General features: G+C 40.2%; 9 protein-coding genes across 15 annotated transcripts; 6 read left to right on the forward strand and 3 right to left on the reverse strand.

Moving 5' to 3' along the window:
• The first annotated feature begins 9,242 nt into the window (after positions 1-9,242).
• On the forward strand, positions 9,243-11,858 carry LOC306828302 (claudin-19-like). Its single transcript, XM_079350688.1, has 4 exons — positions 9,243-9,592; positions 10,034-10,198; positions 10,848-10,926; positions 11,037-11,858. The coding sequence occupies exons 1-4, from the start codon at positions 9,391-9,393 to the stop codon at positions 11,203-11,205; spliced, it is 615 nt and encodes a 204-aa protein (XP_079206814.1). The 5' UTR covers positions 9,243-9,390; the 3' UTR covers positions 11,206-11,858.
• Positions 11,859-14,523: 2,665 nt separating this feature from the next.
• Positions 14,524-61,934, forward strand: p3h2 (prolyl 3-hydroxylase 2). The gene is made up of 15 exons (XM_079350352.1): positions 14,524-15,208; positions 48,295-48,447; positions 49,083-49,272; positions 52,367-52,498; positions 54,779-54,906; positions 56,853-56,942; positions 57,303-57,343; positions 58,002-58,093; positions 58,281-58,408; positions 58,622-58,717; positions 58,908-59,058; positions 59,362-59,479; positions 59,595-59,670; positions 60,002-60,142; positions 60,637-61,934. The coding sequence occupies exons 1-15, from the start codon at positions 14,792-14,794 to the stop codon at positions 60,727-60,729; spliced, it is 2,046 nt and encodes a 681-aa protein (XP_079206478.1). The 5' UTR covers positions 14,524-14,791; the 3' UTR covers positions 60,730-61,934.
• A 461-nt stretch (positions 61,935-62,395) lies between these two features.
• On the reverse strand, positions 62,396-66,474 carry ccdc181 (coiled-coil domain containing 181). 3 transcript variants are annotated; one of them, XM_079350355.1, is made up of 6 exons: positions 66,252-66,474; positions 65,403-65,512; positions 64,067-65,014; positions 63,824-63,970; positions 62,846-63,003; positions 62,396-62,611 (listed from the first exon to the last, which is right to left on the reverse strand). In XM_079350355.1, the coding sequence occupies exons 2-6, from the start codon at positions 65,502-65,504 to the stop codon at positions 62,440-62,442; spliced, it is 1,527 nt and encodes a 508-aa protein (XP_079206481.1). In that variant the 5' UTR covers positions 65,505-65,512; positions 66,252-66,474; the 3' UTR covers positions 62,396-62,439. The 3 variants fall into 3 exon arrangements, with proteins under 3 accessions (XP_079206481.1, XP_079206479.1, XP_079206480.1); XM_079350353.1 differs by having other exon boundaries at positions 62,846-63,045; XM_079350354.1 differs by lacking the exon at positions 66,252-66,474 and adding an exon at positions 65,835-65,856 and having other exon boundaries at positions 62,846-63,045.
• A 474-nt stretch (positions 66,475-66,948) lies between these two features.
• Positions 66,949-71,043, forward strand: cpox (coproporphyrinogen oxidase). Its single transcript, XM_079349680.1, has 7 exons — positions 66,949-67,664; positions 67,743-67,886; positions 67,963-68,073; positions 68,171-68,312; positions 69,243-69,461; positions 70,210-70,314; positions 70,423-71,043. Exons 1-7 carry the CDS (start codon positions 67,106-67,108, stop codon positions 70,505-70,507), a joined length of 1,365 nt encoding a protein of 454 aa, XP_079205806.1. The 5' UTR covers positions 66,949-67,105; the 3' UTR covers positions 70,508-71,043.
• Positions 71,044-71,546: 503 nt separating this feature from the next.
• prrg1 (proline rich Gla (G-carboxyglutamic acid) 1) lies at positions 71,547-77,313 on the reverse strand. Its single transcript, XM_079349681.1, has 4 exons — positions 77,255-77,313; positions 76,373-76,416; positions 75,366-75,526; positions 71,547-74,555 (listed from the first exon to the last, which is right to left on the reverse strand). The coding sequence occupies exons 2-4, from the start codon at positions 76,380-76,382 to the stop codon at positions 74,091-74,093; spliced, it is 636 nt and encodes a 211-aa protein (XP_079205807.1). The 5' UTR covers positions 76,383-76,416; positions 77,255-77,313; the 3' UTR covers positions 71,547-74,090.
• A 1,562-nt stretch (positions 77,314-78,875) lies between these two features.
• tmem47 (transmembrane protein 47) lies at positions 78,876-86,114 on the forward strand. Its single transcript, XM_079350270.1, has 3 exons — positions 78,876-79,346; positions 83,941-84,081; positions 84,528-86,114. The coding sequence occupies exons 1-3, from the start codon at positions 79,121-79,123 to the stop codon at positions 84,704-84,706; spliced, it is 546 nt and encodes a 181-aa protein (XP_079206396.1). The 5' UTR covers positions 78,876-79,120; the 3' UTR covers positions 84,707-86,114.
• Positions 86,115-86,151: 37 nt separating this feature from the next.
• Positions 86,152-94,550, reverse strand: tab3 (TGF-beta activated kinase 1 (MAP3K7) binding protein 3). 3 transcript variants are annotated; one of them, XM_079350265.1, is made up of 7 exons: positions 94,390-94,550; positions 93,561-93,733; positions 92,080-93,316; positions 90,767-90,927; positions 89,405-89,498; positions 87,540-87,623; positions 86,152-87,032 (listed from the first exon to the last, which is right to left on the reverse strand). In XM_079350265.1, exons 2-7 carry the CDS (start codon positions 93,660-93,662, stop codon positions 86,887-86,889), a joined length of 1,824 nt encoding a protein of 607 aa, XP_079206391.1. In that variant the 5' UTR covers positions 93,663-93,733; positions 94,390-94,550; the 3' UTR covers positions 86,152-86,886. The 3 variants fall into 3 exon arrangements, with proteins under 3 accessions (XP_079206391.1, XP_079206393.1, XP_079206392.1); XM_079350267.1 differs by lacking the exon at positions 94,390-94,550 and adding an exon at positions 94,221-94,368; XM_079350266.1 differs by lacking the exon at positions 94,390-94,550 and adding an exon at positions 93,827-94,214.
• A 4,066-nt stretch (positions 94,551-98,616) lies between these two features.
• On the forward strand, positions 98,617-109,693 carry nexn (nexilin (F actin binding protein)). Of its 3 annotated transcripts, XM_079350349.1 has the most exons (15): positions 98,619-98,765; positions 100,490-100,919; positions 101,039-101,236; positions 102,413-102,497; positions 102,604-102,752; positions 105,003-105,203; positions 105,318-105,491; positions 105,705-105,893; positions 106,339-106,530; positions 106,974-107,018; positions 107,310-107,504; positions 107,607-107,828; positions 107,965-108,153; positions 108,245-108,608; positions 108,751-109,693. In XM_079350349.1, the coding sequence occupies exons 2-15, from the start codon at positions 100,539-100,541 to the stop codon at positions 108,762-108,764; spliced, it is 2,598 nt and encodes an 865-aa protein (XP_079206475.1). In that variant the 5' UTR covers positions 98,619-98,765; positions 100,490-100,538; the 3' UTR covers positions 108,765-109,693. The 3 variants fall into 3 exon arrangements, with proteins under 3 accessions (XP_079206474.1, XP_079206475.1, XP_079206476.1); XM_079350348.1 differs by having other exon boundaries at positions 98,617-98,765; positions 108,245-109,693; XM_079350350.1 differs by lacking the exon at positions 106,974-107,018 and having other exon boundaries at positions 98,621-98,765; positions 108,245-109,693.
• A 2,981-nt stretch (positions 109,694-112,674) lies between these two features.
• On the forward strand, positions 112,675-120,923 carry mindy4 (MINDY lysine 48 deubiquitinase 4). Its single transcript, XM_079350351.1, has 18 exons — positions 112,675-113,005; positions 113,244-113,363; positions 113,460-113,632; positions 113,741-113,996; positions 114,089-114,342; positions 114,446-114,504; positions 114,641-114,753; positions 114,845-114,961; positions 115,064-115,155; positions 115,329-115,430; positions 115,572-115,635; positions 115,835-115,900; positions 116,003-116,070; positions 116,176-116,239; positions 116,616-116,777; positions 119,821-120,001; positions 120,273-120,351; positions 120,516-120,923. Exons 1-18 carry the CDS (start codon positions 112,946-112,948, stop codon positions 120,562-120,564), a joined length of 2,079 nt encoding a protein of 692 aa, XP_079206477.1. The 5' UTR covers positions 112,675-112,945; the 3' UTR covers positions 120,565-120,923.
• Positions 120,924-123,201: the final 2,278 nt, after the last annotated feature.

Below are 123,201 nucleotides of genomic sequence, written 5' to 3' on the forward strand. Positions count from 1 at the left end.
TTAATAAATCATGCCACAAAGTACAGAGTTACACCCATCCTCTAACAACACCAAGTGGAGCTGGTTCATCAACATACCTGACATATTAATGCTTCGTCTGCATGTGGTAACACCACTGCCATGCCCTCAGTGGGATATGTCATACCTTAACTGCTAAGAGATACACCTCCACTAAAACCCGAAACGAGGCTGCTGCTGCTGCTGCTGGGAGATTAAACAGTTTTGAAATCAGACTGTCTGTCTCTGTAAGAAGGGTTTTAATTATCTCCTGAATCATCTGCTGTTAAGAGAACACTTAGCATGGATATCTGGTTTATCTGAAAGAAAGACGATAAAGCAGCAACATTTACCTGGTAGCTTTTCGTTTTTAATGTGAATACTTCTGTGATTTTGGTGCAGTATTATTTTAAGCTGTTGTGAATTTGTCCTTCAGTTTTCTTCAAACATACAAGATTTTAAAGGTATAAAAATTACTTAGTTTCTTAAGAGTCTTCTTAAAAAATCAATATCCATTTGGCCTTGCATGCACATTACACACACGACCAGAAACAATGACTGAAATTTTTGAGCAAACAAATTCCCAGGCAAAGTTTCCAGCTGAGCGAGTAACAGAAAAGCTGTAAAATGACCCTGTGAAGACAAACAAGACTTACTCTTTGTAGAAAATATCAAGTTTTGAGTTGATGTCAAAGTGCTCCATTCATTAGCACATTCACTAATGACACTTTGATCCTGCTCATCCTTCTTTGGTTGCTGTACAAAATATACAATAATGCAGTAACATAACACTACATGCAAATATTGATTCATGTTCAGGCTGAAACTTATTTGATCAGTGAATGCAGTCACAGGCCGGCCAGAACAGGTGCCTGCACTGAAAACTGAAAAAAAAAAAAAAAAAAAAGGACAAGAAGGTACACATCACAACTCGAGAGGGTTCTCGGTAATAGTATTACATAACAGCACAGACCAAACAGAACTGTACGTATTTACAGGTAAGTGAGCTCACCTGTCCGTGACGGTTTCATCCAATCATTCCAGAGGCTTGAGAGTGATCAGCCAGCTGCTGCATTCAATGACTGAGTGAAATTAATTCTCAAGGACTCAATGTTTTTTCATGTCTTACCTGGCAGGTAAAGAAGGTGAGTGTGGCTGTCTATCAACTGGAGCATGCCGTGTTGGGACACGAAGACACACCCACTTAAAAGAGACAGACATTCACACAGACAGGAAAATAGAAAGAGAGAGAGAGAGAGAGAGATTACCAGTTACCTTCTACTTGTTGTTTTGGTCTATTGAAGTCTTTATTAATTTGTATCCTTTTAAAGAGAAAATAGATACACTCTCGAATGCTTTTGTAAATGAAAAAACAGCAGTTAACTTTTATCTTATCCAATGCATTACATGTTTCTTTCTCTCTCAGCCTAATAGAGCCTGAGGCACATCTTCAGGAAAAACCGGTAGAGGTGGTCAGAGAGCTATTTAAACTGATCCAACCCTCCACAGAGAAACTCAAAGCTCTCTCTAAAGAAATTAATAATAAAGTTACAAATTACATATATAAATTGAAATAGTATTAATAAAAGAATAGGCCATCTTTCTAAATGTCAATATGTCAAATGGTAATCCCTCATAGACGGGCAACAGCAATAGATGTTTATGGTGCTATACTTTCAGGCTGTTCCATCAGTAAAAGCTGGTTATTACAAAGGACTTTTCATAAAACATCAATATACCTCACATTTGCAATAATGTATATTACACCTATTGCATTTTGACCTACAATCACTTGCTAGCCCTAAAGTTTCAAAATAATTTCAAGAATTTGACTCAAAGTGTTTTTGAATGAGTGGGGGTTATCTATTCCCCCATGGGTTAAAACATCCTACATTACCAATTTAAGAATAACAAATCCACAGCCCTGCAGAAGACTTTATAGACTTCAAGAAGTCATATTTCACAGGATGAATGTTGGCAAGTGGACAAAAGCAAACAGTCTCATCATGAGGTGTAAAAATTAGGCAGGCCGTTTGGCCCCGGGCGCTCGGTGCTGTGCCTGATGCAGGAATGACATCGGACTGGTTTGCAGCACCACCTAGGCCCATCTTTGCAGGGAGTCACCCTTGTATGCATGCCAAGGCAATCCTCAGGTGCTTTGTTTAAGCTTGCACAAAGGAACCGGAGTTGTACTGAAATTATTTTAGGCTATTGATCAACTTGCTATGCTGCAGGTAGTTGGATTGAAAATAAAGATCCAAACAGATAGGACAACAATATTACTTAATAGACTAAACACTGATGCAGAGATGTTATCAGTACTTTGACTTTTAATAGGAGTTTAATTGTAATAACATGCAAGGTGTGGGTATTCATTTGTATTTGCTTTAGTGCTACTGAAGGACACCAACTAAATAAATGGTAACTGCTTCAGATCAGAGGCTCTGGTCCTCCTGCTATATTATACTCCTGCTAGACAGTTCTGGGATCAGTGATATATAGCTAGACCTTTCTGGGATCAATAATATATAGGTAGACTGTTCTGGGATCAGTAACACAAAGATTCACTGTTCTGTATGGAATTATAAAGCTGATTCAATGGAAGAAGCAGGTGCAGTACTGACTGCAATTCATTCACCTCCCCCCCCCCCCCCTTTCATCCTCAAAAGATAACCAAGCAAAGCAAGTCACACACAAAAACAACACAATCACTAGAACATAACCAATCATAAATCATAAAAACAAGGACATTTCAAAAACTTATTTGAAAACAAAAGTTACAACAGATAATGGCCAGAGCAAAGACCAAGGTGACAAAATCTGGAAAACAAAACAAACAAACAAATGTTAGAAAACAGTAATGAAACATTGAAGAAAGGGTAAGATAAAAACAATTCATTGACTATAAAAGATAAATAAAACATTAATGCCATAAAAATGTAAATTATAATATAGGAAGTAAATAAAGCAATTAAATTAAACAAGAGCAATAAAAAGAAAACAACTAGATATGAAGTAAGAATAAAAGATAATAAAGAAGGTAATAAGAAGACAAAGTCACACAACATAGAGATTGTAAAAGTGAGTTTTAAAAAGCACTTTAACAAACATCATTGATTCTGCATGCCTTATCTCCTCAGGCAGATCATTCCAAAGCCGATGGGCCCTTATTGGAAACGTTTCTTTAGATCAAAACATTACCTGAAATCTTTGATTTAGCTAAAAACCAGATCCAAATGTGCTTGATAAATGAATAAAGTAACTGTAAGTCAGTGTAGTGAAGGCAGTTTCGTGATGTGATTCCACATGTTAAGAATCCTGGCTTCTAATTTATAGTTGGATGTGAGAGACTATAAGGAGGGAGTGACAGAAAGGTAATCTGGAGAAAGTACTGGTTATGTGTCTGCATAGCAATGGAAGGATATGTTGTAGGTCTAGATTATTTTGTCAATGGCAGCATGTAAATAGAGAATAAATTCGGACCTAAAACTAAAACTGTTAACCTTGTGATACGCCACAGATATTGTTAGTAGTAAAGGGTCATTATGTGTGTTGACCTCACAGGTAATGACTCTACAGGGAGAACACTCTAGCTCCAGACAGGAAGGCCATGGCCTGGGTTGCAGCCTGACACCAGCGGGCTGTGACAGAGGTGTTGACAATTCATTATCATGCCACCCTGGGGTGTATACTTTTTTACATACTTTCCAGTTCAGCAGGGTAGTTCAAAGTCATGTCCATGCTCAAGTAAGATAATGCTGGAACTCTCTAGCATCTCTACCATATTGGACGGCCCTGCGATGATGTGATCATAGTAGCAGCTTCCTGTGAGGTGTCAGTTCTGACCATCACAATAACATTTAAACATTGTTAGGTTTTATCCACTTTCAGAAACACTGTGGCAGCTAAGAAGTGGTCCACACCGCTGTGGAAGAAAGCCAGCTTCAAAGTAGAGGGCCTCATCAAGATCTAGGTGTGAAACCCTAGACCAGTGGTTCTCAGCTGTTCTAGCCCCATACCACACCAATTACCAGTTACTAGAAATTGGGACCCATATTTTTTTGATTAACAACCAGATGTTTTTACCTTTTTTTCTTTATATGTTTTCCACGTAATGGTGCACTGTACTCTGTGTACAGTGCGCCTTACATATTGGGGCCAATAACAGCTTACATATTGGGGCCAATAACGCCTTACATATTGGGGCCAATAACGCCTTACATATTGGGGCCAATAACAAAAAAATACAAAAAGATAAGCCTTTTCAGTGTGGCATCAATTTCAACATTCTAGGGATATAAAAATCTGGTATTGTCAGTAAGTTATTCCCAGATCATTTAAGCAGCCATGAACACATGACATCACTTTATATCATGTGACCGTCACCATCAAGTTTAAGAACGCAAGCATCCAGAAGCTCCAGGTTTCCTATAATGATTATATGTGTATATTGCTTAAAAAAAAAAAAATGGGGCAGTGCGAGAAAAAAACTGTTGTAATGTCGGAGTCAGCATGTTCCAACCTCTGTTGAGAAAACTGACATTAAAATGTATCTGCCGCCTGAACAAAACTCAAAATTATATCATTATGCTGCTGTCAAATCCTGGTCTCAGTACAGTTTGATTGATTCGCCTATGTGGAAACATATGTATAATTGTCTTCTGCCAATTTTTTAACTTGTATGTTGTTATGTGTTTTAAACAGACCTTGAGTCTTTCCAATAATGCAATAATTAACTGAGTATATTTTGTACACCCTCATTTAGTAGGAGTGAAATAACTGGAAACAAGGCAGTAGGTCTACTGTAAACAACTACTGCAAGGGCTGTGAGACAGCATTAGGAATTTAAAGGGAAGAGTCGTTCTTGGTTGTAGTACTCTTTGACTCCACTTGATGGCATCTTTCTCACGTGTTTTCTTTTGAAGGATGAATATTCAACTGTATTTACCTTATTTTGAAACTTTCTTTGGGTTTGGATTTTGTAGGTCAGTTTTCAATGAGTTGCTCGACTTCATTCTACGTGCCAATTGTGTTTATATTTGTTCGATGTCCACTTTGGGCTTTGGACAAAGTGATGCTAAACTTGAAAATAGAGCAGGACTTTAACCTACTTTTGCTTCCGTCCTCTTTACTCATCAGTTCAACTAGATAAATATTTGGGTGTAATTAAATCCAATTGCTTGTTGCTATTCCCAGGAGTGAGATCACAATGTTACTCCCCCCAGATGTTTGCTTCCTACTTCTCTGGGATGATGGAGAGAATAATGAAGCCTTGCTTGACAGCTGCCTGCAGAGATCTTGATATGGAGACAGATGGGACTTCCATATCTCAGAAAAAGTCTTTTTAACATATATCATGTGAGATTACGTGCAAAGAAACTTGTCCAAAGTATTTCAGCTAGTCTGCTGTTTGGGTAACGTGCATGTGTTATTTGCTGTAGTGTTGGGTGTGTATGTGTTTGTTTTCTCTCCCTCTCTCTCTCTCAGCCCGCTCCCAGGCCTTGCTCCACAGCCTCAAATGCACACTCTGAAGTTAAAGATTTTTTGGCTGCTCTTTATTTGTGGTTTTAAAAAGAAGTTTGTCCTTGGTTGGTTAGTTTTGTGATTTTCTCAAGAAATGATTATTAAATTTGCTTCTACTTAGTACCTTCTTCTTTTCCCCTGGGTTTTATTTTCTTGTTGCTCCCCGCATACCCGAGCCATCTCAGAAACGCAAGTGCATGTATACATGGTTATGCTTTACTGTGTACCCATATACCCTTAAGAAAAGACCCAGCTGGTGCTACATACACTAAAATATTGCAAGTTATCATATCTTTTCTTGTTATTATGTGCTGATTAGCAGGGATCATTTGGGGATTTTGCCTTTTTCCCTATTTTCAGAAGTTTCAAATCTGGATGAAAAGGATTACGGTATGTCTTTGTGAGCTGCAATTGCTTTTTAAATAACAAACACAACTTAACTGGCTTATGCTGATATTTATTACGCTGAAAATGCAGCAAACTGATAGGCAAACTGATGGGCTGATTGACTCATATACATACTGTACCGATATATGAAGGTTGAGGTCAGTCCATATGGCATTTGACTTGTTTCTGTTTTGTTTTTAAATGTATATCATTCTGCAATCTGTTCCCTGCTAATTAGTTTCAATCAGAGACTCCAAAGCAATGTCAAACATGTTGCTGTTGTGTCTTTTTTTCTGTTATTGTGTTATTTCATTTAACAAGGACAAATGCAATGAACATTGCTTTATATGTAAAATACAAAGTAGATGCTATGCATACAGGTTTCTAGCCGTGGCTAAATTGCAACCCCTGTCCCAATAAACACATTCCACTCTACATGACTGTCTATCGGGGATGAGTGTATCTGATGATTAGGCATCAGAATCATCGTCATGTTGAGAACACACAGCTCCCAGCCCTCGCCCCCCTCCGCCACACACACACACACACACACACACACACACACACACACACACACACACACACAGTTTTTAATTCTCACAATAAAATCATTAATGTCCCACATCCCAGATCAATTTGTACACTCACACAATTTGTTATGACCATTTCTCCTTTTCCATGATTTTTGTGCTGAGGGTGAAATTTTTTTTCTTTTTTTGGCAGCTAAAAGGGAAGTTCGAGTGCCTCGTTTATTTTTGGTATTGAATTTCAACATAATGCCCACGACATAATACATCAAGATGACGATGCAAAGTGCCATTGACTAAGGCAAAACACTTTACTTTAAATGTGGCACAAAACAGGTTTCAAATAGTCCAACTTTATGACTTTGTGAAGACTTATAATGGATATCCCCTAAATGTGTTACTAAAGAGTTTTCACATAGTTTAGAGTTCAGCTGATTGAAAGAGTAAGGATTATTTGAATTTGTAAATTTCATTCATCAACTAAACAATACAATTAAATACAAACGTACCTTTGGGACATTTGGGATAAATAACTGACTGCAGAAATTGCATGTGATATTCAAATAACAGCAGAGACAAGATCATTTTCAATACAATGTAAGAACATGAAAGTACTGGTCCTGGTTGTTATTAGAGTGTTTGAAAATGATATATAGCGAGACAATGTTGACCTGAGTTTTAAGTCTCATCTTTTGGCTCTGTCGTGGCCTAGCATGCTGACTCAACGTTCATGTATAATTTCCTTAAACTTTTCATAACTGTCTCCTCTTTCTCTGAAATGGCTATGAATAACTTTTGTTTTAGGACCACCTGTTCCTCTCAGAACACATACCAGCACCTTTGATATGTATTGTTCAGCACATATACAGTACACATATAGATATCTTAATCATGATGTTCTAACAAAATCCTCCCAGTATATGTGACTCTATTATTTCCCATGTAAGGGAGGGAACCTTTGTCACCTATGACTTAAAGGCCACTTACAGACAGCACGTGGGAGGAGAGGATCAGCGATGACCGATGAGTTACTCTGGCCATGAGCAAAAGCTTATTTTACATATCATGGTTTGACCCTTTTTACTGTGTTTTTAGCCAATTTATTTGAGAGATGGTATATTTTTCCTCACAAAAACCAAAATTCACAGGAAATTTGTAAACTTTTCCTGATGTTGTAAGTAACTACCTGGTTCAGCTGCGGTGTGCAAACCTAGACAGGAATTCCTTGAAAATACAGTCTAACCTGAGCAAAATCTGAAGTAACACTAAACAATGAGTGTGAAGAAAAAGATTTTTTCAAAACACTGGTTATGTGGGAAATACCTAACATCAACAGCTTTACACATATTCAGAAGGGAGCTCAGATTTGAATTGGGTCAAATATTTTGATGGTTTATTTCAGGAAAGGGTGGTCGCTGATCCAATCTAAGAGACGAATGCTGAGTGTTTACAAACTGGCACCCGCTACACCAAATATGGTCACATCAGTTGGTAATTGTCTGGGTAAAAATGAACACTGTTCACATTCAAACAAGCTTGTTGTCATTAATTGCTGCAGAAAAAATGACAATTGAGCATGTGATGCCTCTCTTCTTTGAGTTAATGGACGACTATTTTACTGGTATATTAGCTATTTTCTTTCGTTATATTTGACCTATAAATGAACAGATGTGGTTGGATTTTTTTTTTTTAGAGAGTTGTCCTGGATTAAGTTACTGATGCTACTGTATGTTTCAATTTTCCCTTATTACCTTCACATCCTATTAATATTATTGCAGAAGTATAATTCAGTTGTGATTTATTATAATGTATGAAGTGATTTGTATATGTCACACACACACATCATTGCATTGCAGATTAAGTTGCAACTTTATTAAGCTTCTTCATAATTGTTCATGTACATACAATGTGCACAATTTAATAATCAAAAATAAAAAAAGATATGTAAGTAAGAATACAACCACAAATTTATTTTGTATTTTTTACTGGGTTTTTTTAGGTTATATGAGGTCATAATATGTGTTGTTCGAGACAGCTGGGTCCCCTTACAGGCTGCCTCTTTGGGCAGTAATAAACAAGAGAAAAACAAGTTGCAAGTTGGCCTAACTGATCTTTTAAGCCTGACGTTCATTTTCTTTCTTTGAACTTCTCTGGAAATTTAAAGCCAGATGTGATACAAAATAGATTATTGCAATCGATGCTTAGACCTGTAACACAGCCACTGATAGCCCAGAAATGTTTTGATGCCCGACGTGGTAAAAATGGAGCAAATGGACACGATAAGAGACTCTTCATTACAAACTTGGGAGTAACTCGTTGGTAGCCTATACTGTACTAATTGGCGTGTTGAAAATGTTCAAATGTACGTTTTTAAAGAAGATCAAGATCAGAAATTACACCTGGAGATTTTTCAAGTTTATGAATTAAAGTCAAATCCGGTGTCACATTAATTTCTAAAACTGTGTAAGGTTGGATTAAAACCATTAAAGCTAAACAAAAAGTGGACACCACGATGTGTTTGTACAATAGACTCTTGAGGGAGGATGCATGAAGCCTCTGGTCAATCAGCCTATATATGACAGAACAGATTATTATATAGTAACTATTATGGTGTCATGTCGGCATTTTCCTCTTCAGAATCATCCCCTTGTTTACTAGAATCGGTATATTACGAATATAACTTACAAGAAACGCATCTCTCCTGTATCAGCTGCAGGTGGAGTAGCTACCTCCCCAATGCGTCACGCGTCCTAGACTTTAAATAGAGGCTGCAGCAGAGCATATATAAATAACGGTCCAAGACATCAGACATCACAGACATCACTCGGATCGATAAATCATTTGTTCAGCAACGTCTGCTCACCTTTAGATTTTCATCCCGGTCAGTTTTAAACTAAATTCTCTGACTTTTATTTTCAATTTTTTTGAACTTTCCCGCTCTGCATATTTGGACACGATGGCCAGCTCGGGACTGCAGCTGCTCGGTTTCCTCCTATCCCTAGTCGGTCTCGCTGCCACGGTCGCCGCTACTTTAATGGTTGAATGGAAAAAGCAGTATCAGGGAAAGACACACCGCATCTACGAAGGCTTGTGGATGAGCTGCAGCGGCAACGAGAGAACAACCTGTGAATTCCACCAGTCCCTCCTCAAGCTTCCAAGTATGTTGTTTTTTTGTTTTTGTTTTTTATCACATATGCATCAGCTCAGAAAGCCAGACACTGCCTGTTGAGATACCTTCCACTGATGATAAGTTGCTAATATTAGCCAGAAGTGCCTCTTTGTTGTGTTAACCCTGTGGATTGGCCTCACCTGACGTCATTGCATGTGTCTGAGGTATTGTCACAAGGTCATGTTATATTCTTGGTGAGTATTCTTTCAGTATTTTATCTTATGCATTATTTTAATTTTCTTTTCTTAGGTTTTCTTTTCTGTTCAAACCCATATGATACATAAAGACTGCAATTCCCTTTTTCTTTGCAGTTTTTAAAAACATTTTTTTTACAGTACTCTGTTTACTATGATTCCTTACAGTACTGTAAAGATTACTGCAATTTTAAACAGTGCTATGCTGTTTGCTGTGATTCCTTATTATCCTCTAGCCGAGGTCCAGGCTACCAGGGCTGTGATGCTGCTCAGCATATTGCTCTCTGTTGTGGCTGTGCTGGTCTCCACTGTGGGGATGAAGTGCACACACTTCATGGATGGAAGGCCTGAAAGCAAGTCCACCACAACCATGGTTGGAGGAATTCTGTTCATTCTTGCAGGTGTGTTAAGTGGCAGTCACACGTTTTAATATATGATAAGATAATTTGTCCAATGACATTTCTTCATTGTCTATCTTTTCTAAAATCGGAATCTTAAATAAATCAGGATAGTATGATAAATATTTAAATTGCCCTTTTGAGCTCATTGGGCCTAGCTAATGAGGGCAAAAACTAATTGCATTCCAAAAGACAAACAATGTTAAAAAGATAAACCAGAAGGCAACCACAGAACTACAAGAAAGCAGAAATTACATCTTAAAATAATAAGTAAAAGTTCTAATAATACCATCAATAGGTCTGTGGAATCACTTAAAATAATGCAGTACCTGTGTTAAAGTATGACAATCAACCAGGACCAATTGAAAACAGTAGTTTACTGTGATGGACTAACACATCAAGGTTGAAAGACTACAAAACATCTGGTAGGAAAAAGAGCCAAATGTTTGTGATGAGCCAGAACAAGATATGCAGTAAAATTAATGTTCTTCATCATTCATTTAATTTTCTTTGTCCTCCATCTTCCTCATTTCAATTAAAGTAATCACAGCTTGAACCAATAATCAAACTGCAGAATGAAAAAAAAAAACATAACATAGTTGAATAAATGAGCATGTTTGTGTTGAACCTTTTGATTCATTTCATTATTCAGGTTTATTGTCCCTGGCCATAACTTCCTGGTATGTCAGCATGATTGTTCAGACCTCCCAAGTATCCCACCACCTGGAAAGGTATAAACCACACAAACAAACAAAAACAAAATGATACATTAGCAGTTATTCTGTGAATCATAGTGTCTGTAAATGTGCGTCCATGTAAATACGTACGTGTATCTCCACAGCTTCGAGTTTGGTAAGGCGGTCTTTGTCAGCTGGGCTGGAAGCCTCCTTACGATGGCTGGTGGTGCTTTCTTGAGCTGTCGGAGGTGCTCTGGGTCCACGTCGACTGAGTCGAATAGTGTAAACCACCTCCTCCCAACAGGCAGTAACTCCAAATGCAACTATGTCTAGAGGATAGCCCAACATAAGGCAAGGAGAGGCCTTAGAGTAGCAGTGATTTTACAAACTTGAGCAGTATGCAAGGCTGTATATATGATGATGAACTAACCCAGTGCAGTATTACTGAATACTACATTCTGTACCCCGAGGCAGGAGCCAGCATCAGGTCTGTACACAAAACCAGACTGTATGTAGACACTCTGAATCCCATTTTTATTTGCTTTTTTAAATTTCTTTTTGTTTATAAGTCCATTTACATAAATACATTCATACAAAAATGGTAAAGGATTATAATTTTAATTTACTTCGCAGTCAGTGTTCATTTTAGTTCCTTGTTTAAGGTTCAATGACTTCTTACAAATGACTTTCTAACATAACGTTTTTAAATAATCAGTTCAGCTTGTTTCATTGAAGTGGAGACAGAGAGTTTTGAAGCTCGACTTCAACATTTTTGTATTGTGTTTTCCTTTAAATACATCCCATTTACCTCTTTTAGTTCACACTACTGTTGATTGATCTTTTCATATCAATATATGAGTACATCTCCATGTTTTCTCAAAATATTTTCATGTAATTTGTTTTTTATGTTGTGTGTCAATTCTGTCAGAGTACAACGAAATCCCATGTATATTTAAAAAAAATAAACAAACTTGTTTTATTTTCAATTTTTTTTAAACTTAATTTTGGTAGCTCAGTTTTCTGTTTATTATATTTGACATCAGGCTTTATTAAAGGCAAAGTATTTAGAACTTTATAGTACAGAAAAACAGTAAAACGCAGTCTTAAATCCCAATTTTACAAAAGTAAAACAATTTAATGTCAAATATTCTACTGAAATACAACTTATGAATAATATAATGTTATAAGTCTGTAAAATAAACACAAAATGAATATATGCTCTAAAAGACTAGAGGGATGAAGTGGAATAACTCAAGTAAAAGTAGCACTTAGTTGTACAACAGTAACAGTATTTATTAACATGTCCTATTACTCTGCACAGCTGGTGAGATCTTTGTGAGACACTAAAAGACCTCTCTGTTTGATGAATGCCATCAAAGGAGAGCGAGAAAACAAACCACCAATTTGAATGAGTCTGTGTGATGTAATGAAGCATGTCAGAAAATCAACTATTTGCCATTATTTTTCCTCAACCTCCCTTAAGTGTCAAGTTAAATTAATTGATTTAATGTAAAGTTCAGAAGAGATTTAGAAAATTGCCAAGATTGACGGAACCCTTGTCAGAGCTGTTGTATTTGATTTAAAACTACAGACTGAATAAGACTGCTGTTTGTTGTCAAAGTGGATCCCGTTGTCCTAAAAAGCAATTTGCTCCAGTAATTAGAGGCTTTCCTGACATTGAAACAGCTTCCTTCCTCTCATATCTACTGTTATTTTACCCTCTAAACACTGCATTTACTGGCATCTGTTATCACTGTTTCTACCACGGTTAACTCTGATAAGAGAATCAATTAGAAAAAGTTTTAGAAATTCAGTAAAACCCCAGATGTGAGTCACTGTAGTTGGGAGATAAAGGATGGAAAAAAGTATTGAAAAATAACAGTAATCTGTTGATGAGCAACAAAGTTCCTGGAAGTGACTAATAATCATTTCTTGACATCGGTCACATTATTTTTAAGAAGGACACAAAGGACGTGACATCTACAAAATGAGAACTGAACATGTTGAAACATAAAAATACACTTTAACATTATGACATAGTATTTCTCACACAAACCCAAAAATAGGACTTGACTAATGTTGCCAAGCAATGCTCCAGTTTCACCACACAGAACTGAAAGTGTGTTGTGGAAATTAAGTCCTGTTTTGTTAACATTAATTGATCTTGATAATAGATATAAATAGAAGAGGATATACAGTTAAATGTTCCGGCAGGGCCAGCTGTTATCAGGGTTTTCCTAAAACATCAAGCTAGACAAAAACAGCTTCAAACTACTGGACTAAATGACCCCATTCTCCAGTTTAAACCAAACAAAAATCAGTAGGCTGTGTTGTCCTCAGAAGGATGTAAACTAATGAGGAGGACTGACTCACTGCAGCCTGGAGCTTTAAACACTTCCTGAACATCTAAAGGAGAATCAAAAGTAAAATAACAAGATGCAAGATGGATGTTTGGTGTAGGCAACAATGTAAAATACCATGTGGAAAAAAATGTATTCTGTCAAATGCTCAATAATTTTTTTCTACAAATGTGACCTTTTTTGATAGTGAATGCAATGGGACCTGTGTCCTCCTTAGTTTATTATTTGTTTGCATCTGAATGAAGTGGACCTTAAAACATTTGCTTCTTAAAGTCATCTGTTGCTCGACCTTGTTTTTACCTTTCAAGTTGGGTTTATATGCCCTTTACAAGTATCTCTTACAGACTATCAATTCAAAAAGTATCGAAGAAAAAAAGTTTGGTGTCTAAGAAGGCAAGGCAAGTTTCAACCAGTTTTTATGATGTATTGCCATTGTATTCACCAACACATTCTTCCTACTTTGTCAAGTTCTTACACAGGCCTATGTTTAGGACTTTGTGAAGGAAAACCAAACATCTTTCGGAGTCTATTATCTATAATATAAGAAAGTGTTTAATGCTTTTCTTCCATGTTGAATATTGCGGGAGGAATATGTCCTCAAGATAAAAAAAAGGGGGCGTCTGCCCTCTAGTGGCTCTCTGTCAGTTTAGTGAGTACATTTGAAAAGGCTTTTCCTTAACATGACAATATTTTTACACGTATAGCTCAATTAAACGAGAGGCTTGTGTAAGCCAACGTTTTCTTAAGGATGTGTAAGTAAATTGTTTATTAATTCAAGATTAAATATCTGTTTCTGGCAGGGTAAGGATTGAACCCTGAGAAGGGAAAATGCCTCCAGAGGGAGACAACCCCCTTTAAATAGATTGTTAAAGCGTTTCACAAACACTCATTCAACTCAAAATACAAGCAGCCTTCCTAACAGTCAGTGTTTCCTTTTGTAACATGTCTGAGGCAACTCAAATATCTACCTGCCCTTCACGAGAACTGTGCACTTTTTTTTGTTTAACTTTAGCCTTTAATGTTCAACATGTTTTATTTTTTGTCGCTTTTGCTAAACAGAGACATGCCATTTCACTTCACTCATCCGGGAAAGGAAACAACTCTTCCTCTGTGCAAAGTAGACGCAGACGCATTTTCAAACTGATCTCAAGAATCTACATTGCTTTTAAAAAAAAATCACGTCGTTCCACTTATTTTTTCCGTGTGGTGAAATAGGCTATAGGAAAGTAAAATTATTATTACACTGTTAGTGCCACCCACGAGTTAAGACATCTTAAAGGACCCCTGCGGCGCCCCTCGCGCCTGCTCCAGCAGCCTGTAGCAGCGCACGATGTGATGTGTTCTGCCCATTCATCTCCTGGAGGAGGGGAGGAGTTAGTGGAGCAAGAGAGGGGTCACAACAACAAAATGTGTGTCCCCGACTGAAGCAACATTATTTCCGTTCTGGTCCTTCTACGTCCTGAGAATCACGGAGGAGTTTCAATGGACTCCAACACAAGCCTGTTGTCGTGACTGACAGCTGTTGTGTCTGTTCACCGTCTGAACCTAACGAGCAGAGGATGGATGGAAACTTTTCCCCGGCTGCTATTTTCTCAGTCGTCTTGCTGACTCTGGCGTTTTCATCCTCTCGGGCTTTTTTGGAGCCGTATGACCTTTTATACAACAACGCAGTGCAGGCGTTCTCCGACAGTGAGTATGAGAACGTGGTGCTTTACATGGAGGGAGCGCTCAGCAGCTACACTGAAGTCCGCCGCACCAGAGTCCGATGTCGGCTGAGGTGCCAGGACCAGCATCCGTTTGATGGGACCTTCGCCGACCTGCGCTTCTTCGACGTTGTCCTCCGGAGAGCAGCGTGTATGAACTCTTGCATCGAGGAGAAACTCGGCTCGCAGTCTTTGCATAAAGTCAGCGAAGATGTAGTGCAGGACTTCCAAAGGAGGATCCCATACAACTATCTCCAACTGGCTTATCAGAAGGTAGGGGAGAGGGTCTTCAGGTCAACCTCATAACAGTCTCTTCTGTAATGAAGAAGGATTTGGGCCAAAAAGTGCAGTTCTGACTTCTTATTTCTAAATTCTGACTTTAGACTCTGAATTCTAAGAAAAAGTCTCAATTTTAAGACGTTTCTGCATTGGCCCTAATCCTCTTCCGTCCTGCTGAGCTTCATATTACCTGCTGCATTCTTCAACATGCTGCTGCTGCTCAGTAACATGATGCAGAGTGATGAGGTCGACTTCAGAGGATTTCAAAGATGCTCCACAGCACTCGTGTAAGCTGGATAAGCCAATAGAAAACTAATGTGTTCTTTTATATTTTCATAGAACTCAACACTTGTTATAGAGCAGCTGTGGCTCAGAGTTTATCCTAATTAAGATTATTGCTAAGTAAAGTCTTTAGCCCTGGAAGCAGCAGCACAAATTGAGATATACGTCTGTGGACAAGTATCACACACACATCAAAAACTGTGTTGTTGATATTAGATGTATGTACAGGTTGATCAAGGCTATGCAGCCCAATTACAGCACTTCAGCTCTGAATACGTCTGTGCACTTGCCTCAGTCCTTTGTTTACAACCCCACGTTGTACTTTATGAATCCCCTGAGTGCAGTTTTATTTTAGAACAAATGTTTGTGGGTTTTTCCATTAAGGCGGAACTGACTCTTAACTTTCTCTTTCTTCCGTCATCCCACATCCAGAGACTGCATTACTCAACATCAACTTAACAACGACAGATAAAATTCAGTATGCTTGTGCAGTGTTGTGCACAAGCCTAGTTGTGTTTTCACATAAGAAATATTCTTTATTCATTTCACATTCATAGTATAGTTTCCAGGACAGCATTTCCCATGGAGTCCATCTTTTGGCTGGCACGATGTTGAGAACTAGGCGTGGGAACAATAGAAGAGACAGAAAAAAGCAAAGGGATGGAAACAAAGTGCTTATTCAGACTCTTTGCTCTAATTGTTCCCCATGGATTGCACAGTTTTATGTTGTGTGTCCGCCTTATTGCAGGAATATTGCCAGCAGTTTTGTTTCTGAACTATCTAAAGCCTTTGAGAAACAACCATTTGATGGTGGGGCTTTACTCTTCCACATTTAGCTATAATGCCCTCCAGCTTTTTGTTATAAAGGACTTCCGATAGATGAAAAGAGTGGAGACTTTGGCTTTACAAACACTTCAACATGCAGACACACAATAAGATTTGTGACTGCTCACAATGATACAATGACCTCTGCAGGGTCAACTACGGGACACTTGAGGGGACGGATACTGGCAGTTGCAGTAGCTTGACTTGTAGCTTTTATACAGCAGAGAGCAAGTGTTAGTATTATGAGAGTTAAATCATGCTCAGGCTGAATCTGATTAACCTTTGGCTTTAACGAATGAGAGAGCGACAGTTGAACCTGTTTGGAGCTCAGTAAGAAAGCTGGCACCTTCTGCTCACATAAACCTGAAACCCAGTCAACTTCCACCGCGACTGACTGCAGATCAGCTCCAAATACCTCGGTGGTGACACACAGCCTCGGCTGCTCAGAAGTGGACTGAAGGTAATCTGCCCCATCACTGTCTGGTTTCTCCGTTTTTCTCTGAATCAGCAGAAAAAAAAAACTAAAAGCCGATGTGATCCTTTCACATAAGTGCATGCTCCTGTCTAGACGTGGGTAAAGAAACAGCATGACACACAGAACCTTGCATAGCTGTAAAAAAAAAAAATAATGCCAATGTTTCTCAAACATCTGTTTAGGAGGAAAAAAGTGGAACTTTGTATTTTATTCTCTCAGTATGAAGCACAAACTCGTGTATTTCAGCCTCCTGTGGGTTCATGTTTGTCTCCAAGTGTGTTGACGTCTTCATGAAGTGAGTACATGGCAGCACATCAAAGCTAAAAAGCTCTGATATTCATCTTACCACAGTTAAAGAGAGGCAGAGCTGGAGCGCTCCTATTAGCCTGGCAGATCAGAGCCGTCAGTGTGTACTTGTGCAGATTAGCACCTGAATCGTGTGTGTTTGGGTGTGTGGACACCCTCACGTGTGTCAGTATGGGGGTACTTGGTGTTTGTAAAAATAAATAACATTCCTGCAGTATTTAACATTCCGGCGTCACACACCCTCCTGACAGCCTCTGGCATAATTCAGTCTTTAGGCTTCACAGTCACAAACTGTTCTCCGCCTCCAGGCTGCTGCGTACGTCCCCATCTCACCCATCGCAAAGCCAGGCAAATATTTTATTTTCCTGTTGTGGTCTGTTTGCTTTTCTAAAAAAAAGAGAGACACATCAGCTTTTTTCAGGTATTAAAGAGACAGGCCTGTTGAGCTGTTATTGGACTGGATCCTGTGGCCTCTGGTGAGCTCTGCCCATAGGCCATCACTACTCTCAATACAGTCCCAACCAAAGGTTCTGAACCTCCCTCAGGGGCCCGAAAGAGATCACATCTCAAATCACTGTCTTCACAGCTCTTCCAAGAAGTGACAGAGAGAGGGCTAATTTCTCTTAGGTTTCTTTTTGAATCTTATTGAATTGAATATGAAACGAATCTGTAATTTTATGAGCCATAACAAGAACATTTAAGTCTTAAAAAGATGGTTCTATAAGAAGTGGAGCCACTGTTGTTTTATTGTAATTTAATTAGAGGCACTTTTGCACATAGTTGTACGTTTCCCAATTCTCTTTAGCAAGTGAAGTTTTAGGGAGCAAACAAACATTCAGTACTATACATCCTTCAGAATCTGAAGACTTTCAATAGAAATTGAGTTTTTTCAGAATTTTCAGAATGTAACTTGATTAAACCTTTTTTCCCCTTTTTTTTGTCAGTGCTATAGATACATTCGACGAGGAGGCTCTCTGATGAGTTAATCAAATACACCTGTCTGGTGAATTGAAACACATAACTCAATAACCATCCCTTCGGCATTTTATTATGAGAACGTCCCTGTGTCTCTCAGCACGATATTAAAAGTTGACATTAGGTCAAAGACAATCTCTGAGGCCTGCTGATGTTGTGACCCTCGCTGGAATGTTCTCTCTTTATTCATGATTCCTCTGTGGACACGATGGTTTGATTAAAACACCAGCAGCTGAAAGTGTCTACAGTAAATTCTCTACTTTACCACAGAGGACCACGTGGTCTGATGAAGTCCTCTGCCTTTGTGCAGGTGTACATTTGTGTGACGGGTCAAATGATCACAATGTTTTGTTGCATTAGAAAAGTGACAAAGATATTCTTCAGTGTTGGGGAATATGTCTGTTTCAGCTCTGACAACCCAACTTGCACAGCTTGAACTTGAGTGAGGATTTTTTTTGTTTTTTATTTTACAGGGACAATGCATATTAAAAAAAAAACAAAAACAAAAACATTTCAGTAAGTATGCCAGAGTTAGCCAAAAGGCTAATTTTCATCTGCTGTGCCTGACCAGATCTTACAAAAGGCTCCCTGGAAGATCAAAACAAATTCGAAGATCGTTAAAAAGCTACAAATAGAAATAAAGTGGCAGTATTTAAGCAGACAGATCAGAAGTGAAAACAAGAAGAAGCATTTGGTTAAGAATAAAAAGTATAACATGTAGGACAGACGTGGAGCAGCATTGAGAATGTTGGATGTTGTTAAAATGTGAGTAGAGACAAAGATCTTTCCCCACAGAGATGATGGCATTGAGTGTTTGTGAACTGAATAGGAATCACTGACGATGCTTTGGTCATGCAGCTGATAAAAGGAATTAAAGACTGCGAGGTTTCTCTTTGTGATTGGTTAAAGAAAGCAGTAACTGTTTTTTTATGAATCCACAGGGCCATTTAACAGAATCTTTAAAGTGACTGGAGGTTTAGAGGGTGACCAGATGTATAGCAAAAGTTAATGGCAGTCATAACTGTTTCTCCACTGTTTTTTCTATAATGTTGCCCAAAACCAGAAACGTGTGTTTTAGTGAAATGGTCCAGGACATAACTACAACAGAACGTTTTAACCCCTTTAATTTTTGTACTGTTTAAACATAGTGAGAGTCAGCAATTTCATTTAACACCTTGACCTCTGAATTTGTTTCCAAGTATTAAAACATTTTTTTTTTTTTTAATTTTCTGCTTTCAAGTAGATGCTAAATGAAGTTGAGAACGTTTATTTGAAAATAGCACATAAATAGCACATCAAACGGATGTTGTTCTGTCTCCGACGGGTCCTATGACAAACTAATGCTTGCAAAAGGTTCCTAGGTATTTATTGAAAGTGCATCAAGTCAGTGGAGGAATACGGACGCTATTTTGGCTGCATTTGGAGCGGAAATGGTTTGATGCAAATTTGCGACAACGGGCGTCATGGGGTCAAAAGTGCTTGTTGTTAGATGTTTCTTATTTTGGACAGTTTTGGGCAGTCTTTGTGCTACGCTAAGCTAACCAGCTTCCTAACAGACATAAAAGCGGGATCATCTGGATGTGTAACACTCAAGGTGAATTGATGTGTTTAAAAAAAGTTCAAACTATTCCTTTTATGTACGCTTATTTATTATTTTTACTTTGTCTCTTTTCATAACCAGCCATTTACCGTTTATCTGAGAGCAGTAGCAGTGAACTGTGTAGTATTTCATTTACTCTTTAGTAACAAATCATTTTCAACCCTTTTTTCTCTTCTTGTTTCTTTCCTTTACTTGCTGCTTAGCGAAAGTAACGAGACTAAACTGGTTTAGACTCAATAATTTGTCTTCTCTTATTTAGATTATCTTGAACATCTTTACCTTGTTTTACACAGACCAACATTTTTAAATTAGATTTAAGATTGTTATTAAGAGAGACTATCTTTACTGTCTTTTAATATCTGTCAGTGCTTTGCTTTGCCCAGGCAGCAACGCAGTGCAGCACTCAGGCTTGTGCCCAAAAACTTCTGCATGAATGGATTTGAGTGGATAACAGACCACAGGAATGTGGGGGCACGCCATGTCGCAACACACCAATATTGTTCTCAGCCTGATTAATGATTAAGCATCTGCAGGAGAGGAGGAGGCAGGAGGCTGGCAATGGATCCCTTCTGTAGTAGTTTTAAAGCTGAGATGTCAACAGCAGCAGGTTGTGGGAGGGAGTCGGACTTGGTCTCGTGGTCTTTTTGTAAAGTCCTGGCAAAACAGAACGGCAGACCGGAAAGAAGCTGGATCTGTTCAGATGAAGCTTCATCTCTTGATTAACTGAGATCCATCCCAGTGACTGCATTTTGACCAGAATGCTTTCCCGATTTAAGGAAGTTCGCAATATCTCTTGTGACAATCGGGAGGATTTGGACCAAAATTCACTGTTTCGACCCAACCAGCTGGAGAGCAGCATGAAGATATGTGTGTATACGTGGATGTCTGTGTTTCAGTAACTGAAGGGTTGACAGCAAGGACAGTTGCTGCTTTCACAGATTCATTGTGTGTGTACTAGCCATACATTCTAGTTGTGTGTGTATTAGTCTTTGTTTTTGGTTTTTATCAGTCCAGCCAACGACTCCTGGGTGACTGCATTGTGAAATCAGGGCATGCATGGAAAAACTCGAGTTTGCCAGGCATCTGTTCAGCTTCACTAGTACTGACTTGACTATTTGTTGGTTCCTGCGGCGCTACAAGCACACAAAACACTTCAGTCACATTATCTTCACTACAGACAGACACACCAGGTCAGTTTTTGCCTTTCATAGAACAATTATAGATAGAACAAATTAGATTCATAGAACAATTAGAAAGCAGGAACAGATTATTTCTGAGTCAAGTCAAGTGTAGTGCTCATTTAATATAGAGTACACAGACAAAGTAGAAATGTGTTTGCATTAATTTGTCCCTTGCCGACTTTCCGAGAAGTCTACTTGAGACAGTTTTAAGGATTTACAGACAGAACCTCTATTTAAAAAAAGCTTGTTTTAGACTATGCATGTGTTTTTTACTTATTTATACAGCCAGGGTGTGTCATTTACTGTAGTCCCCCTGTTAAAACAGCAGAGGTGTAAAGGGCCAGTGTACTGTTAATTTTGTCTTTACCAGAATGTTTGTTCACAGGGAGCCAGCAGCTAGTCCAGGATCTATTCTGAATGTTTTAGTGTCCCGGCTCGGACAGAAACTGTTGGAACCAGATTAGGTCGATCTTTTAGTCAGCACAAAGAGAAAACCTTCTTCAGGTTCTCTCAGGTATCCCGTATCCCTCCCACAGCTTGATGGGCAAAAACCTGAGCTATAAATTGTGCTAATGTCTCGGGTTACTTCTCTCCTCAGCCAATCATTTCTCACAGTGGAGAGCTGTGGGTTACATGTTGGGAACCACATAGAGGGCAGGAGGAGGCAAATGTGTCATGGAAAACAGAAAGTGACTTTCTTTCAGTGAGTCTTCTCCTCTAAAGTTTAAATATGAAGACGTTTTTTATCCTTCTGTCCTCAAACATTGACTGTTTACAACACACTGTATGGATTCATAAATATTTCCTCTCTGACGGCAAGAAGTTAAGATGTTTTATTGGTGAAATACTGAAGTCTTCTGTGGCATAATGTTGAAAGAGTTTGGAATGTGAATGCTATACTGGAGTCCTAGCAAAGATACTTTTCAGAGCCACAACAGGCTCACATGTCCCCTTCACCCTTTTCCTCTGGTAACTGAGCTGATCTTTTGATACATGGGCGAACAGTACTTTTGTCTCCCAGCCCTGATCTGAGATGTAATGTTAGACATGGCTCTGATCCATTGTGTAAAGCTGTCTGGTTACAAAGAATATACAATTATATTAGCTGTTGTTTTGGCTAAAGTTTGGTCCTCAAGTTGATGTTGTTTATTTTGACAATGGCTTTATTATTTATTTATTTTTTTCATATTTTCTTCTGTTTTCTGTTTTTCAGCAATAATGTAATAATGACCTGTCACACACCACCACAACAAACGTATACAGACATCTGTGGTAGATAACCCTTGATAAGCACTACTATATGTTGGGATCATGGTTGACTGGAAGAGTTCAGCTACGAGGCATTGCCCATGATTATTGGTACTTATATACAATGAATGGGACAGAGCTGAGCCTTCAGTTTAGCTGAAAACATCTTTTGATTTATTAATAAGTTGATCATATGAACCCTTTCAAATACCACATTTTCAATGTGAATTGATTGATTTAACGGAACGAGCATTTCTGGTCCTGGGAAACTTTAACATGCATTGTTTTTTAAGCAATCATTTGATTAATTGAGAAAAACATCTCTTAAAAGCCCAAAACAGATAATCCTAAGAAATGAATCACTCACTTAAACGCATATCCCTCCTTTACGGAGCATCGGGCATTGACCACAATCCACCAGAGTAATCTTATGAAATTGGTAAATGCTGTTACATTTGGTGGATGTATTGCCCACATTAGTATAGTCTCTTAAATACAGCGTCAGCACACGAGCTGCAGATGAAAACGAGCTGTTCTGGTTAAATCTGATGAATTTTATGTTGCATCATATGGTGTCATAAACTTGTATTTTCCCCACATAATGACTGATGAAGTCAATGGTTTGTGCAGTATCCTCCAGTATTCCGCAGAAAAGAGAGTCATTCATATTTTGGGGCAGTTTGTTTGACTTTCTGACCCCACAGCTGCTTCCTGTAAAATTCCATTAGAAGTGTTGATTGTTTATCCAGGCCTGCTCTGCTGTCGTCAGCCTGCAGGAAGATGGTCCCCTGTGAAATGAAAGCTTATGTGGCAATGCTTATGTGTGCATGCTAATCACAAGATATCTTAGATCCAAAGGTTTCCATAAACTTTGCAGTACAGATGTCTATATTTCACACCTCGAGACGCTGCACATCACCTAGTGATGTTTGACAGCTGGCATCAAGAAGAGAATCTAATTTGCACACTCCCTCTGTCTGCCAAAGAATAATTAATCTTAGCAGTGCACGTAACTCCAGGATTTCCAACCGTTATCCCCTGCCGCTCTCTGACCTTCTTATCTTTATCGTCAGATCTCGGCATCATCTCTCCCACAGAGGTTATCCCCTGCAGGGAAAACGGGTAGTATTACACCTTTTTAGATGACAAGAGAAAGGAGTTGTCATGGTGGTTTCACGTTGACCTGATCCTTGGCCAAGACTGAACCTGCAGCTTCCTCAAATCTGAGTGACTTGCAGCTAATAGCGGTGCTAAACAGCGTTGGGCACAAGGAGCCACAGACAGGCCAGACTGCTGTATCGAAGTCATGTGACAACAATGGGAGAAAATAAGGAATTGGCAATAAAAGTAAAGTTTATTTCCTGCTGCGCTTCAGCCATCTTTTATCAATTAGAGGTCTTTCTTTGTGTATCTGGTAAGGAGAGCATGAGGTCATTATTATTATACTTCTGGTCTGAAATGATTGGATTAGCAGTTTATCAGCTTATGTCCACAGCATTTGTTATTTCTTTTGTTGTTATTTCTAGAGCAGCTTTATAGCCTCCTTAAGCCTCCTTTACACCATCGTCCACACTGCATAAATGTAACCCAGCTCAATGTCCTTAAAGAGCTTTTGCGTTTAATGGGATTTTCTCTGAGCAGCAGCAGAAGTGTATCATCTGTGACATGTTAAAGTGAGGTCACTTTGTGTTATCTTCATTGTCTTGGACTGACTGCTTTTTAAGATACGCCGAAGTGATTAACCGTTCAGACATTTGGACTGAAGAAGTGACTCAGGATTAAAAGTCCTCAACAGCGCAAGCGTCCAACTATTTGCTTTTGACTGACAAAGACTCTTTTCTAATGAGGTCTTTGATCTTTACTAAATCTCATAGTTTATATCTGACTGAGCTGCAATATGCATTGAATACAGCCAACAGCTAGTTCATTATTAGTAACTATCAATTGTGAATATAAAATTGATAATAGTCATGTAAGAGAGATGTCCTAGCTTTGCTAACCCAATGCTATTATCCTGTCAGGTGATTAAAATGCTTTAACAAGACTTTTAAGAACTATTTATCCAAAATATAGAAAGTACCTTTCTCAAAGTTTCATTTGTGCACACAGTGGCGTCAGACTGTATGTTGTGATTTAAAGTGGTTCATTCAGAATTGAACACATCACATCACATTTCGGCGATAACAATTGGTGTATTCACTTAGGCTTTTCTTAAATTAAGAAATACAACTTGAGACATTCAGCATGATGTAAAATGATGAACTTATCAAACAGTTTCTGAACTCCCAAAAGTCAGGTCCAAGTTGTGGTTTATTGTTTTACTCGCTTGAAACAGCTGGCTCTTGCTTAAGGCGAGCATATTTGTTCAGCTCAGCGAGCCAATTTAGTAATAAGTCATGAAAATGAAGATTTGGAAGCTCAATACAATTTTGGACGACCATGATGTCAGCCAGTGGGGGAGCCCCCGCATAGAATGTAAACCTTTTGACTCCCGCGGTGAGTTAGGAAGAAAACAACCTCGGCACGATGTATTACCCTGTGACCACATGCCATCAATAAAGGGGGAAGGCATCAGTCTTCTTGGATGCCTACACGCAGGAGTAATTGTTTAACAGAGCAATACAGGATTATAAACACTTCCTGCTGCTACAATCATAAACAATATGACATCGCCAAGGCCAGAGACCCTTTGCTGTTCACAAACTGTTTGGTGTTCTCGCAGAGGGTATCCGATGTTCTCCTGAATACGTCTGCTTTGTGTAATGGTATGTCATGTCCTTGAAGCTCTCCTAGCTCTGTCTCTGATTTTTTTTAAGTTGTTACAGTTATGGAGTCACAAACAGTGGGATGGTAAATGTATTGAAGAGTTCAGATCATGCAAAAAATGAAAAAAAAAAAAAAAATGGAGGTAGTTCTTTGTTGTCCACAATCTTTATTTTCATTTTTGTCTCAAGTGTTGTGTGATGAGACTTGACTGCCAAAATCCAGACATAGAATATAATCCAGAATATAAATCATGCTGGCCTCACAACAAATATTTTGCAATCGTTGAGAGGAAAAACAATTTGGATTCGAATAGAAATGCCATTTGAATAAGATCGGCCGTGTCTTAGAAACTGAGTAGTCAGCGTCCTGCTGTGATGGCTCTGGTTTATAAGAATTTGATTGAAACAGGATCACCTTCTTTTAATGTTGTCTGCTATGAACATCTTTACATAGACAGTCAAATAGAGATGAGAGGCTTCTTCATTTAGAAAGCTGAATAGTTGGGGAGCTTCACAGAGGTATTTACAGAATGTGTGAGCCCCCTGTAAGGCTGTCCTGCACTGTCCTGACAAAGACTTTGAACTCCTGCCATCAGACCACTGCTGGCAGCTGCTATCTATACGGCTATAAATACTTCTCAACTTGGGCAATTTTTATTAGTATGTGCTTCTCTTTACACGCTCATTTTGTTTTTATTTGTTGATTCTACATTCAAGTAAAGTGTATTGTATTCTCTCTTGTCCAATCACATCGTTTTATGGGTTATCATATATGTTAAACTTCAAAGATGGCCTGCATTTTCAATTCCATTAACATTTCAATCATTTATCAGTCAGACGGCAGTGTCACTTGAAATGATTTCAAGACCTCTTAGAGCTTTTGAGTTATCCATCCTGATAAATATGCCAATGGAAAACGGTTGTGTGAATATCTGTGTGTTCAACTTAACCTTAAAGTGGTGCAGCAGATTTCTAGATTAAGAGGACATGTACTGAGACGGGGTGTACATCTTTTGTGAACACTTTTTGTCCTTTGCTGTGGCTGTGATGGAGGAGTAGAGGATGGACTCCATGATGGCAGTGTGGAAGTGCACCCGTCATGCTCTTCGGCTGGTTAAACTTCTTCAGCTGCCTCAGGAAGTACACCCTCTGCTGTCCTTTCTTGATGAGGGAGGTGACGTTCAGCTCCCACTTGAGGTGGTTCCCAGGAAGGTGGAAAGTGGGTGGGTCTGCGTTTTTCCTGAAGGGCAGAACCATCTCCACCGTCTTCAGAGCGTTAAGCTCTGGGTTGTTGTCGCTGCACCAAGGTGACGAGATGGTCAGAGATGAGTCCAATGAGGGTGATGTCGTCTGGGAACATGAGGAGCTTGACAGAAGGTGCAGCTGTTCGTGTACAGGAGGAAGAGCAGAGGAGAACGAACGCAGCCTTAAGGGGAGCCAGTGCTGATGGGCCTGCTATCTGAGACATTATTCCACAGCTTCACTTGCTGTCTCCTGTCAGACAGGAAGTCTGCGATCCACCTGCAGGTGGAGTCAGGCACGTTCAGCTGAGGGAGCTTGTCCTGGATAAATCTAACGCTTAACTGATGTAATAACCATAAGTAGTTAAACGGCCTCCTCTCTTCATCACTGATACTGAGTTGCAACATGTATAGCTCCTTTTGCTTCCTCTGGAGTGTACAGTTGTCCATAAAAAGGCTAAAGTGCTGACTTCAAATCCAAAGGACTGACGTATTTCCATTTGTGCTGCTTTACAGACAAACCTCAAACTTATAAAGTAAGGACCAAATATCTGAATAGGTCTGTGCATGGAAGTTAAAGTGGTCTCAGTTAATTATAGGTGCTAGTTCTAAGTATATCCCACATGTTTAGGGCACATGTTTGCCACAGTGGGATGTGTTGAGTTCCTTTGCCTCATAAACTTTGTATTGTAATTAACTAAATTCCTTTCTGTAACGGTGGCTCACACAAACACAACCTCATCTCATTTTAGATGTCGGCTGAGGAAAAGTGTCAAGGAATGCCTGCTGCCCCTTTTCAGACTTACTCCCGCACTGAAAGAGCTACTTATTAATGGAGCCCATCACAGGAGCTCACCTTGTGGGCTGGTTTCTAAGCAGCAGCGGGGATACAAACAGATTCAATGACAGGCCGGCTGCTCTGTGGGTTGGTGGCCAGAAGCATCTCTTCATCTGAGAGGAATTTCAACATGGTTTGGACAGAAAGATGAATATTGAGGATAGTGTCATCAGGCAGAAATGAGTTATTCCCAAAGAGAGTCTGTAATACAGTAGAGACCTAGATGTGAAGTAGGGTAAGGAGACTTTCTGTACAGTAGGACCATTGTAGCACTGTACAGAAAATGAGCCATGACATCATGTAGATGTTGGACAGCTCTCCTTTGTTAATACAGTTTTGAGATGGAAAATAGTACGACGGGTTATTAAGCGTAATGTTTGGAATTTGCTTTGCAGTGAAGTAGTTTCTTTACTTCTCGCAATAATAAAATAAAAAGCAAAGTATAAAAAATGTTAATAAAATCCAATTAACCTTTTTACCTCCTGTTCTCAGGGATGTTCCCAGGCGACTTGACCGCAGACAGTTTCAAGTACATTTAAATTCAGTGTGATTAGGGCTTGGAATCTGTTGATGTCCTTTAAATTTAAATGTTGAATCTTGAGGTCACGATTCAATTCAGAATCAGTTTTTGATTTGAAACGATTCTGGATTCTTCCGGATGTGCTCCAGTCATCTGTGAGACTGGAAGATTTGTGTTGCTTCTCTATTTGGCATTCTACTGAGTGAAAGAGTTAGCCTTAGCACTTAGCAGGAAGTGACTAATTGGCTAAAAAAATGTTTTTTTAAAAAGTTAATAATCTATTTAAATTCTCAGAGGAGAAGAATCTCTTTTACATATATCTATTTTTTCCCACCTCTACATTTAAACCAACTAGTCCTGACCTTCAGTCAGAAAACAGTCATAATCGAGTCCTGGTCCAGGTAAACAAAGTCATTTGAGTGTGGTTAGCAGTGTAGTCAGCCTTCAGTCCTTTCTGCAGCCTAACATCCTGATGCCTGTGCTATATGTGATTAAGCATATAGCACAGCATATATATAACCTGACACAGCCTAGGTAATGGCAGATGCATAGCAGTTTAAGCGTCACATTTCACTGGCATCAAAGGCCAAAATATGAATCATCAATTAAACCAAATATTTATTCCGGGGCTGACTAATGAGGGTGATTGCTGGTCACTGTTTTGTCTGTATTAAGCCACCTCTCCATCCCCAATGCCACTGCTCTTTCAGTCTCGTATGAGCCCACAGTGGCTTCATCACGTCCAACAATAACACAGCCCTCTATGTCCTCTTACTCGCCTCGTGTCCTGTGGTTTTACAGTAACGTGCAGGAATGTCATTCACCCAGTCAAACACCAGCTTTCATGTTTTCCATGAACTGCTTGCCTCTCCTGTACAGACGAGTTGTGGTTTATGGCCGAGGCGGTTTTAGGGCATCGTCAGCGTGGAGGAGGCTGCGACTCAGACTACATGTGCAGTGTGAGAGTTGTAACCTCAGACATCTCATCACTGCCAGGACACAATGAGCTCATGTGAAACAGTGGTGCTATGAGACTTCAGCTTTAAGTGTTGGGGTGAATGATGTGTATCGTGCTGTGATAGTTATTCCATCGTGAACATTGTCTGTTAATCGTGCCTTTATCGAGGCTGCTCACACCGAACGTGTCTGAGTGGAATTGTTCAAAGCAAACACTGAAACGAACAAGACAGGAAACTCTCTGAAGACGTTTTGGAATGACGTAAAGGCCGGTTCTTGTGTCTTTAGCTGAAGTGGTCTAATAGAAGATCAGCAGTGTCAAAATAAAGTCTTTGAACCCCTGTGTCTAAATCACCCTCACCTCTGCCTAAAACCTTCACTTTTAATAGAAACAAAGCTTGTGTCAAGGTCCTGTTAAGAAAAAAAAGGCATTGTCAGTGGTGATGTCTCTTCAGAATTGTCTTAACTTACACTTAAATTAGGTCAAGTTTGCTTTCCGTTGTCTCTATAATCTATGTTATATATTGTCTCTACAGAATGTCCTCAGCCTGCTTTGTTTTGTCCAGCACCCCTTCTAACAGCTGTCAGAGCTTAGTGTATTCTCAAAACAATCCTTTATCCTCGGTTACCCTGCCGTCCTAAGAAAGACTTCAGTGTGTGTGTGTGTGTGTGTGTGTGTGTGTGTGTGTGTGTGTGTGTGTGTGTGTGTGTGTGTGTGTGTGTGTGTGTGTGTGTGTGTGTGTGTGTGTGTGTGTGTGTGTGTGTGTGTGTGTGTGTGTGTGTGTGTGTGTGTGTGTGTGTGTGTGTGTGTGTGTGTGTGTGTGTGTGTGTGTGTTATTATTTTCCTTAAAGGTGGCTCTCTTCCGCATGTAGATTGTTCAGTGAAAGTTTGGCACATACCTGTCCACCGTCTGCTTTGTAATTAAGGAGACGTGTTTTGGGAATTACCCCTATTTTGTAGGCATGTTATTATGACGTTTTTCAGTTGCTTCGTCGCACACTTAGGAGCGTCTGGACCTCCTCCGGCTATCAGAACCATCACGTGAGTCTCTTTTTCCAATGGTGTGCTTGTGAAGAATGTGGAGTTCAGGTTTTAATGACTGTGTTTTATTTCATTTTTTGGGGCTGATGAGACACAGAAAAGAGCTCACAGTAATCCCTGGCATGGTCTTGCAGTAAAACCCAGACAAAAGAGCTGTCACTGGAATATTGCGTCTGCTGCTGAAGAAGTTAATGGAAACAGCAGGAGGACGAGTGGAGTAAAGAGATTGCTGGATTCATTCTCAGGGGCTCAGGGTGAGCCAGCTGTGAAGAAGAAGGAAATGAGATCACTCTCCATTTAAGGAGGAAGTGACACTATTGGAACAGCCCTCACACTCTGAATACAGCAATACTGATTATGCATTTTCTGAAGCTCTTGCTGTCATTTCCCAATGTTTAAATACATTTTACAAGGGAACCCTCCAGAGAGATAGCCACCTGGTTGAGATCTTAACATTATTATTATTGTTTGTTTTGTTTCCCTTCTCCAGACTGCTGGGGATTTCCTCTCCTTCCCTGTGGACTTCCTGTTATCTGAGCTGTGACTGGGGAAAAAAAACAAAAACTCTCTTCAGTGACTTGCTGTCTTCTTTCCTCCACATTTCGACGTGTGAGGAATGACAGAAGTTTTCTTTTTTTAATCCAACGCTCCACATTGCACGCCTTGGTTCCCTTGCCATGTCTGGTTGTTGTAATATTTCAGTGGGTAGAGGAATGGGAGTGAGCTTGGTAAAGCGTTCCTTCACCTATAATCTCTTTCTTCATGTCTTCTTTCTCAGCTGCTGCCACACTACACCTCGTATCATCATCGCTAAAATGTATCGCTCTTTATTAATGTCAAGTGTTCTCCTCCTTGAGCTAGACTGAAATATTTTAAACTTTTAGACGATCGACGATCAAATTCATTCTTTATCATCACAGGATGACCTTCAATGACATCGGTCTTTAGTCCAACTGACAAATTTTCACCTGTTCCAATTTCAGCATCTGTCGAAAAGTCTTGAAAAGAACAGGTAACTACTTTTTTCTTGACTGTACTTTGGGATAATGGCTGCCTGCTAGGTACTTAGTACTGTAAGCCTATACTGTGTAAAGGCTCAGATATGGCTTTTTGAGACTGCCTCCTTAATTCTCTGATAGCTGTTGTACTGATGTGAATATGTTTTATTGTTAAAATTGCTGCAGTTTTTCTGTGATGACAAAACCAGCTTTGAGAGGAGTACAGACCAGAGAAAAAGGGCCAGACACTTGTCTAGATTTGGATTAATTAGATTGTGTCACACAAGATTTCTCCAAAGAGTCATTAGTTTTCATACATCCTGTAATGTAGGAGGAAGGCCACTGATAGAAATATAGGTCAATTGTGCCCAAGGGCCTGTTGTTAAACAACTGGCTGAGGTGAACTTTGGCCTCCATGGGCTTAAAATGTCAATCAAAAAGACTCTTATTAAATCCATGCAGGCAGAGTCCCACCCTAAAATGTGATTTCATGCTGCATGAGTTCAGTGATGATGCAAGATATTGTGAAATATAAAGATATAAATCGTGGCATTTCGCTGACGTCACTGGGATTTGGGGATAATCTACAACATCAACCTTTAAGGCTATTGGAACAAAGTTTGCCTTCCTCTTGTCCAAAAACTTGAGTTAGTGAGTAAGTGTGGATCCCCAGTCCTGCTGACTCATAGGTTGAATCATCTCCAAGTATAGTATCAGACATTTTCCTATCTTCATAGTTTCCTCCCCCACTTCTCTGTTTAGCTCAGTGATTCAACGTTGTGTCTGTTGTAAAGGATGTTAAACAGGGGCTGTGGCTTCACAGGCCTGAATAGACTTGAATTAACTAATATTCGAGCTAAAAGGACACATTTATTCATCAAAATGTGAATATGTTGAAGTCATAAATAAGATAACTTAATTTCATCGTAATCCGGTGAACATGTTTTATGGTTTTATTTTTCTGTTCACAGTGGTTATGCAGAGGTTGAATAACTCTTTTTAGATATATTTCCCTGAGGATCACCTTTCTTGCCTACCTACCAACAACGCTGCAACAAAGCTTTGTCGTCATTATGCTTTTAGACTTTCCTATCGATTACCAAACGGGATATTATTCGTGTCCCAGTGTGTTAATGTGGCTTTAAGTCTTGTTTTAGGGCCAGGACTGAACAAGCGACAGGAGCTTGACAGCCACACACACTCGGATTTCTTTTATCTCACTTTAGTTGATGTGCTTTTTTTGTGTCACTTACATAACCTCCAGTTAAGTATGAGTAATTAACTCTGGGGCAACCCACATCATGAATTGTATTTCTCAGTATCTGTGGGCCAGATATTCAGGAACGAGGTGTTGGTAAAAACAAAATCAGATGTTGGGGGGGGGGGGGGGGGTTCTGTTGACCAAAGTCTACCAGCTAAAGCCAGGATTTTCTGCAGAAGAGAAGCAGACTTCATATAATGAACAGATGTCTAATTCCAGACCTCCTGTGTGTCACTCTTTGCCAAACCACTTCCTCACAGTAGTTTAACAGGGCAGAGTCCAGACCTGAAACTTAGACTTTGAGCCTCTCACCTCTTCAATTAAAAGGTCACATCCATCCAACAAATGTCTCAAAATACTGACCAGGTCAAATAGTTGCTGTGGTCCAGAAGTCTCTCTGTTTACCATTCAAAGAGTTCTGTCAGTTTCGCAACCCTGCAATAACTTTTAAAAAAAATGGAACAGCTTCCAGACCTGAGCAGCCAGACTTGGTGTTTGAGATTCTTGGAGGAGGTTATCCTCTAATCTGGTGTTGTGTTGTTTGGCTGAGAAAAAACAGAACTGTTTGTCTCTGTCTGCTTTTGTTTATTTCTAGGAAGATATTTTAGAGACTTTTCGAGGAGAAGCTCATGATAAAGAGAATGTGTCTTATTGGAGGGCTCATTATTACTTCTCTGCTCAATTCGATCTGGGGAGTCTGTTGGCTCTTAAACCCACGAGGAAGTTGAGGGACACATGGGTGGATGTGTGGATACGCACACTCATGCCTTCACACCCAGATGCTGGGACAGACTTTTGCCCGAGGTATACACATGCGAGGCTGCACACAGAGGCAGGGAAAGCCAATGCAGGTGGAACACATCAGAAGAAGTCAACACTTTAGTCCTTGTTCCCACACACACATCCTCCTCGTCCCTCCTTGCCAAACTGATATCATCGTGACTGTTATTTAAACTTCACAAGTATCCGTGCATATGTTTTTATTTCCCAAGGCGATGTTTGGAGGAAAGGGGCCGTTGTTGGATCTTACAGTTGACGGCGTGTTTTTATTTTATTGCCTGTGACCCAGCATGACAGCAGCAGGAACCATTGCCATGCGGGCTGCTCTGCCATGCAGACATGGGATTCAGATGGTTGTCTCTGTCTTAAGTGTTTCAGGGCGCTAGGTATGGAGGCATGAGCTGCTGTCAGTCATTTCCTGTCAGAGGCCTATGATGATTTTAACGTTCCTCTGGATTTCACATCCAATCCAGCCGAGTGAACAGCAATCACGAAAAGAAAACATCTATTTAAACTCAGCTAGCAGCTTGGGCTTTTGTCAGACCACACCTCTGCTCAAGACTAAACAAAAAACAAAACAAAAATAATTCAAAGGTTATTACTCTGATTATGTTTGCATGTTTGGCATTCATAGTTAACAGAGATTAAAGCCCAGATCCTTTTGTGATCCTTGGGATTATTTCTAGCACCGCCAGTATAGTTCAGAGTTTTCAGTGAATATCTCAATATTAACGGTGCTGACTTGGCCTCGGACAAGGTTGAATTATCTCAAATTAATGTGCAACTACTAGGATTATCTCAAAAATCGAAATTATGTTTTATCCCCAAATACTACCATCCATCATCAAAAACAGGACTCAAAGTGTAGGTAATTTAGGCTGGATTAAAGCCTTGAATTTTGACTGTAGACCAGATTATAAATTATAAATGTGCCAGAGAGTCATTGTTAACCACCTCCTTACATACACTGTTGGTCTACTGCTTACCCTCCCTCAGCCAAGCTGCCATGGTATCTTTAGAAAAATGCAGTCTTTACATTCCTGACAAACTCTAGTAACATGCAAGTTGCATGGAGGGCTAAAACAACTGGAACAATTTCCTGCTCTTCAAGCTGTAGAGAAAGTATCATCTGCATTCATATCAGAAGACAGCCAGTAAAGCACACACCTCATTTAGGCCAAGTTTTCTCAAATGATGTTCAGAGCTTGATCACAACAGGATTTGAAATCTCTCTCAGCACTGTGGGAGGAAAAAAAAAATACACCCTCCCTCCCTTTATCTTTGGATTGTGGCTTCAGGTGCTGGTTTTATTGCTGGGCTGTTTTGAAGTGTATTTTAAATTAAGAAACACTCAACAACATCGTTTAAGGATGTCTTGTGTTGTCTCTGTAATTTATTGTCATTAAACAAACAACTTTGTTCTCGTTATTTTTCATTTTATCCAGCTATTTTTATCTTTTTTTGGTTCACATTAACACACATTATCTGATCCACACACAGATGCACAGAGGCTCTCAGTGTGTGGTCATAAAGGTTTGCTAAAACAGGAAATAGAATCTAAACTCTGTTATCCGGTGACAAGCAAATAGTGTAAGATTGTAAACAGACTGGCAACATCTGGTCCAGCTCTCTGTCCCTTGTTCTCCTTTTTCTACCTGTCATAGCGTGAAGAATAAGGGTCTGGATTTAGTTTCTGCGGCTTATGAGGGCTCATTTTCCCTTAAAAAGCACAATCATGGGTACACTGTCTTTTACTTTTTCTTAAATTTAGCGTGGAACAAAAACCAAATGGATGAACTTGGACTCCACTGGGGTCAATTGGTTTCCATTAATCTTCACCAACATTGCTCGTTGGCTCTACATTTAAGAGTAGAGGCATGTTAGGGTTCCCCCTGTAACAAAGAACAATGAGGTGAAGAAGTTAAGTGGAAGCAGCTTTTCATAATAAAGGATGGCAATCCTAGCTTGAACCATATTTAAGGCCACAAGGGACAAACATAAGCAGCAAATTATTACCAGTTCCATTCATGATTCTAAAAGATTACCATGGCTTAGTTTTGTATGTCATGGCCTTATACCAGCAATGTATACCTGAAATACTGTTTGTCAATATCTTTGATATTGCAGTTTTCATAGAGTTCTATTGGCATCTTGAAAGGGATTTTCTTAAAATCATCCAAACATATACTTTCCTTTACACCAGTATTAGATACTGCTGAGCCTGTTTCTGTGGATATTTATTTTTCACATCATGTTCCATTTCAACACATCTCAGTTCAAAAGTCACCCTGATAAAGTCTATCCAGTTTTAGCTGACCGCTAACCGTGATCATCATAAGACACGAGTCAACGTCGAGCACACCAAGTGGTATTTCGGTTATTCAGTTGAGTCTGTTAGCAGGGAAATATTTACTAATTAACTAAAAACACAAAGTATAGCCAAGAAAGATATAAGTGGCAGATATTTGGTCCCAAACCAAAATGTTGGACTGAAATTGGACAGTCCTGATGGCCTTAAAGGGAAAGTACTAGTATCATCCACATCTTCAGAATTCTGCCTCAGGGATCATGACGTTTCAATCCATCCAGTTGTTGTTGGGGTAGTTATGTGGAAACCAGGGGATCCATATATAACAATGCGGTCCATAAATCACAGATACATCACAGATCAAACTGTTGCTGTCTGTAGAACATGTATCTTGTTTGAACATCTTGGCTCCTCTGTCAGTCCTTGAGAATGTGAGGCATGCTGGTTCCTGGAAAGTCTCACCACTAAGTCATCACGCTGGCACCCACAAGACCTCTGACCTCGACCCTGTACAGCCACTCACAACCCATCACATCAAAGGAATAGACAGAGAGAGGAGTCGCGGCTTGGGTGCTTTACACACGCACAGACACGCTTGCTTACATACTCTTATTTTCCTTCCTTTCACACAACACTTGTTTAGTTCCAAGTCTGTAAAACCCAGAGTTTAAACATTTTTGCTGAGACTTAACACTGGAGGAACTGATCATTTGGAATTTACTGTGTGAGATATATATATACACAAACACTCAAACATTTAAGCTCTAAAATCCCCAGATCTCAGTGATTCAAAAGGAAACAAAATGTGGTAATTAATATCCTGTGATCTGAACCCTGTCTGTTTCTGGTGAAAGTGTGCGTTTATTTTGACCGAATTCCAGTCAGCATGCTGTGTGTCAAAAAAGTTAGATTTGTGTAATGTGACAGCAGCAGCAGGACCATGTCGTGTTTATGAAGGGAAAACAAATCATCTTTCAAGGCCTTTGAAGAGATTTGTCTTTGTCACCCTGTGGGTGGTTCATAATTACAACCTCCAGTTCAACTTAATGGAAGGTCATCCTATTATAGATGTTCATATAACCTTTTGTTCCGTCTTGATACTGAATCCAATACCTACTTAATATTGGCTAATGATGAGTACCACTCGGAAACAATAACACATCCGTAGATTGCTGACATTTTGATGACACTCTTCTTTGTTGTTTGTTATTGTCACATGATAATAGCTGGAACCATTTTTTTTAATGCAGTTGGTTGGATTTTGGATGGCTGCATTGACAAGCATACCTTCTTATACACAATAGCGCATTAACTTGTGTTGTCTTTAGGGTAAACCATGGGGCTGCAGACACCATCATGGGAATAATTGTTTTAGACTTAAGTGACTAAATTCAAAGCTTTGGGCCCCCTCAGACTGAATACATAGTTCAAATGTTTTGTGAAATGTTTGTGAACTACGTTAAATCTCTAGGTGAATTCCTTTGCACTTCTTTTATTACTCACTCCTCTCCAAAAAAAACCCCAAAAAAACCAAACGGTATCATTAAGCGAAAGTGCAGTAAAAAGTCACCCTGTGCCCTAGTTTGTTCTTGCTCTTAAATAAAGAATTATTACTGCTCTCTTGCACTCCAGCCGACATGGCCTCTCACACATGCAAACAAATTCACACATTTAGCTTTTCCCACACGTGTCCACACACTCCATGTCACACCGAGTGCGTGTGTAGAAAGCCAGATGAAATGCAGCGGTGTTTTGACCCCCTGACACTGCAGAGCGTGGCCAGGATTTTATAACAGCACACCAGAGAGAAGTGTTGACGGGCTGAGAAAAAGTCTAAAATGAGGTCCTGTCAGCTTTTTTTTTTCTCCAAACAACTTCCCTGTAGATTTATTTGCTTTCTCCAGCATCTTGTGTGCTGAGCGATTTTGACTGTTAAAGTGCATGTACAATAAATCTGACTTATCGTTGCTGTCACAGGCACAAAGTCTGCCAGTGGGTGAATTTGAAACTGTGTCTGGGAGTGTCAGTGTTTGAGTATTTCTTTAAACTTGTTAGTTGTTTTTTTTTTCTTTTTTCTTTTTTCCAACTATGTTAAGAATTTCTTCTTCATGCAATAACGGTTCCAGTTTGTCAGCTGAATTTACTCCCACCACTTTGTTCTTATTTTATATCTTTTATTAGCCTTACTAAATTGACTGCTCTGTGATTTATTCTCTGTCATACCACAGAGCATATTTTTCTTCATTTACTTGGCACAGGGCTTAATGGTTTTGTTCTTTTTTTAACTGCTTTAATTTTATTTATTGCATAAACACAATACTATAAGCCCCCCTCTATTGTCTCAGATTCATGAGAAGCAAGTGGGGACCTAGCTAAGATAAAATGTTGCTTCCAAGCTGCGCTCCTCAAATAACCACCAGGTGTCTTTTATGTAAGGAAGACCGAATGTTACGACCCAGCTCGTGGAGGGAAAGGGAAGTAACGTAAAAAAAAAAACACGAGACAACACGTGATGAACTCAGCAAACTGACCCTATCTTTCTTTTTTTAGAATATGTTTTTGGCCTTCTCCTTTTTATTGGACAGGACAGTTATAGACTGGAAATGTTGGAAGGAGACGAGGTCAGATTCGAACACACAGCCAATGTGACGAGGACTATAACCTTTGTTCATGGGCCACGCAACCTAACCGCTAGGCTTTAGACGTTCCCAGAATCAAATCTTCCTTTCGCCTCCTGCTGAGTGTTTACCTAAGCAACCTGTGTCTGCATTGTCTTGCCTCCCCTTTTATACATCTAGACATTTTTTGCAGATGAACACTAAGCCCCTCTCCTTCTTCTCCCCTCTGTTCAACCCCAGAAGGAGCAAATCCTGGATCGCGTCGCTTCCTCTCTGGTGGTGGTCTCTGCAGGGGAGCGACACACTGAAACTCCAGGAGAATTCCACACCCTCTTATCTGTTTGGTGTGTGTCAATACAAGGTTTATTGTATGTCCATTGAACCATTTATTATTGAAAACACTTGAGCTGGCTCTGTATGCGGTTCTGAGAAAGGCTTCATATATTAGAAGAGGAGTGGTCGTTACTTAAGCCCCTATGCCCTGCTTTGGATCTGGCTAGCTTAGCCTCAGCTTGCATACCACCAGTGGCTTTTAGGCTGAAGGACGTGCATTCTTTTACTCTTTGGGTAATCCTTAAATCATACAAGCTTGACTTACTTTTCTTACTCACTTTGACATTTCTTGACCTTCTTCATACAACTGTCTGAAGGATGCCTGGGGAGTTTTCCTTTTTCCAGGGCTCAGAGGGGTGGTGGTGTGATTGATGGTGTTATTCTGTGATGCAACTTTGCTCAGGACTGCTCTGTCATTGTTTGAGTTAGCCTTTAGGAAAAACTGTATCTATTACCTCAGCGTAGAGAGGGGCTAACATTTGAAGTTTGAGAATTGAACCTTTAACACACTAACCTAGGGGGGACAATCTTCTGACACCCAAGAGTCTTTAGATGATGTTTCTGTTAAGCAGCTGACCCTTATAATCATCTCTTCTGATTAACATTTTTCACTGACAGGGAGGCTTTCTCACAAGTTTAGTGAAAAACCAACTGTGTATTTGGATATTTGTCCATTCAGAAGGACTCATGTTTTATTGCTCCCAATCGTTTCCCAACATGTAACTCTCCTGTTGATGTTTAATGCATTAGTGATTTTTTTTTCTACATTTACTTCTCAGATGTATTTCAGCCCCCTCAGTTGAGTGTTGTGGGCATTGAGCAACATCCTTTGTATTTTAAAAAGTGCTCATTGTTCCATCACAAATTGATTTCAACATGAACAAATATATTTGATATTTCTCTGGGGTACGAGGAGGCCGGACAGGGTGAGAACAGAGTGGTCGGATGAATGCTGCTATTGTCTGCTTGGGCACACAAACTCTCCCTAACACACACATTCTGCACACACACACACACACACATTACCTACTGTCCTCCTTTGTGCTTTCTTGAAGTCCCTTGTTTTGTGTGAATTAAAAAAAACGTCTGCTTTAGGATTTGACACCTAAACATCAGATCATGCTCTGTTTTTCTTATTTTTTTTCCAGCCCATCTTTACAGACACAGTGGAAAGACTGAACGCTCATGTGAGAGGGTGACCTCTGACCCCTGTCCCTGAGTGGCAAGCCCGTAAATGTTTCCTTCAAATATGCTGATTCTTGTCACAGTCGTTTGAAATGGGGAAATCCCCACATCTCTGGAGCTTTTTGGTGAAACACAGTGAAAGACCAAAGTGGTTTGGTCTCAGGTTTTCTCCTTTGAGATAGTGGTGACTTCTGGAATAGTTAGACGTTTAAGAAAAATACGCTTTGTATTTAAAAAATATGCAAGGATTCTCAGTTGGATAATGCTGCAGGCTGCACTTAAAGAAACGCAACTGGTTTGTCATTTGAACACCAGTGTCACCTTTCGTAAAGCATGTTGCTGGAGTAATTGCATTTGAAGGTACTGTAACACCATTTTGGTGACCATGTGGACAGAGCCTTTGCCTCTTGTCTTTTTTTGACTGATCTTGTCCTGTACCTGTGAAAGATGTATTCTGTATTGTCATCTTCCACCTGCTCTCTTTTAACAATCCGCCGTACCACTCACTGCACATTTTTGCTGCGTATAGGCTGTTTTATCAATAGACTGGAAACTGCAGGAAACCTCGGAGGTTAAAAACTTTCACCTGTCAGCAGCTTGTTAAAAAGTGTTTTTTCAAACATGTCGAATCAGTAACTGTTGCAACACAGCAGAGGTTTCAGATATAAAAAAAAGAATCAGCTTGTATCTCAGGTGTCTCATTTGTGGAGTCGGGTTCCTGACAGTAAACACCTTTCACACAACATCCTCAACCATGTGAAGAAAAATGGTACAAAACCCAACTCTTTGCCAAATTCCAGATGTCTTTGGTTATAAAATGTGTCTTTTTTCTACCTTAAAAAAAGATATTTTATGTGAATGCAAAGAGTGTGGAATAAGAAGAATGTATAGCGACAAAAATAAGACTGTTGGCTAACCAGCTCTATTTTTGGACCTCTGAGAGAGAGTGTGTACTTCATGTGTGTGTGTTAATGTATTTTGGGCAGGAAAGGACGTCAGAGAGTGGTTGGGAGGAGGGGAGGAAGACATTATAGGTGATTTTCCACCCAGTGTGCGCTACTGAAAACATACACACCTTCTGTTTCTCAAGGTTTCCAGACAAAGCTGGCCTTGTGTGTGCCTGAAAGTGCCCAGGAAGCCAGATTAGACATGGGAAAGAGTGTGATGGTTGACTAAGGATACAGTAGCTGCTTTGGTGTCGGGTGGAATCACACGTTAGCTTAAAGAAAAATATTGTGTATTTTCTCAGACTTAACTCCCACAAAGCTTAACTGGGCTGTCAGAGGAGATGGAGAGGATGATGGAAGCAGCTGTTTCTCTCTGAAGTCAAATTAAGTCATCTACAGGGGCAGACAACACAGATGTACCAAAACCACTTTAATCTGACTGATCCAGATTAGCTCAAAATGCAGATGGGATGTGTTTTTTTTTTAGCTAATAGATTGTGAATTAGTTCCACATTCAGGGTTCCTTGTGAGTTTAGGTCACTGTGGTCATTTCTCCCCTAATGAAAACCAGAAGCTGCAGAAAACAAACTCTACTCTGTATTTATCTGCGTTTCTACTCCCATTTGTCTCAATCAAACACCGGGGAGTTATCTTGTGTCACTGTCTTTGCACAAAAAGGTACTTTGAAGACCCATGCTGTTAAAAACATTTACTTTACCGACCCCCATTTAGACATGGGTACAGCATGCCTTGCTTCTTTTCAGTTTTTTGGATTCAAAATTTTGCACTTTTTAGAGTGTGGAGAATTTTGAACACTGAAATTTTGGTTTTTCAGTTTCCATAGAGCACATTTCTCTTGTGTGTGTTTTTTTTTTTTTTGTGAAACAAATTCCCTAAATTCAACTCTGCCTGCCCGGAAGCATGACAGATTAAAGCCAATGGAGGAAGAAGGGAACGTTATCATGTCTGCTGTATCTTCAGGTTGTAATGAAGAGTGGATGTAGCAGCGACAGTGTCGAGGTTTTTTCGTGCATTCCTTTGACATGACCTTATACGAGAAACACGCTCCGGCCCAGGGTGGAGCCAGGACAAGCAGAAAGAGGCCACTGTGCTGATCTGTCAGCAGAAATGGACAGATGAGAAAAAGAGAGGGCGATGTGATGGAGAGAGAGAGAGAGAGAGGAACAGAGGGAAGAATGACATGAAGGTGGAAAGAGTTTAACCATGACATCACTAAGAGGAAAAGCGCTATTTTATCTCCACAGCATGTGCTTAACGTGTTAGCCCTGTAGCATGTAATGTACACCATGGCTGGCTGGCTGGTTTCCTGGCTAACACGTCAGAAAACTGACTCACAGTCCAGATCTTGTGTTTAAGTGTTTGACTAGGCAGGAGAGCGAAAACAAACCACGTCAGATTCATTTAGCTGAGATTATCAAGCGACTGGTTCACACCTTCAATGTACAGTACAGACTTTATGTTGCCTGTGTGTGTACAGTAAGCAGCTTGTTGTCCATCAAAGCTGCAGAGTTAATGGATAGAATGATCGAGAGGTTAATTGGTAGAGGCTGTAATGTTTTCCTATCTAATTAGCAGCAGAGTGCTCATAATGTATGTGAGTGTGTGTTTTGACGTGTGTGCAAGTATGTGTGTCCAATTATATCTTTCCTCCTCATCGTGTCAAATCCATACTGAATCCATACTCCCACGATAATCCAACTATAGTTCATTCAATCAATCCACCTTTGTTTGCATAGGTGTTATCTCGAGACACTTTACTCTTTGTCTGTTAACATTACAGAAGAGCAGGTAAACAGACCATGCTCATTGTTCATCTTTTTGTAGACATTCTCAAAAACCAGCATAAATGTGTTTCCCAGACTTCATTTAATTCCAGTAGTTCCTTGAATATTCAATGAAGAATCCAAAGTGGAAGGAAGTAAGCTCTTGCCTCATATAAGGGTAATGGTAAATGGGCTTGAGCTCAAACAGGACTTTTCTAGTCTTCTGACTTCTCAAAGCGCTTCCTACATCCAAGGTCACACCTATGTTCACAACACGTTCACACTCTGATGACAGAGGTTGTGATGTAAAGTGTCCATCATTATTTACTAATCTCCTTTGTATGCATTCACACGCTGCTGACGCAGCTGCGGGAACAATTTGGGATCAAGTGTCTTGCCCAAGGGCACTTTGACACTCGACTCCAAGAGCTGGGAATCAGAATCAAACTCCGACCTTCTAGTTTAAAGAGACGACCGACTCTACCGCTGAGCTACAGTAATCAGCAGTTTAGGCAAACTTTCCCTTTCACTTTCTCATGCCAGGCCTTGGTACTACTACTACTAACCAATAATGCCCCTCTGCTTAGCTGCTGCAGCTACACCTGACAAGGATATGCATTTATTTCTATAGCACATTTCAGCAACAAGGCATTTAGAAGTGCTTCAACACAAGACAGCATTAAAGATCTAATTTAAAAATCACTAGAACAGCTTTAACATCAGGTGTGTTTTTCCGACTGATTGTTGCAAATCTAATGATTCCATGACCGGGCATATAGATCCACAAGGCAACACTTACCTTACTCTGAGGAACCCACGCAAATGTAGTTTTCAACTGTCTTTTATTAGAAGAAGTTACCATTTTGACCAGAAAGACACCAGCGTTGGTAACTTACACTTGTAAACAGTGTGTAAACAGTGTGCAGGCGCCACAGCAAAGGAAGAAGAAACAACCTTTTACTCAAAGTATTTCTTACCACAATGTGCTTTAAAAAAAAAAAAAAACCTCATTTCAGATTTTATAAAGCTCACCTCATGTTGTGTCTAAGCTGGGGAAATGTTTGGCGCTGTAATGTCGTCCTTAAACACATCTGTGTGTGTGTATTTTAGCTGTAGATTCAGGGACGGAACACTTTGTGGTTTACTTGATTGTTTTTGTGGTTGAACGCTTTGGGTAAATATGACTCAAACCCTCAACATCATCATACCATAATTGGTTTAGTGACAGAAAACTTACTGTTGGTCTGGTCAGAAAAAAAGACAACTGTGTACAAACCAGAGTAAACGTTCCTTCTGTTTGAACTCTCCAAAGATGATGCATACAAACACAATCCATGCTCCACAGACAGATAGCTGGGATGTGTAGAAGAGCTCCTGGGAGTGAAATATTTGCTGTCTACTTAATGTCAACAGGTGGACGTGGCCTTTTTGGGACCCGAAATTCATCCAGTTGTTTATTTGTCAAAGAATGTAAACACGACATCACCCTAAACATCTCATGCAGGAATGAGAGACAGTCTTATGCTTTTTGCCTTGCTAAACATCTGTATCTAATCCACGTCTCTGAAGCAGAGAGGCCAGTTTCACTCCTTCACTTGCCTTAAAACTGTTATTGTTCCAAGGACACTGATGTCAAGCTCGCAAATGTTTCAGCTGGATTGAGTTCAATGCAAAGCGGTGTGAGGTCAAAGTGTAGCCAGGAATAATCAATTGCACCTGTACAAGAATGGTCAGTCACATTAAAGAGAGCTCTATGGGTATTTAACTGCAGCGCTTCATTCTTTCTAATCATTGGGACTTATCTAGAATTGAGGCAGAACATGGTTTTAATGGTGTGGTCCTTTGAGGCTTATCCATTTTAAGGCTTATTAGGGGAAACACTGTAAACAGTCTATCTACATTATTTTAATGTGTGATGATATATATTTGTATACAGGTTATTTGATTTGATTTGTAAATGCATCATCATTTCCTCACAGCAAAAAGATGACCCATGTGTTTCATTCTCTCCTGAAGCATGTAGCGATGCACGGCTTGCTTCAATTCAGTTTGAAAGTTGGCTTGTCACTTCTAGAAAGTTAGAAAATTATGGATCTAGCCATTACTCAGTTTTTTTTTGTTTGTTTTTTTGGAGAAGGAAAGTTTATGCCTACAACAAGAAGTTTTGTTTCGACCTTCACCAGGAGGTCTGAATGACACCCTGTGTAATGTTGAAATCCTCCCTACATGTGGACTCCTCCTGATTTATTGCAGCTGTTCTTGTGTCCAGTGTTAACCTGAACACTGACCTCTGTCTTCTTCCCTGGAGGTTCTTCACCTCATGGGAACCGTAAAAACTCTTTCAAACAGATCCTCTCTGAAGTATTCAGGACTGCGGTTGCCAAGGTTTGACCACTTGTCAGTTCCTCTATCCTTTTATGGGTGGTACCCCTGCCTCCGACTAGCCATCTGTGTATCTGCTTCAAGTGTTATTTGTACCTTTGCCATCCAGCCTTTTTCACTACAACATTTCTGCGTCCGTGGCGCCAGCCCAAGCCTGTTTACATACCTGGGAATCAAGCAGGAGGCCCAGCAGCATGCAAATGTACGTTTGCCTTGGCACTGATCAGTGCCCACATCAAGAGCTGGTCTCTGAGAGCAGCAGGGCGGTCCAACAGCTTGAACACTGGTCGCTCTTTAAAGAGAAGGGCAGACTGAGGGCTCACACTGAGTGATGATTATTCACCTCCACAGGTGCTGCTTTAAATTCAATGTCAAAGGGAAAGTACACTCGTATGCTACAACATGCAGTCTTCTGAATTGATTCAAAGATTTGATTTTGATGGTGGGCTTTTAAAGTGTTGTGTTGTGTGAGTTTTGATGTAGATTTATCTGGAATAAATTAAATATTTCTGATGTCTAGTGCCATCTCTGTAACTGTTTCCTCCTTCCATCTGTGAAGCAAAGCAATTAGATACTTAGAACAGCCAAAGTGTGGTTTAATGTATTACATGCTATGAACATAATATTAGACTTGATTTGAGTTTTCAATCAAGCCCTTTTTGTAAGCAAACACATTTCAGCAGGCACAAACTTTAGCAAGAAAGATGAATTAAATTGGTGGAAATGTGGGAAGTGACAGCAAATCCATCTGATCATATAACACTGACAACCAAAATAATTTTACCAGCACAGTCATTGAGCGTTGTTTTATAAGACCATGGGAAGATCTTGCATTAACTGGATTTGGTGCAAGAATTTCTCCCGAATCGAAGCAAAGTGAAGCAAACAAGCGTCTTGCAGGCCTAACAAAATGCAAAGTGTGAGGACAGTTTTGAAACTTTATTCTAACTCCCAAAAAACCTCAGTGTTTTGCTATCTGTCTCCTTAAAGCAGTGGGGAATGTTTTGTACATATGAGCCAGACAATGAAACGTACAAAAGTAGTTGATTTTTTTTTTTTTTCCATCTGACCTACTGTTCCATATAACTCCTGCAGAGGTTTATTATTGCTTACCTTAGACTAAGAGGTCCTTCATAAGCAACATTTTTAAATCTTGGCTTTACTCTATGTTGAAGAAAAGTCAGCCTGGACTGTATAACCCCAATGATTAAAAAAAGAGGGAGAAAAAAAACAGTGAAGCTCCCATGTTCAAGGCTTCTTCTGGTTTGACATGTCTAGTGTTGGACAGTAGATCTGGCTGTGTCAGACCACAGCTGTGTTTGTGCTGGGATGGTGTCCTGGAGAAATTCTCTTATTCCTCCAGCTGAACCTGTAGCGTGAGCCCAGTTATCTCCTGAGGGCCAGAGGGGGGTGGAGGTGAGTTCAGTCCTGTGGATGCAGACTTACCCACACCCTCCAACCATAGACCCCCTCCCCCCATCTCTGCTGTGATCTTTGCTGTTTTGTCTCCCTAACTCTTAATAAAACATACCACCAGATGGTTATCAAAGCCAGCGAGAATATTCTTCTTGAATTATCTCGGGGCGACTTCTTCGGGCATGCAGCGGCAGCCGACACATGACAGAGCTGGATTGTGTGCTTGAGATTGCGCCATAAGATGGAAAAAAACATTCAAACCACAGAAACACTTGCACTGATTTCATCACTATAGCTTTCTGCTCAAGTGTTGCAATACATTTTTGGGTGTCGTCATCTACTGTTGTTTATGCATTGGTGTAGGTACAGTTATGAGTTCTTCAAATTTTAATGTCATTTCACAATTTGTTTTTGATGATGTCAGAGGCGTGTCCAGACTTTTTGTAAAACTGAAAACAGCTAGAGTTGTTGATTCATACAAAATGTCTCAGATTAGGCAAGTAGCAAATGGCCCGATCTGCTCTCTCGTAATTGGTCAGTCGTTTGTCGGCTTTGTTCTTGGATATGCCCCGCCCCTTTTACCATTTTCAGGAACGCTACAGTCAGTCTGAGGGGAGCTTGTACTTGCTACAACGAGCCAATGGGCTTGGATCAGTGATGTCTTTTTCTTGTGATGTCACTCCACACATTTTCAACGAGGGGGGGCTATGAACTCATTGAGAAACACACTAAAGAGCATATAAAACAATAAAAAGCATAATATGGGACCTTTAATATTACATATATTTCTTTATTTGATACATACGTCTCAGAAGTCATCATCTATTTGAAAGATTTGTTTTTTGTGAAAGTTGTCCTTCTTCTTCTTCTTCTTCTTCATCCTTTTATGTGCCACTAACAAACCCTGTCTCTGTGTGGCTGTATGGTTGATCAGTCAAGCTGTGAGACTCTTATGTTCCAGCCAGCTTATCAGAGTGGGAATGCACTCGATGCCATCACTCTCTGCTTGGCCTTTTCAGGGGAATCCAAGCACATCCTACTGGGCTTTTCTCTCCTGCCTGTTCGGCTGCAACATAAAAGAGACACAATTTAGTCAGACACGGGAGTCATTCATCAGAAAGACGTGGGTTTATTTAGAGGAAAATATTTTCTGCTTCTTCTATTAGAGCAGTTCAGTTTGTGTTTTATGATGCTTTGTGCAGACTTTGTGGAAAACTGTTTCACCTCCCCCGTAGAAAAACAGAGCGCTTTGTTTTTGTATCTACGTGGGTTCATGCAGACAAGGTCATTTCAATCTTAAATCAGGGTACTAAATCTTTGGAGAAAAGAGGGAATTTTCCAAGTTTGATCTTGCTTGGAATGTTTTTTTGTGTTTAAAAAAAAAACTCCAGAAGTTTTTGTTACAACAAAATATCTTCCTGGAAACAAATGAACCAATAAATACAGGATAAAAGAGAAAGCAGTGAGATAAGATAAGATACACTTTATTAATCCCTCGAGGGGAAATTCCATTTTTACACTCCTGTTACTCTGCTGCACACCTTACAGTGTATGCTACACACACAGGCTGAAATACACACACATGCACAAACAGGTTCCTATGGACATGCACTGATAGAGAAATGTCAGAGCTTCAGAGATCCAGTGCCTTGCTCAAGGGCACCTCGGCGGTGCTCAGGAATCAGGGAATTGTCACCTCTCCAGCTACCAGATTGATTTTTCAGACTTTCCAGATTTCCGACCCTCGGGATCCAAACCTTCAGTCCCGATACAGACTGAGCTACTGCTGCCCCTGATAGGTTCTTCTTACCTTTTCTAGGAGCCTTTTATATTCTTCAGTTAATCAAACATCTTGATCTTTAAACCTGCATATCAATAGCACTACTGCGTTCTCTGCAGTGCTTCCTAATTTGCTTATGTGTGTTTGTTATTAACTCCAAATAGTAAACAGATTGTTGACATGAATGTCCTGCAGACTTACATCAACTTTCAACACACTCCCAAGTTTACACCATGTCAAATATACTTTCTTTATTCTGTTTGGCTCACTTTATCAGTGAACAGCTGCCAGCACTGATACATTACAGCTGCTGTTTTTCAGCCTCTCTATCTTTCAGCCACTCACACCGGACACAGTCTGCGCTGTTTCAGAATCACTCACAAACACATGATGAACTTGACTCTGTGTTTCGCTGCTTCTTCTCTGTTTATGTTTTATGAATTTCTCAAGAGGAGGATGACATACCATTGCTTGTTATTCTACTCAATTACTCCGAACATCCATTATGTTGATGTGCTTTGAGTGCAGAGACCTTATCCATCATGTTAGCTGGTTCATGGCAGCTCTCTTTAATGACAGGATGTGGATGGGAACTGTAAATCAGCTCAGTTTCTTCTCTGGAATATTGAGACAAAACTAAACTATTACTTATTTCAAGTCGAGGCTGAACTTCAGCGGATCAGGATTATGGGCGTTTAGTTCATGTGGAAGTGGCTTCAGAAGAAGGTCTGTTTTTCCTCACTGTCTAAAAGCTGTTAAACTTTAACGGTTCATAATAATGAGATGAACTTCTATTTTTGGGGGGTTTTGTTCAACTTTCAAAAAATCGAGATTCACATAATTCAATATTTTAACCAAAACACACAAAACCTTCTCAATGCTTTTATATTTGTACTCATTTCAAATGTTACGATGGATTTAAGAAACAACATCAAATTCACTGTTTTCAAACGGTGATCCAGAATTCTCGGCCTCAGTGTGTCCTGTTATCATTGTAGTAATGTGTCCTCTCTCTGTCTCTTCCTCTCACTAGTTAAAGCAGCCTGACAAAGCAGCAGCGGCAGCCCACACTTATTTCCAGGCCAACCCTGAACATGTGGAGATGGGTCAGAACCTGGAGCAGTATAAAGACCTGCAGGGCGTTCAGGAGGAACACTTTGTGGACAGAGAGGCCCGGCCGCACCAGGTACACAAGGAGAATCAACATGTCCTTTTTGATGAAGGGACATGTTTGTACTCCCATCCTTTCCTGAGGGGAAAAGCAAAGCTTGTCTTGCTGTGTAACAGCTCTTTGTGTTAATGGCCCCTGCAGCAGTCCAATGACAGGAAACTCATTAAGGCCTCTTTCGAGCTGGTTGCTGTGAAACCCTGAATGCCGAAGTGATTTGAATTCTTCGTGTGAAGATTAATTTACAGTTTGTCCGCCTTTGTCCCTCCCTCTCATCCATTTATCTCTTTGCCCATCCATCCTTTCTTTATCTGCAAGTCAAGCTCATACAAGTTCCCGCAGGAATCTTTAAAACAGTCTGTAACCAACTATAGCTTTAAAGTTTGAATGGTATATCAACTTATTTATGTTTGTCTGACTTTACTGCACCCTGTTGTTATAGATGTATTTATTTGCATTTAAAATGTAACAAACTTTTTCGGCTACTAAATTATGTCGTTTTTTGTTTTTTTTTTATGTAAAAAGTGAACAACAAATATTTTATGTCTGAAAATGTCAGAGAGAAATCACCGATGTAGAAACATTTTGAAGAGCTTTGCAGACACCAAAGGTCATACATGTTGATCCTATCGCTCCTCTCTCCCCTCGGTCAGCGCTCCTTCAAAGCAGCAGTGAAGCTGTATGATAGAGGCGACTATGACGGAGCCATTGCCCTCTTTGAGGAGGCTTTGAAGGAGTATTATAAAGCCGACATGGAGTGTCGGGCCCTGTGTCAGTGGCCGCAGAAGTTTGAAGGCCACGACCACCTCCGCTACAGATACAGCCTTCACGAACTCATATCAGGTAAGTACTGACGTTTGAAAGGGTTCGACTGAATAAAGAGGTTGACGGGCTGTATTGTTGTATTTATGCTTCACAACGTTTATTCATCAAGTTTTTATTAAAAACAGGTCTTCTTTGGTTGGACTTTGACATGTTATATGTGGAATATACATTGATGTAGCATCATAGCATAGCATGGTTATGTATCATAATCACAACATCTCAGCTTTAATTCTTGCGTGCTATTCCTATTCTCTGCTCTTCTTGTCTTGTCCCGTCTACCTATCTATGGAAGAAAATAACGCATGAAACAGAAATGCTTTTTTAACTCTCACACTTTGAATTTTGTGACCAATATTTCTTTATATGAGTTTATGAGTTTACTGTGTGTCAAATGATTTGGCTTGAAATTGTTATCGATGAAATGCTGTATTTAAACGTCTCACTGTGAACACTTCAGAGAGGATTGATTGGTAGAGGATGAAGCTGGGAACACACTGTGCAATTCTTTAGTAAAGACAATCTTTAAGAAAAAAATAACACACCAGCGACAGAGACTCAAGGTCTCTGCACAGATTTAGCAAGATTGTTTTCACCAACAAACCTGCATTAGTTTTTTATTTGTACGTGGTTTACCACAGCATAGACCTCCTTTATTGTTAAACTAGCTGAAAATTGCAAACAGAAAACAAATAAGCAGCTCTTTTCATTTATTACATATTCAAAACACAGGAAACAGTCTGATCCACATGTTCTGCTTTGAAACAACACAGCTGTCCAGATCAGTCAAACTTGATTAAAGAAATTCATTTTAAGCCACAGTTAGGAACAAGTTGGACGAATAAGGAATACAGCTATATTTCTGTTTCCAAATGAGTCATCATTATAACACATCACAGACCTTTTATGGTCATGTGAGGGACCCTGTAATACAGGGGTGTCCAAAGTGTGGCCCGGGGGCCATTTGTGGCCCTTGAGTGGATTGTTTGTGGCCCTTGACTTCGTTCAAAGAATCAGAAGATTTTGGCCCGAGGCCTCATCAGATGGCATATTTCGTTCTTTTTCTTTTTCATGTTTGCGAGGGAGACCTATAAAAGCCTGACTATTCTTTCCAAAAAATGAGAACACAACAGTTTCCCACTGCAATTAGTTCTTGTGTATTTATATTATTTTTGAAGTGGTCAAAATACAAAAAGTTCCTTCCAATATTTAAAAAAAACAAACAAACAAAAAAACCCTGTGGCCCATGAGCGATTCTAACGCGACAATTTTGGCCCGCAAGAAAAAAAGTTTGGACACCACTGCTGTAATACCTTTCAGAAAGCAGTGTACAGACTCACACACCCTGATGGCCAGCCACCACTACTCCTAACTGCACCAGTATTTTTCCTCTATCCTCCCCAGTTATTGTACATTTATGCAAATAGGAGTCTGAGTACCCCATATTGTGCCTCTTACAAGAATGAGGTATTTTTTGATGTGGAGGGATGTGTTGATTCACCACAAAATTCTTCATCATTATGAAGTTATAATGTTACACATTTCCATCAAACATGGTCAGTGGTGCCTTTTTTTTTAATTTAAACAAATCAGTCTATTCTCTCTTGAAGTGGAAGCAGGTTTCATGCAGTAGCTCCGGCTTAATGTCTAACAAGTGTGTGTTGTCTGAAATATATACAACCTAGCTAAATAAACACCGAAGAGACTGCTAAAGAGTTTTGTCTAGGCTTTGTTTAACTTACAATCAGGGGATTATTTTACATTGCACCACGAATGCAGTCTTTGATTTGGATATTTATTTGTGTGAAGATGTAGGAAATCAAATCTGTTATGTGAGTTTAATAAAAGAGGAAGGAGCTCAAAGAATTACTTTCAGGATTCTGATTTAGGCCCAAAACATTTACAGTCAATATTTATTTGACCTTAATGACAATTAGGACAAACGTAATGTTGGACATTTGAGTTGAGAAGTCAAACTCCATCCATCATGATGAATGTTTAAAAAAAAAAAGAAAAACAGTGACATGACCACTGATGCACCTCAAGAGCAATATTTAGCATCTGTTTTATACATCGCTCCCATCGTCGGGACACATTTTAAAAGCGCTCATCTTCAGAGGGGATCTTTAAAGTGCACATCAGATTTTCTGGATCATTCTATTGATCGTTTCTTTCTTTTCTTTTATTTGAGGACTTGTTTGTTTTCAGTCAATGGAAACTCGTCTCATAATTTCAACCCCTCAAGCTAAAGATCAGCTATTGTTTATTCCCCATTAACAGCCTCTAATGTTTACAAGTCATTCATTATTTTCAGCTTATTTCCAAGCTTTAATTAGAGCTGATTAAATACTGTTGATCTCAGCAGAGTTTAAAGCTGTGAGCCTGAGATCAAACTGTAAAATTGGCCATATTGAACTGATGCTTTACACACTCGATCTTATAACTGAATCAGTAGTTAGAACACGTTAGACCTGTCGCAATCTTTAACTCTATAAACACTCAGCAACACGATCTGGCTACTGCTGTCACTTTTTTTTTTCATAGTAATCAAAATCCTCAACATCATGTTTTAGAACAGTAATCATTATAAGGACATTTACTTATAAAACACAATAATGTTTAAACATACCTGCAAAGGAAAGTGTGTGCTTTTTCAAATCAAAATACTGAATATCGAGATTTTCATTTTCATTTTTAACATTTTTTAAATTAACAAATTAGGTGACTCTTTCATGTTTAAAGTTGCAGATATATACAATAATAATACATAAAATGATTTTATTTTAAAGTGGGTTTTTTCCCCTAATTAATTTAAAATTAAATTAAAATTAAAATTAATTTTCTCCTGGATATTTGACCATATGTTTCACCCAAAGAGATAAATAGCATCTACATTAGATTGGAGATCTTTAATGCTTTGTAAATTAACAGTTATTCCAGGATCCTCACACTATTTTTTTCTCCATCATGTAAACTATTTAAACACTGATGTCCAGGCTCAAACCAACATTCAGCAGCTACCAATGAGGAGCCAAATGTGACGTTTCACAATTTGCATCCTACCTTAAAGATATGTTGATCTAAAAACCAATCTGATGTTTTTCTTTTATTGCAGATCACTTCACTCAGGTGCTGCACTGTGAACATGAGTGTGTTCGAGACCTGGCCACCCGGCCGGGCCGCCTCTCACCCATGGAGAATTACTTACCACTGCACTACGACTACCTGCAGTTCGCCTACTATCAGGGTGAGTCAAGGTCAAGTCTTTTTTAATAAGACAAAAACTGGAACTGAATTCATATTCAAACATACTGATGACCATTCACATCTACCTTGTAATTATGAACTTAGAGGACAGACACACCCAAAGGTCAAACACACACACACACACACATGCTGAAGAACCCACGTTGACCACAAAGAGTAGCAGACAGGTTGAGGCAAGGATCAGCCCATTGGCCGCACCCTGTATTAAAGCCAATGTCGAGTTTGTGCAACGTCTAACGGGTGTATCCAGTCTGCTGCTCCTAGGTGGGTTTGTTTTCTTTCATGTGTTTTTGTGTGTGTCTCACTGACTGATTGATGAACAAATAGCCTTGAGTGGGTTGGCATGGGAACAAAGTATATCATTATAGACAGTGGGCTGAGTGGATGTGAGATCACCAGATTATTTTTAATGACCCGAAAACATGTGGCGCTAATAAAACTAAGTGGATCATTTGGGTCTCTGGAAACACGCTGAGTGAACACTTTAAACAGCAGTCGATGGGTGTGTGAGCAGTTCTGTGGAAGCCTGGAAAGCTTTTTTTTTTTTTTTGTCCCAATGAGTCATTGATGCTGTTTGTATTGCTCAGGTGAAAAATGCTCAGAGCTCCTTGTGTATCCATGCTCATGAAATCAACAACATATTTCTTTTTATTAAGTTAGACGTTTTCACTTTTGGGTGTTGTTTAACCCCCAACATGTACAAGCCTGCTGGTTAAAGAATACGTGCAATTCATCAACACTGATTACCTACTGTATTGATGTTCTTCAGACCAGTGTCAACGTGTTTGATAAACATGGACATGGTTTTGTTCTTGTGCACATTCTAAATGAATTCATAAGACTGAATTTCAAACATGAGGGTCCAGGACTGCTTAACTTAAAGAAGAAGATTTATTTTCAGAGAGCATTTTATTTAGAAAGCAACACTATGTGCTTCACATAAGCAAATGTATAAAAGTAAAACATAAATACAAACATCTTCGTCAGTGAGGACGAGGCGCCTGGAGCGGACTGGTGGAGCAGCTTGAAGTGCCTGTCAGCACCTGCTTTATATTGGACACTGATGTTGTTTCCTCCTCTCTAGGTCCTTGCTTGTGTTTGTGCTGACTCTCTGATGTTTTGTCGAGTTTGGATAAAAGCATCTGCTTAAATGTGTTATTGTGTATGTAAAAGAGAAGGTGAACATTTTTATAAGTCAGGTAACACGGAAGCAGAACGTATTTAAACCTATCCTGACTCATTTATGCTCCTTTTTAGTTTACTGTGTGCTCTAAATATTGTGAAACAAAATCACCTTTTATTGCTAATCGACTGCACAGGAATGTCACGTGTCTTGAAACCCTTATAATGTGCACTTCTGTTTAAAACCCTTGTAAGGACCTTTTAAGTGTTTATCAAACTGGTGATACCACTTTATGACTTTTAAATGAAAGGAAAAGATTGATTATGATTATTGATTATTGAATGCCTTTCGCCGCTGCCACGCGGTAAAATGATCACAAATCTCAAGACCCTCTGAGAAGCTTTAAGTATTAGATTAGATTTTCAGCAATGTGTTTCCTAAATAAATCCACAGAGACATGTTTCTGTTTGACTGAGTTCAGGTCTCCAGACTGTCGTTGACCTGGGAGCACACAGCTGACAGCAGCAGATACACAGCCTCAGCTTCAGCCAAGAAGGGAAGCCTGACTCTTAAGCTAGTGGACAGTGTGTTAGTGTGTGCACTTAACAGCAGTATAGTAGAGTGAAAGTGCATACTGACTTTAGTGTTTGTGGATTTTCCTTTGACTGAATTGATAGTGTATTAAAGTGTGTTTGCATATTTGATCCAGCTGTCCGTCTGTCTGATTCTGTCAGTGACGTGTGTGTTCGTGCTTTTCCACCTTGTTAAACAGAGTTCAAATTCTGCTCTGCTGGCTGTGGAATGACAACCGTGACAGATTCATTTCCACATTACACAGACACAGACACACTGGTCATTTTCTGTTGCCTGGCAGCTCTGTAGGAAACATCACAAACCAAATGCAGATCATGTTCACCTGGCAAGATGTGTGTGTGTGTGTGTGTGTATGTGTGTTTTCCAGTGTTCCATTTAGGTACACTGCAAACACATTAAAATGTGTATTCAGTGTCACTCATCAAAACATTCTTCATTTCAAACAGATACATTGACTCCACAGGGTACCTTTGCTTTTGTTCATTTTCTCACCAAAAAAATAAACCCACTGAAACTTCTTTTCGTCTCTTTCCCTCTCTGCAGTGGAGCAGTTGGACGAAGCCTTGCATTGCGCTCTGACCTACCTGTTATTCCACAAAGAGGAGGAGTTTGTTACAGAAAACGTGGAATACTACAGACAGATACTGGGACACAACGGCAAGCCAAGAGAGGTCAGGATCTACCAACAGTTATCATGGGTTGATGGATAACTTGATATCCTTCAATGTTGTCTCTCACACACATTTTGTATTTTGTGGTAATAGGTCTATGAAAAAGAGGCTAACTGCCTGTGAAATACAGCTGGATGGATTGGAGAACTTTAAACATCTTTAGCTATTTTTCAGTTTCAGTCTGTTCAACAATAAAGGATTTTGCTTTGTAGCTCAGGTGTTTGTTTTTTTCAATTCAATTCTAAAAGAACCGCTGGACTGTTATTAGGCCAAAGCTAGTAATCTGAGCAGGAAATTGAGTGGAAAAAGCAATACAGTAAAAAGAGAGAGTGTAGAGAACTACTTTAGCAGAGGTGAGGAAGGGGAGAAGTGTGCAGGGAAAGAGGCTGGCGAGGAAAAGCACCGGTTTGAGAGAAAAAAGAGAGGACAGGAGGCAGCGTGCCGTTAGCTGTGTTTCTTGGATGAACTTGCTACTTGCTATTTGGCAGCAATTGCTTTTTGAAATTTATTTTCACTTTTACATGATCTCCATCCAGCTGGAAGAATGAAACCTTTTTTTTTTTTTTTTGGTCAATGTGTTTACGACAACATATTTTTGCCTTCAGTTCTGCTGCCCCCCCTGGTTTTCACAATATCCTGAGTAATTAAAGGCTGAATGTCTGCATGCTACAGAACATTTTAATTTAAGTCCAGCTTCTTGTTGGCCACTTTGTCCTTCTTAAAGTCTGATCAGTTACGATGAAAAGTCAAGCAGGGGCTTGTGTAAGTCCCAACCACACAACCCCTTTTTCTTGGAAAGCCTGGTACTCATTAGAGCAGCGAGGCTCCCAGCAGGACTGAATGTGACTGTGTGAGTATTTGAGTGTGTGTACGAGATAAAGGAAAGCCAGAGCCGGAGTACTACAGGTCATGCTTATGTTTTCTCAGAGCTTGCATTTTTCAAGCCCTCAAGTTCTTCCAGTCGCGTCAGTTTACAGTACAGTCGTTGCGTTGGCCATCAGATCGCCCCTCTCCTCTCCGCGTCCTCCCCCGCCTCAGGGAGCTCATTTACAGAGAGTCAGATCTCAGTGCCAGCCTCGGCTGCCTCCCTCCCAAAGAATCCGGCCTTTCAGGAACCGTGAAGGAGGAGGAAAAGTCATGTCATGGTGCCCACAGAAGTCTCTGGAACAATTTTGGGGCTGTTTGTGTTAAGTTTGCTGTAAAAAGTGGGCCTTTCTTTTTCTAACCACTACAAGAAAAACACTGCTGTATGCTCAAGTTTCATCATCATCACAGCCTCACTCCCCCCCCCCCCAAACATCAATAGTATGTTGCACATGTATACAGCTAGCATGGATTTATGAGGGGAAGTGAATGCAGCATTTGACACAAGGTCCTGATTATGCCTAAAACGATTCTTCTAAATAACTTGGATAATCCTGAAATCTTTTTTTTTTTAAAGTCAGACATGCCATGTGCGCTAAAAGGTGGATACCAAAGCGGTCAAGTGATCTGTTTAGTGATGTTCATGCCTTGAGAATACCAAATTTTGTTTTTGATTCTATTTTTACTTTAGACAGGAAACAGTAGTAAAACTGTCCCTCTGAGAAAACACAAAGACAGAGACCATAACACACTCTAAGGAGAGCTGAGGGAAGTTCTGGCCATGTGAGGGCAAGAGTGTGGAGGAGTTATTCTAACAAGCTTTGATTTGTGAAAGATAAATATTGATATAGTCATACAACAAGCATACCCTATTCTCACTCACAACAAGTATCCATACGGAAAGACTTAAAAAGATTCTTTCAGATTAAACCGTATTGCACTGTGAACAAAGTAATGTTTTATTCTACCTTTGAACAGTTATTGCACACAGAAACATCTCTTAAAGCATACATTGAAGAGATTCACATTATTAACTGAGAAAACTGTTTACCAATAGTGTATGGCCTTATTTGTGTTTGTAGGATGCTGCAAGGTACTTGAGGAGACACAAACAGGAAATGGAGCTCCTCCTGATTGGCAGTAAAACCATGGGTGTGGAATTTACTGAAGGGGTGAGTTAATAGAAAACATCATCTTTCCTAAACGTGATCATTTGTCACATGCAGCTTTAAATTCAAAGCAGATTGTAAATATTTATATACAGAGTGATGATGTTTATTGTTTGTGCCCGGGGAAAAAAAGACTGTGTGTACTTTAATGGACAGTTATATATAAAGTAGTCCATATGCTTCAGATCTTCTGCTGGCTGTGTAAAGCATTAATGTGCCCCTGCTGATGGATGGCTTAAAACAAGGGTAACAGGTGCCTGGCACTGTTACCCGCTCAGCCTACAGCGACACCTGCTGGCCATACTTAAATATGTGCGCTTTCACATTTCAATACAGATATTAAAAATGTGTGTTAATTTGCAGAATTACTGGAGCAGCACGGGGGGAAGAGATGACTCGAACAGGTAAGAAAGATATGCACTAATTTGTAATGACAATTATTGTAATGACTGAGGGTTGTGAAGAGGTCTTCTTCTGGTGACAAATGATCTTACTCTGCAGTTTTCCTCATTAAACCGTAGAGATGCAAAGCTTGGCACATTTTAGTTGTTTGGTTTATAGCTTCTGGTTAAGTTTACTTTCAATGCTGTCATTGGTCATTTCCACTGCATCTGTATTTACCAAAATAGAAGAGCCCAAACACCAACTGTATGACACCGGCTTAGCAACAAGAAGTAAAAATACACTGTGGGAGGCTAGCTGGTGACTTTTTTTGGAGGAATTTAAAAGCCAGAAATAACAGTCCGGAGTTGACAAAGATCAAAACAGATCCAAGGAGAGTGAATGTGTGACTTACATTATTATTATTATTTTTTTACAAGAAACCCAACTCAAAATAATTAAAAAGTGTTGTAAAAATAGGAAATTGTTTGTTAACAAGTTCATCATATTAGTTTAGTTTTTTGATATTGTGAGTGATGTGTTCAAAGCTTCTATTTGTTTTCCCCATTGCCTTCTCAAGGCCAAAAAAACCCTCAGTTATAGCAGATTTAGAATCATAATTTTGGCTCCTAAAGAGAGACAATTACTCAGTTTTTTTTGTTGTTGTTTTTTTTTTTCCAGGATTCCCTCGGGTACAGATGGCTGGATGGAATATGTTCCCATCTCAGAGAAGAAGAACGTCACTCTTGTTGCTCCTCAGCAGCTCAAAGAGGGTAAAGCTTTAATGCAGCTAGAGAATAAGACGGAAAAGAGTTCTAATACTTAGAGACAATAGATACCAGAATTTCCTACTTGGAGGTTAATAAAGTATATAAAGTATACAAAAAATACTGCTTTATGGATGTATCTGAAGATAACAAAGTAGATACTTTAAATAGCATTGTTCTGTGAACTATGCAGGAGGACCCTTGGTTTATGACAGTGTGCAGCTGGTGAATAACTCTGCGGCCTTGAACGGGACCCAGCGGGTGCTGCTGGATCATGTCATATCTGAAGAGGAGTGTTCAGACCTCCGACACTTGGCACATGTAAGGACATTACACAACACTGATAAAATAAGAGTTTTAAGTGGAACTGCTTAGAGACTGTAGTTAATCTTCTGTATCTTCACTCTTGGCTTAAATGTTTAAAACCTCTTCTTCAGATCTGAAATTCTCTCTTGACTGATGATGAATGAGTGTTTGCTCTGTGTATTACCCTGTACTTGAGGTTTCAATCTGCCTTTCTTTCCGATCATTTAGGCTGTTACCATGGCAGGAGACGGTTACAGAGGGAGGATGTCTCCACACACTCCCAATGAAAAGTTTGAGGGCGCCACTGTACTCAAAACCCTGCAGGTACACTTACCATTAATCAAAGGCTGCATAATTACAAAGGATTTCTATGAAGGATTGCATTTGCCCAAGCATCACAAAAGTGTTTTATGTGCTGAGCACAAATCTGATCAAATACACTGTTGAGCGCATTTAACAAACATTTCAAAATACACACCTTCAAAGGCTCTTTTTCTATTTCTCTCACCTGCAGTACGGCTACGAGGGCAGAGTGCCGATGAGAAGTGCTCGTCTGTTTTATGATATCAGTGAGCGAGCGAGACGGATTATCGAGTCGTACTTCCTGCTGAACTCCACCCTGCACTTCTCGTACACACACCTGGTGTGCCGAACAGCCATCACAGGTCACTCCCACGCAGTAACATATTTCGCTCAACACGGAACACAAAACCTTAATGCTTGATAGAATATGTATTTACTATGAATGTGGGCAAATCAGAACACGTTTGAGCAGAAAATAAACTATGCTATACTTTAGTGACAACAGTGAAAACAAGCAGAGTGCTGCAACATCAGGTTTTAATGAATCAATCTTTCTGGTTTGATGTTGAGAAGTATTTTTACTACGTTAACTTTATGTCATATTTGAAAGGCTGTATTTGTATGGGTTTATGTTTTTTTTTTTACTGTTGTTTGTCGGCTCGCAGGCCAACAAGATCACAGAAACGATCTGAGCCATCCCATCCACGCTGACAACTGCCTGCTCGACCCCGAGGCCAACGAGTGCTGGAAGGAACCTCCAGCCTACACCTACAGAGACTTCAGGTACAACACTACCAGTGTCTGCAAAGTTAGAAATACTTTGCATCTCAGTCACATAAACATATTTCCTTTTTTTATGTTGGCTTTACTATTTTTCTTTTCTTTTTTTAATTTTTAGTGCACTGTTATATCTCAATGGAGATTTTGAAGGAGGGGAGTTCATATTCACAGAAATGGATGCCAAAACTGTTACGGTAAGACGATGCCAAGGTGAAGGGTTTGATGCCTGCACAGAGCAGCCACACTACTACACACTTACATAGTAAATGCAAGGTGTTTATTTTAGTAATAGAATGTTGTTATCCCAGTTCAGAGCTTGTGTGAACTTTCCATCCTACATTTAGATGCAGAGGTTTAGTCTCTATGGTCAATAGTATCATAACTGATATGTCGTATTTAACTACAAAGTGAACATGGAAACAATAGGGCTTTCCCTCCACTATGACAGGTGTCTGCTCTGAAAGCCAAATTAAAGTAATGTTAACATTACCTCTGCTCCTGCTGTGTCTCGTTCCTCCTTTTAAGGCATCAGTGAAGCCCAAGTGTGGCAGGATGGTGGGTTTCTCCTCAGGAGGAGAGAATCCACACGGTGTGAAGGCCGTCACCAGCGGGCAGCGGTGTGCTGTCGCCCTGTGGTTCACACTGGACCCCCTCTTCAGAGAACTGGTAAACTAATGTCTTATTCCAAGAAAAAATCATGTAAAAACGCACGAAACAAGTTAAGAGTAGCAGTAAATTTACCTTTTTTAACTTCTCATGTCTTTCCCAGGTTGTAAATGATTTATTCTTTGAAAGGACAGTACCGTAGTTATAGTGATACATTTTCTCACAGATTCTTTAAAGGGGTAAAGGGAGACAACTGTTCAACGCTTTAGAGTTTTCAGCATAGCTCTAGGGAACATCCTGTTGTTCTGCAGTCGGTCCAACACTTTTCTCCTCACTCAAATAAATTAACTCTTTTTGAATTGAATAAAAGATAGAAGGTTTTACTTGATAATGGACAAACCAACATAGGATATGATGGCCCTCCCCTTTACCCTTTGGAAGGCAACACCATTTGTTTAAAAATGCCTTCTTATTTATTCCTGTATACATCCCTGTGCTTCTACTAACTCTAGTGTATTTGTTGTTGTGTTCTTTTTCTTCTATTGCTGCGGTAGGAGAGGCTGCAGGCAGATGAGGTTGTCCAGGCATTGGACACACAGGCAGTGTGGGGTCAGGGCCTCAACATCAACCCTAAAGACGAACTTTAACACAAAGGACATCGCACCAGAACTCCTTCCATTCAAATATATATTCTCGCTATTTATTGAATTGAGCTTTGGATCAGAACATTTCTATTTTTGTACGGTTAAAAGTGCAAGATGAATAATAATATTGTTATTTTGGTGTTGTCAGCCCCATGTGGATGTTTTGCTCCATGTTCAGTACTTGAGTTAGTTTTTGTTTCTTTGCTTTTTTTTTCCAGGAAAAGCTTCTTTTAGATAAAGATTACCAAATAACCCAGCTGAGTTTTATTTGGTGAGTTGGCAGCAGAGACTGTTTAAATATCAGACTGTTCATATCTGTATTCTCAATGAACTGTGAAAACGCCAAAGAGAACGGTGCTTGAACACTTTTTTTTTTTCTTGTTCTGGAAAATGTAATGAGTTTCATTCAAAATATACACATATTTAGAACAATTAAGCTTAGTTTCAGTGGTCAGTAATTCATAAATGTCATAAGAAATTGAACTTTTACACATTCTGTTTCTTAAAATGTTACATTATTCATTAACGTTTCATATTTAAGTGCCAGTCATAATTCTTCAGACTGTGGACAGTGCACTGTTCTTCTCACGTGTGTATCTGATAAAACATAAAGAAAGAGATGTTTTCTAATATGCTGAATATTTAATGATCGAGCACTCTGTCCTTCTCTCTGTGTCCCGTCTGAAACTGAAAATGTCTTCTGTTGTTCACTTTGTCCACTTTCCCTCCATCCTCGTTGTTGTTGTTGTTGTTGGTGTTTTAGTTCCTTTCTGGGCACACGGAGCACAAAACTGGTTTAAATGTTCACTGACGTAGAATAAGTGTTTATTTATTTGTTTTCATGAATAGACAGCTGCTGCCATAACTGTCTGCATTTAATAAGAGGAGCTTTTATTCATAAAAGATTTGAATCGTTCCTGTTTAAAGGAATATAAATATATTTGTTCGGTCTTATATGTCTTTATATTTGTGTTGATAATACAGGGGATAGGCCGAGTCTTGCACTGTAAATCCAATGGAGAGACACATTTAAGGGTCCTTTTTTTTTCTTCTTAATACTACATCGATTCCACCTGCTTACCAGAAACGTAGTTTATTTTCTTTATGAGGTTGGCCACTGTTGTTTCACTGAGATCTAATTCTGAAATGCTGTAGCACAAAAAAGTGTATGTGTACATGCCTATAAATTAAAAATACAATATTCCATATCTATATGTTCTTGTCATTGATTCATGATACATTGTTCAACATAAAATTACACATCATAGGTCTTTATTTTGTAGCAAACAAGAATTCAAATACTTGTGTTTAGCCTGTCTCAAGTCTCCAAATCAGCCAGGTATATCTTTTTGTATTTCCCACTTGCACATCAAGAAACCTGTTATCATATCAAATGTAACCTTGAGTACCTATGTAACACTATGATAAAAAGGCAAACAGTAACATAGTTCAGCTCTTGTGCTTAGGATGAACAGTACTCCAGGTTTATGTAGAGCTCTGTTTAAAGGAAAGTGCATCTGGCGCTACAGAACGTATATACAGTAAAAACCATTCATTCAGTACTGTCACTGATGTATTCTTTACCCAGACATGTTAACACTTAGTAGAGGTCAGTGTGGTGAACACAGCACAGAAATAAGAATGAACAAACAAAAAGCAACAACAACAATTGTGTAGCACCCAGCGTTATTTATAAGAGGGTGCTTCAGTGCTTTAGTAGCGGTAGGCCAGCTGTTCAGTGAATCTGAATGGCTTGCTCTCATTGACGGTACACAGTAGGTCCCTCATGCGCCGCGCACGCCGCTCCTCCAGCGCCAACCTGCGGGAGCGCTCTCGAGCTGCCTGCTGCTCCGCTCGCTTCTCCACCCGCTTTCGCTTCAGCCACCTGAGGATGGCGAGAAACAGAGAGTGTAAAATGTTTCTGTTGCCATACTAGCATTACAGTGAATTTTACTAATAACAGGTTAGCGTAAAAACAGCCCTCAACATCTAGGGAAATGTTAACTGATTTGAAGACAACATTAATTGTGCATTGAGAAGTTGAAAATAATCGAGGATGGATTCTGAACCTAAGAATAGAACCCAAGATGACGAAATGAAAAAGTAATTGGGAACTCACACTTTAAAGGCACGTTCGCTCTCCTCACGGCTGCGTAAGAGGTAACCACTGTCCTCCTCCAGCTTCTTCATCTCCTGCAGCTGTCTCTCTCTCTGCTGCTGCTCGTGCTTCCTTTGAAGCCACAGCCTGAAGGACTCATCAGGGTCAATAGAGTCTCTCTGCATGACGGACACAGAAACACATCCAGTCACCAATTGGAGCTGAAAAAAAAAATCAGAGAAAAAATCGATACATCCCAACCTCCTTCCTCTGAACAACTCTGTAGTTTGTTCAGCTTCCTCTCCAACATAAAGTCCATCTCGCCTGGGAAAAAAACCTCTATGCTATTTTCATCAGTCCACCTTTTAAATGCCTTTACTTAGTGTTTTGTGTCTGTCAGTTCCTCCAGCCCTCCATCCATCCATCTGTCTAAAAATATGTCTGTCTGTCTGTCCATCTAACTATAATCTAACTTGTGAACATAACTTACAAATTCAGTGCTTTTCTTTTAATATTATGAAAAGGAGATTTGAATATTATTGGCTCTCATATTGAACATAATCCACTTCCTCTGAAGACCACTGCACAAACAAAGATATCTTCTTTGTGGATGTATGCTTGTTTCCGCTATCAAATTTATACAGAAGAATGATGTAAAACATAAACAAGCTACTATGAATAGCTATGAGTAGAGTTAATGAAATATACTATTTTGTTTGTATCAGATACATACATAACAAAATGAATGATAAGACATTATCTGCTCCCTTTAAGATTTTTGAATGCTAGAAACATAAGCTAAACCGAAACTATACTATGCTTTTGAAAATGACAAAAATTGTTTTTGTAATGGTAAACTTGTGCATAGAGCTGAATTTTAAGTGACTTGTCACTAAACTAATAGTAAACTAACATAATTGTCTGCACTCATGACCTGTATCTCTACTGCAGATGTGCTGTGTAAGGTCGTTGTTTCCCCTTGTGATAAAAAAAACCCACCTTATTATTCATCCTCTCCATCTCCTTGGCTTTGAGGATCCTTTTCTCCTCCTGAAGCTGATCCCTCTTCCTCAACAGCCAGGCTTTAAACGCCAGCTCGTTCTCCTGCCTCTTCTGCTCCTCCTCCTCATGCTTTCTTTGTTCAGTCTGATGAAGGAAACAGGAAAATATGTTCATCCATTTAAGACATGAATCCACCATATTTGATTGACAATTCAGAAACGTTGAGGTGTTTTTTTTTACCTCTCTGGCCAGCGTCTCGTTCCTTTTCTGGATCCTCTGAAGCAGCTCCTTCTGCTGGGGGGAGAGGGTGTATGTGGCCTGGCAGGCCATCCCGGTGGCTGAATGCACTCGTCGCTTGCTGCTACTGTTCCTCCTTTCTGCTCCTCTCTGGCTGTGGGAAGCTGAGCTCGGCCTGTTCCTTGGCTGAGCTGGAGGTCGAGGGGCAAGACGGTGATCCCTGCCATACTGGAGCGGGGAGGATGAGGACGTTGAGATCTTTCTCGAGCTTTCAGTTTGTGAAGGGGACAGCAAATGGTCACTGTTTGATATTGGAGGGAGTAGTCCTTGACTCTCCACCTCCTTTAGGCTGACCAGGTCAAACTTTCCATCCTTTTCTACAAGGACTCTGCCCTCTCTCACTCCCTCCCCTCCTCCTGATCCACCAGATTTTGCGCTTTCTTCTCGGGGGGACAGTTTGAGCTCAGAAAGCTTTCCCGACACTTCGGTCTCAGCCTCGAAATTGTTAATTCTATCCTTGCTGCTCTCTATTCCTTCCACCTCACCACCGTCTTTCTCAAACTGCAGCGGGGGCACCACCAGGTCCACCAGCTTCTCCTTGAAATGCAGCCGCCTTTGCCTCGTCGTATCCGGAGCTTCCTGGTCTCGTAGCTCCCGGTTGGCCTGCTGGATCTTCTCTTGTATGTACTTCTTCTCCTCTTCTGTCTGCTCATCCATCCCTGGAGGAGGCGGGACTACAGCTGCAGACTTGGTTGGACTGTCTCTGTCTGAGTCATAATCTAAAGGCTCCATAGGTGAGGGCCACCTCTCCTCATCTTCCTCCATGTCCTCAGTCTTGTTTCCTTTCCTCTCCTCCTTGCAAATGTTCTTCTTTCTTTTCATCCCTTGCTGTTTCTCATCCTCCTCTAATTCTCTGTTGATTTCTGCTTCTATGTCTTCATAATCAGGACCCTGTTTGGGGGGGGGGGGGGTGTATTCATTAAGTCTGAGAGTGAAAGAATTAACAACATCAATACTCATCAGTTAATAGCTGGTGTGACAACAGACGTGTGTAGGTATGTTTATCAATAATGCACACAGTCGAGGCACAGTGAAAGTATGTCACTGTCGATTGCATCTAGGTTAGAATAGTAGAGTAGGCTTGTAGAGTAGGTTTCACATGCAAACAGGGAGATGTGCTAGGTCAGATAACTCAACACTACTCACAGTCATACTTTCGCAGAGCAGCTTGGGCACCCAGGCAGCACCCACTTTGAAAGTACACTCAAAATACATTTTCACACAGAGTGTCCAATGGTGTTAATAAAAACTGCAGTTTGAACAGGGAGGTGTAACGTACTTGGTCTTCAGTCCGGGCTTCTTCACTGATCAGCCAGTCCAGATCCTTCTCAAAGTCATCCTCATATTCCTCCTGGGTCTTTGTGCAAACCACCTCACTCATAATCTTCACTGGAAGAGGGTCAGTGAAAAACAGTCAGACATTATTTAAAAAACAACAACAAAAACAATAACAACAATAACAACAAAACAGGCAACTGGGCCTAAAAGAAACTACATCAGTCTGTAAGCTCTGAGTATGATATTGCTACCATTAAGCCAAAATAGTGTCATATGTTTACTCAATGATAAAGCCTCTTTGTTACTAATTGGGATATTTATGATCTTCAGAAAAACAAAATCAAACGTTTTAGATGTCCCTCACACATGGCCACTAGTATCAACCTCAGGAAAACACGCACATGTTTAGCTCGAGGTGAAGATACCTCAAGACCTTTTCAAATATGTCATCAATCCATGTTCAGGGAAACATGAATTTAAACTGCACGTGTCTGTGAAATTTGTTGACATCTGCTGGTTAGAGATCAGTATTACAAAATAAAATAAAAAATTGTCCTTTATTCTTTGCATGTGTATTTGTTCTGTCTGCTAAAAAGTAACAATATCTCTGTTGTAGCTCAACACATATTTCAAAAGTTACAAGAACGATTGTATAAAGACAATAGGCCTAACTCTGTTTATTTTTAAAGGTATGGTTGTAAAACAAAACAACAACAATCAAATTATCGGAATGATCGGGGCAAAACTTCGTCAATGAAATATAATGATAATTTAACGCCAAATAACGTAAATATGTATATACGTAAATATGAGAATAAAAATGAGGCAAAGTTGTTCCTCGTAAACTCACCACCACCAACAGGTTCTTGTGTAGGATTCCAGACGAGTTAAAAGTTGAAGAAGAAATACATCCAGCCTGTTATTTGGTGATGAATACTCTATTTAAGTGGCCCTCATAGTACCTGAGAGTGTGCGGAGAAACACTCTTGTGCATAATCAGCTTCTAGTCCGTCTGCAGCCCTAAACGGTTTAATAGCCCCGTCGCCATGGTGACCTACAACATGATTTCCTTTTTGCACATGCGCACAAAGAAAACAGCAAAACTCGCTCCCGAGTAATAAAACCTCCGTAAAAACACAATAAAGTGGGAACAGGGACGCCTCAGAACTTTTTTAATTCTTAAAAGTAACGATTAAAGTACTGTCATTTTCTTAATTGTAACGTCTTCATGGCTCGTTGCACCATATGATATTAATTAATGAAATGACATGAATTAAATATCAAATCATTATTCTCCTGTCAGTAAAAAAAAAAAGCCAGAGTATCAGCAGTATATCAAGGCCGTAAAAAGCATGCAGTGCAGTGTAAAAATCATAGAGGGCAAAAAGAAGTGGGTTGGATTAATTTAAAAAATAAAATAAAATACGGCGTACAGAAGAAATCCTTGAACGCATGTTTTTTTCTATGTGTACTGCAGTGTGGGTATTGAAGTTCACAGTAGCCTAAATGCTCTGATCCATTTATGACAAAGAACTACATTTCCCGTCTTGCCTCTGTCCGTTCCGAGGAAGTACATGCCCCTCTACGTGCAAGTTCCTAACGCATGACTGATAGCGCCTAGATGCAACTTAAGATAATGTTTGTAAGTACACTGTAACAACTAAAGGCTGCCAAGCACCGAGGAACGAGCGAGTACTTCTACAAATGGCCACCATTGTCTTTTGTTCAGTAAAAAAAACCACTCAAACTACCGCGAGACGATGTTTATTAGCACCTTTAAAGAGCCTTGTTAGAGCAGGAGAGTCCTCCGCTCACGGCCAGTCACCTACTTTGCTTCCGGGACCGAGATGGTTTTCCAGGGGTTCCTGCGTGCGGTTCATGTCCCATGGGACCGCAGCAGGAAGAACCGCAGCCGGGAGAACCAGGCGGGGAGTCCTGGCGCTCACTGGAGCCGCAGCGGTGACGGCAGCAGCGGCAGTAGCGGGGGTTTTGGCCAACGCCAGCCACTTCCAGCGTGCTGAAATGGCAACGAAAGTATCCCCAGTCACCGAGGAGAGGGAGCAAGAAGAGGGGAATATTTTGGAGAGATGCCGGGGATTCATGTCTCCTCCGGTGACCGACACCGCTGTACTGCAGGAGAGGAAAGGGGAAATGTGTACGAGGATGGAGATGCTGATCATGGAGACGCAGGCCGAGTTCTGCAAAGCCCTGCAGGAGGTGGATGGTGGGACCTTTAAGGTTGACCGGTGGCAGAGGAAGGAAGGTAAGGAGGGGACAAACTAAACCAATGTTGAGCATCAAAAAATAAAGTCCAATTTGTGACCTTATTTGTGTATGACAGGTGGAGGAGGAATCAGCTGTGTTATGCAAGATGGAAAGGTGTTTGAGAAGGCAGGTGTCAATGTATCAGTGGTGTTTGGACACCTGACCGAGGAGGCCGCCAAGCAGATGAGGAGCAGAGGAAAGGTCCTCAAAGGAAAAGATGGTAAGCTCTTAACAAGGCTTTGGATACGATGTGTGGTTAACAGATAAAGTGTATGTCCTGCACGATTCATTCTCAGGTAAGCTGCCGTTTTGTGCCATGGGTGTGAGCTCCGTCATCCATCCCAAGAACCCCCACATCCCCACAGTGCACTTCAACTACAGATACTTTGAGATCGAAGAGGAGGATGGTGAGTGTGCGACTTTGACATAAGCGGTTGTGTCTTGGTGTCAGTGACACTATTGAGTCCTTTTGAATGAATGATCTCCCTTGTCTCTCTCTTCAAGGCTCTAAGCAGTGGTGGTTCGGCGGAGGCACAGACCTGACGCCAGTTTATGTTAATGAGGAAGATGCGTTTCACTTTCACAACACCCTGAAGGAGGCATGCGACAAACACCACTCGCAGTACTACCCCGACTTTAAGAAATGGTACTGTTTCACCCAAGACTAGTCCTGCCGATGTAAACGATCCACATGTTTGTACTAATTCAAATGTATATAATAAGTACATCAGCATGGAAGCATTCTGCGGGTCTGATTTCTGGGTATATGTGTCTGCGGCTTACAATGGGTGTATCCTCACTGTAATCAAGTGATAAGGGAAAGCCTTTGCCTTAAATCTGCAGTTACAGAAGGACCGTTGAGCCGTGCCGTTAGCTGTTGAATGACCATGCTGGATGTGAGTTCTGGGTGTGCTTTGACTGATTAGGCTTGTACGTTAAGAATAAGTTAAGTTTAAAAGACATCTGACGTGCTCGTCATCTCAACCTAGACACAGTCTTTATGCTAAATTAAGATGAGCTAATTATGTACTAATAGTAAAGTCACTAAAGACATGCTTTCACATGATTAATTCAGTCATTATTATTGGATGTATTTTAAACTAAGCAGGGCTGCAATTTTGCCAAAAACAGGACAATCACAGTAAAGCTCTTTTAATTGTTTTCAAATTGATAAATGAATTATTCATGTTCATAATGATGTGTCCTTATCCCTTAAAAAAATAGAAAATTCAACAGAAGGCAGAAAATCAAGTTTTTGATGCCTCAAATCGATGGCACCTGATGTTGCCAACTACTCTTAGCCATTTAGAAACAGGTCGTTGCTTGAGACATGGAAATAGTTTAACATAAACTTATTTTGTCGTAGTTATATCTCTACAATTTAAACAATTAAGACCACAACACCTGTCCAGCTCTTTTATATTAAAGGGAGAAAGTCCCATTGTTATTGGCTATTGTATTTGGATTCACTTTTGCATTTTATTTTATTTTTTGGGAGCATCTGACAAACCTGTTTGAGTTGGTCCCATGTCTGTGTGCTCTATAACCTGACATAAGACTTTCTTGTGGTGTGTAGGTGTGACAGATACTTCTACATCAAGCACAGAGGAGAGACTCGGGGTATCGGAGGGATCTTCTTCGACGACTTGGACTCTCCAAGTCAAGAGGAGGCGTTCAGCTTTGTCAAGAGCTGCGCTCGCACTGTGGTGCCCTGCTACCTGCCCATCATATACAAACACCTGAATGACTCCTTCACTGACGAAGAGAAGGACTGGCAGCAGGTGCGACGAGGAAGGTGAGTGAAGGACCATTACTGCTTTAAAAATCTGTCAAACATATCAAGAACAAATAAAGACAGCCACGTGTTAACTTCTTTAATGGGTGTTCAATCAAATTGAACACTTTGGAAATATGTATTTTATAAAAGTTAAAAAGAGGAGTTGACACCTTATAAAGAGTAAATTAATGAAAAAGGCTCCTTAGAGAGCAAATATGATTTTATAGCTGGGGCAAATTCTGGCTGAGCTCTGTGCTTCAGCAGAGAGTCTTAAAGTCACATACTGTGAGACACCAACACAGAGAATGAGCTAAAAGCTACTTTATGGATGAAAGGATGCCTGATTATGAGATATAGGAGGAGAAGAAGAAGCTGGAATAAACCCCAGGTAAGTCTCTTTCATGAGGTGTGAGTTTTTTTAGCTCAAGAGAGCACATTAAGCTGTCTTCTAGCTCAGTGTAGACATTTTCAGTCCGCGAGCAAACGCGCTCAAACGATAACATGAATGGTTTCTGATCTGCACCACAGAGGTTCATGATATTGTTATGTATGATTTTATCAGAGAAGCTCATCAGCACTGACGTGCATCAGACAGGAAGACTTCCACCAATCTGCAACATTCATCGTGAATAAATCAGGATCATGTATTTCAGTTTTTAAGTTAATTCATAGTTTACATCATCACTCCGAGATCCCCAAGATTTCTATGCACTCACAGAAAACAAAGTCAGTTATGTACCTTCGGCTGTGTGTGTTTCTGTTGCAGGTACGTGGAGTTTAACCTGGTGTACGACAGGGGAGTGAAGTTCGGCTTGGCCACTCCTGGCTCCAGAATTGAGAGCATCCTCATGTCCCTCCCTCTCACAGCCAGGTAACGGAACAGCCCTGTGATGCGGTGCGAGACCGCTGCTACCGTATGACACCAATCAGCAGTTCATTGTTGTTGTTGCCTGGTAACAAACTCATCTCTCATCCTCAGGTGGGAGTACATGCATGAGCCTGCCAAAGGTACCCGGGAGGCCGGCATGCTGGAGGTGCTACGAAACCCCAAGGAATGGGCGTGAGCGCACCGTTTCCACGTTTACATGTCAGTGTGGACAGCCAGGAAATTGTCTGTGTTGTATGAATAATGGTGAGACCTGTTTGACAATAACAGCAGCAGGTAACAGATCATTGTTACCTGCAATGATTTGCATTGCACTTATCTGAAGAGTTCTTTAATCCGTGCTGGTACTTTTCTCTCTTTCCTGTTTGCCTTTTTGTTTTGTGGAAGCAGTTTTGTTGACGCTTGTATACACTGGGATCACATGACTGCTCCTGATCAGCCTTCATGTTTTTTACAGTTCAATGACTGAGCTTCGTGTCATGACGCACTGCATGTCAGGCTATGGCACGGACGAATAATGTAACTGTTGTACCTGCTCTGAGGACGCCCCTTTTTTGATGAAGTCCCACTTGTGAGAAGTGTTTGTGTAAAACTAGTGTGTTTTTCTCAAAGAGAAAAAAAAGGGACAAACTGAGCCACTGTATGTTTGTAAAAGAAAATCTGAATAAATCTTGTTTTACTGATTTATTACATTATTAAATCTGTTCACTACGAGGAGTTATTGTTTGACATTCATGCCTGAAGAATAAGAATGGATGGATCCCTCTTGAAGCACATTCTACTCGTTGATCGTTCCTTTTTGTGGTGAATGAGTCACTGGCTTGTTTGAACAGCAGAACAAACAATACTTGTGTTTTGGGTCATGTTCCACGGAGGGGATGACTGCGGCTCAAAGGCCAGGTGGCATATTGAGTGAGGAAGAACATGTTTTAAGACAATGCTATCTGAAATGACAGTCAGCATTGTTGTGTTTTTTAGTGTGATCCTGTTTTTTTCCACATAAAACAAGTTCATGGTTTTCCTCTCTGAATCACATCCTCAACACTATCTGTCACCTTCCATTTACCGATAGCAGTCCGAACAGCTCAGGAGTGGATCATCGTGTCTGTGAAGTGGAGCGTGGGAGTTCTGAAATTCAAAGAACTGTAAAGTATTATTGCTCACAGAATGACCGCTTATACTTTCTGGGTGATGAAATAGAAGAACCTGGAAGCATGTATTTTTTTTAATGTTTTATTACAAATTAATTCAAGCTTTTGCACATATCAAGGATTTATAACAAGTTCCCTTGCATTTAATGTTATAGAACATATCTGTTGTTTTATAAGGCATTGTAAAAAAAGAGCTCTGCAAGTAACAGTACAATAACTGACCCAACCAAAATGGCTACCTCCGCCAGCACAACTCAGTTGTGGTCATAGCAAGTGCTGAGGTTCACAGGTCAACTCAAAACAAACCAAAAAAAAAAGGTACAGGATAATCATCAGTGCTCAGTCTGTGAGGTGCAGACAGGAAATGTTACATGTATCAGTATTCACAGACACAAGAAAGGTATATTTGGTTTTTGAGTGTATGCAGCAATGTTGCATATAAAGTATGAGCACTTTCAGAGGATTACAGTGACATCGTGGCCGAGTGTTGTTGACGGCGTTAAACCAAACCTGTCCTTGTTTTTTCGTCTTAACAGCTCAGTTTGAGCTTAATCGCAAAGTGCCTTCATTTAGTCACAACCTACTTATCCAATAGTTACACACGTTTCACTGCATTCGTGTGCAGCAGAAAAAACAATCTCACTGTAACTTACTTTTCACACAAACACTAAATATTTTTTATACAGGTACATTACACATGCTTCACTTTGTCCACAGTGACGTGAAATACACAACCCCTTCTCTCTGTTGACTCCTTTCACGAGATTCTTCAGTCTCTATTGCTTTCTGTCCCACATTCCTGTTGCAGCATACCTTTTGTGGTGTCGCTGCAGACTTTAAAAGAAGACTCCTCGATGTCCTATTACTGAAACTGGCACAGCAGGAGACTCCGTAGCGACATAACACGGTTACATTTGCTGTAGGAGAAGAGGTTAGGGAAAGATTTTTCACAGTAAAAGCAGGCTCTGAGAAACGCAGAGGTGGATGTACGTCAGTGAGCACTGAGCACAACAAATAGTGCTGGAAGATTAACCCCAGGTGAAGAGACCAAGCTACATGCAGTACAAAATATACACACACAAACTGTATTACAAACATGTCAGCACCTCCCGTAACTAATGGTCCTATGTTAATGTTGAAACATTTTGAGAGGAAAATATTTCCAGGTGTTTTCTGAAGTTGGACTGATGCATTTGTTTGGCAACTTTTTAAACATTTAGGTTAACGTGTTCATTGGGAATCAACACCAAATGTTGCCCCTTGACACACTGTCGGCTGCTGGGCTTCTGTAGCTTGATCAGTCACTGTCTTAAAAAACAAAGTTTACAAAAGGAAGATCCTGCCATTTAGTTTTTGTTATTTTTGTTTGTTTTTTTTACACCAAAGCGCGATAAAGCTGAGTAATAAAGTTATGTTCTGTTCCTGACACTGCAAAACCTCAAGTTCATGAGGTAAAGAAGTTAAATTATTAGGAAGCTGCAAACGACCCATGTCTTTTTTTCCTCACTAAACCCTTGAAAAACAGAGCTAAGGAGAAAACCTCTGTCTGCAGTCCACTGGTAGCAAACAGTGGAATAATGGTGCGTTCCATTTGATCTTAGAAGTTCATAAATTCTAAATTGCGAGACTAATGCATCATTATGAACCCCCTTTCCCCAAGTCCTGAAGTCTGAGTTCTGACTAGAAAACTTGCAGCCCGAGTTAAAAATCCAACATGGCTGCTGCGTGCATCATCATCAGCAGTGATTATTGTGGGGACTTGACACGTAGTCCTCTTTTTGTGTAATTAAATCAAACGCATAGTATTTTAAAAGTTGACATGTCATATTTTTTGTGCATAAGCGATCAAGTAGTGAGTTGCTATGTCCCGACATTAAGCTAACAAAACAAAGCAACACCATGTTGCTTCTCAGACTTGTCGCTTGAATGCGGTTCACTCAGGTGTGACATCATGCCTCGCTTTGAGTTCGAAGTTCCCAGGGAAATGGAACGCACCACCACCAAACTTAACGTGGTTGCTGATGTTGCTCGCTATCTGACTACTGAATGAGTAGATGGCTGTTTGTTTACAGGTTGGCAATAAAAAGATTGAGTTTATTCCTGGTGACTTTAAAAGATAGCTTGATGCTACTTAATGTTGCTGGCTTTATTTATTTAAATATGTATGTACAAATCTGCTATTGGTCACTTAAGTCTGAAGAAATGGCACTCGCGTTCAATAAAGCATCAGTCCAACCTCATTTACACAGTTGTCCTTCATTACGGTAACATCCTTGTGCCACATGCATCATTTCTTATGCCTGCTGAGTTCAAGGATTCGCTACAGAGTAACAGCAATAGATGCAGCTAGAGTAAAATCAGCAGAAGTGTCGCTTGGTATTTGTATGGCATAATCATTTGCTCCCTCCTGCTGTCACTTCACCTCATTGATAAAAGGTTAGTGCAAATTTTAACAAAGCTGGCACCAGCAGAGATTGCATTAGTCCACTGACCACACAGTTAATAGTGTCTGTTGAGTGGGGGAGGCTGGTGATACCACTGCTTAATGATGATGCAGTATGTTTTTAGTGTAGGTTAGGGCTTTTGTTGGGTTGGTAGTGATAGAAGGGTTTACTTCCCATGGGTTCCGCCGCCGCTAGAAGAACTGTTGTTGACTATATCCTCGTACTGAGGAGGAGGCTCCGTCTCTATTTGGACGTCTGCATGGCCCACAGCCTCCTCGTAAGACGGTGGAGGGTCTCCAGCGCTTCCTCTTCCTGATGTGAGCTCTGAGCCTGGATAAGCAGGGCTGCTGTGGACGCTGAGTTCTGATTGGTCACCATGGTGGTAATCCCTCCCCCAGTGGTCCATGGAGACCACTGATAGGACATGGTCCTGATGAGACTGTCCCAAGCTGGGGCTGCGCTGTGAGCGCTTACGTGAATGGCAGCGCCACACAGTGATGGCAACAGCGGCAATGATGAGCACCACCAGCAGCAATGGCACGATCAAGTAGAGGGAGTGGACTCCGCCCACCACTGTCTCCAGCCCTCCAGATGGGCTACTTTCCCTCACATATTCCTCCCAGAACCGTTTCTGCAGCCAATCAGGAGACAGACACACATTGTCAAAATAAAGGTATGGAAATAAAGTATTTTCTGCTAGTCACAGTGTCAACAACATGGTTCCACAATATTGTTTTCAAAACACTAGGTCACAGGACACTCAGTGTCTACTGTACATGTTATCTGGCTAAGTGCACCACAAAGGCAGTAGGCAACAACACCAGAGTAAAAGTGAACAGATGATTGTGACTGTGCCCTCTGTTCTCTCACAAAGGTTTTCCAAATACCCCGCTCCCTCTCGCTGGCAGGTGCTCGGCTGTTCTTCCTGCTGATTATCATCACTTCCTGGAAATACCCACAGTCACATTCCACAAGCTAACCCTCTTGGCATAGGATTTCTGGACACATGAACCCAGCGTAATTATACTTTAAAAAGGTATGCGTTTGATTTGTTTTTAACAAAAACTGACTGGTACAAGTTGCTTCGTAGTACTGATCAAGATGTGTGGGTTTTAGTTGTAGCTGGTTGTCCAGTGTCCGGAGATTCCCAACCAGCCCGCAGGTCAAATGACAATATTAAGGCGGAAGATGTTTTTTTACTGCCTGTGTAGGATGTCTTTTTAATTTAAATAAAACCATTAAACTATGGTGTATTTTGGCAGCTGGGAAATCCTTGTAACTGTGTTACAAATTAAACCCCTTACGCTAAAAAAAGGACCATCTACTGGTGTGTACTATGTGGGAGGCCACATGTATCCAGAATCTATGTGCCACAGGTGTTTTAGTTTTTACAAACAGAAGGAACTAAAGGTCTGCTGTAATGTTTCACTCAACCCCTTACCGTCTTTTCGTCGTTCTCGAAGGCCTCGCGGGCCTCTTCGTAAGTGCAGATCTCCTCACGACATTCCCGCTGGATGTTACCCTGCTTCATCTCCTCTAGCAAGAAGTTGGCCCTGCGTAGCCGTCGCAGCACGGAGTGGGCCGCGTCCGCCGGCAGGAACACTTAGAGCCGGAAACATTTGCAAAGAAGAAGTTAGGATGTAAGATTTAGAAATTGTGGAGAAAAAAAAAAAGAAGTGCCGCACACCTCATGGTAAAAGTAGAGACAAAAAAATGAGAGAGAAAAAGAGGAAACTAGGAGTGAGTTAGTAAGGGGAACAGCATGAGAAAAGAAAAGAAGTGGGGGAAGATCTAAAGAGAGAGTTCTGAAAGTGAGAAGATTGAGGCAGATGAAGGAAAGAAGCAGATGGGGAAAAAAAGAAAAAAAAGAGAGAGAGGGAGCGAGGTGGGGACTGAAACAAAGGCTGAACGCTGCCCAAAGCCCACATTTCTGCATAAAAACAAAGGGTCCTTTGATTTAGGCATCCATCCCTGGGCCACAATAAGAGAAACTGGAGGAATTAACTTAGAGAGACAGAGTGGCCTTCTGTTTATCACACCCGAACATAAACTCTCCAACTGAAAGTGCACAGAAGATGCCACAGCATGCCCTGGGAATGTCTGATGTGCAAACAAATTCACAAGTAATGGCAGCTGTTAGTGTGACTCATACATTCAAGGATTGTATCAGCCCATGGCTTGAAATATAAAAAGACAAAAGGAAAGATACATTTGAGCAAAATACACGAAAACAGGAAATTCCCTTAGGAAAGAATAGTAATTGTGTGCTAAAGAGTACAGAGAAACCTGAAGAGTGACATTCCAACGTGTGTGTTTGACAAACAACGCTGAACAATAGAAAAATAACAAAAACAAGAAGTTGGAGGAGAGTTTCTGATGAGATAAGAAAGAGTGTTAATTTTGGTGTAAATGGGGAAAAGCATTGATGAAGTGCAAAAATAAACTTACCACTCCCCATGATTCCTGCAGGTCTGTTTGGGATTTTGATTTGTCTGTATGAGAGCAAACACACATTCACATGCAGCTTAGAACCTGCTGATAGATGAGTCAGACAATAATTCACCAAGACTTCACTTAAAACTACAAATATGCCTAATTTTTTTTTTTTATAGGATTAACAGTTATTTTAGGATTAGGTTAAATCCTACAGAGCAGCAAAGTCCCAATAAATCAGGAGAGACACATTTGCAAGAACAGTGACTTAAATTGAGATTTAAAAAAAAAAAAGATTACTTTTAAAATGTTAAAAGTCCAAATTTAACATAGTCTGACATGCTGTAGAAAAATATAAAATCCATTTCATAAGTTAACAAATGAATATAATGCAGTGTGACAGCTAGGCAGGCACCGTTTAGTGGTGATTTAGGGGCATCCTTGACCAAAGTGACAGTGACCAATGGCGGCTGCTGGTCACTGTCACACATGGATGTTGTACGTGAATCCTGCTTAACGCTTCCCAGAATCAGAGAGGCGGAGGAAACGTCACAATTAAATCACCGCCGCCCCGTTATATGACTAACAACAAACAAAATACACTGACTGAAAGCTAGAGCGATGCTAGCTTAGCTGTAAAGGGTTCGTTTTAGTCCGTTTGAGGAGCATATTTTGCGGCTAGGCAGGCGCTGGTTTGCGCCCCATATATTGACAATCGGTGATGATTTGTGGGACCGATACGCCTTCAGTAACGGATACGATTTTAACGAGCGACTCATGATTCAAACGGACGGATATCCCCAGCGGACAGATGTCAAAATAACGACCTCGGATTTATTATTACAAACGTTGACATTAGTGTTGGTCAAGAAATAAACTTTGTGTACTCCTGCTCACCTCTTTTCGTCCCGAAAATGCGCATTAAGCGGTCGTCCGTCTTCTCTGCTGCCCCTAAGTGTTGCTGTGCACGGTGCACATGCGCACTGCTGACAGCGAGTCCAGCGAGCGGAGTTAAAGGGACAGCTCAGACATCGACAACTATTCCTACCATTTACAACCTGACCAACACTCTATATATACATATATGTGTATGCGTGTGTGTGTGTGTGTGTGTGTGTGTGTGTATATATATTAAACACATACGGCCGTTATTACATTATATATATTTTTATTTTCTGATCTGTTGTTATTTGCACATATATATTATATTGTTATGTGTACAGACATCTCTCTCAGTTACATATATTTTCACATTATTTAACAACCTCCCTGTACTGTCTTGCAGTTGCACTGTTTTTCCTTTTTCTTTTTTTTATATGAGAGCTGCTATTTTGTAATTTCGTTGTGCTCTGAAAGAGGAACAATGGCAATAAAAGAATTATGATTCTGATTCTGATTACAGCGTTTGGAATAAAAAATGAAATTCTAAAACCACTTGTTGTTGTTGATGTTTATTGGTAATAGTGCTGGTCTCCTCACATTTTTCTTAACTGCTTTTATTTTTGTATTGTATTTTACAACATCATTATTGCCCCGTTATTACTGGCAGAGGATAAATAATTGCTTTGTTTGATTGATTTTTCATCAAAATCTAAAATACAACGTTTGTATTAGCTCTGTCATCTTTCAATTCAGCCAATTAAGGAGGTTAACACACAGGAATGATTTATTTTCAAATGTAACCCTAACCTAAATTTCTTTCAAAACTGGTTGTCCAAAATGTGTGTTTGTGTGTGTGTGTGTGTGTGTGTGTGTGCGTGCGCGCGCGCGCGAGAGAGTTAATCAATATTAACCAATTCTGAAATTCTTCCCTGGGGACAAAGGATTAGTTCCGTTCAATTAGGGATAAAATGAGCAACGTAAGCTTCCCTCAACAGCGTGTGTGTGTGTGTGTGTGTGTGTGTGTGTGTGTGTGTGTGTGTGTGTGTGTGTGTGTGTGTGTGTGTGTGTGTGTGTGTGTGTGCGCGCGTGCATGTGTGTTTTAAGACAGCAAGTGTGATAGGGAGAGGGAGGGACAGCATATGGTGTTATACAAAATTTAGAGATAGAAGAAATTTAAAAAAAAGTTGTGTTGCAAAAGAAAGCGAGATTGTTTAAAAGAAAACAAACAAAAATGAGTGTTTTCCCACATGAAATATACAAGTTAAATGACTTAAAGTGTAAATTAATTGTCTTACAACAGATTTTTGTTAAGAATTTCTGAATGTGTAACCTCATGAATGTGTAGCCTCATGCCTGAGTCGTTTTCTTTAAAATCATATTTGCATATCTCATATTTTTATGATTATTTGGCAACATTGTGACTGTAACATTAAATACAAAGTTGACAAAATGAAATTGAGAGAGAAAGTGTGTGACAGAGACAGATCTGCTTTGTGTGTGTGTGCGTGAGAGAGAGAGAGAGAGAGAGCTCTGCAGTGTGTGTTAGAGAGAGAGAAAGAGATGTGCTGTGTTGTGTGTTAGAGAGAGAGAGAGAGAGAGAGAGAGAGAGAGAGAGATTTGCTGTGTGAATGGGGATCATTAGGCACTAGGACCCAGCAGGTGCAGCTTGTTGTTACAGGCTGAGCTGCAGCTCGCTCCTCTCCGCACAGCGCTGATCTACAACAGCGCGCGCGGCTTCCCATCCGCTTAACCCAGCACGGGCAGGGGGTGGACTACCATAACCTACATCTGAATCTTTAAGTGGAATTAAGGAACCCCACCGCAAAAACACACATGTTCTTCTTCTTTATAGTTTCTGTAAATGTGTAAAATACTTTAGACATGGCTTCATCCGTGAGCGGCACAGAGGAAGTCCGGGTCTCGACGCTGACTCCCCTGAAGTTGGTTGGACTGGTGTGCGTGTTTCTCGCCCTGTGCCTGGATGTCGGGGCCCTGCTGAGCCCGGCTTGGGTCACAGCGGATGACCAATACTACCTGTCCATGTGGGAGTCCTGCTGGAAGCCCGTCAGCTCCGCGGTCTGGTCCTGCAACAGCACGCTTACCACTGGTGAGACAGACGCTTATGTGCGCGTAAACACGCTCACTTATTTGGGCTGATGGGGAGATGCACCTCCATGTTATTTTTGGAAGTTTTAATCCAGTTGGATGTTGAAATCATGGGTTTTACATGTCAGAGTTTGAGGGCAGACAGACACCCATATTCACATTCAAGTTGGGGATAACAAAGAGTCCCTGCAGACAAAGCTCTACTGAACCAATCTGTTCTGTGGGTGACAATTATAAAACATCACCCAAGAGAGTGCTAAATGTTAATTACTTTATAATGAGCTATTGCCTTGTTAATTTAAACTGTACAACTTTTCCACATAAAATAAGGTAGTGAACAATGTGTTGCACATAGTGCTTTCACAGTGGGAGATAATTGACTTTATTGATATGAAAACGTTTGTCCTTGAGCCCTTGAGTGTGCTGTGTAAATCACCTTTTCTTTCTGGTTTTCTAGCGAACTTTGTTTTTGTTTTGTTTTTTAAAACATTTGCCCAGTGCACCACTGAATGATGTGGGAATTCTGCCTTGCCAGGAGCGGTCCAGCTGGGGTTTCATTTGGTCTTTTGTTGCTCACAAAATGAGCCTTTGTGTGGGTTTCTTCACCAGCCAAGGAGCAAGGGCAACTCAGAGCAGAGAACTCCCCAGAGATCCAGATGCCTGCAGATTAGTAACCAGGGAGACAAGTGAAGCACTCCAGAAATGCAGATTTTTTTTTCGGAGGGAAACTTCCTAATGGAGTCCCCTTAAAGGTTGTTTTTTTTTTCTATCCTGGAAGTATTTCATTTTTCTATCACAGCGTGCCATTTACTGGTGAGGTAAATGAGAATCATTCTTTGATGCCATAGGTTTGCTGATACAAGAATGTCTAATAACTTTAAAAGAGTTTAGTACACAAAAAAGTAAAAATATATATTTAAAACTAATTCAAAGTATTTATTGAAAGAAAAAAATGAAGAAACATCTACTTAACAACATAACCATTATCAGTCATGAATTCAGGAATACATTTTTTAAACATTAAGCTTTAAAATGTAACGTTTTAAATACAAAATTCTTGAAATTGTTGAAGTTGTATTATTATCTGAGAAATGTTCATGGTTGGAGTTGAGTTTACGATAAAGCTGTTCAGAAGTGGGAAAAACAACACCAGAGATCCAGTTCAGGTCAAAAATACATGAACTACTTAGGATCTGATATCGAAAGAATCTGTCATAAGATTTTATCAGTCTTTAGTCTTGGATTTGAAAATTTAAAATGAGTTTCAGTACACTCCTTACTATACGTTTCTTCGTTTCATGTGTTTGCTGCAACAAACAGTAGCTCTATACTTCACTTTTTGCTGCCTCTGACCTTCTCCTATGTGCTGAATTGTGTTCTTGTTAGTCCGAAAAACTGTTTTCTTTCTGTCGACGGGATGAGTAAATGCTGGTCATGCTGGCCCAGGACCTTCTCTGTCAGCACAGACAAAGTGCACTTTGGTGCCATATAAAGACATGCAGTCTCCGTGTCAGCTCCCCTCTCTCAGCAGCGGCAGCATACCACAGTTAATGCACACAGCAAACTGCCCATTTCCTCAGGCTTGTGCTTGGCGAGGCTTATTGATTCGAATCCCAGTAATCAGTTTCATCCCCCCTCGTCAACCCCTCAATATTTCCTCAGTGTCATGCTCTGGGCATTAAATAAATCCTGTTAGTTTGAAACACCAGCTGGCTGCTCAGATGTTTTTTGCTCGTTCTGCTATAGGTCTGCTTGTGTGTGTTTGTCCAAAAACCAGAAAAAGCGTAAAATATGCAGAAATTGTAACTGTTCTCCCCTTTCAGTTTCACACGCACACACACACACACACACACACGCACGCACACGCACACGCACACGCACACACACACACACACACACACACACACACACACTCTTTTTGTAGACACACTTCAGCAGGGGGCAAAGGTCCATTAAAAAGAAGGAGACCTGACATGGGGACAGGAATGTGGAGCGGTCTTGTGTGTGGTTCCCGGGTTGGTGCAATATGAATGGAACGAATGTGTAGCCACTGTGTGAGCTTAGTCAGACACTGTAGGACAAAGAATAATAACAGTGAAAACATTTGATCCTGTATTAGGATTTATGATACCGGAATAGAATTTAAAACTTTGATAAGATTCTAGTAATCAAGTTATGCCGAAGTAATTTTATTTGTTTTAAATAACACAAACATGACCACAAGGTATTAGTGACTGCTGACTCCCTTACAGAACATCTGTCTGTAAGAGATATTGTTTGTTTATATATTTTGCTTCTTTATGATATTCTTAAAGGACTTGAGAAACTTCTAAATTTGTTTGATGAATATGAATGTACCAACACAACTTTACCTGTCTTTTCCTCAAGAGAGACTTTGGTTCAATATGTGACTGAAGATCTGACATTTCTTGAAAGTGTTGATACTTACCGACACTATTCATGATTAAGTTCATTGTTTGAAAACACATATTGAAAAGGACCACAGTATGGAAAATTCTGAAAACCATATTCCCGTGACTGTCACACAGATGGCTACATGTAAAGCTTAACTGTATTGCTGCCATCTTGAACCAGGGACCTCTGATTGACTCTAAAACTTCTCCATCCTGAGAGAGTGAACCTGAGTGTGTGTGTGACAGCCAGAGAGACACTAGAGGCTCTTCTGTGACACAGATCTGCCTCCATTGTCTTGGACAAAAAAAAAAAAAAAAAAACATACTTAGGGGCCCAGAAGGATTTTTTTTTTATCATTAAGCACCTAGGCGCTCCCTGATGGGCACATAATTAATGCTCAGATTGGATCTTGTCTACTGTATCTCCTTTTCCATCTGTCATCATGCATGGCTCAGATTAATACTTTGGCGCTTCCTGCTCGTCAAAGCCTCTAAGCACTCCGACTCTGGCTGCATTTCTTGCACAGTGAGTCGCTTCCAAATTTGAAATCCATCCTGCAGTTTCACAGGAGGACTGATAAGACTTTTGCTTGCAGACGGTCCAGGCTGAAGATGACCTAGAGAGGATATCTTTCCCCATCACGAGCTTTGACAACTGCAGGTCAAGTAACTGTGAGGCAGAGAAAGTGAATGTTGTTTCTTTATTGGGGGGGGGGGCACTGCTGGAGAGAGCTGGTGCTCTGCTTTTTGTGGGCTACTTCCAACATCCTGTGGTGACAGGGCCCATTTTTAAACTCTCAATCCTGGACCATATTTGGTCAAAAGAAGTTGATGTTTGTTTATATTTCAGCTGCTTGGCCTCTGGAATAAAGTCTCCCCTCCAACAAGGGTGGGAACTGTATTTTAAGCAGCTTATCCTCTGTCACTGTCTCTCCACTGGAGAATGTTTTAATGATTTTCTGCCTCAATAGAGGGGAAACATATTCTTGGCACTGCTTCATCTTTGTTATTTCCTGGGTTCCATAATAGACAATACCATGTATACTAATAAAAATACCTCATGTTTATTCTAACCATAGGTCTTTCGGTTTGAGCTTCTGCTCCCACCCTCATTTTATTTGGAGCTCAATCCCCCTAATGCTTTGATGTGAACATTTTTCACCCGCCGCACTTTAAATTATTTCCTCCTGTGTAATCAAATATCTCATCATAATATCCTCTGCCTGTTTACATGTAGACCTCCTGTTTCCGTGAGCACACACCAAGGCTATGAAAGAGACCTTTAAACTCCAAATAATTACATAACTTGTCTCTAAAGTCTTTGTTTATTGTCCCATGACATTAAGGGGTTAAAAAAACAGATTGAAAAAGAAAACAAATAAGATTTAATTTTGCCCAATTAAAATAATTAAGTTATCTCTCCTGAGCAAAAACATCTTGTTTTTCTACTTTGCCTTCACTTTGGAATTACAGGAAGGATAAGGAAGGGAAAGCGGAGATTGAGACACTTATTATTTAACTCGAGTGAATCTCTTAAACTTATTCCAGATGAAATGCTGTTGATGCTGCTGAGCTAGCAGCAGACAATACAGAAGGGATACTCATTATCTGACTCACTTCACAGAATGCCTTTCTGCTCCTCTGGTGTCTGTTTATAAAGTGCTGAAATCCACACATATGTGGCCAGGCTTGTGTTTGGTTTATTTGTTTCTTGTAAACCAGAAACTGCTGTGCTCGGTCCGAAGGGTTAGTTAATGCATGGTTCAAATTCTTCTCCTGCCGCTGGTCCCTAACGGCCAGCATCAAAACCTTGCAAGCCATGGCAAGCTTCTCAGAAATATGCACGAGGAAATGTTTCAACAACTGAACCACAAGTATTTTGTGTTTACTCTGCGGTAATTCACCACAATCTCAAGTTGTTGGAATGTTGAATGTTTTTCTCCTGTTTAAGATTGAGCATGACCAATATTGCCTGTGACCTGTTCTGCTGCCTGCCTCTTTTACTTTTCCCCCTCTTCTTCATCCACCCACCTTCCTCCTCCTTTCCCTGTCAACAGCTCAGACACGGCTCTCCAGTGTAACCCCGTTTTAGCTACCTATGTCACTCTCTATCTCAGTGTGATTTCATGCCTTTCCTCCCTCACCCCCTCCTCCTCTGTGTGCGTGTGTTTTGTCCTATAGACTGGCAGATCGCCACACTGGCCCTGCTGTTGGGTGGAGCGGCCCTCACCCTGTTCTCATTCCTCGTGGCGCTGATCTCCCTCTGCTTCAGCTCCAGGAGTCGCTGCTACAAGCCTGTGGCTGTCATGCTGTTCTCTGCGGGTAGGTAAAGAGACAAAAAAAAAAACCAAAAAAACAAGTCAGAGACGAGTCAAAACACAAAGAAATGACTGCTTTTAAAAAGGTCTATTCATTTGAGTTATGATGATATTAGTATTGGCACCAGTAATAGTGCCAAAAATATGAAATATAAGTATGCAAGTCAGTGTAACTATTCTGTGGAAAAATGTTCAGGTAACTATTACAAAAAAAAAAAAAATCATTGTGTTGCAGTTGACACTTAATGTTTTTGTAACAATATGAATAATTTAATATATATATATTGACGGGTACTGAGCATCTGTAACTAGACAAGTATAGGTATTAGTATCGGCATAACTGGTGTACTGCTAGAAAAATTGTACCACTGTTGTAACACTTGATCTGTCTGAATTTAACAGACTGATTTTCACATCAGTACCTCCTTCCTCTCTTGCTTTCCTCTGCAGTGGTGCTCCAGGTATGCAGCTTGGTTCTATTCCCCATCAAGTTCATAGAGACGGTCAGTCTGAGGGTGTACCATGAGTTTAACTGGGGCTACGGCCTGGCCTGGGGGTCCACCATCTTCTCTTTTGGAGGTGCCATCCTTTACTGCCTCAACCCCAAGAACTATGAAGACTACTATTAAAACATCTGAGGAGAGAAAAGCTATTGGAAGTCGGTTTCAGCCAGGGTCCTTCCAGTAATAGGACATTTTCTGTTCCATATACAGAGCACAACCACAGACTCAAGAAAAGGAAAAAAACAAAACCTTACTGTTAGATTCGGGACTGGAACCATTCGATACTGTGAATTTATTGACTTAAAGATGATCCATACTAATTTGGACTTTGGATCTCTTTTTTCCAAAAACGTATTCAAAACGGAATCCTGAACCGTTATAGAGTGAATGACACCATCCGCATGAGCCTGCGTTCCCTTTAAGTGGTACTCCAGTAGGTCTTCGATTTGGCCAGAAAATCTAGAGGGAACAGATGGATTCACTGACCCCATACCAGGACAAAATGATGGACTTATTACCCAATCAGTGCAAAGAGCAAAAGAACAATGTAAACTTGGCCCAATCAGGACAGTAACGGACCCAGGGAGGAAAAAAAATCCTGTTGAAGTGTTATTCCGAGGATGACAAAGCGAGGAAATGCGACATAATACTTTTCCCCAGAGATGAATTACATCTGGAACTTGGCCTTGACTTCTTCCTACAGTTTAGAGAAATACATCAGTGAGGGCTGGTGACATGAACCAAAGGCACTCGCTAGATTTTCTCTCCATTCCTATTTGATTCTATTTTAAGGGTCACAGAGATTACCAGAAACTACCTAAGACAATTAAAACATTCCACATCCACCGTCTAAATATCATACTGGAGAGAAGAAAATACGCTGGCAAATGAAAGCACAGCGTCACTCACATGTAAACTATTACTACTGCTATTGTAAATGTGCAACATAAGCCCAATTATGCCGTCATTTTGATTCAAAAAATGTATTATATTTAAGTACATGCAGCATAATAAAGTAATATTCATGCTAAAGCCAGTGGGAGGGATGATGGCAAATGAGCATGTCTGCTGATGTGTGCAGCCATGCCTGCATGATCTTACCACCTAGCATGTGCTCACACACGGCCCCATGTGATGCCTCCTTATCTCCTCCGTCTGTAGGAAACGAAATTGCTCTCGGTAGAAAAGAATACAAGAGTAGATTTTCATTTAGGGGAGAAACTGTAGCGGACCGTTCTCATCGCTGCGACTGAAAATGTCAGCATACTGAACATTCTGCACGAAATACGAGGTTCATAACTAAGACAGACGCATGACTAATGTTATTATTTCTGTTTGGATCAATCTTGAAAACATTTTGAACCTTAAAGAAGCCATTGTAGTCATGACTGATGCGACTGCTGAGGGTAAAGCTCTTCGAAAGTCTCCAATAGGATGGTCAGAAAATGTGTTTGCATGCCCATTCCACTTGCTGCTGAGTTGATTATGATTCCCACTGGCTTGTCAGTAATATAATAAACATGTTCTGCTGAAAGGAGTGTGTGATTGTTTGTTTTTCTTTGTTGGTCAGGTCACATAGAATCAGCTCCTTTATTAAGTACAGCAAGTTGAGGCATTTGCACAGGAAATCAACATCTTATGAACACATAATACAGGGTGGCGTATTTTGCATAACAGTACCAGGAATATACTCGTATGCAAGTGTCTTTAGTGTTCTTCTTTCAGTGAAATGAGCTCTTATACAGAGCCGGATACAGTGTACAGTCTACATTTCGCATTAGTCAGAACGTGTATATATATATATATATATATATCATTGATTTCATAGTTCCACCCACAGAGAGGGGATCACAGGTCCTGGATTAAAGTGGAAGTGCCTCTATTTTAAGTTCAGGAATGGGCACAGTTGTGTAAACAGGGCAGTCACTCATTCTGCGTGGAATGTTCACCAGGTAAACTTTCGCTCCTCTTCATCAATCCTCAGTGGCTTTGACCTTCCCCAAGCCCCGTTCCACTGTGTCGCTCACAATTGTATCCATTTGCAAAGAGACGCGTCCAAGCTGTGCCCAAAAAGATTTCATCATCCACCAACAAAGGTCAAAGTGCACAGGAGTAGTACATGGAAGCAGGGCAAGTGGGCAGAGAGGGATCGTGGCTCTTCCTCAGCAGGTATATAGGTGTTGTATATTTACTGACAGGGGAAGACCTCTAGACAGATTCTGCAGATGTTTGAAAGGGTGGAGCTTATGCTCTCAAAGGATTGGCAGGGGCGGGACAAGGTAGGGCAATTCAGGTCAGCACGCAGCTCAGGTGTAGCGTGGCATCTCGCACTGTTCACAGCGGTTGAGCGCAGGGTGATTGAGGAAGGTGCAGCTTTCACAGTTCCACTGGGCTCCTTCAAAATCCTCGTCCCTCTGAGGCCCCTGCACTGGTTTGGGGATCTGCTCTGCATCTATCAATAAAAAAAAAGAAGAAAAAAAAAAAAGGATTGAAACCAGAGGCAGTTCTTTATGCATGTGATAAAGTGCTAAACACAACAATGTAAGTGTCATCAGCTCAGGGATAGAATAAAGCACGACTTTCAGTCAACAGAGATGCATGAGGCATATGTTCAAGGATCAACCATAAAGTACAAAATGGTAATAGCCATAAAGGTTTTTCTTGTAGTTACCATGCCAACAGATGTGTGTAGATCCACATAGACTAAAGTCAGATATGCTTTGTCTTGCTTTTCAAACAAAAATGTTTGGAAACTTTGATGTGCTGAGAGCCGAATTTGACAAACAGTCTGTGCAATGACCCGTGTGGCCCTGCAATGAAAGTCCAAACCGTATCCTGGAAACAAAATAAATTCTAACCCCGTCCAACATTTATTTTTCTTCTCTTCTAAATACAACCTCATGAAAAGGTTTCAAGACTTCCTTTTATGTCTTTGAATACTTGTTGAAACAATTCTCACCTTTCTTCCCAGGTTTAGGTGGCACTACAGGACCGGGCTGAATGTTGTCATAAAAGTTGTTCATAGCCTTTGGGTCGAACTTCCCTGTGGAGGAAAGAGGAAACCAGATACATCAGTTTGTTTACAAGTCTTCATTCCAGACAGACATCCAATCAGTGCTCAGCATCCTATTCTCTCTGAGCTTCTTCACTGATGCAGTGTTCAGACCGGCACGTACAACGCAGCACACTCCAGGGAGAAAAAAAAAAGGCAGCGGGGTCAACAGGTGAAGTAGTTAAAACGTGCTGAAAACTTAAAGCAAGGTTATAAAAAATCATCCGCTTCCGTCCAGAGGTAAGCCCTGCGTCAACCTTGTGCTCAAGTTGAAAATCTTTAAACCTTTTAGAAAGGCGCTGTTGTGGTCACATGATGATTTCCCCATATTTTAGCCTCCTACGTTATCGTATTTTGTACTCGTCCTCTTTGCTCAGTGTCTGATCAGGTAAAAAAAAAAAAAAGACCTCAAATATGCAGTAAAAACTGTGTCAGTCACACAGCGGCTGTTGTCAACAGACTGTTGTCACAGAGACAGGACGGACGTCCGTCTCAGCACACAAACGCTTCCTGCTAACACGAGCGCACAGCCAGCGCTTTTCTGCCCAGAAAAAAAACACGAGGTGGACACTTGGGCCACACACACACACACACACACTATCCTACATACTATTATAAAACATGATGTAAAGAGACAGAAACTGGATGTGTGCGTTACCCAAGAATCCTCCTACATTGTATTCATGTTATCTCACCAACACTGAAGGCAGCTAGTTCAATAACATATGCTTGATAAATGAATGCTCCAGGATACATGAACTCAAGCTGTCTTTTCTACAATCTCAAACTTTGAAATGTGATATGTGTTGAATGTTGTTGATGTCAGCTTCGAGACAGCCGATCATTTTTTACAAGCATTAGCAGAAAAGCTGACAGGCCTGAAAGCTAGAGCGTACAGTCAGATGTTGACCTGTTATCTTAGTTGTTCTACTGCGTGGAATCCTCCTCGAGCTAAGCTCCTGAGCTCAATGACCTTCTGTGTGATTGTATGAAGCACTCCCCCAAAAACGATAAACATATCGACCAAAAATAACTTATTCATGTCAACTGACGTCTAAACAGACAACTGTAACATTTTTTCAGCGACCTTTAACAACATCCTTACATTTAACAACGATATGATTCTTAATTATACTGAATGAAAAACACTGCAGCATAGATTTTAAATTCAGAAACTGACTAAAATAATCCAGTTAGCTTGCAAATGCTCTTTAATGTGGAAGTTTATAATCCACTGACTGAGCAGCCTGTCTGAAAAGGAGCATTAAGATGGCAACAACAACAACAAGGAAAAGGCAGAGAGCTGCTCAAATGTTCAGCTCACCAGCACTGGATAGACTTATAGTAAATTGTTTTAACTTATAAGACCGAAGATCTCACTAACCTTTCACCTGCACAAAAAGACAGCCTCTTGGGAAATTATAAACCATCACAACTTATTTCTACAATGGAAACGTTGAGGCAATGCTGTCACACACTTCGTAATCATCAAGGACCATGTACCGTGCCGGAAACCAATGAGGGTCAACTCTGGATTGAGCCGGGTTCTGTCACGAACCAGCAGGTTATTTAAGAACACAGTATCTGTATGCAGAATGATAGAGCATCATCCCTCACTCTGGACTCAACTCTGTCTGCTTCTGGCTCTCTCAAGATCAATGCTTTCAAATATATCAGACATGCACTTCAAAGCTTCATGCGTTGGAATGTACATTAATGATGTGTGTGTGTGTGTGTGTGTGTGTGTGTGTGTGTGTGTGTGTGTCTGAAACCTCTTGATTGCAGAAGATCTGTCTCCTTCAGGGTACAGTCGATATCAATCTGCAGCTGTCTGTTCAGACTCCGCAAACGGGTCATCTCTTCAGGCTGCAGTCAGTGCAAACACAACAACCCGGATAGATTAGACGAATATAGACAACCTAATATTCCCTCCTTTAAAACCTCTTAAGAAAGTAATAAACAACGCTTTTATGATCAAATGGTGTTGTCTTATTATTGTTGAATTTAAGTAGCACCTTGTGTCTAAGAGTACCTGTAATCTAGTAAAGCACGTTCACTGCACCTTAATCTGTACATTATAACCTGTAGGATGTATAATTTAAATGTACAGCATCCATCCATTTTTAACTAATAAATTGCATTCCTTGTCTATTCTGTATAGTACGTTCATACAACCTCAATAAGCTATTAACGTGTATAATATGTCAATATTCTGTTTACAGCTACAATCTAATATAGCACGTTCACCACACCTTTATCTGAATATCATAATCTGCTGAATTTATTTATATTGATTTATTAGACCTCTTTATACTTCATGCATTCCATTCATCCATATATAGTCAATAATTTGCATTTTGTATCTATTCTGTAAATTCTGTAACTACTTCTGTACATACATAGATTCTTGCACGTACTGCTAATTGCACTTCTGGAGAGATGCTAAACCTCATTTCGTTGCTCTATACTTGTATACGTGTAATGACAATAAAGTTGAATCTCATCTCATGTTTTCTGCCTTTTAAAAAGCGTGAAAAGCATGTGCTTTTCTTTAACAGATTTTAAGGGCCAGGTCCTACTCTGCTTCTGTGATTTGCTAACTCCCCATGAGCCTGGGATCCTTCTGCAGGGATTTACTAGCAGTTCCTAAAACTCGACTGGTCGCGATGCCTTTGGTGTTCGTACCCCCCGGGGCTGTGAAACTCCCAGCCTGAATATCTCAGACAGGCAGTGTCCTCTTTTAAAACCCTCCTTAAAACTCATCTTCACTGGCTTTTCTCAACACTTTTGCTTCGTGGTGCTTTTTGATAACCAGGCTGTATTTTACCAAAGTCAAACTCCTTGTGTTTTTAAGTATACCAGCCCAATAAAGCTGATTCGAATATGTTTTTAAATTTATGTTTAAGTCTTATTATCCAATTTATTCACTTTTTTCATGAGTTATTATTCAAAGGTGTATTTTTTGTACTATTTTGGTAGTTGGAAGTGCAAAACACTTAAATAACACTGTAAATAAAATCAGTATTATTATTTATTATCATTCTTATTTCAACTAAATATGATATTGTAGCTGTTATAGATTTGTAATAGCATAACAGTATAAAGAGCAAAACAACTGAGTGTGTGGTTCTTACTCTGGGTATAAGACTGGTGGAGTTGACTCGTCTGAAGCGTCGTTGTAGGGCGTCATATTCCATATTGTTAACATCAGACTTTAGCTGCTCTAGTTTCTGCTTCTCCAGCAGCAGTTCCTTCAGCAGACGCTCCATCCTGGCACGCTGGTGGAGCAGGAGAGCTGCAAGCGAACAAACAAACAAACAAACGTAAGGAGTCTGTTAGCTACTTTCTAGAATAAACAAGCGCTCACATCAACGTAATATGAAGTGAAAAACAGAATAAACGCAGACAAGTGATGATACCAAAGAGCAAGTTGCAGTTAGTAAGCCTCCAAATGACTTCAACTATTAACAGGATACTTTAACCTTAAGAGTCACAATACAAGGAAACAGGCTTAAGAAGACAAATGGATTACTGAGTCAAACAAACTATAGAGCCTGGGATGCCGGAGCTCACTTTCCTGCCTCCCCAAGCTGTCGTGGGACTAACTGGATGAAACACAGGCGAAGGGAGGTTCCCACTTGACCACCCCAGTAATGGCCGAGCTCTTGCCGTCCGTCAGTCCCCTCGGTTGAGTTGTGGGGGCCATGCGATAGGGTAGGTAGTATCAGGGCTGTCACTACCTGCAGCTTGCATCTACGGGCCTTGATCTGTTGAAGGTGGCATCGCTGTTTTGGTTGTGGTGGAAACTAAGGGCCATCAGGGAGGTTATGTAACTTATCAAAGAGGCATAATTGGGATGAGGGGTGTCTTCACTAAGTGCTTATCCTTTCATTAGGGCACAAGCACCTTCTGTTTGATTCAAATTTAAATAATTATAGCCGAGAAAATATGAGGAGTAGAAAAAAAAACGTGCCAACAAAATGCAGCTGAACACCACAAAACGGCTGACACATAACTTAAACACACTGCTGTCAGAGTTTCAACAAAGGTGTAACAAAGTTGGCATATCACAAATGTTACCTATTGCAATAATAAAATGTGATATTTATATAGTCAGTTCAAATAAACACTAAAAAACTAGAAGAAGAACTTGATCTTCTTCAAAATCTGTAATAGTGAGATTTTAATTTTGTAAATACATTTTTAACAATAATTGTATATGATAATTTCATTTGGGTAATGTATGACACATATCTTTTTCACCAAAACATCAAATAATCAGCAGATTTTTTGATTTTATGCAACTACATTCTGGGTCAAAAGTTCCATTAGTTACAGTAGGAAGTGCAATGTTTCAAATTCAAAAGTCATTTACTCTCAGACTAAAGGTGACTTAACAATCACACACTTGCAAAGCAACAAATAGAAATAAACTTCAATGCCCTACCTTGTGTGTATGCATAGTCATCAGAGCCTGAGCTTGAACGTCGGGGCATTTGGTGAAAATGACTTGCAATGTTCCCTGGTAGAGCCGAGATGGGCAGGATGGGTGCAGGGGCGGCGTGGTGCTCCCTATGGTCTACTATGTTGAGAAGAGACTCCGCTTCGGCCACGGGAGGTGAGCTGAGTGGCCTCTGGGCCTGGCCTCCTGGGGACACTTTGATTTTGATGTAGGCTGACTGGCCCGGTTGAGGAGAGGAGGCAGGCCGAGGCCTTGCAGGGCCTTGATGCTGCAGGTACATCCCAGGGTGGAATGATGCTGCGCCTGAAGGTCCAGTCATAGTTATACCCCTTGATGGAGAGCTGGGTGAGGGGCTTGTGGCCCTGTAAAGTGTTCCTTGGGGGTGGGGGTTGTGCACAGGTGAATTGCTGCGTGGTCGTGGACCCTCCAGGGTAATCTCTATCTGGTTCTTGAGGGAGGTTTTTGTGTGGTAGGGCCTGTAAACTGCTGGCTGTTGCTGGGGTTGTTGCTGGTGATGGTAGGGCATGCTAGGGATGGTTGGGGAGCTAATTGGGAGGAAGACATACGGCTGGTGCTGGGGTTGTGGCTGTGGCTGATGCTGGGGGGAGCTGTAAGGGGAGCCATATGTGGGAGTACTGTAAGGAGACTGCTGATGCTGATACACAGGCGCCCCTGAGGAGGACCAAGGCGCTGGCTGTGGGCTTTGGGAGGGTGAAGGTCTAATATACAGGGGGGTGTTGGAGCTGTTCGCATAGTGCCCTGGGGGGATCTGCAGAGCTTGTGGGACATTGGGTATACTTTGTGAAAGTGTGACTGTTATAGGGTTCATTGTATAACGTGGGACAGGGGAATATGTTGGAGACATGCCCTGCATTGTGGGCGGAGGGGTAGGAGTGCTAGCCGACCGGCTCTGATCGTTCATGAAAAAAGGGTTATAACCAGGGGAGGGGGCTATGTTAGCAGGGGCTGACAGTGGCTCAGGGTAGCTGGGCCGCTGGGGTTCAATGTGGCTATCACTGGTGCTGTGTACTAGGGAGCGTCCAACTCCAGGTGCTCCTCCATTTGCCTTGTTTGCTTCTGAGCCCGGGTAGCCCAGACTGATGTGCAGCATGTGGTTTCGACTCAGTCGCCCGTCATCTGGACTGTGATGAAACTCGCCATACAGGTATCTGTTACTCTCCTGAGCCAGCAGGTGGCAGCATAGATCCAGGTTATTGTTGTTCTGAGACAGCAACCAAGAACAGTCTGAGTTATTCAGCGTCAAGCAGCTGGAGTGTTTAAGAGCTCATCTTACTGCTTAGTATACATTACAGGAGAAAAATACTTGCTGCTGGTAACTTAGCATTACAGACAATTGAAGCAATATATCTTCAAATAGAAAATACATTCTCCACAGGGGAATTTCAAACATTCAGAGTCCAACCATCAGAGCATATGGAAGAGTAAGTGTGTGTTTGAGTGAATACCTGAAGAAGGCACTGTGACACAACCCCCTCTGGGATTTCTGGGAAACGCTGCTTAAGATCCTGCAGGATGTGATAGTCGAGCTGAGAGCCTCCCTGCGCCATCCTAAGCCAACACAGAGACTCAACGAGCCCAAAACTTCAAATGCTGAAATAACCGACGTCGTCTCACCCCCCTGAAGACGCAACACACACACACACACCGATCACACAACTCAACATGCAATGGAAGAGCTCCCAATAATCTGGTCAAAAAGTCGGTCACACACCCAACGTGTCAGCAACAGTATCATCCAGTGTATCCATTATAAGCAGTCTCTGTGAGGCATGTCAACATTAGCTTTCACAATATAAGGAACACATAATAAAAGAAGCCAGGTTCAGTGTTTGTCTTTCACATATGCATGGAGGTCCTGGTAAAGTGCCTTTCAGTCTGTTGTTGTTTGTTTAGACACACGGTTGCACCAAGCAACGACGACATACCAACGCTAGCGAGCAGGCTAGCTCTCAGCATCAGTTGGCCTCCCGTTTATCACTAAAAAACAAACAACCATACCGGTGTGAGGTGTTACCACGGCAAAAATAACACTAACACCCCCAGAAGATTTTCCGCAGTTAGCCGTCACTAAAATAGCATCAAATTCTCCCCCGAAAACAACTCACTTGGTTCAAAATAAGATTAACTCAATTCGCCAGGTGCCTGCCAGCTAACTCTGCTAATGCTAACATTAGCATGTTAGCTGGTCAGCTGTCATATGTCTGGGTGTTGATGGATTAGCTAGCTAACCATGCTAAATTCAGGCAGTCACTTACGACTTTACAAAAAACTCACCATAAGTTAAGCCTCCCTCAAGTCCCGGAGCATAGCTTAGCCTCTGTATCTCTTATAATGTACGTCGAGGGTTGTTAAGTGTTTGTTTTGGCTAAGTAACCTGTAGTTTCACATTCCAGCGTCAGGCCGAACAGGCTGACTATCGCGATAATGTCAGATCAACCAACCAGGAAGTTGTTCACATCGGCTGAGTCGACGCTGTTAGTAGTGCGCATGTCTGCCCGCCGTGTCCTCTGATCACAGAGCTGCCTTTACCTTTTATTAATTTTGCCTACAGCTCAATATTGCTTTTTTAGAAATTAGCCAGTCACTGTAAATACATGTGTATTCAACTTACTGTTAAACGTACTTATATGTTTTAAAGGGGCCATGCCGTCAGTGAACTATATAAAAGCAATAAAAAACAACACTTTATAGGTGATAAAAGTTATTAGACTGGTAAACTGTCCTGGGTTTCTCTACTGAACTGTCAAACTTAACTTATTTCCCCAACATTACATGCAGGTGGTAGTCTGTAGTTTGCAAGAATATACAGCCATCTGATCTAAATTTATTTTTTCATTAATTAAAAAAATTGGGCCTGGCACACCTCAAATGAATTTATCATAATGTGTGTGTGTGTGTGGTGGTGGTGGTGGTGGTGGGGGGGGTGTCTGTGTTTTCCACTAGGGGGCAGTGAGTCTTTCATTTTGCAGAAGCACTTAACATTAAGTGACAATCAAAGGAAGGGACATGAATGGGCGTCTCCAGGGAAAGATCTACATTCTAGTTCCATGTGTATAACTGTTGTGGAAGGAACACATCATTATAGTAACATTATTTCTGAAGTAAGGCTTTGTATCACGTGAAGTCAGAACTGTTTGCTGGAGCACAGTTTAAAGGGAATTTGTGATAGCAGCAATCGGTTGGTCAGTAATGAATAATATTACCATCAGAAGTCTGTAGGGTTGTAAGTAGGTCAGTATTGCAAAAGTATGTTTATGCTAGAGGCTATTACCTGACACAGGGAAAAGGATTTGGATTACCGCAAAGTATAAGCAAGGAATTTTCAGACCGTTCCTGTTTAGACCTCATCCTATATGTTGTTTGTTTCAATCAAACGTTTTAAGGTTTTGTAGCCATAAAACAATACTGACACATTCATGTTATTAAGGATCAACTGCAAATAATCATTTGTCTTCATAACCTACTGTTAAAGAAGGATGTATCATTATGTGATAAAACAAATTCAGGGCACCAAATGTTTGTAGTCTTATGGCCCAAATAAGGTGTCATTACTGCTCAAAAAAATAAAGGGAATGTTTGAATCACACATCAGATATTGATGAATGAACTTGAGCTGCAAACTTTAACTGATGTTGGCCTGAAAAGTCAAAGAACACAAAAAAATTACATAGGTCAGTGGAAACCCAAATCTTTAAGCCTCAGACTGTTGTTAGGTACAGTGTGGGATGGATTCCAAATCATACCAAAAAATCAAGTCAAAAATTGAAAATACAGGCTGATACAATTTGCATTAATTTATCCAAAGGAAAGTTATTTTTTGACTCATTAGTGTGTAGCCCCTTTATACCTTATACCTTAATGTGGGATCCCCTCTATGATCTGGATCAGGGCATCACAGAGGTCCTGACAGTCACTGCCAGTAATTGGTAGCTTTAGATGCACCAATACATCTCATAGGTTCAATTGGATTTAGGTCAAAGGAATGTAGAGGGTCAGCCAATGGCATCCTATCTCATCAACTTCTGACACACTCACATGAGGTCAGGCAATGTCCTGCAGTGTATGATGATTGCTATGGGTTTGGGTACCTACCAGAAGTCAAGGTACCAGTCTAGAATCAGCCAGGAAGGATAAGGGAGCAAGTGTTTGTGTTTCCCATTTTACCATTCCCTTTTTGTGGGGGTTGTCTTGCTTTTGCCTCCGTTACACCTGTTGTCACTTTTATTTGCATCAAAGTAGATACAATTGATTTACAAACTATTGTACAGATTGATATCCCTGAAATAACTGAGTTGTTGTTTAACTATGACCATAAAGCATTTCTTTATTTTTATGCAGGTAGTGGTCTACCCCCTGGTGACTCCCAATCTGAGTATTATCTTGGATCTTGGAAAGGTTTGGAATACTCAGATTGAGACTTAAGGCATGATTGTTGGATCTATGTTTATACAGATGGACTGTATAAATATGATACAAGTCAGATATCTAAGCTGCATTTATATCAAAGTTTGGGCTCCGGCTATTTATCATCTCAGATTAATTACAATTAATCTTGTGCAGTGAAGTGTTATTAGTGTCTTTCCATAGAGGTGTGGACAGTTGGCATAGGTGTATCGATCCATCATGACTTTGTATAGTTTTGGCTTGCAGAGAAAGTCCACTGCAGCTTTATCTGGGGGGCGTGGGCTGTACCATCACAGAAACATTTATATGGATGGCAGGGCTGAGCAGCTGCAGATTTAAGGCCCAGTCTGACTCAAGTTAGCTGTTAGCTGTCCTTACAGTGTTGACAAGTTGCCACAACTGTGGTGCTATTTTTAGCAGTCCCCTTGTTGTCCCTGATGCCTGCAGGACTTAGAACAGAGGCGGACGGAGCCCCTTTGCCCTGAGAGTTCACAGAACAGACCTCCACCCAACAAATGCCTCAGTCTGAGCAGGAAGTCAATAAATCTCAGGAATGGAAAAAGCCTTCCCACTTTCTGTAGAACTACCTGCCATGCCAGTGTCCTCACTTTAATTACACTTACTGACAGTCTAAATGCCATATTAACATACATCCACTCTTAATTTTACATTTAAACGTGCTATAGTGCACATAACACTTTTCATATTTATTTGTTAGCAAACACCTTCTATTCATCTTGATGATATTTCGTCAGCTCTTCCAACCACATTCCTGCTCTCAGGTTTCATTTCTTAGTACAGTATCAGCCTGAGCTTTTGCCTTCTTGTTTGGGGATTCCCATAACCTCAACAGGACAAGTATGTGCTGCAGCAGTTATGTAATATTTAGTTTGTCCTGACATTTACCTGTAACTTGTGTTGAGGTATCATAGGAGGTGAACAATGTTCCAAATATTGCATTCAGTATATTACATATAGATCTACAATAATCAATAAGTAAAAAAATAAAATTAAAAAAAAGTTTTCGGGTACCATCTCCCCACAATCTCTAACATTCCTTGGGGACTTTGCTTGGTGGGTTTTCTGCCTGAGGCCTGTTTGGTCCATGAGTCAGCAGCTGTGCTTGGAGCCATTCAGGCAGACAAAATGTGTCTGCTGCAGGGTTTCTATTTACATCCACCCATAGTGAGAGCACTTCTGTCTCATCTTTATACAAAACCGTATGTTTTCCAAATAATGTAACTTATAGAAATTAAGAGTTTTCTGAGTAAAAGTGACCTTAATTTCTCGCTGACTCTTTGAGTGTGTTCCAACTGCCTTAAAACAACCAAATGGCAGCAGTTTCAAGCTAGGAAGGGGATAAGTTGGGAATCTTGGCTTGAACAGGTCAACAGGCAGATAATGATGGTATCTGTCTGCATTAAGCCTTCCAAATACACCTGATGAAAAATGTTCCCCTCTCACAGAGTTCATAGGCACTGGCATTGATGTGGTAAGATAATTGATAATTATGTTGTCGGGATCTTAATGTTAAAATTGTAGGTTTTGAAACAAATGGCTTAGAGGGAAAAAAAAAATCAAAGAGAGCATCTTGTACATTTCATTATGTGGGCTTAAAAACATGTACCTTTGCCCAAAGCTACTACCAAATAAATTAGTCCTCAACTAAACAAAAACTAAATGAAAGATTGGAATTTCACATGAAAGAAGTACCCTATTATAGTCACGTAAAGTCACTGATGCTACAGCCATGCACTTTTACTTACAATTTCCTATTTGCAGTTGGAGTGAGTGACATTTAATTTGCATAATGTTTGCCAGGATTTTAAAATATGAGAGCTTGTGAAATTAAAATTCAGGTCGTTATAACGTTATTATTCCTCAACCTTACAATAAGTCACGACAAACAACAATTGAAAACAACAATAAACTATTGTATCAAGGCACTTCTAAAGTCTTAGAGGCGATATGAGCAGTATTTACGCAGCTGTGATCAGAGGATGAGACTGCGGTGGGTACAAGTGTTCGTGCGTGCGCGCGCACCGGAGGCAACAGCTGAACCTGCGGCTGGCTCGTGCAGAATGCAGTGTCCGGTAGAAAGTAACGGGAGGTTACTTTTATAGGAACAGCGACCAGCAGTCAGTCGAGTTTGTTCACCGTGTGGTCGCTTCTTGGACGTCTCCTGGTTCATATTCACGTAAAGGACATTTTAAATATTAACGGGAGGACAACACCGTGCGTTAGAGGTAAAAAAATGTTTTTTACTGACTAAGACAAAGAACTATGTCAACCAATTCTATCAACAAGGTCAAGCTACGCGAGTTTATTGAAAAATTATTTACGTTTGTCTTGTTAACAATAGCATTCCTCTTCTAGATATAATTAATCTCGTCTCTCTCTCACACTCAAAGATGTTATGTTTAGAGTTACATTTACATGTAGAAGACACAATGTAGCATATGTCTACTAAATGGGAACAGGTTTGCAATTGCACACAGCTATTCCAATAAACTGGCATCTTACTTAGATTGATATATGGAAGCATTTAAATGTTTGTCAACCTCGCATTTCTTCTGACAAAAACTGTTATGGTTACATCAACAACCTATTCAATTGTCCATTCATCAAGTGTAACATTGCCATTAAGTATTTGACCTTATTTTAGATTAATTGGATTATAGATAAAAAGTGCCAGTATACAGAAGGTGTGGATCTAAAACAACAGCTGTCAGTTTCCTCATGAATTTTTAATGTCCTTATTAAAAAATAATGATTGATTGCTGATTGAACTGAGATTAGGGAATTTAACATTTCCTTATGAAAAAGCAGAATTTCACAGTGTGTGTGTGTGTGTGTGTGTGTGTGTGTGTGTGTGTGTGTGTGTGTGTGTGTGTGTGTGTGAAATGTACAAGACAATAGAAACCACAGAACAAAAAAATAATCAAGAGCAGAGGAAAGAGTTGATTGTTGATTGAAGTAGAACATTGACTGGATGGTTTTAGCTATGCCAACTGGTGGCACATTTCTATTTATCTATCTTTATTCTATTTATCTCCTGACACACAGCATCACGCCACACATGAATCTACCTGAGTATAAGGTATTTAAAGAAACAGATAAATAGCAGAGATTTTTGTGTTAGATGACCAACATTCCAAAAAGTCTAGCTCTTAGTATCTCCATTTTGTCAAGGGCCTGTGGGGCGACATGTGGGTGCCAACCAGAGCTCTGTCCAACTGCCTATCAGTCATCAGAAATAGCCATGATCACATGTCCTGGACCCACATAGGCTATAAATAGAGGTCAGCAAGCGTTCATGGCCCTCTTTCTCAACATACTGGAGCAGCTTCCTTAGGCCTTAACTTTGTATTCAGAATGGCCTGACACACATATAAGACCGACAAGAAGACAAAAAGTCATATTGAAGAATAATGAATCCATCGGAAAAAGCAGAGGACCTTTTCAAAGGTCAATAAGCTTGTTGCGAGATGTTAAATGACGTAATGGAAAATGTTAATACTAAACAGGAAAACTGAACTTGTGAATGGACTTGTAATTGATATCACCATAAACGTACACAATTAGCCTACGAATAAAGTAGAATTTCGTCTTACAACTTTATTGCTAAAATTATTAGCAATTGCAAGTACTGAACACTCACAATTTCAGGAATATTTATGCCTGATTTGTACTTTGTGTATCCAGCAGTGATAAATAAACCCTGTCGAAGTGACGGCCCCAGATGTTTACAAATGCATCCTTAGACAAATCCGATTTCAGTTAAGAGCTCAGAAACCTTTTGCAATGAACATGAATACTGTATTTAGAAACGAACAAAGCCGCTCATGTCATCAAAGCGGGAGATTTTCTGTCACGTTTGCTTTGGTGAAGTGCAAAACAGATTAAGCAATCAATCATTTGTGCATATAACAACAGGACTGCTGACATGTTCTCCTCCTTTTCTTTGCAGGTAGAATTTTAATAGAGCGTGTTTGTCAACTTGCCATTGTGGTGCAATCATGACTGAGGTGGCGCAGGTTGTGGCTGTAGACATTGATGAGGTCGCAAACGAAGATGACCTCAACATGAGCGATGAAGAAAACAAAGAAGATGATTTGACACGCAAGGAGGAGGACGTTTGGGAAGAAGCAGAGGAGGAAACCGAGACAAAGTCACAAGTGGAAGAAGAGAAACCTTGCCACACTCAAGAAGAAGCGAGTGAGGAGACTGATAACACGCACATGAACGGAGGAGTGGATCACAAAGAAAGCGGCTCAGCCAAGGAGCAAAATGAAAATTCAGCAGATGTTAATGGTGTGGCACAGGACAATGAGAAGGAGGAGGCACAAGCTGACACAAACGAAGACCAGAATATGTCTGATTTGGCCTTTAAGAAAGAGGTAAGGGAGGAATTTCGGGATGAGAACAAGTCAATATGGCGATTACGCCTAACTGATGCCATTTAACCTTTCCTCAGCGGTATTGTACTCTTATCTTCACATTCACTTTCAAACAACAGAAACTCATGCGGTCCAGAAAGAGGGTGGCCAGAAGCTACGTGCCCAAAACGACAAACGAAAAAGGCGACGTGTCAGGCAAGTTTGTGGCCATGCAGCAAGCGAGGGAGGACCGCAGCAGGCAGAGAAATCAGGAGGAGCAGAAGAAGAGGAAAGAACAATACATCAAGGAGAAGGAGTGGAATCGCAGAAAGCAGCAGGTTCAAAGACTGATAACCAAACTAACCCCCGACCGTGACCTGCATGGCATGATGAAACAAGGTTTGAGTGAGAATTCACCATATTTTATACACACAACACGGGGTTTAAAAAAAACATTAACAAATCATGATAAATGTGGCTATATTCAACTTTGGTTTGGATTTACTAATTTTATATAAAAAAAAGTACACCTTTTATAATAATGATAATGATAACTTTATTTATAGAGCACCTTTAAAAACACAGGTTTACAAAGTGCTTGACAATCATAAAACACAGTGTGTTATAACAGTTGTTTACAGTAACAACTGAACCCCTCTGATATTCCAATGAGCTCCTCAAAACTTCTTAAAGTATGATGTGGTACTCTCTGGATTGAGTTTTATACAGTTTGATTTGTTAATTAACAGACACCACTAATCCCAATAAACTATTTGTAAATTAGCCTTGATTAAATTCGTTTTTTACAGGTTGTGAGGAATCTGTGAGAAAAAAAAAACTGCAGTGTGGGTAGAGTCGTCAGCAGATGTCAAGAGTGGAGTAACCATAAAGACAATATTTCAAGCTAATCACACCAAATATTTTCTGGTTTCATCTATTCTAATTAGATGATTGTTTTGAGACATTTGTAGACATACACATATCTGTCTCCTCTGATGATTTTGTATATTTGAAGGTAAAATCAAATGAGACAGATCAGTATTTAAAATTAATCTCCATATATTTGTTTTCCATTGTTTATGGTCATTAAGTGTTTCTTAAATGTGAGTAATCAATAAACACAGGTAAAAAAATATAAATGCAATTAATATTAAAATCTAGTGTGAAACAAATATTTTAGTGACTTGGAGGCAGCATGGGGAAAACTAGATATTGAAAAAGTTGGTCAAGATAGACTGTGGTGATACAGTGGATTACTATTGATACTAAGACACAACAACCTTCCTGTGTGCAGCCGTGCCATAGCTGGCCAGGCTTGGACACCTGCACTCATCTCCTTGCTGTGCAACAATACCATGGCCCAATCAGAGGCCAACCTGCAAGTCACATGACCTGGCTATTAACAGGGATTAGGCCCATGTTCTTGCTGGGACCAGCATGGTGCCTGAATGGCAAAAGAGATGATCCAAGCTAAACCGTAACCTCACCACAAGTCTCTGTTTGATCCGCCACAGATAAAAGAACTGCTTGCTTCCAGCGATGAAGAGGAAGAGGAGAAGCCAGCAAAGGTAGAAAAATCCTACGTCCCTAAAATCACAGGTAAGACACACATAGAGAAGCAAAGGGGAGGAAAGATACCAATTCCGTTAGGGATCAGGGGTAAGAGGAGGCTAAAGGCTTGTGATTTAATCTGTGAAATCCTCAGGTAGTGTGAAGGGGAAGTTTGCAGAAATGGAAAAACAAAGACAAGAGGAAGAAAGAAAAAGGATGGAAGGAGAGAGGAAGAAGCGGGAGGCCCAGGACCATATGGAAAAAGCCAAAATTAAGAAAGAGTTGGCCAAGAAAGCAGCTGAGGTAAGTAAAGCTGCGTTGGAAGCCTTACACAAAGTCCCGGTGAGAAATGGGACAGCTAGTCTAAATGCTTTAGTGCTGCCTTTCTGATACGAATGGTGCACTTATGTCTGTAATGATTCAGGTAATCCTCAGCTGCCACTCGGATAAGTTATTTTAAGTGGCATAAGAGATCCAAAAGTTGGCAGAAGCCGGATATAGGTCTGTAACCAACAGAAATACTGTTGACATCACCAGTGTGTGAACTCATGGTAAAAGAGTCACATGTATTTATTTTGCTCTGCAAGATGTGTTTGTCAAGTTATGAATTCTAAATCTGCTGAATATGTTCAATACAAGGCCTTTTATACTTTTTGTATAGACAGTGCGGTTCTTGGCAATAGTATTGTAAGTAGTCTTTTGCCAGAAGCGCTATTACAGGTAAATTACCTGCTACTTCTTTGCTGATGCTGCTCATGTACAGGAAGTCAGTCAAACTTCAAGTCAAGCTCTATATGTCGTTACAGAACAACGTCTTTTAATCCACACTTTCGGCTGTGATTCTATCAAGCGTTTAAAAATGTTATGTCTTGTTAACTGTCTTTATCATAAACACTAAGCTCAGATCTTCAATGACTATATCATATCTGGGCTTTAAGGCAAATTTGAAGGAGAGGCATTTAATTATTAGGAACTAAGACTGATTTCACTGTCGGTATTCTTTATCAGAAGTCATGCTCCCTGTAGCATGGAGGGAGCCTGAGTGGGGAGAAAAAGAATGTATCTATATGTGTCTGTAATTGTATTATTATTTCCTTAGACCATAATTGAATACTTACAGAATAATGTAAATGAAAAAGGCTATAAGAAATGTTGTTTCATTTTATTTTAGTGAGTTAAGTCAGCTCTCCACTCAATTTCTCAAAAAATAGAACTACTTTTTTTTTTGTCAGTAACATTATTTCCTACAAACATTCTTCTAAAGTGTGACTTCAGTCCAAATATCTTCAATGATGTACATAAAGCGTATTATGTGTATTAACATACCCTACAGTAGCTAAGGCTTATTATTATGAGGTTTTTTTGGCTGTAAATAGATGAACTACAATAATGTCTCATATCTTTGCTGATACTTGCTCTTGTTCTAGAAACAACTGGAACAGCATGCGTCCAGCGCTGCCAGGTGTAGACAGCATGTGACTGGCAACTGTTTCCCACACCTCACAGTGACTAAATTAGACTCCAGACCTCCTTACTGTGACTGATTTAGACTCTGCTATCTCAGCCTGACAACCATCCTTTGACCTACCGCACATGGTGATATTAGGCCAAATGAGTCCCCCCCCACCCCACACACACACACACACACACACACACACACACACACACACACACACACACTCACACACACATATGCTCTTATTGGGGAAGGGGGAAGGCACTGCGAACGACCCAGATTGGTTTTGACCATACACCACGAACAATGAATCTGTCACAACGGCAACTTAGCTCAAACAATTATTTAGATACAAAGTTGTCTTTTACATAGAACTGCTAACAACCTGAAAAGGCAAACAAAGCTTTAACACCATAGAAAAGGTTTGGTAAATCTGAATCTGTAAGGTTGCCTTTAATTTCACTGGTAGCAAAAGTATCCACAGTGTGGAGTTTATTCTGTAAACAAAGCTTCTTTAAATTCTTCAGTGAAGTCAGTAAAGGCTCTGCAATGTACTGCACTGCTCACACCATTAAAGTAAAAACCATCCAGAGCTTTGAAGGATATGTCTACCAGCTGTTACTATGTTATCTCTTATGGCTCTATTCTATCTGGAATTATCAATAAATTCACTTTAATGCGAAAAAGAAAAAAAAAGAGCCTTTTTTTGAAAATGTATTTTCAAAGTTCAGATATTTGTGTTGAAATGTATGGAGGAAATGACTGCTAAAGAAAAGCTCTAACTAAAGACAGAGCTACTAAGGTAGAAATAAAACCTATTTGTACTGTCATACTTCCCATCTCTGATTAGCTCCATCTTTTAGAAATAAATATGAAATAAACAAAAAAGGTTCTAAAATTCAGATGAGTAAGATGAGAAAGACAGATAAAGTAAATCAGAGAAAACTTTGATCTAAACTGCTATAAAAAATAGTTACCACTACTGTTGACCCCTTTCACAATATTTACACGTTATTTTCTAACACTTTAAAGGAATCAATTTTTATTCTCTGTGCCTTTGAGTCCCCATGAGTCTGACATTGCAGATCATATTTTAGGAAGGAGATGACACCATCCTGGTGCGGGTGGTTCCAGCAAAGTCTTCACGACATCCGGGCAGAATCAAGATGAACTTTGAAGACATGGAGAAGAACAGAGAGGAGGGACTGAAGAAGAAGGCAGAGGAGGAGAAGAAGAAACGATACGATGAAAACAGACGCTCCTTCAGGGATGCCAAGAGAAGTTCGGTTGTTGAACAGGTACTACAAACGTTTCATCTCAAATGTTGTTCAAGGCTTTCTTCAGCCACCCAATTATTACTCACATGAAAGGAAAACAATGTCATGTGCATGCTCACGCTCACTTGTATATAGGATGAAGAGGAGAAGCCGACAGAGAAGATACTGGTCACTCCTGGCAAGCTGAAGCTGACATTTGAAGAGCTGGAGAAGGAAAGGCAGGAGCACAGAAAGAGGCAAGCTGAGGAGGAAGCCAAACGCCGTCTGCTTGAGGAGAAGAAAGCTTTTGAGGAGGCCAGGCTAGGAATGGTAAACAAAGCTTTAACACCATAGTACACCAAAGAATCCTTTGTATCTGGAGAGTAACTGCAACATCAAGATTGAGTTTCTGTTATCATCTCCTTAGACTTAAGAAGAGGATCTTATTTGAACTGCGGAACTTGAACTTAGGATTCCTTTAACAGCTTTTAAACTCTGTACTGTTCTGTTAAACTGTAATCGCTGCTGTCTTCCTGCTCTCAGGAAGAAGATGAGGAGGACATGAAGGCAACTCAAGAGGACAAGGAGGAAATTCGACCTGGAAGACTGAGGTTGAGCTTTGAAGAGCTAGAAAGGCAAAGGGTAGAAGAAGTTCGCAAGAAAGCAGAGGAGGAGACCAAGAGACGAATGGAGGAGGAGAGACGAGCTTTTGCCGAAGCCAGGAAGAGCATGGTTAATATTCTGCCCCAAAAATAAATACAAAATTCATTTTATCCAACTAATATATCAAAGATCTTATGCATCCTTTGAAGTTTAGTCAGAATTGTAGAAAAATAATTCAATTCAATTTTATTTGTATAGCATATTTCATACAAACGTAAATCTCATGTGGTTTACAGAAGACAAAGATAAACAAACAATACAGTACAAACTCATTAAAACTGTACTGTAGTTTAGCTTCTACATTTTTACAAGTATTTGTGCTAGGCTAAACTAAGCTATGCTAATATTTTTTGCTCCTAGGCAGAAAGTTAGAATGCATTCTTTCAAAAAAATTTAAATATTTCTTTTTAAATTTAGTTTTTAGCTCAAGTGGAGATCCCTGGCTCACACTTCCTTAAAACTTAAGAGAAGAAGAAGTGTCAAAATGTTTGCTTAACTTGTTGTTGTTTCTCAGCTTGTTGATGAGGATGACGAGGTGCTGATGGCCTTACTCAACCTAGAGGGAAGTAAACCTGGGAAGATATGTGCCAGTTTTGAGGATTTGGAACGCCAGAGAAGAGAGGAGGAGCAGAAAAAGGCTGAGGAGGAGGCAAAGAGGAGACTGGAAGAGGAGAAGAGGCTCTTTGCCGAGGCCCGCAAGAGCATGGTAAGTCCTGGTGGTAAAGTGACCGGAAGTTGTTCTGTGCACATATTTAGCAGATAATTTAAAGGTCAAAGTATGCTCAATATTTTTTTGGCATTGGATATAATTTCTGCTTTGGAGCTGCTCAGCTTTGGCTATAAAACAACATAGAAACCAGCTTTTTAACAGAATGTCCACATCAAACAGCAGTGCATGCCATGTATTTACATTTTAACATTAAGTAAAGCTTCTAACGGCAAAAACTAAAGGTTTAAAAGTTAATTTTAGTCATAACAATAGTGGCTGAACTAACTCATAGTTTCACACTGATCCGGTCTAAATGTTCTCAATCTCTGGATTCTAATTGGATGAGGACTAATAAATTTTATTCATGTATGATGAATACTCTGATGGGCTCCATTGGTACACATGCATTGCTGTTCCCCTTTCCAAATTATTTCTTAAAGAGCCCTGGCCTGGATCAGGAAAAGTCTGCAAATGGAGATGAAACAGTAAGACATTTCACTTTCAAAAGTCTATTTATGACAAAAAAATCAAAGAAAAAGTCTGTTTATCCAATATCCTATTATGATTTAGTTCCTTTAAGTACAAAGGCACCACAGATGATGATCCTTTCCTTGCATGTTGTCGTCATTTGCAATAAACAACAAGAATGGCTCTTGTTTAGATTGTAGTTGTTTTAATGCCAGGTAAGTTGTAGGGCTTCATTTCTTTCCTTTATGACAAAATGATGCCAACAATGAGCTTGCTGCATTTATTTAGTTGTTTACTTTTGTGCATAGGTACCAGATGAGGAAGAAGGGATGGTAAAGAGCCCATCTCAGGAAGCATTGCACCCTCGAAAACTGGAGATCAACTTTGAAGAGTTACTGAAAGAGAAGCAGGACGCTGAGAGGAGGCGCAAGGCAGAGGAACGTCAAAAGAAAATGGAGCAGGAGAAGCAGGAATTTAAACAACTGAGACAAGAGATGGGCGAGGTTAGTCCACAACAGATGTCATGCTCTTGTGTGTAACTTTCTCAGCCTTAAGAATGCAGCACTTGTGTTTCCGAATATCAATCATAACTTTCTTTCTCACAGGATGAAGTGAATGAAAGCTCCGATGTTGTCAACAGTGAGTATGAAGAACTGACCAAGCTAAAGCGAACTGGCTCCATCCAGGCCAAGAACCTCAAGTCCAAATTTGAGAAGATCAAGCAGCTGACTGAAGAGGAAATTCAGAAAAAGATTGAGATGGAGAGAGCACGACGGAAGGCAGTTGATGACGAAATCAAAGAGAGAGAATCTGAGCGTTTCCAGGAGGTAAGACAAGTAATCAATGAGTCAAGAGGACAAAAACAGAACTTAGAAGTTTTGTCTGCTAAAAGGCCTAGAAGATTGTGTTCCCCTTTTTTTTATTTACATGAAGGGATATGTTAATGTCAATGTGAATTTTCAGGACAGTGAGGAACAAGAATCGACACCAATGAGGGCCGAGGAGACACCCTTCAAACAGAAGGTGGACATGAAAGCCCGATTTCAACAAATGGCGCAAGCCAGAGAAGAGGAAGAGAGGAGGAGAATAGAGGAGCAGAAGCTGCAGAGGATGCAGTTTGAGCAGCAGGAGATCGATGCTGCCCTTCAAAAAGTATGTTCACAATCAATACAACGTGAGCTTAACATCATTGGTCTATATAAACCTCTTTAATATATTTTTTATTTATGTCCTCTGTTTGCAGAAGAAAGATGATGATGTGGATGACGAGGGTAGCATTATCAATGGCTCTGCGGCCTATGAAGATGAGGAAGATCACGCCCGGTCGGGGGCTCCGTGGTTTAAAAAGCCCCTTAAAAATCAATCGGTGGTGGACTCGGAGCCTGTGCGATTCACTGTTAAGATCACCGGGGAGCCCAAGCCGGAGGTGACCTGGTGGTTTGAGGGAGAGATGCTGCAGGACTGTGAGGACTATCAGTATATAGAGAGAGGAGAGACGTACTGCCTCTACCTGCCAGAGACCTTCCCAGAGGATGAAGGAGAGTACATGTGCAAAGCTGTGAACAGCAGAGGCACAGCAGCAAGTACCTGCATCCTTACAGTCGAAAGTAAGACCACCTTGGTGTGATTGCATGCCTGCATGATACCTCCAATCTGGATTACAAGCTCTCCCTGTGAAGTGGATCGCATGCTCCTCTTCCTCGTGAAGATGCAGCTGTGGGTAACTCTTCTTCTGTTTCTCTCTTGCAGCTTATGACTACTGATGCCCTTCCGTGTTGTGGAAACGTTCCCTGTTGTCTCTCACTCCTTTTGTAAAACTTTGTCCCTCATGGTATGGTCAAACAGCGGAGGGAAGAAATTGCAGTTTGTCTGGCATTCCTAAGGGAGGGATACAAAACAACAACAAAAAGTTTTTTCTTTTTTACATTTTGCTCTCTTGTAAAGCTGTGCTCCCTGTTAGACTTAGAGTTATACCTGTGCCAAACCCAGATATGATTCTTTTATGTTCTTGTTCAAATTAATATTCACTCTGAGGCCCTAACAATATATAAGACAAGTTAAATTTCACAGTACTGTGGTGTAAATATCACACTCTATGGTCCATTCATAGAAACACTGTGCTTGTAGCACTACAATGGAAGGCGTCAAATGTCCTTGTACTTTCAATGAATAATAGCACAGGCAAATAATCTCAACTTCTCAAATAGTTACTAGTATTTAACCTACACTGTACACAGTCATCAATATTCAAGGCCATATACTGTAGCTAATTGGGCTCTCTGCCATATTAGCTAATGTTGTTGCAATCGCTACCTGGAATCATTTCAAAGGATATAAAGGCACTCATTATTTTATTTTATTAGAAACCTACAGTGAGCAGAGACACTGTGTCATGTTTACACTCTGATTTTCAATAAAACTATTTAGGTCCTTAATAAGTGTTATAACACTGCAGCTTCTGAGAAACTAACAGGAGTAGTTTTTTATTATTATTATTATTATTATTTTCATTTTCAACCCCCCTCCTTGGTTTTGACTTTAATCTAACACATTACATTGTTGATACAGATGTCATGATTCGGTTTTCCTGGACTGTAGGTCGCTGTTTTATGGTTTTAATGAAATAGAAACATAGAGTAGCCTAAAAAATTGTTTAAATGAACATGTTTTAATAAAATGTACAAAAACTGGATGTGGTGTCATTGTTGGTGCATTAATGAGTGCCTGAATACTGTTACTGCTTTTTGTATTTTCTACTTTCTCTATTGAACATTTTGCTTTACTCCCTGGTGAACTTCTCCTTTAAAGATTCAAACTAAGTACCGTAAATTCCGGACTATAAGCCGCTACTTTTTTCTCACACTTCGAGCACTGCGGCTTCTACTCCGGTGCGGCTAATGCATGGATTTTTTATGGGGGACAATGAGCTTCTGCCGCAAAAACATTTGACTTCGTCACGTCGGATCTTAATATCAGTCATTGTGCGCTTCATGCACACACCCTCATCATGGAAAACACACGGAGAAATACATATGATGCAGCTTTCAAGTTAAAGGCGATCGACCTGGCTGTCAAAGAAGCTAACAGAGCTGCTGCACGTTAAGATGACACTGACAGCGACAACAGAGACTGATGAAGTGAGTAATGAAGTTATTCTGAGGCAGTGAATGGATGGACTTTTTCTTGTGAAATATATTACGGTCATCTTTTTCATCAGCCGTGTTACAGACACCGTCGGCTAGGCTTCGTATTGTAACGGTTCATGTTGTAAAGTCAGTAGTTGATAATGTGTTCATAATTCCGATTATGTGGAGAGTCAGTGAATGCACCAGCGAGAACGTGTTGAATGGCTGTATGAGAGAACGCTGGGGGAGAGAGTTGGATTGTTACGACAAGTTATGTGTTGCTCTAAAAGTTACTATTTGAACGCTCTCGTCGTCCTTTAACGTCCGTACGAACGCTACAGTATTTGCGGATGTTACCGGTAGCCTACGTCTGTGTAAATAGCTCTTGTTATAGCGTGGACACCTGCGGCTTATAATCAAGTGCGGCTTATATATGTACAAATACATTTATTTACTTATTTTTAGCCGGTGCGGCTTATATCCAGGTGCGCTCAATAGTACGGAATTTACGGTATAAGTAAGAGATGGAATTATCGTAGAAAATAAACTTAGATCTCCTGAATAGTTTTTTATTTGTGTTTTTGCCCATGTCTTGTGAACTGACCTTATTTCTGACTCTCTGACTGAGATTTGGCCTAATATTCTGACCTCAACAGAATGACATTAATACTCTATACACAGACCCTCAGTAAAATGGATAAAATAAGAAATAACTGATGTAAATGAGATAATAATGAGTGAGCAAGGTTGTGACCCTAAGACAATGGGGCTTGGGGGAGCATGTCGTGTTTCCCACTTAGGGGGGCTGTCCAGGTATTAACGGCTGTCCAGCTATATTTTCCATCCATATGATCTGCTTTTAAGACCAATGAAGTCAAGATCAATCTCAGAAAATAGGCCCTATCTTATTTTTAATGGCATTAAGGATAGGGTTATCCCTAACTCAGATGTGAAGTTATGTTTTCATGTATAGTGTGAATGATGGATTAGATATGTTGTCCACTTTGTTTTCAATTTAGACACAGTTCCCTGTGACAAAGAACCAAGAACAAACCATGAGAAGAGGACTGCCCTAAAGGAAAGGAAAAGAGATGGAAAATATTAGAATGAAATCGAGGAGAAAACAAAAACATGAGGAAGTTACGGTACAAGAAATGGGAACAATCCAGCTAATGGAAAACAATTCAGGTTCAAAGCATGCCGATGGCTGTTTTTGTAATAAGATAAGAGTAGGTTCATAGCCTTCTTTGCTTTAGTTACAAACTGTGTGGAAGAGGCAAAATGAAATTCTGAAAGAATAGAAATTGTAGTTGCTGCGAGAAACTTTGGACATTGCTGGTGGTATTACTGGAGATTAAGTTCATATGTTTATTTATATATACATATGCAGAAATGTTGTCAATAATTAAAGAACCGAAATGCAACTCCAGAACCAATTTACTTTCAAAAACATTTAAAACCTTGTACAGAATTAACAGAGCAGGGTGTGAGGTGTGCTTAATTTGGGTGCCGCACTGCCAGCACATATGAGTGTTGAGGGTAATGAGCGTGCGGATAACAGTGCAAAGAATGTTTGGTAGAAATAGAAATCACCTTACAGTATGGTGTGTCAGAGTACATGGCAATCACAGCACAAAAAAAAGTCAGAAAAGGAGGTCTTATTTTGCAATTCAGAGTACAGTGAAAGAAAAACAAATTTTCAATTAAAACCAGACTGAGGCTAGGGCATTGTGGGCTCACTTTTTTTTTTTTTTACCGTTTGTTAAATCTGCATAATCTGTTAAAATTCACCTGATTGTTTGTATTGATGGGTAAAAATGAACCAAAATTGAGAAGCATCGCGATGCACTGAGAATTGTTTGACAATCGAATCGTGACCCTCTGAATCCTAATCGAATCAAATTGTGTGCAGAGCATTCACCAAAGAAAAAAAAAGTAGTCACATTATGTTCTTATATAAGAAAATCATTATTATAATTATTAATTATTCATGTGCGGTACATCTCTACCATGATATGTGATGGCTTTCTGTATGTTTACTATAATAATTGTACTTCAGGCATAGTGATACACTCAGCAGTTTGAAGCTTTTCATTTTTACGCACACATCAAGGGTTTTGTCCGAGTTAAACGATGTCAAAGAAATGAAACATATCAGTTCAGCTTGTTAGACAGAGCACCCATAAACCCTGAAGCTAGACTCAGCACTGTTAGACACTTCCTGGTGGAGAAAGGAGTGCAGACTGTGGAGCTACAGGTGACTAACAAGATATATTTGATGTGTAACAATGAATACAATGTTTTAATGTAAAAATAGTCCATGTGTGTTTTATTTTGGTTGAAAATTCAATGTTTTAAGTCATCTGTCCATTAGTTACTCGTAAGATTTATCACACAAAGTGCTCAAGTCTCGAGTCCGACTCATCAAAGTAGACCAGAATCTGAATCCCCACAGGATAATTATCAATTATATTAATTTATAATAATTCATTTCTCCTAGCTTGATAGGAACCTGATAAACAAACCTGTAATAATAAATATTTGAACAATGGACAGTAGAGGGCAGCAAAACAGAGGTGATTTGTTAGTCTCAGCAAAGAAGAAGAACAACTTCTTTACCTTAGGGAGAAGCCTCTGTTATCGCCATGGGAACGCATAAAACTGAACAACAGCCCTCTCTTTTAAAACAACAGCCGATTGGATAAGGCACATCTTGTTTTTCCATACATCCTTGTTATGATTCACCAAACTGTTAGCCCGAAGGCTAACGTGAACACAGCGACTTCTTAGCGTAGAGGAGGCCAGACAAACCCGTATTCATGGAAGTTTCAGTTGAAGAGGTTTCTTCGTCGCTTGTGCGGGAATACCTGAATCGAAAGGTGAGTGAGAAATAATGCTTGGTAGAGAATAGACTCGTGTCTGTATGAACTGTACATTAATAGAGCTAGCGTTAGCCCTTCCCATGCAATGGTAAACGCATTGTCTTGTTTAAATGTAGTGTATCGAAAACTATATCAGAAGATTTAATAATGTCATTGTGGTTAAGTGTCAACCCCGTGGACTCAAGATGTATCAGGGACGTGTAACAGTGCCAAATATTGTGTTGTTGTTGTGCAGGGACTAAAGCGGACCATTGCCTGTATGGACGAGGAGCACCCACGAACAGAGGCCAGTATCAACAACAGATCCCTCTTAAGACAGATCCTCCACTTGGAGGGTCTCTATAGAAAGAACAAGGTAAACCTACATCAGGAGGTGGGCTGATGAGAATTAGATGCCATCAGTATAAAAAAAAAAGGGATGTAACCTTGGTAGATATCTCTGTCTTTGCAGGTTGAGAGCTTCCCCTTGAAAACATTATTGGAAATAATTGTGAAGTATCACATCCATGGCCATAAGAATGACAAAATGACCAGCAGTAAAAGTGACGCCATGAAGTCTGCTCAACCTATCTCTTTGATTGATAATTCTACGACAGGAACACCGGCAGGGGTGACTGACTCAAAGTAAGGAAGAGGGCATCACAGCATGTGCTATAAGTCATCATATCAAATCAAGGTTTCACAGATGACGTTTTTGATGCCTTAATTTATCAACACCTATCTCTCTCACAGGTCTGATAGAAACGATATATATCCATCCTCTTTGCCTGAGACAGATGTACTGTCAAGTCCTTCTCCAACCGGTTTCCAGGCTTATGAATCCGATGACAAAAAAATCCACTTCCTGTTGACCTCACCCCAGGACAATGAGAGCACGATAAAACGAGACGCAGAAAAACGGACTTCTACTGCCGAGAGCAGTCAGAGGAGCAGAAATAATCGAATCAGACGTGGTATGATGGCTGGTCCAGTGGCCAGCACGTCACAGGTACGACATTTTTGATGTACTTCTTGGATACTTAATAAGTGATATAACTCTGGGTAATCATCACCGTTCAAACACTGTTGTTTTCTTTGAAGGAATTAAACAACAAAAGGAAGAATCGTGGACAAGACGTGCCAAAGCTGATCCTCAATAAAGAAGAAAACGATCGTCTTAGAAATCGACCAGTAGGGGTTGGCTTCTATGAAAAAAGCTTAGACAAGGGCCTCTCTGAAAACAGTCCAGCTGACTTTGTAGTTGGGCAACAAGACTTTCAAAGTACGCCAGAGAGTTTGCAGAGAGAACACAGCTTTGATAAACTGGGGGAAGACGCAATACCGAAGACTAGAAGGTAAATCGGTTTAAGATGCTGAAGAAAATGTCCATAACATTTTTCAGTTTTTCCCTGCTGAAGTGATCTCCTACCAAGCTTTGCTTATGTAACTATCTCTCAGAGTCAAGTCTCTACCCAGGACAGCTGTGGCTGATTTGAAAGTGCCTGAGATGGTTTTAGGTAAGTGTTGTGCAAAAAGAACAGAGGCAACTAATGAGGCAAAAAGAACAGAGGCAACTAATGATGCTTTTTTTTTTTTTAAATGTATTTGTTGTCTTGTGTTTGTAAAGCTGATGGTTTGTGTATCTATTCCTAGATGACATTGACGATGATGACACTATACAGGAGCTCTCCAAAGTGTCCTTACAAAGAGCCATCACAGAGCACAGCTCTATCAGATCCTGCCCCATGGATCAGCACACTGCAATGGTTTGTGGTTCATGTGGTTGTTTCTTGAGAAATGTTGGGGGAGAGTTCCTCTGGTTTCCTTAATTTTCTTCCTTTTTGTCCCCCCCCCCAGGAATTAAAAGGGGTTCTTCTTGGATCCGGCCGAAATTGTTTCAGTGTTGAGTGGAAGAATCAGGGTTTCACATTCTCAGAAACGCATGACCTGAGATATGGAATTGTGCAGAAAAAGGTTGTCTTAACTGTGTCATCCTGCTGAATTTCATGCGTGTGAAATGGTTTTCACACGCCTTAGCAATTTGTAATATTTTTTTACCCTGTTTTTATTGTCTAGGGTGGCCCATGTGGCATCCTTGCATCTGTTCAAGCTTTTGTTCTGAAGAAATTGCTATTTGAAAACATCAAACGCAGTGAAGCAGATCTTCAGTAAGTTATCCTTCAATTTATAATTTAGAACTTAAGCCCCAATATCAACATCTGTTTTCCCACATTGAAATCCCAAAGTAGCTTCACAAGTTAATTCACATAAAGGCTTGCTGTACATGAACTGTATTATTATTGTTATTGTTATCCTGGCTGACCTGCCACTTTGTTCTCAGGAGGTTGAGACCTTCCAACGCCACCAGAAGAAAGTGTCTTGTTTCAGCTGTGGCTGAAATCCTGTGGAGGGCTGGTGAGGAAAAACAAGCCAAAGTTGCGATGTAATTCAAACCTTTATCCACTTAATCATCGACATACAAGTATATCACCCATACACAGAACATCAATTTGAGTATTTAACGAGGGGGAAATGCATGTGCGATTTTAACAACTGAACTTTTTAACTCCATGTTTTGAAATAGAAATTCCGGAAGAAGCCATTTTACCCCATCTGGACACTACAAATCTGAAGGAGTGCTTGAAAAGGTATACATCACAACTGTGCCCACACCTGCTGAAAGTTTAGAGATTAAACACAAGTCCAGTTGTAGTAAGCTACATATGGAATAGGAGATTCTTTAAAATATTGTCCGTATCTTTTGATTTCTGTATCTATAAAGCATCTTGCAGTTTTCTTAGCTGTGTGTGCTTTAAAACTCGTGTGTGTATACATCTTTTCCTTTAGATAACGTGTTTCACAGTCGATAACCCTGCGGACCTGCAGTTGCTCGTGGAGCAGCATATCGACCAGGTGAGAATCTGGATCTCACGTCCTCTCCCTGAGGTTGCCTGTCAGATGGAAACAATCTAGTAAACCTTTTTTTACTCTCTCTCCAATCTCTGTTTCCTACAGTTTGAGACTGGGCAGTTAGGATGCCTGCTGCTGACCTTTTCTGCTGTTCTCACTCGATCTGTTGAAAAGTACGTTTGAATTGTTTACGTTTACAATCGTTCAGCACAGTAACCACTGTAAGTTGAAAGAGGAAACGCAACCTTGAGTTTTACGGTCTCTTTGTTTTTGCGCAGAGTGAGGGAGGATATGGACGTGCCCACCACGACACTCATCGGGGCCCATGGTTACTGCACACAGGTTTGATATGAAAGAAGACGCTGACTGGGGAATAACACAGATCAGAGCACTTATATGTCTTATTATGTGTTTCTGTCCAGTGTCATCATGAAGGGAGAGAAACTGGTCTTGATTAACATTGTTTAAGTCCACTTGTGTCCAAATTAGTGTTTAAGTTAGTATTCCTGAAGGGCTGCCTCTACGCCAGTGTCACTTCTATGAGTGAACACTCACCTTCCCAATCAACACACATGAGGCTAAGAATAAGTAAGCTAAAGATTAAGTGCGTCTTGAAGTAAAAATATCAGCAAAAGTTTCTCAACAATACTTCACTGTTGTATGCATCCCTGCATTCATTAGAGACTAAGATTGCTCCTTCTGTATTTGTGCTCACCAGGAGCTGGTCAACCTGTTGCTCTGCGGCAGAGCCGTTTCTAACGTCTTTGACGGTGACATGGACTTGGACTCTGGTAACGGCAACGTGACTCTACTCAAGGGGATCAAAGGCCACTGTGATGTCGGCCTGTTGTCCTTGTTTGAGCATTATAACATTTTAAAGGTGAGTGACATTGAATGTGCGCTTCCTGGTCTGTGCTGCGGATCGATTAGACGATGGTCATAAACAAGTGCAAACAAAATACGTCAGTGAGCTTTTTTTTTTTTTTTTTTTTACTATTTTTTGATAGATAGATGTCACCCTCGAGGGTGCTCCAAACACAATCTGAAAATGTGTCTTTAAAGACGTTCACATGTCAGTGAGAAAGGAGGAGTGACGTAAACGGGGAGTAACAGGCGCTCTGGTTGTCTCTTTAAAGGCTTCTGCGGTGGCTGCTGGCACTCTTATCTTGCTGTAGTCAGTGAGTACACCAATAGCATTATTTTAATCGTGCAGTTGAAGGTTGGAGGGACGTCAGCTAAATCTCAAACGTGAAATCTGGTTATTCAAAGTCAAGGTGACTATTTTGTCACCTTGACCAAATGGTGAATTCACAAAATAGTCTCCACCCCCCCCCCCCCCCCTCCAGGCAGGCTGACATTTTACACCAATACAGCCAACGTCATTGTGACATGATAAAGCTCTGAGGGAACTCCTTCACAGCCATTATTCAACATCATATTTCATGAAGAAAGGGGGACATTGGGACTGGATTTCACATGTTCATCTGTGATTCTCAGCTTGGAACCACGGGGATTATTTTAGATGCAGGGTTGAAAATGTATACTGTGTAGCATCCATACTGACTTACTTTGCCTACTTATCCTACTCTGTTATTGAACTGATCAGATTTTATTTTCAATTGATATTAGTATTTATAATAAAAAATAGAAGCAAGAAGGACCAATGTGGACCAATGTTTGGATCCCAATAAAGGTGGTTGATCTATGGAACAGCTGTAGTGAAGACAAACACATGCAAATCATCTTTTTATAAGTCTCTCTTGTGCTGGTATGTTGGAACAACCTTGCTCAAGAATTTCCTTCAGGGTTATTTTCAGGGGTCATTGAATAGATGTATGTTTCAAGCAGTATCTTCTGTCCTGGCTCAACTGTCGTGTTCTTTCAATAATTGTTATTGTATTTATTGTTTATTTTTACAGACGCAACACACAATAAAATGTAAGTTAGTTAATTGCTCATCTGTTATCCCTGGGCAGGTAAACAAAAAATACATACTAGAAAGTACATCATGTAAAATAATAGAATATGTAAAAAATAAAATAATAATAATAAAAAAATAAAAAATAAAATAAATCTATATATATATATGTACACATATTAAATCCATAAATATCCTGAAAATATCAGCAAAGTGTGTCAACTCAAACAAAGTATTTATTTCTCTTTTGGGTTTCTCTTAATGAACTTACAGGCTAATTGCCGTGCAGCAGAGCAATAAAAATAAAAACTTAATAAAGTCGTGTCAGGCTGATTCAATTTTCTTTGTGTATCCTTAGATCTAAACGCTGCCTCGAGGGGCTTCACAAACTGATGCAGATTACATCATCTATTTGTTCTCAAGAGAGAGAGAGATGTTTTTTTTGTTATTCCTTTATTGTACATCATTTTGTGTTTTATGTGAACTCCTGCTTTTACAATGTAAGTGGATGTCCCTTCTGAATTGAGACATGTATCTGTGGACTATCATCTGCTCAGCTCTCAGAGCCAAAACAAATGCGGTGCGTTAAATTCTCCTAGTTCCAGCCCTTTACTGAAATGTGTCCTTAATCATCTCTCGGGAAATTGTTGACTTTAAAGTGCTCTGCACGTGATACCGTTTTTTCTACAAGTTAAACTGACAAGTGTGAGAGAATGACTAACAGACAGAAACTCAGTCAAACAAAAACCCAACAACAAAAGGTAAGGATGGAATAGCGATGATGGGGAGGAGGTATAGAGCCATCTTTTAATGCACTTATTTTTTTCCAGGCTTCGTTTTTTTTAAATGTGTTTCACTTCTATTTTTTCCGCTTCTTCTTCAGTGTTTATTTTAAATCAGAGAGAAAGCATCAAGCTTGCCTTGTTCGCCTATGTACTATGAATCCTCTAGACCAGTGGTTCCAAAAGTGGGGGAAAATAGTTAATAGTGTGCGTGGCTGTGCGCAATGTCAAATGTTTTAAGCACCTCCAGGAACAGTGGGGGTCCCCGGTCTCTAGCACTGTTATACTGGGGGCAGTGGGCTGAAAAGTTTGGGAACCCCTGCTTTAGACTTTTTTTTGTTTGTTTTGGCTTTGGAAATCAAATTACTGTAAATTACTTGAATCCATGATCCAAATGTCTTGCGTTATTGTATCAAATTTCAAAAACAGGAGCGCCACATTTTGCTTTCAAGCATATAAACTATTACATTTATTGTTTCGCCTAATGGTGTCTGCCAGGCGTCTTCCTGGAAAAAAGAGGCACAGATCTGAGTCAATTGTATCTGTCATAACAACAACTTTTAATTTATTGGTTAACTGTATTTATTGTGTCGTCATAGATCACTGTCAAGTCTGGTCGGGGGTTTCCTGTTTCTCATCCTTTTTAGGATCATAAATTGTACATTTGTCTTTTCCTGGAGTCTTTCTCTGCTCTTTGGCTTTTTTCCAAACAGTTTGACGTTAACCATTTTTTTTCATTACTTTAAATTAGATCCAAGATCTAACGTTGTTTTAAACAACAGTGCAGATTTTTCTTCTATTTTGAATTGTTTTATAGAAGTAAGAACTCTAACTATCTGAAACTTATTTTTTCCACGTGTGACATGTATTTGCCTTAGATCTTGGTAAATTGTTGTTACATAAACAATGTCTCCAAAGTCAATCTCTGCATGCTCTCCCTATGAGGCCTCCATTCTCGCTCTTGGTTCAGTAGATTTGCATGTTGTGTTTTAGAAAAGATTCTGCTTTGACCCACCTTTGATGCACATCCTTGCCCCTCTCTCCCTCATCAATTTAACTATTTAAAAAAGGCAAAAGACACAGCAATATCATCTTTAAAAAATGGTGTTAGACGTATTTTAACACTCAATAAATCAAATGATGCTGATAGAGGCTGGTTTATGTAAAGCTGCAGGCTTGTGGTCGTAAGTTCTTCACCCCTCTGTTTTCTACTTCTACCTTAGGTGGGCGCTTACCTCAAGACTCCCCTTTACCCCATCTGGGTGGTGTGCAGTGAAAGCCACTTCAGTGTGCTGTTTGGCCTCCAGAGGGAGCTGTTGACCTATCACGACAAAGGCCTGGAGTTTGACCTCTACTATTATGATGGCCTGGCCAATCAACACGAGGAGATCCGCCTCACTGTTTGTACGTCGCATCAATAATCCCTCTTTTTCAGCAAACACTCCTTTTTTTTTTAAATTAATTGATCCTAATAAAGTTACTATCATCCCTTCATTCCAGTCAGTGATCAATCAGAAACATCTACATTATGTTATTATTTCTGCCATTGGTATTCTTTATTCATGGTGGGGAGTATGATCTTTGTCCCCTTGTGTGGGTTAGTGTGTAGAGTTTCGATGTTTTTCTTTTTCCATTAAGCCTAATCTTTACGTTAATAATCTGTTTGTGTTTTTAGCTGTCGGTAATTGGGTTCCAAGCTCTCAAACTGTCGACACTGACCTCATTCCTCCAATGGAGCTCTGTATTCGAACAAGGTATGGAAGTGCAGACATGCATGCACATACATCATTATGTCTGCAGACACTAACAAGAAACCAAAATGTTGTGTTTGAAATGTTTGCACATTAAAGACAGCTCATTAAGTATGTACTGTACTTTGCTGAGTTGTTTTGAACTTTATTTTGTTTCTTTATTTCAGGTGGCAAGATGCATTTGTGAATTGGAATGACACAGAACCGATTCTTTGACCACTTCACATGGTAGAAGAACCTTAATAATGGAAAGGACCAACGATCGACAAGAATCATTTTATGTGCATCATTTGGTGCAAGATAAATTATTAACCACAGTGGCCTTTTGCTCATATAGATATGAAGAATATGATCCATATTTTGCTCTTAATTGTTTTCATTTCTGTACTCATTAGAAATGAAATATTAAATACTGAAAACACCTGAGCGAAGTGTTAACTTCAAATCTGAAGAGTGCACACACGTCTGATGAGTGTTTATGTACTGTTCTCTACTTTGTTTTATCACTTTAGTTACAGTTGTGATGTGTGTATGGAGATTGGATCAATTAAATGCATCATGTTCTGTGCCTCAAACAGAGTGAATGTTATCATTATGATGAATTTGACCGACCGTCCATCTGATTTGAACTCAAAGTAAAGTAAATCCAGCTTCAGAAAACAATTTCTTATGAATCTGGTATAACAGACTAGTTGATGAGTTGATGGTGCAGCAGTTTGTGTAAGGTAAAGAAGCTGCTTGTGTCACTATGTCACAGGTCTGGTTGGGTTGGGGAAGTGATTGAGCTTAAAGATGCCTCGCAGTTAATCAATGTGTTTGGTATTAACCATGGTGTCAGAGAACACACAGTGTGGGGCATGCAGAGGGGGTGGCAGGGAGACCTCTGCCAGCACCTCAAGCACATGGGATCAAAGACACACAGCTGGCACAGAGACAGAGCTGCAGCAACTCATTTCCCATTTAAACTGTCATATTCAACACCAACCAGAGTCCATTATGACAGTGAACACATACTCAAACCGCATCATATACAGTAATACACAATGGAACAGAAGACACTGCTTTGTTTATATTGAATCTGTCAAAGTGATTCAAATGTCATTTATTTGCATTTTGGTTCCTTGAAAGTGCCAAAATGGATGAGTATGACTTCATCTTACAACCGTCAAAATCCTAATCAAGTCTATGTTATCTGAATGTATATTATTGGTGACTCATGTAGGGATTTATTTATTCCACCAAAGACAGAAAGAGCCATGAATTAATCATGAGACATGGAGTGAGTCAATGAGACCTCCACAACCATTTTATATGGCTACTGCAGTCACTATAAATAAGATGGTTTGCTTGCACGAGGCCTTGGGGTCTAAGAAATTGGATTAAAGTGTTCACTTTTACAACATTTTTTTTTCAGCCGATGGGGGGGAGTTTGATATACGTCACAGGAGCCATGTTTAGATTTTATAGGTTATATGCTATTCATGATTTTCCCTGAATTGTTGGGGCTTGAATCATTTTGGTCAGTGCCAAAGGCTAATCAAATATATATATATATATATAAAAAAAATGATTCTCTCAAAGACAGGAAATAGGACACACTAATTGGTGCGCTAATATCATCACAGACTGTAATTTAAAAAATGGTTTAAATTTGTAGCAAGACTGCTTTTACTGATGAGCAATATCGTGGCTGATCTTGTAGGAAACTGGCAGAAAAAGCCAGTATATTTTTCATGACAGTGCATTGGAGGTGTCTGACTTGTTCAAACATCAGGGTGTTTCATGTCTCTGCTGCAGGGTGCAGCCTGACAGGAAGGACTTGGCCTGGCTTTGGTCTCTATTTACTATTTATCATAGCAGCATTTCTCAGAGGTATCAGAGGAGGGATTTGGTGCTTGTGTGTAATTGTGTTAGAGCCCTCCCACATTCTGTCCCCAGTGTATCTTCTGTCTCCTCTCCTAATCTGTGCTGTTTGTCTCCAGATAAGTGATATCCACCTTAGAGGAGGATCCGGTGTCCCCGCCCTGCCCACCCGGAGGGTAAGGAATCCCCAATGCATCCGCACAAGGTGCAAGCTTTATTTTTAGCATCCTAATCCTATTATAGTTGGGACAGAAAACATCACTCTTTTCCATTAATTGTCGGAAGTAATAACGATTTTGCCACTTTGTGGTAGCATTCATTTCTTTTTGGACTCTTTGGTTTTTGAGGAAGCTGTGAGGGACAGTGTGGGATCATCAATTTTATGGCCATTCAGAACTTTTTATTTGGACATTAAAAAACGAATAAACACAACCTTCCATTGCAATTTTTATTCACAACCTTTTGAACCGCCAGCTTATGTGTTAACTTTTTGATGATCCCACAACAAACCAAACATTGTTGACTAATTGATGATCCAATGTAACAAACTGTTATGTGAGTCTAGAAAGAGACATACTGGCGTGAGAACTGAGCTGTTGTAATTTTAAACTTAACGTTTGTTTTCCTCAGAACCTTGTCTATCAGCATCCATATGTATGCCTGGCTCAATGTTTATTTCACTACTTGAATAAAAACAACAGACAATCAGTGTAAGTCTTCCCCAGGCGCATATGTCGGTACAAGATGATACAACATGTCAGGAAGAAAACATTGGATCCTGTTTGTTTTGGTAGGAATTTACAGCACTGTGTCACTCTAAGGGTAAACCCCAGCAGAAATCACAAAGATCAGAAACCGTTTAATCTTTATGCCTTTATCTCGCATTAGTAGTTATTTTGTGGAAGCTTCTGCTTTTCTTGTCTCAATCTCTATATATTCCCATAGCAATGTTTACCGTTTTCCATAAACTGAGCATAGAAGGAAAACAAG

Source organism: Symphodus melops (assembly GCF_947650265.1).
Source record: "Symphodus melops genome assembly, chromosome: 8".
NCBI classification, from domain to species: domain Eukaryota; kingdom Metazoa; phylum Chordata; class Actinopteri; order Labriformes; family Labridae; genus Symphodus; species Symphodus melops.

Coding starts and splice junctions, on each gene's coding strand:
- p3h2 (XM_079350352.1), top strand. CDS start 14,792: ATGGATGGAAACTTTTCCCCGGCTGCTATTTTCTCAGTCGTCTTGCTG. Junction 52,499..54,778: donor GCAGTTCGCCTACTATCAGG/GTGAGTCAAGGT, acceptor CCCTCTCTGCAG/TGGAGCAGTTGGACGAAGCC. Junction 58,094..58,280: donor TCCTCAGCAGCTCAAAGAGG/GTAAAGCTTTAA, acceptor TGAACTATGCAG/GAGGACCCTTGGTTTATGAC.
- LOC306828302 (XM_079350688.1), top strand. CDS start 9,391: ATGGCCAGCTCGGGACTGCAGCTGCTCGGTTTCCTCCTATCCCTAGTC. Junction 9,593..10,033: donor GTCCCTCCTCAAGCTTCCAA/GTATGTTGTTTT, acceptor ATTATCCTCTAG/CCGAGGTCCAGGCTACCAGG. Junction 10,927..11,036: donor GTATCCCACCACCTGGAAAG/GTATAAACCACA, acceptor GTATCTCCACAG/CTTCGAGTTTGGTAAGGCGG.
- tmem47 (XM_079350270.1), top strand. CDS start 79,121: ATGGCTTCATCCGTGAGCGGCACAGAGGAAGTCCGGGTCTCGACGCTG. Junction 79,347..83,940: donor CAACAGCACGCTTACCACTG/GTGAGACAGACG, acceptor TTTGTCCTATAG/ACTGGCAGATCGCCACACTG. Junction 84,082..84,527: donor TGTCATGCTGTTCTCTGCGG/GTAGGTAAAGAG, acceptor TTTCCTCTGCAG/TGGTGCTCCAGGTATGCAGC.
- tab3 (XM_079350265.1), bottom strand. CDS start 93,662: ATGGCGCAGGGAGGCTCTCAGCTCGACTATCACATCCTGCAGGATCTT. Junction 93,317..93,560: donor TGTCACAGTGCCTTCTTCAG/GTATTCACTCAA, acceptor TTGCTGTCTCAG/AACAACAATAACCTGGATCT. Junction 87,624..89,404: donor AGATCTTCTGCAATCAAGAG/GTTTCAGACACA, acceptor TTTCCTCCACAG/GGAAGTTCGACCCAAAGGCT.
- ccdc181 (XM_079350353.1), bottom strand. CDS start 65,504: ATGAGTGAGGTGGTTTGCACAAAGACCCAGGAGGAATATGAGGATGAC. Junction 65,015..65,402: donor AAGCCCGGACTGAAGACCAA/GTACGTTACACC, acceptor CCCCCCAAACAG/GGTCCTGATTATGAAGACAT. Junction 62,612..62,845: donor AGCGAACGTGCCTTTAAAGT/GTGAGTTCCCAA, acceptor CGCCATCCTCAG/GTGGCTGAAGCGAAAGCGGG.
- mindy4 (XM_079350351.1), top strand. CDS start 112,946: ATGGAAGTTTCAGTTGAAGAGGTTTCTTCGTCGCTTGTGCGGGAATAC. Junction 113,006..113,243: donor GGGAATACCTGAATCGAAAG/GTGAGTGAGAAA, acceptor GTTGTTGTGCAG/GGACTAAAGCGGACCATTGC. Junction 114,754..114,844: donor TGGATCAGCACACTGCAATG/GTTTGTGGTTCA, acceptor CCCCCCCCCCAG/GAATTAAAAGGGGTTCTTCT.
- prrg1 (XM_079349681.1), bottom strand. Junction 74,556..75,365: donor TCGAGAACGACGAAAAGACG/GTAAGGGGTTGA, acceptor GATTGGCTGCAG/AAACGGTTCTGGGAGGAATA.
- nexn (XM_079350348.1), top strand. CDS start 100,539: ATGACTGAGGTGGCGCAGGTTGTGGCTGTAGACATTGATGAGGTCGCA. Junction 102,498..102,603: donor CTACGTCCCTAAAATCACAG/GTAAGACACACA, acceptor TGAAATCCTCAG/GTAGTGTGAAGGGGAAGTTT. Junction 105,492..105,704: donor AGGAGGCCAGGCTAGGAATG/GTAAACAAAGCT, acceptor TCCTGCTCTCAG/GAAGAAGATGAGGAGGACAT.
- cpox (XM_079349680.1), top strand. CDS start 67,106: ATGGCCACCATTGTCTTTTGTTCAGTAAAAAAAACCACTCAAACTACC. Junction 68,313..69,242: donor TACCCCGACTTTAAGAAATG/GTACTGTTTCAC, acceptor TGTGGTGTGTAG/GTGTGACAGATACTTCTACA. Junction 69,462..70,209: donor CAGCAGGTGCGACGAGGAAG/GTGAGTGAAGGA, acceptor TTTCTGTTGCAG/GTACGTGGAGTTTAACCTGG.